At 42.2% G+C, this 129,181-nt stretch overlaps 6 protein-coding genes across 11 annotated transcripts in view; 3 read left to right on the top strand and 3 right to left on the bottom strand.

Annotated features, from left to right (window-relative positions):
- Window positions 1-6,033, top strand: part of tspan14 (tetraspanin 14) — a 10,987-nt gene extending 4,954 nt beyond the window's left edge. Inside the window, exons 5-9 of the mRNA XM_085799253.1 lie at window positions 696-866; window positions 3,424-3,549; window positions 3,660-3,710; window positions 3,838-3,951; window positions 4,725-6,033. Coding sequence (XP_085655379.1) covers window positions 696-866; window positions 3,424-3,549; window positions 3,660-3,710; window positions 3,838-3,951; window positions 4,725-4,790 — 528 coding nt within the window. The 3' untranslated portion in view covers window positions 4,791-6,033. The remainder of the gene's footprint in view (window positions 1-695; window positions 867-3,423; window positions 3,550-3,659; window positions 3,711-3,837; window positions 3,952-4,724) is intronic.
- A 2,689-nt stretch (window positions 6,034-8,722) lies between these two features.
- eml4 (EMAP like 4) lies at window positions 8,723-56,108 on the top strand. Of its 3 annotated transcripts, XM_085799251.1 has the most exons (24): window positions 8,723-9,161; window positions 20,475-20,660; window positions 21,785-21,905; window positions 24,291-24,503; window positions 33,399-33,539; window positions 33,929-33,954; window positions 35,157-35,192; window positions 37,557-37,680; window positions 38,835-38,984; window positions 40,512-40,581; window positions 40,694-40,804; window positions 41,816-41,911; window positions 42,548-42,682; window positions 43,916-44,051; window positions 45,739-45,887; window positions 46,695-46,820; window positions 47,563-47,694; window positions 47,794-47,861; window positions 48,860-48,948; window positions 49,051-49,148; window positions 51,397-51,484; window positions 51,612-51,710; window positions 53,597-53,727; window positions 55,551-56,108. In XM_085799251.1, exons 1-24 carry the CDS (start codon window positions 9,137-9,139, stop codon window positions 56,058-56,060), a joined length of 3,060 nt encoding a protein of 1,019 aa, XP_085655377.1. In that variant the 5' UTR covers window positions 8,723-9,136; the 3' UTR covers window positions 56,061-56,108. The 3 variants fall into 3 exon arrangements, with proteins under 3 accessions (XP_085655377.1, XP_085655376.1, XP_085655375.1); XM_085799250.1 differs by lacking the exon at window positions 24,291-24,503 and having other exon boundaries at window positions 8,839-9,161; XM_085799249.1 differs by lacking the exons at window positions 24,291-24,503; window positions 35,157-35,192 and having other exon boundaries at window positions 9,019-9,161.
- A 5,393-nt stretch (window positions 56,109-61,501) lies between these two features.
- On the bottom strand, window positions 61,502-62,689 carry LOC146973025 (uncharacterized). Its single transcript, XM_085799248.1, has 3 exons — window positions 62,640-62,689; window positions 62,425-62,526; window positions 61,502-61,675 (listed from the first exon to the last, which is right to left on the bottom strand). Exons 1-3 carry the CDS (start codon window positions 62,683-62,685, stop codon window positions 61,590-61,592), a joined length of 234 nt encoding a protein of 77 aa, XP_085655374.1. The 5' UTR covers window positions 62,686-62,689; the 3' UTR covers window positions 61,502-61,589.
- Window positions 62,690-63,902: 1,213 nt separating this feature from the next.
- On the bottom strand, window positions 63,903-65,922 carry LOC146973024 (uncharacterized). Its single transcript, XM_085799259.1, has 3 exons — window positions 65,481-65,922; window positions 64,667-65,037; window positions 63,903-64,313 (listed from the first exon to the last, which is right to left on the bottom strand). The coding sequence occupies exons 1-3, from the start codon at window positions 65,816-65,818 to the stop codon at window positions 63,907-63,909; spliced, it is 1,116 nt and encodes a 371-aa protein (XP_085655385.1). The 5' UTR covers window positions 65,819-65,922; the 3' UTR covers window positions 63,903-63,906.
- A 2,213-nt stretch (window positions 65,923-68,135) lies between these two features.
- Window positions 68,136-108,963, top strand: LOC146973023 (uncharacterized). The gene is made up of 9 exons (XM_085799133.1): window positions 68,136-68,461; window positions 68,630-68,728; window positions 69,053-69,193; window positions 70,121-70,234; window positions 70,578-70,697; window positions 106,502-106,621; window positions 106,988-107,181; window positions 107,373-107,806; window positions 108,910-108,963. The coding sequence occupies exons 3-9, from the start codon at window positions 69,072-69,074 to the stop codon at window positions 108,961-108,963; spliced, it is 1,158 nt and encodes a 385-aa protein (XP_085655259.1). The 5' UTR covers window positions 68,136-68,461; window positions 68,630-68,728; window positions 69,053-69,071.
- Window positions 108,964-119,402: 10,439 nt separating this feature from the next.
- The window catches only part of LOC146973022 (echinoderm microtubule-associated protein-like 6), an 88,444-nt gene continuing 78,665 nt past the window's right edge, over window positions 119,403-129,181 (bottom strand). For all 4 annotated transcript variants that reach the window (XM_085799244.1, XM_085799246.1, XM_085799245.1 and 1 more), the window contains 11 exons: window positions 128,075-128,248; window positions 126,741-126,949; window positions 125,930-126,087; window positions 124,942-125,056; window positions 123,871-124,059; window positions 121,860-122,032; window positions 121,604-121,766; window positions 120,650-120,753; window positions 119,866-120,019; window positions 119,659-119,759; window positions 119,403-119,564 (listed from right to left, as the gene is read on the bottom strand). In XM_085799244.1, coding sequence (XP_085655370.1) covers window positions 119,540-119,564; window positions 119,659-119,759; window positions 119,866-120,019; window positions 120,650-120,753; window positions 121,604-121,766; window positions 121,860-122,032; window positions 123,871-124,059; window positions 124,942-125,056; window positions 125,930-126,087; window positions 126,741-126,949; window positions 128,075-128,248 — 1,565 coding nt within the window. In that variant the 3' untranslated portion in view covers window positions 119,403-119,539. The remainder of the gene's footprint in view (window positions 119,565-119,658; window positions 119,760-119,865; window positions 120,020-120,649; window positions 120,754-121,603; window positions 121,767-121,859; window positions 122,033-123,870; window positions 124,060-124,941; window positions 125,057-125,929; window positions 126,088-126,740; window positions 126,950-128,074; window positions 128,249-129,181) is intronic.

Here is a 129,181-nt window from a genome sequence, read left to right as displayed (position 1 = left end):
TTTGAATTTTGAATTTGAAATTTGTTTATTTCGGTCATACAACACCAACATCAAAATCAACCATTTTGTGTGAACAGTTTAGCCAAAACATATTATACACAATTGCAACCACACACACACACACACACAAAAAAAGAAAATATCATACAGTGACCGAAAAGGGAATAGGCTGAAGCCCAAGGCTTATATTTGCCTATCCTTTATACTCTATGAAATTAAATTACCTAGAATGTCAACAGTTCAAAATAATAAGATGAAAGTAATCATTACTGTATTTTATAATTTTTCATTATTTTACATTTCAAGGCTTTCTTAAAACTCAACAAAGAACTACATGTCTTCAACTCATCACTGAGCTTATTCCACATTTTAACTCCTAAGACTGAAACACATTTGTATTTTATGTTAGTTCTCACTTTACACATTTCAAAAATCAATAACCCTCTTAAATTATAGTTTCCTTTTCTTAATTTAAATTTGATTTAAAACATCTGTCTACTCAAGTTCGTACGTTGAAAACACCTGTATCATCATCGTTGAAAACACCTGTATCATCGAACTTGTACATTAAAAACATCTGTATCATCGAGTTTGTAGGTGAAAAACATCTGTATCATCGAGTCTGTACGTTAAAAACACCTGAATGCTGTAGATAATTTGTTTTTGTTTTATTGCTGTTTTTCCTCTCGGTCCAGTTTTCCGGGGTGATCGGCTTCATCTTCTTCCTGGAGCTGCTGGCGGCGGTCCTGGCCGTGGTTTTCCAGAGTCAGGTCCGAGCGTGGATCAATGAGTTCTTCCTGGCCAACATCAAAGCTTACAGAGACGACATCGACCTGCAGAACCTCATCGACTCTCTGCAGAAGATGGTGAAGCATTACTCGTTTATCTCTGACAGAAACCGTTAGTTTAAAGGATAATTACCGGTTTTTTTACAACCTGGACCTTATTTCTAGCATAAAATCCGATCATTTCCTCCCCCAGATAACTTTGGTGTCATTACAAGTGGTTGTGATGAAATGAGCTCCAGCCGAGAGCTGCGTATATCCGTATAATGGAGTCTACAGGGCAGCAGAATGCAGCCTCTAAATAACACATTATCTGCAGAGAAACTCCTTCATTTCACCAATATTTAGTTCTGATAGGCTAGTGCTATTCCCCTCTGAGTCCGGGGTTAGCTGTTATCAACATCCGGGGTCTGTAGGTTGACCTGCTGACCTCTGACCTGGATGATGTCATCTCTGAGCGCCGCCCGGCTCATTCTGATAATAATCATTCCGCTTCGGCATTCAGGTCCATTTTTATCTCAACTAGCCGGAGCTTTAGTGAGTCCAGGTTGAGGAGAGGAAGCCTGTGGAAGCTGAACTTCATCCAGCTGCTCATTTTGTTCTGACAAGTCGGAAACACACAGAAACGAACCGTAGCATTAGCGGTAGCAACAAGCCGCGCGGCGCTCAGAGATGACATCATCCAGGTCAGAGGTCAGTAGGTCAACCTACAGACCCCGGATGTTGATAACAGCTAACCCCGGACTCAGAGGGGAATAGCACTAGCCTATCACAACTAAATATTGGTGAAATGAAGGAGTTTCTCTGCAGATAATGTGTTATTTAGAGGCTGCATTCTGCTGCCCTGTAGGCGATATTGTTTTATACTCTCTCTACTTATCTGGCCTGTCTAGCCTTTTTACTGAACTTAACCAACTCCTTTCTTCATTGCCTAAACCCAACCAATGGCACAATTACACTTCTCTCTCAAACTCAAAATGTAAACTTGGAATATAAATTTAAAAACCAAAATGTATCAGTATGTGAAACCTGCGGGGATCGAACTCGGATTCACCACCGCAGGCGAAAACGCAAACCGCTTCGCCATGGCGTCAGAACACACTAAAGATTTCAGTTGGTGCTATTTAGCCTCGCATCACCAGGCTCTTCAGACAAGCGAAGAGCCTGGTGTCAGTTACCTCCCAATTAGTCTGCATTCTGGTTCCTGTCTGTAGCGGATACCGAAATCACCAAATTCACCAAAATAAAAGTATTCACCAACATAAAACTTATCAAATAAACATTAACTTGTAATACAATAAAAGCAAAATGTTAACTTAATGGCTCGGGGACTTTCTTGTAAATTATATTCCTTAAATTAAAGAGTTTTACCACATTTTATTAGCTTGGTGCTTTTATTTTGAAGGAAAGGTCTGTCTCTCTCGCCCTGGATCCGTTTCCTACCAAAACAGCGAGTCAACGGCCCCAGACTAGGTGCTATTTTAGTTTACTGCAGTACTGTTGTGAGATGACATTGGACGGCCAAATCGAATAACCAATCAGAGGAAAGCTCATCTAGCCAATCAGAGGCGGGAAAGGCGGGACTTTCCCGGACCTATCTTACGAAAAAAAATATTGCGCCCTGTAGACTCCATCATACGGATATACGCGGCTCTCGGCTGGAACTCATTTCATCACAACCACTTGTAATGACACCAAAGTTATCTGGGGGAGGAAATGATCGGATTTTATGCAAGAAATAAGGTCCCGAATGTAAAAAAAAAAAAAGGTAATTACTAGGGCTGGGACTCGATTAGAAAAATTAATCGAATTAATTAGAGGCTTTGTAATTAATTAATCGCATATAAATATTTGACCTGAGAACAGTGAGAAGCATTTTTTTTCACATGGATTTTAGTATACCATTGAATGACTGAATACATAAGCTTAAGCATTCAAGGTGGTACTTAACCAAGACCAACAGACTAGGGATGCAAATTATCCATTAATTCATTAATCGATATTTGATACATACAGATTAAATGGTCTTTCCTTCCAATACACTATGATGATTACTGTAGTATTTAACTAGGCTACTTAAATCACAGTAGCATAAACTGATTTGTTGAACTCAGCCTGATGTAAACATTAATAAAACTCAGTAACCAGTCACACAGGCAGCTCCATGTTGTCCCTGTGTGATGTTCAGGGACAGGTCAGGACAGTCTGAAGACAGAGCTCTGAGGGTGAAGTCCTATCATAATGAGATGAGCTGCACCTGTGACAGTCACAGGTCATAGATACAGCGCTGCAGCTGAGCAATTAGCGCGATATAGCGCATTTAGCGTGTGCCCGTGTCTGTGTATCTATGTGCAGGCAGAGATCAGAGATGGTGTTTTAAATAACCATGCTAGCGTTTCACCAGCTCTCATCTCTGCCAGTCAGCCTCTCAAACTACCGCCTCTCTCGCGTGCAGGCGCACCGCACGTAGACACACATGAGAAAAAAAAACATTTTTGTGTAATTAATTAATCGTAATTAATGCGTTAAAGTCCCGGCCCTAATTACCTTTAAACCTATAGGACCTGGTTCCATCGTGGATCTGGTCTGATGTGACGTTCTCTAACAGAACCATGTTTAATGCGATATTCTCCAACAGAACAACTGCTGTGGAGCTCAGGAACCGTCCGACTGGGACCTGAACGACTACTTCAGCTGCAACACCACGAATCGCAGCCGAGAGCGCTGCGGCGTCCCCTTCTCCTGCTGCCTCTCTGATCCAGCTGTGAGTTTACTATCGATCGATCAGAACTTCATCAATACGCATCACTCGTCACCATGGTAACAGAACAACGTGTCGATGTGTGTGTGTGTGTGTGTGTGTGTGTGTTTCAGGACTCGGTGGTGAACACTCAGTGCGGCTACGACGTGAGGAACAAACTGAAGGTGAGTGAGGTTTCTGACAGCAAACGTTGTGTGATGATGATGATGATGATGGATGATGGCGTCATCGCAGGAAGTTGGTTACTATGGTTACTGCGGTTCTCTGATGTTGTGTAATGTTGCCGTGCAGGGCGAGTGGAGCAACCACATCTACACTAAAGGCTGCATCGCGGCGCTCGAGGACTGGTTGCCAGGAAACCTCTACACGGTCGCCATAGTCTTCATCGTCATCTCTCTGCTGCAGGTACGGCACCTTTTCCTTTTTTAGAATTTTTTTAATTTAACCTTTATTTTGACAGCAAGCTCTTTTTTGCGGTCGCCCTGCAATTAACACAGTTGAAAATACAAACTACAATACATCAATACAATACAATGAGTACAAAAAATTTGACTAATCTGATGTTTGTAAAGTTTATAAAACCAATGATTGGACAAACATTACTATTTATGTGTGCACGTTTTTGTAATAAGTCATGGTTATCATAGATTAGCCGGGCTAACGGTTAGCTACCTGTTTAACTTTAATAACTCAGTGACTCAATAAACGCTCCATGAAAAAATATTTTCTCCAGCGGATATCTGAGTTCCAACATGACTGAGCTAACTGGAGTAGTTTCATGTCGTGTCCCACAACGGGAGGGTTTTAACAGCTGACGTCCTGGTGTTAGCTTAGCTACCGCCGTTAGTTTAACTACCGCCGTTAGCTTAGCTGCCGTCAGCTGTCCCTGTCAGCTGCAGCCACTGATGCTTTCTTGACACTGTGATTCCCCCAAACTGAATAAATACAACACATAGCAACACAAAACACACACACAGAAATAGTAATGTTTCTTAAATCATTTGTCTAAACGGTGATAGGGCGTGAAAAATATGATAGCTAAACTCTCGTTCGTTACTACTGTTCTCATTCAAATTACGTGCTGGTTTTCTACCCGGAAGTAGAATGTAAACAACAAGGAGATTCTGTCTATACTGACTTCTGTCTCTCTCTCTCTCTCTGTCTCTGTCTGTGATCAGATGGTGGGGATCTACTTGGCCAGGACGCTGATCGCCGACATTGAAAAAGCCAAATTCAGCTACTGAAGCGGACACCTGTAAGGGGGCGGGGCTTAACGCCTGGTGTCACTGGACCAAGTCTCTTAATTCAGACACGTGCCTTCTTCCTCTTCCTCTTCTGTCGTATCTTTACACCATCGGTCCAGTCTAGTCTTCTGATGATGATGATGATGAAGTTGCTATGATGACTGAGAACATGGCCTTTATTTGTGTGTGTGTGTGTGTGTGTGTGTGTGTGTTTGTTTGTTTACATTGACTGAGAGACTGAAGTCTTAACAGGTTTTCTTTTTTGTTTCAGTCTGAGAGATTCTGCCTTAAATTTTTCGTTTTGTTTCTTCTTTTTTTTTTTATATATATATTCAGACTTAAATGTGAGCGACTGATCAGAACCAAACTGCCTCTTTTCTCTTTTCCTGCAGCTTCTACTGTTTTCTACTGTTTGAATGTGCGTTGAACCTCTGATCTTTGATCCAGTGCCTCCTTTAAACCGCCGCCGGCCTCAGTTTCAGCGATTTAAAGGAATAACAAAACAAAACAAAACAAAACAAGAAGTGCCTGTGTTTTAGTGCGAGTAAGTTTTGACACTGAGAGGAGGCGGGGTCAGTGATGTCATAGGTGTGATGTCATCCGCTGCTTGTTTGGAGGTGATGTCAAACTAACAAAGGTTGAATCTTTTATCCTCCAATGCTGACACTTCAAAATAAAAGCACACGACGAATGTTTTATTTTTCACAATCGACAAATCTGAAGCTGAATATTTTTCTCCACTGATCAAAATGCAATTTCTGTTTATTGATTGAGCGATTAATTGACTGGTTGCTGCATCAAGACTGTGAAACTGTCAAATTTTAATTTGTTATTGACAAAAGTTTAAAGAAAAAAATCGTGGACTGTTCCTTTAAAAAGGTATCGGGTTCATGTGATCACGCGTTTGATTAAATATGAAGGTTGTGAGACTTTATCGACACTGGATTCATGTTAACAAGCTTTGAATAAATGAAGTGTTTATGTTGAGTTGTGTTGTTGCGAATAAAGGTTTTCAGGATGTTTGAGCCAATCACAGTGAACCAGAGAGAATATTCAGAATTAATGTTTATATCTTCAGCTTTAATTCTTTTATTCTTCTTTGTTTGTCTTTCTGTCGATGAATGGTGAATTATTGGTTTGTTAAAAACCAGACAGCTTTTATTCTGAAGGGATTCTGTTTTTTATAAAAGTGAATTTTTATCTTTTTATATTCTACAAAAATAAAAACTGAAGTTTGGTCTGAGTTTGTTGTTTGAGCTTTTTTTTTTTTTTTAATTCTTTGATCAAAGTGAAACAGTTTAAACTTTATCTAAGAAAATAAAGCCTTTCAAAAGGTGTCTTTTATTCTGAAGTCCGTTCTTTGCCACTTCCTGTCTGACGCTTTACTGAACTGAACTTGACACATTCCTCAGTTTAACTCTACTGATCATCAGCCCTGTTTGTTTTCATCTCAGCTGCTTTTAGTTTTTGATGATGAACGTGCCTGATTATTGATCAGTAGAAATCAAATCTATCAATAATATCGGATTAACACAAACACAAACTATCAATGAAAGTTCATGAAGCTTCTTCCCGCTCAGTCTTTCTCAATCAGTAGCCTACACTCTTTATTCAGTCACTTCCTCTGCTGCTTCTTGCACAATTGTGTATGTGTGTGTGTGTCCACGTGGCGGCGCTGCAGAGCTCCATCTACAACACACACACACACAGTGGAGACTCCAATGCTGTTTTGGAAAGATGTTTATTAATGGTTAAAATATTGGGATTAACAATTCTTTGTTTAACAAATTTCAAGTGATGATTTATATGGACGGTCTGTCAAAAAAGGTATCAAAAATGGTGAACATAATTCTTATTATGGGAAAATAACATAGGCTATACACAAGAATAAATGGAAAATCAGCAAACCCACCATAAACTGTTTTAAAAATGAAATTAAAAACTATAGGTATAACATCCCTAAAGGAATTATCAGAAGAAAATCAGTCAATATATGAATTATATGAAACAATGTCAAAGTCTCTTGCTTTTTAAGTTACAATCCTGTGTTCTTTTAACACGCTTAAAGCACTTTTGTTGAAATGGCAACCCCTATATTTATTTTATTTTATTTGATCTTGTTAAAGGGATACACCAACATTTTTTTTTCCTGTCTTGCCTCACTCCCATGTCCATGACCAGCAGATAGACACCATCCTTTCGACTGTGCGTGTAGTAACAAGGGAGATAGAGCCGTATTGCCCGTAATTAGCTTAGCTCAAACACTGGAAGTGTATGGGTAGTGTTAGCCTGCCTCCACCTAAAGTCATCAGAGAAACTCTTCAGCAACTCTAAACGGAAACCGGCGGGCCGATCTTCGTCTCAGAGCTGACAAAACTCTCCGGTAAGGCATCTTGAGCGGTCAAATGCCGCTAACGGGACGAGATCGGTCAAAACGGAGGGTTCAAGCAAAGACGGTTTATTTTGGTTCAAGCTAGCTACATCGAGGGTAGGTTAGCTTCCTGTTTCAAAGTAAAAGCACAAATTCTATCGTCATGGTTTTCTGTATGTAAAGGGCAACGGGTGTTTTATTTTGTGAAAGTAACTGGAAGTGTTTTGGTCACAACAGCTAGCTTGAGTAGCGCCGAATTCGTCCGAACAAAATTGTAAACAGCTGGTATTTAGACAAATTAACGACACACTGCTGATCTAAACGGCTACTTTCTCGCCTAAAAATGTTTGAAATGTTGATAAAGTGATATATTTACAGAGTTTAGAGCTAAAATGAAATCAGCTTCTGACTGCTGATTTCGGCTCGGGTAGGAGGCAGGCTAACACTACCTATACACTTCCAGCGTTTGAGCTAAGCTAATTAGCGGTGCGCCAGCTCTGCCTGTATCTCCCTTGTTACTGCACGCACAGTCGAAAGGATGGTGTCTATCTGCTTGTCATGGACTTGGGAGTGAGGCAAGACACACACAAAAAAAATGTTGGTGTATCCCTTTAATGTGTTGTAAGCTTGTAGTGTTTCAAATGCAAGCAAATGTTTCCTCAAATGAGTTTAAAGTGTAAATTGATGTGTATTTCAAATTGAAATGTAGCCTACGGTAAATTGTGATGTGAAATAAAGTTTGAAAAAATTACGGCCAGGGGGTTACATACATAAAGGCATTTTTTATTTTTTATTTTTTTTACAGATTGCTTTATAAAAATATGTTGTAGAGAGCACATAGGTTCAAGGTAGCCTTTGTGTTTTTTCAATAGTTTTAATAGCCTATAGACTGTTTGACTTCGTTATTAAATGTAAGAAAAAGATTTGTGTATTGACATTTATGAATGTGCCATTTGGATAAAATGATAATAAGATTATAGTATTGTCTAACTTTGGGAAATTGAAGCCAAACAGTAGCCTACATTTTCAAAACAAAGGGAAAAATCTGGCTCAATAGAAAGGGAAATCAAATTACCCAGAAACTGGTAGAAAAAGGGCAAGACCAAAACAAATGAAAGACATCTTCAGGGCATCCCAAACAAAAAGAGCAACTTGTAGGCTATTGGTGACATTTTTAAACCGTTCTGAAAAGAAGACTTTAGAGGGGTAAATTCTGTGGATTATTTTTGAAGGATAGCCTACTTCTTTTATTTTATTAAATGTAAGAAAAAAAGGATTTTGATTTGTGTATCGACATTTATGCCTTATGCCATTTGTGCCATTTGCCAAACAAAAAGAGCAACTTGTAGGCTATCAGTGACATTAAACCGTTGTGAAGATAAGACTTTAGAAGGGTAAATTCTGTGTATTGTTTTTGAAGGATAGCCTACTTCTTTTATTTTATTAACACATAACAGTGGAGACTCTGCAGTGCAGCCGCAGCTCCTCTGAAACCTGACCCCCCCCTCCTCCTCCCTCCTCCTCCTCCTCCAGAGGAAGCGCGCGCTGCCAGAGCAGGCGGAGTCGGAAACGCGCAGCAGCCTGGGTCCGTCGTGTGTGCGGCTCGGCTCGGCTCGGCTCGGCGGACTCGATCTCTCTCTCTCTCTCTGTGTGTGTGTGTGTGTATCTCTCTGTGTGTCTGTGTGATCCTCCGGGGAGCGGCGGCTTCTTCCTCCTCCTCCAGCCCGCAGCGCAGCGCAGCACAGCGGCGGATCTTCGGCCTCACGGACGGACAGGGGACAGACCAACCAGACCCGGCTCAGCTCAGCTCGGCTCGGCTCGCTTCCTTCCTTCCTCCTCCTCCCCCCTTCCTCTCCTCCTCTCCTCCTCCCCCTCTCCTCCTCCTCCTCCTCCTCCGGTGCGGTGGAAAAACCCGGACGGAGGCCCGCAGTGCGCGCTCAGCCTCCCGCAGGCCTCCCCGCTTCTCTCCGGGAAAATGGACGGATTCACGGGCAGTTTAGGTGAGTTGCCTCGCCTCGTCTCGCGCCTCGCCTCGCGCCACATCCCCGCAACGCACGCTCACCTCACCTGGCCACCCCCCTGCCTGCCTGCCTGCGCGCGTGCAGCTAGCGGCGGGAAGGCAGGAAGGTGAGAGAGAGAGAGAGAGAGAGAGAGCCGCACGCGCCTCGATTCGATCTGCTGGCGGCTTTTCCACGTGTCACTGCTGGAGCCTGTTTATCAGAAAGACGCTGCTGCAGTCTACTAGTCTGCTGCTGCACCGCCCCTCCGGCGGCTGCTGCTGGGCCACAAATTCAAGTGCTCCTGCTCCCCCCCACCTCAAGTAGGCTAGTAGACTCTGCAGAGACCTGGACCCCCCCAAAGATAAAGACCTGGACCTGTTAGAGACCAGTAGAGACCAGTAGAGACCAGCAGGGAGCTCAGACAGACTGAAAAACAGCTTTAAATCCTTTATTGTCTCAGAGACTCTGCAGGTCCTCAAACCACAGCTTGGAAACCACAGAGTGTGTGTGTGTGTGTGTGTTTGCCACTCTCTCTCTCTCTCTCTCTCTCTCTAGGTCTGTGTGTGTGTGTGTGTGTGTGTGTGTGTGTGTGTGCGTGCCCACGGTGCCATAATGTGTGTGGACTCTGATCTGCAGAACAAAGAGTCAGGAAATGATTTATTTATTCATCCAGTCTGTTCACACCTGTGTGTGTGTGTGTGTGTGTGTGTGTGTGTGTGTGTGTGTGTGTGTGTGTGTGTGTGTGTGTGTGTGTGTGTGTGTTACAGGATGTATAAACAGTGACATTAAGCAGAGGAACATCGTCGACGCTGCAGATCAGATCATATGAAGCGACTGAACTTTATTATTAAAACATTGATTAGCCTAGTTAATTTCTGTTTTCACTTCGTTCAAATCAATCAAACTTTATTGCCGTGTCACCTGAGACACAGGTGAGCGTCACATCCACCAATCATCAATACTGTACACACAGACGGACAGATCTTGACCTTGTGTTCTTATCTGCGCTGTGATTGGGTGGAAGCTCTCGTTGTTTTTGTTTCTATTCAAATTGATTCACTGCCGTCTGAGTGTTTTCACGCCGGTTCGTTGAGAAAACAATTAAGATCTTATCTGGCTGATCTGTAGCTACCTGAGGGATCAGGATCTGGAGGATCAGGTTCAGGTTCACATCAGGACTCGACTCTGATTTGACAAACTGGTTCCAGAGAATTCATCTGCTGCACTAAAACCAGTTTACTACTTTACTATGAATTATGGGTAAATGGTAATTATTATTATTACTTTTTATCATTACAAAACAGCAACAACAAATGGCCGTCAAAGGAGTCACCTCCGTCCTCTGAGCTCTGTTCTTCTACTGCAGCTTTTTACAGTCACAGGAAGTTTTATTTTGAAAATACAGCAAAAAAAACCCAACAGATTTTGGAAAAAGCTTTGATTTTAGTGGTGGTTGTTTGGTGTTTCTGATCAGTGCAGGCGTCAGCGGTTGTTATAATTGAAACGTTGGTGTGATAACCTGGTGGGGTCGAGGCGTCTCAAATGTTTTTTTTTATTTTTGTGAAACAGTTTTGAGCTAATTCAAAGTTACGCACCAGTCTGCCGTACAAACAAAACAACACAAAAACAACACTTAAACAAACTGTTAAGACGACAGAAAATATCGTCTTCACATCAAAAATGATGTTTTGAACGTCTCCAGGTGTTTACATGTGGGTCATTCACCCAACTCGCTTATAAACTGATTTAAAGCCACGTTATTAACATCTGGATTTCCTGGACTGTTCCAAACAGCTGCGTCTAACAGGCCTGTCGCCATCCTGATGATTAATTATCAAACAAATAATTGCGATTTAATGATTTATTGTCCTTTTCTGATCATTTTCTGCCACTATTACAGTGTAATAGTTTAATAATACACACAGAGGCGTTTAAATCCATGATGCTAATGTCAATAGATGCTCGTGAAGCTTAAATTTCTGTTAGTTTCATCCAGATGTTTTCATACAGATGAATGAAAACCAGTTCAACCATCATGCAAAGTAACAGCAGTCAGGTAAAATGTCATCGCTGTGACAGGTCGAGTGTCTATCAAGCCTGACAGGTATGTAGGCCAAGTTTCGTCGCCTCCACCGAGAGAGAAAGTCAGAGAGGAGTTGGTCTGTTCACACCAACCGACAGCCTGTTGTTATGTTTAGTACTTTATTTAGGTTTTTAGTGTTTTTATGACTATTTATTTATTAAAATGCTGCTATGATGAGGATACGGACTGCTCTCGAAGTAAGCTTCGTTGTATGTAAATGTGCAATGACAATAAAAGCATCTTATCTAATCTAAACCTGTACACACACACAAACACACACATCTGTACAAATAAAGACGTTACTACCTGTTGTCTAAGACAAACACATTTGATGCCAGACGGCGCTCCGTAGTTTTCTTCTTCCGGCTCCATAGAAGCAAACATGGCGGGAGAAAACTCTACTGCCGGATGCTGCAGTAAACACTGTGATGTCACATCCTGTTTATTACCTTTAATTGTCGGTGCAAGCTGTTTTTAGAATGGCGGAGCAGAGCGGCGAGCTGCTCAGAACTACGCTACGGAGGCTCATGGGATTTCTTGGTTTCCCTCATCAAACTCATCAAATACACAATCCAACAACTCCACAACGCTCTGGTGGACAAGTTGTGACCTGCACATTCACCACGCTATGAGATAATAACACAACGTTACCAGACAGAGTTGTTTTAGAGGGAAATTCATGCAAAACCGCTGATGCACGTTGCCTTCAGGGACAGTTTTTCATCAAGCAGTCTCTGTATTTCCCTCTAAAACAACTCTGTGTGGTAACGTTGTGTTATTATCTCATAGCGTGGTGAATGTGCAGCTCACAACTTGTCCACCAGAGCGTTGTGGAGTTGTTGGATTGTGTATTTAATGAGGAAAACCAAGAAATTCCTTTGGCCTCCGTAGCGTAGCTCTGAGCAGCTCACAGCTCTGCTCCGCCGTTCTAAAAATAGCTTGCACTGACAATTAAAGGTAAAGAACCTACTGTACTGCTATGACTATAGGGATTATGGCAATGGGACAATTTGCCAAAATGTTGAACTATCCCTTTAACGGCTGCTGCAGCATCTTACAAAGATGTGTCCGTTTACGATTGAGAAGGTGACGTTGAGGCTCTTTCTGCGCAGGTGAACTCCGACCTGTGTGATGTCATGTAGAAATGACATCCTGTCATTGGTCGATCCACGTCCCGCGAGAGAAACGATGTCAGTGTTGTGTTCATGATCCACACGACACTGTAGGAAAACAGAGGATCTTCACCTGTTTCTACTGATTTACATCAATAATCAAAGTGATAGATTACAGAACCAGATTGATGTTGATGTAACTCACCAACATCTGCATCCAGAGGTGAAAAAGAAACAGGCCGATGTAAATGATCGAGGTACGTGAGTTTTTGAAAATGAATAATATACAACACGACCTGTTTTTCAAAATAAAAGAGTAGATAATAGATGGATAGAAAACGTTTTCCAGAGATGTGTGGGCGGCAGGTGTGAACGCGGAGGTTTGTAACTGAGACTACGAGAGTAAACAAGTGCTTAATGCTACATTATCGATGTGAAAGGGAAAAAACCATCAGTGTTTTTTCCTGTGAGGTTTTTTTTATCTCTTCACCTCCTGAACTGTGCGACCACATCAGCTCATCCAGATGTGGTCGCCATTTATAAACTGTATCACACTTTAGACACATTAGACTGTGTGTACTGTATGCAAGAAGAACCAGTCAGTTTAGAGAGGTAGGTGTGTGTGTGTGTGTGTGAGGTTAAAATGATTACACGGTGAGTGATAATGAAAAGCAGCTTTAGCAGTTGGAGCCGTGATGTCACTCGTGGTTGACCAATAGGATCAGAGCCAACCACACACAGGTACTGACAGGTGTTTGCTCGTGGTGCTTCCAGGGAACTCAGAGTCCTGACTCAGGTTTCCTCAACCACAGAGACGCTGCAGCTCCAGTTAACTCTTCAGAGTCCAGTTGACTTTAGTTTGAGGGGCCGTCCACATGAACCCGGGTATTTTTGAAACCGTGTGTTTCTCTTCACGGTTTGTTCTTTCATCCACACGTAACCGCAGTTGTCGGCTCCTGAAACTGGAGTTTTTTGTAACCGGAGTTCAGGATGAACTTTTTCGAAAACTCCGGTTTCAGCTTCATGTGTGGACAGGAAAACCCCTCACATTTTTCATAAATCCCCGCCCCCCCTAGTTACTGTTGCTAGCACGTCAAGCTTCTCGACGCTGACCGCTCAGATGCATACGAGTCATGGATCTATAATATAATACATCCATGATATGAGTGGACTATAGGCTACTGTTAGGTGTGTCACGATTCTCCAAATCCTTGATTCGATTTGATTTCCGATTTTAGGGTCACGATTCGATTCGATTCTCGATTTTTTTCTTTTTCTTACAGCACGGACGCCTATGCTATTTTCAGACTAGTCTAGTCTACGATCATTGGTTTTATTCATCAAATGTTGTACAGTAAATCTTATTTCAAAAGATGGGATACATATAAGTGATGCAATTTCCATAATGGTCACATTTAAATAATTTCTTTACAATATAAAGGTAACATGCCCCCACAATCGTCGATCCTCTCTTTGACTTCGATGCTCGAGATCGTGACGTAATTTCGATCGAATTCGATAAAAAATCGAAATCGTGACACCCCTAGCTACTGTGAATATCAATAATCACTAAACATGCGGACACTAATACAAAATCGCGTGGTCACCATATGTAAACACAACGTTGATATGGAGTAAATAGGCTTTTATCAAATTGTAAATTGCGGTCACTTCCCCACTGTTTTGCTTCCTCCCGTCCTTACATTTGTTTTCAATGAATCAGAATCAGTGGATCGATGGATTATCGTTACGATGTGTGTATTTGTGTATTTTCGTATCTGTATAGCGCATACTCTCGGGTCAGTTTGAGCCTCCACTCTCTTTGTACAAGTTACAGCTGTTTTTCTGTTAGGAGTGATATCGCCACCTACTGCTTTAGAATGCACATGACATTGTTTGAGACGGATTGGCGGTCTCATGTGGACAGAGTTATTTTTTATCACACCGGTGGTGTGGACGCAATTTTTTTTTTTAACCGGGGTCCATAAAAGTTTGGTTTCAAAAATATCCGTGCTCGTGTGGACTAGGCCTAAATATGGAGGCAAATATGGCGTCTCGCTGTGACATCACAACCTGCTCCGTCACTGATTGGGTAGCTGTTAGGAGGCTGTGTACATTTTTGTATTTGAAAACAAAGACATAGGTTCGAGCTTCATATCAGGAATCATCACGCGACCAATAAATCCTGCGAACAAGGAAGACGACAAAGCTCCCCAGAGATTTCAAAATAAAACACAATCACGTCACATCTTTTTTTAAATAAAACAATATGGAGGAGTAGATTGGCTCCAAAATATGGAGGAATTGTGCACTTTGTGATGATAGCGTGAAATTTGGTAGACACATATAGCCAAATGTGTTCTGAAAAGAATTGCATATGGAGCCATCGTGAATTTTAAATATGGCGGCCATGGCAGCCATTTTTCAAAATGGCTACCATTGCCACCAAATGTGATGGATATAATGTGATATTGAGTACATAAATAGTTAAATTGATTGTTAACAAATTGTTTGTTGTGTTATATCCATCACACTTGACACACTATGGCCGCCACATTGAAAATTCCCAATGGCTCCATATCCAGTTATTTTCAGAATGTGATTGCTTGGCGTAGCTGCTCCACTAACAGTCTGCCAGTAAACCCTGAACTCCGCCAGCGCTTTTATCACTTCCTGTTTCCTCGTCTAAAAGCCAATATGTTTTTTGAATGGGATTTTGATAAAATACCTCAAATCTTTTGAAGCTTTTGACTACAAACCCTGTTGGCGACATTAAACGTCAGGCCAGAGTTTCTTTATGGAGGTTATCTGATGTTATTTATGGCTCTTCAACAAGTCAAAACAGTCCCATTTCCCCATTATTAGACAATGTTTTTTTAAGATAAAGCAGCTGAAACCAGTGGAAAGCTTAGTGGTGGTGTAGTAGTCCGTTAAAGCCTAACGTTAGCTTTTTACTTCTGGACGTCGCATTAAAGCTTCAGATACGGTAGAAAAGGAGTTCATATGTGAAGATTATCTCACTGAACTAAACTTGGAATGATCAGAAACTTGTGTTTTTTGTCTGACATCATCCAACACACAATGCAGAAAAATCCCATTCACTTTCTCTTCCTGAAACCAGCGCCGTGATAAAGTTCAAGTTTTGACTCTATAGCAGAGTTTCAGGTGTTTGAGCTTTAGGCCTAGTCCACACGAACACGGGTATTTTTGAAACCGAACTTTTATGGAGCCCGGTTCAAATTTTTTTTGCGTCCACACCACCGGTGTGATAAAAAATAACTCCGTCCACATGAGACCACAAATCCGTCTCAAACAATGTCATGTGCATTCCAAAGCAGTAGGTGGCGATATCACTACTAACAGGAAAGCAGCTGTAACTTGTACAAAGAGAGTGGAGGCTCAAACTGACCGGCACCGAGAGTCCCCGCTGTACTAACACACCCCGCCCGTAATCTCTTTGACAGATACGAAAATACACAAATACACACATCGTAACGATAATCCATCGATCCACTGATTCTGAAAGGCTTCATTGAAAACAAATGTAAGGACGGGAGGAAGCAAAACAGTGGGGAAGTGGCCGCAATTTACAATTTGATAAAAGCCTATTTAGTCCATATCAACGTTGTGTTTACATATGGTGACCACGCGATTTTGTATTAGTGTCCACATGTTTAGTGATTATTGATATTCACAGTAGCCTATAGTCCACTCATATGCGTCTGAGCCGATATAATACATCCATGGTCTGAGCGGTCAGCGCATGATGATCCATGGGTCAGCGTCGAGAAGCTTGACGTGCTAGCAACAGTAACTAAGGGGGGCGGGGGGGATTTATGAAAAATGTGAGGGGTTTTCCTGTCCACACATGAAGCTGAAACCTGGAGTTTTCTAAAAAGTTCATCCTGAACTCCGGTTACAAAAAACTCCAGTTTCAGGAGCCGACAACTGCGGTTACGTGTGGATGAAAGAACAAACCGTGAAGAGAAACACACAGTTTCAAAAATACCCGGGTTCATATGGACGGTCCCTTAGACCTGAACATGTGAAAACAGACGTGTGGACATGAATAATAGAACAGGATAATAATAATAATCATAATGTGGTGTTATAAAGCTCTTCGTCTCTGTTGTTCCTCATTCTGAGTTTTTTTATTTATTTATTTATTCAATTAACCAAGGTCAGTGCAGACGATCTACTTCCTGTTTGCAGCAGCAGAAGGTGAAGTGAGTTCTCGGGACCGAGGCGACTCGAGCGCGTGACGTGACCTCTTGACTTTCAGATCAGGTAGAAAACGTCGAGGCGAGCCGGTGGTTCTCTGCCGGAGAGAAGAACTGGACTCAGAGTTTCCAGATGGTCGAGCAGACAGACTGCTGACACACTAACCTACAGACACGCACACACACACACACACACACACACACACACACACACACACAGGAAGAGTGAAGAATGTGTTGGATTGTTTCCTGGACCAGGAACAGTCCGTCTCTGTGAGGACCGGGTCGCTGCTGCTGCCGCTCGGCGATCGAGGACACGTCGTCCCCCGTCAGAGTCGTGTTTCGAAAAGGTTCAGGTTTAGACCGTCAGGGGTCAGAGGTCGGGAGGGGGGCGGGGGGGGGGCGTCATGGCGACCGGGGTCCTCGCAAGAGCAGAAAGAGCAACGAACGTGTGTGTGTGTGTGTGTGTTTGAGTCAAAAATGTGGACTTCCCTCCCTGTTGTTGTTGGAGTCAGCTGAACTGAATTACAGAGCCCACTATCTGTGTGTGTGTGTGTGTGTGTGTGTGTCTCTCTGTGTGTGTGTGTGTGTGTCTCTCTGTGTGTGTGTGTGTGTGTGTGTGTGGTAGTAAAGCAGACATGCAGACACATGCAGCGTCTGCAGGTTTGAACCTTTTCAGTTTTTCTCTGCTGCTGCATCACCGACATGAAAAACCATCAGCAGTCAGTCAGCAATAATCATTAAGGATATATTATTATTATTATTATTATTATTATTATTATACACGTCATCCGAGATCAATAATCTGCCTTTTGCATCCAGAATAAACACAAATTCCCACTCTCTCTCTTCCCTGTAACCACGGTAACAATGGCTGATAACTTCAGTGATATTTATGAATTAATCGTATTGGTTTTTATTGTTCTTATGGATCCAGAAGATTTTCTTTTTAAGTATATTTTCTATTTAATTTATTGTTGCATGTGAGTAAACCAGAGTGTGTAGTGTGTGTGTGTGTGTGTGTGTGTGTGTAGAGTGTGTAGAGTGTGTGTGTGTATGTGTAGTGTGTGTGTGTGTGTGTGTGTGTGTGTGTGTGGTAAAGGGGCGGCACTTAGAGCTGAGGAATGTGGGAGACAGCTGTGAAATATGACACATTCACCAGTGTGTGTGTGTGTGTGTGTCTCTCCCTCACACACACACACACACACACACACACCACCCCCACCTTCATACATGCATGCAGACACCTGAATGCCCCCCCCCCCCTCCCCACCCTAACCCTTTACAAACAGTAAACAACAACAACAACAACAACAAATTGTTTGTAAATACCATGCATGAACACTGATTTATTAAACAATGCTTTTATTTTGAAAGGACTGCTTTTATTTTGAAACACTGCTTGTGTGTGTCCTTGTTTACTGCAGATGTTTTATGACAACTCCACCTTAACATCAAGTTGCATGAGAAGTTAATATGTAGTGTTTTATGGTTGATTTTAATTAAGGTGGACTGTCTCTGTAGATGTCAGTATGTCTGCAGAGTGTTTTAAGGTGGACTGTCTCTGTCTCTGTAGATGTCAGTATGTCTGCAAAGTGTTTTAAGGTGGACTGTCTCTGTCTCTGTAGATGTCAGTATGTCTGCAGAGTGTTTTAAGGTGGACTGTCTCTGTAGATGTCTGCAGAGTGTTTTAAGGTGGACTGACTCTTCTCTCTCTCTGTAGATGACAGTATGTCTGCAGAGTGTTTTAAGGTGGACTGACTCTTCTCTCTCTCTGTAGATGACAGTATGTCTGCAGAGTGTTTTAAGGTGGACTGACTCTTCTCTCTCTCTGTAGATGACAGTATGTCTGCAGAGTGTTTTAAGGTGGACTGTCTCTGTAGATGACAGTATGTCTGCAGAGTGTTTTAAGGTGGACTGACTCTGTCTCTCTCTTTAGATGTCAGTATGTCTGCAGAGTGTTTTAAGGTGGACTGTCTCTGTAGATGACAGTATGTCTGCAGAGTGTTTTAAGGTGGACTGACTCTTCTCTCTCTCTGTAAATGACAGTATGTCTGCAGAGTGTTTTAAGGTGGACTGACTCTGTCTCTGTAGATGACAGTATGTCTGCAGGGTGTTTTAAGGTGGACTGACTCTTCTCTCTCTCTGTAGATGACAGTATGTCTGCAGAGTGTTTTAAGGTGGACTGACTCTGTCTCTCTCTCTGTAGATGACAGTATGTCTGCAGAGTGTTTTAAGGTGGACTGTCTCTGTGTCTGTAGATGACAGTATGTCTGCAGAGTGTTTTAAGGTGGACTGTCTCTGTGTCTGTAGATGACAGTATGTCTGCAGGGTGTTTTAAGGTGGACTGACTCTTCTCTCTCTCTGTAGATGACAGTATGTCTGCAGAGTGTTTTAAGGTGGACTGACTCTGTCTCTCTCTCTGTAGATGACAGTATGTCTGCAGAGTGTTTTAAGGTGGACTGTCTCTGTGTCTGTAGATGACAGTATGTCTGCAGAGTGTTTTAAGGTGGACTGTCTCTGTGTCTGTAGATGACAGTATGTCTGCAGAGTGTTTTAAGGTGGACTGACCCTGTCTCTGTCTCTGTAGATGTCAGTATGTCTGCAGAGTGTTTTAAGGTGGACTGTCTCTGTCTCTGTAGATGTCAGTATGTCTGCAGAGTGTTTTAAGGTGGACTGTCTCTGTAGATGACAGTATGTCTGCAGAGTGTTTTAAGGTGGACTGTCTCTGTAGATGACAGTATGTCTGCAGAGTGTTTTAAGGTGGACTGACTCTTCTCTCTCTCTGTAGATGACAGTATGTCTGCAGAGTGTTTTAAGGTGGACTGTCTCTGTGTCTGTAGATGACAGTATGTCTGCAGAGTGTTTTAAGGTGGACTGTCTCTGTGTCTGTAGATGTCAGTATGTCTGCAGAGTGTTTTAAGGTGGACTGACTCTTGTTTCTGTGTCTGTAGATGACAGAATGTCTGCAGAGTGTTTTAAGGTGGACTGACTCTGTTTCTCTCTCTGTAGATGACAGTATGTCTGCAAAGTGTTTTAAGGTGGACTGTCTCTGTCTCTGTAGATGACAGTATGTCTGCAGAGTGTTTTAAGGTGGACTGACTCTGTCTCTGTGTCTGCAGAGTGTTTTAAGGTGGACTGACTCTTCTCTCTCTCTGTAGATGACAGTATGTCTGCAGAGTGTTTTAAGGTGGACTGACTCTTCTCTCTCTCTGTAGATGACAGTATGTTTGCAGAGTGTTTTAAGGTGGACTGACCCTGTCTCTCTCTGTAGATGACAGTATGTTTGCAGAGTGTTTTAAGGTGGACTGACTGTTTCTCTCCCTGTAGATGACAGTATGTCTGCAGAGTGTTTTAAGGTGGACTGACTCTTCTCTCTCTCTGTAGATGACAGTATGTTTGCAGAGTGTTTTAAGGTGGACTGACCCTGTCTCTCTCTGTAGATGACAGTATGTTTGCAGAGTGTTTTAAGGTGGACTGACCCTGTCTCTCTCTGTAGATGACAGTATGTCTGCAGAGTGTTTTAAGGTGGACTGACCCTGTCTCTCTCTGTAGATGACAGTATGTCTGCAGAGTGTTTTAAGGTGGACTGACCCTGTCTCTCTCTGTAGATGACAGTATGTCTGGAGCCAGTGTTTTAAGGTGGACTGACCCTGTCTCTCTCTGTAGATGACAGTATGTCTGCAGAGTGTTTTAAGGTGGACTGACCCTGTCTCTCTCTGTAGATGACAGTATGTCTGCAGAGTGTTTTAAGGTGGACTGACTCGTCTCTCTCTCTGTAGATGACAGTATGTCTGGAGCCAGTGTTTTAAGGTGGACTGACCCTGTCTCTCTCTGTAGATGACAGTATGTCTGGAGCCAGTGTTTTAAGGTGGACTGACCCTGTCTCTCTCTGTAGATGACAGTATGTCTGGAGCCAGTGTCTCTGACGTCAACGACCGCCTCTCGGCGTTGGAGCTGCGCGTCCAGCAGCAGGAGGACGAGCTGACGGTGATGAAAGCTGCTCTGGCCGACGTGCTGCGGCGTCTGGCGGCGTCCGAAGACTCCGCCGCCGCCAACACCAAGAAACAGCAAGGAGGGAAAGGTGACGAGTCCTTAACCATAGAGAGCCGAAGCGGAAGCAGGAAGTAACGTCACCATGGGTCCTCAGTTCGAAAAAAGTCTCCATACAAATGAACGGGAGTCCAAGTTTTATTTCGTGATCCGATTGAATTATTTTACTTTACTTTATCTGTTTATTTGGGTGGGACAGTGCACATCAATGAACATATAAAAACATGTAAATGTGCCGGATTATAGCAGCAATGCTAATTTCCATCCAGAGTCCCAAAACATAAAAACAGTACAGTGACAGAAAACATAGTATTATAAACGACATAACAATGCAGACAACAAGGACATAACAAAACAACTATAACGAGATAAAACATTGACCTTTTCCATGGGTAGTGGGATCTAAAGAGTTTCTGAGAGATAAAGTGCAAGATGCAAAAGTGCTGGGCCAAAGTGACAAGTGCTGGAGTGCAGGAGTGCATGGGTACCAAGTTGTATTGCATCAGTTTAAAGTGCCAGGTGTATTGCATCAGATAGCGCATCAGATTAAAGTACGACATGGTATATTATCCACATATTATAACAACTATTTATATTCTATCTATATTCACGTTTTTTTGTGCCATGAGAAAAAAATATGTCCTCTACCTGTTTAAAACATCACGTTTCATGAAGAGAAATCAGCAGTTTGTTGTAAAACTATTGTAGAATAAAATTCCGAAGAGTCCAAAACCAGAAAGACTACAAGTCGCGTAGGTGACGTCACACACCAAATGCCGCCCTTTCCCGTGTCAGTTGGTGACGTATTTTTTGTGGGACACCAGATCTGTAGTCTGTAGAGCATCGTCACACAAAATACATTCTTCTGTTGCTGTTTTACGATAAACTGCTGATTTCTCTTCATGAAACGTGATGTTTTAAACAGGTAGAGGTCATATTTTTTTCTCATGGCGCAATTCAATCGGATCACGAAATAAAACTTGGACTCCCGTTCATTTGTATGGAGACTTTTTTCGAATTGAGGACCCATGGCGCCGTTACTTCCTGCTTCCGCTTCGGCACTCTTATCGTTCTGCTGGTCAAACTGACTCTGTGACTGGTTGACGGTGACGGTGACGGTGACGGTGACGTTGTCGTGTGTTTCCACCCGTCCAGGCGGCGCTGCTCTACGCGAGGCGTACTCGATGTCCTGCATCGCTAACGGGGGAACGTCTGGACGGAAGCGAGACTCCACATCTGTCACCAGGAAGGAGACGTTGTCGTCCGCCGCCAAGAGGTAAAAACACCTGAGCGTCTGACGCCAGCGGGGCGAAGCTCATCCGTCACGTTTCTGTTCTCTTAACGTCACTGGTTTTAACTTCACAGCCGATCGATCGCAGCGGATCGGATCAATATCTGACATAGAGGGTGTGCGTTTACGTGGCGCTCCTTTGGGACACGCCCCTTTTGTTCAGACTGAGTGGCAAAACAGACTCACATTCTCCTGTTTACATTACACATATATCACATGGTTTTCCGTTACGTTTTTAATTCAATTCATACGTTCTTTGTTACAACTCACCATAATATAATAAGTCCAGTCTACTCTGTCGTCTTGTTTTGCTGCTGTCGCTGCAGAAAACTCTGCTTCACAAAGATAATTGTTCGTAATGGAAGCAGGTTTCAGTACTTTTGTGGCGATCTGCTTTAATCAGAACGCAGCGAGATTTTTAGTTTTCTGTGAAGTGATGAAGCGGTGGAGAGCCGGTCGGTCGCCACATCGGCAGCTTGTCCGACGAGTTTGTCGCCTCTCGTCGGACACCGTCGGGAGAGAGGAAGCAGTGAAACACACCGCCACGACGACTGCTGACTACACAGCAGCCTGTACGTTCTGTACTTGCGCGAGATGCAATAACTCTCCATAACAGCGGGTGGCGCTAGTCTCGTGCCCGTAATCTGAAACATGAAAACAGGAAATGACCTAACGGAGAAACCATAGAAGAAACCAGGCAGATTAAAACAAAGCGCACACAACAGCTTGGTATTAGTTTTGAGAAGACGTTTTGGACGTTTTGGAAAACAAATCTTAAAAACGATCCAAAAAAGAAGCAAAATGTAGTTTGTCTTTGCCTGCGCCATGTGTTTTATGTGTGGTTTGTTTCTCTTTTTTATACAGTCTATGGTTTGTTTACTATCGTCACTTCCGCCCCTCCCACACACCGTGCTGATTCGCTACGGCACCGCCCGTCATAATCGTCATAGCTGGCACACAGCCAATCAGAGTACCCGACGAGTAGACTCCCGACGGCCGTCGGGACTGAGCATGTTGAATCGGCCCCGACGAGACCAGACGGCTTCCGACGCTCCCCGACGGAGATGAACACACCAAACAGACGAGGCCCGACGCTCAACGGTCGGGCCGGTGTTTTGGCGACTCTTCCACTCGTTTTTTTGCCACTCAGTCCGAGTACCGTGCGTCATGTGCATACCCTCTATTCTGTCATTGATGTATTCAGACTCGCCCGTCCAGGCTGGTCGAGCTAAACTGAGACGAAGTGTGTGTGTTTTTTTTAAGTATCTGTTGAAGCTGGTTCTGGATCTCTGGGCCCGTCCAGTAGAAACAACAGTAGAAACATCAAATCTGATCTCACGGTCCTGGTTTTGTCCACAGGTAGCAGGAAATCAGCAGCCGGCGCTCTCAGGTGGATTCTGGTGGTTTGACTCGTAGCAGTAAACGTAGTAGACAGTAGACGTAGACTAGAACTAGAGCACTGGAATAAAAGAGTAAGGACACGCATTGGTTCAATGGCAGCGCCTCCTGGTGGAGGAATATGGGTATTGAAAAAGCGCCCAAGAACTGACATCTCTGCATTGTTGGTGAATGAGCAAGTGTGGTGTTTATAATAATTTAAGGACATTTATAGATCACCCACATTAACAGCATCATTGAGGACCCTTTACAGATAAACATTAACACATAGGCGAGTAAAAAAAAGTACATCTACATTAAAGGGACAACGAGGAGTTTTGGAAAAGCAAAGAGTTTTCACACTACATTTATGAGCCTCCGCGCGCACCGTGAAATTCTTTGGCGATTCGGCTGCGTTATTCTCATGACTCGCCACGAAACCAAAAGTAAAGAAACGCTGATGGTCGGCTCGCCCAGCATCTCCGCCACCACTAATAATAACAAAATAACAATAGAGACAAAACGATATATTTTTTGAAAATGGGCCCATTAACAAGTGTGGGTAACGTAGATTCATCCACATTAACGTGAGACTTTTTTATAACCAAATAGAAACTCCTCGTTGTCCCTTTAATGTTTCAATCTACATTTTGTAATAAACAAATTATGAGTATAATCTGATATGACCAAGACACCTAAAAACAAAAACACGGCTGTTTTCATCAATTTACAAGCAAGTGAGCAACACACATACATTGGAGTGAATGGGTTTTCTGGGCGCTTTTGCAATACCCATATCCTGCCACTAGGGGCGCAAAACCCTTAAACCCTTAAACCCTTAAACCCTTAAACCCTTACCACGGGAGTCAATGGTGGTGTTGTTACTCTCTTTTCCAGTGCTCTAACTAGACCCAGTAGAGAACCAGTAGAGAACCAGTAGAGAACCAGTCGAGTGGTCAGTTCTGTCTCTCACCGTCCCGGTTCTGTCCACAGTGGAGCAGACAGGAAAAAGGAGGTCAGCAGCAGCAGCAGCCAGCGCTCCCAGATGGAGGAGATCCAGGAGCGTGAGGAGCCTCCTCACCCGAAGGCCTCGTCCCCCTCCCCCTCCTCCCCCCACCCCCCCCAGACCCCCCCGACCCCCCAGCCGCAGAGATCCGCCGCGGCAGACGGCGGCGGCAGCAAAGGCCACGCCACCACGCCAAAAAGGTCCCGCCTTGCCGCGTGATGTGTGATTGGTCAGCTGCATCTGACCTCACTTCCTGCTGACGCTGCTATGACATCACTCTGCTGACGGGTCACTAGCTCCGCCCCCCAGGAGCCACGGGTCCTCCCTTTAGCCCCGCCCACACCTGGGTCAGCTGGCCAATCGGCTGCAGCAGTGGTGTAGTCTATGTGATACTCAGGTTTACTCGGTATGCCCACTGAATATTTCAGTATACCCAGTACAACAAAACTATCTAACTAAAGTAAATGTCAATGGTTCTCAAAGTGGGAGGGTTGACAGGTTTCAAGGGGGTCCCCAACTTTTTCTTGAAATTTGACCACTTTTTCCTAGATTTTTTTCACTTTTTTAATTATTGTTTAAATTTTTTTTCTTTTGAAATTTTACCAGTTTCTTCTCAATTTTTCTGTTCTACTTTTTACAATTTTTTTTTAAAGAAATGTTACCCCTTTTTGTTTTATTGTTTGCCCCCCTTTTTTTGAGAAATTGTACCACTTTTTCTAGAATTCTTGAGTAATTTTACCAGTTTCTTCTCAATTTTTTTAAAACTTTTTTTTTTTTTTTTAATTTTACCACTTTTTCTGAGAAATGTTACCACATTTTTCTATGATATTTTGAAAAATTGTACCACTTTTTCTAGAATTCTTGAGTAATTTGAGCAGTTTCTTCTCAATTTTAATTTGTAATTTTTTTTTTTGAAATTTTACCACTTTTTCTGAGAAATTTTACCACATTTTTCTACAAAAAAAACCATTTGCAAAATTTTACCACTTTTTTCTAGAAATGTTTCAACTTTTTTGGACAAATTGTAAAAAAAAAAATTTCTCCCAGAAATTTCAACGTACATTGATTGTTCGTGTATTTCTGGTGTTTGCATCAAAATTTTGTCCAATGGGGGTCCGTGGTCTAATTTAAAAAAAAGTTTATATACTATGGAGGTAGATTTGTGTCTTTATTATTCAATCAAAAAAAAGGTTGCTTCAATCAAAAAATATATTTTCAATCAAAAAAACCCGTTTCAATCAAAGAAAAAAAGTGTTTGAATGCAAAAATATATTTGAGACTCAAAAAAATGCATTTGAACACTATTTTTTTTTGCTTGAAAATGTTTTTTTTGATAGAAGTGAAGGTTTTTTTTGTTTGAAGCAACTTTTTTGATTGAAGTATTGTTGTTTTGTGTTTGGGCCATATTATGGGTAGGACATTTGTGTCTTTATAATTCAATCAAAAAAGAAGTTGCTTCAAACAAACAAAAAATATTTTCAATAAAAAAATCACTTCAATCAAAAAATAAACCTTTTCAATCATAGAAAAAATGTTTTTGAATGCAAAAAAAATATTTGAGACTCAAAAAATTGCACTTGAACACTTTTTTTTTGATTGAAAATGTTTTCTTTGATTGAAGTAATCTTTTTTGTGTTTGGACCATGTTATGGGTAGGACATTTGTGTCTTAATTATTCAATCCCAAAAAAGTTGCTTCAATCAAAAAAAAAAACATTTTCAATCAAAAAAAAAATATTTTCAATCAAAGAAAAAACTGTTTAAATGCAAAAAAAAAAAAATCATTTGAAGTGTTTTTTTTTTTGATTGAACTTTCTTTTTTTTTGAATGAAGTGAAAAAAGTTTTGAAGTCGTTTTTTTTTTGAATCATTTTGACACAAACGTACCGCAGTGGGCGGGTGCTTCCCCATTGGTCAGACATGTTTGAGTGACAAGTGTCTACACCAACGACGTCTTTCTGACAAGCAAGTCATGGTCGCCACTCGCCAGCGAGCCAGGAAGCAGTGGTGGAGTTGTTGGTAAGTAGATAAAACCGTATTAAAATGATTGGTGTCACGTTATTAGCCTACTCTGTTTGATATTTCGATTAAACATACAGCTTGCTAACTTAGCTCACGTTGACTAATTTGTGTGATGGTGTTAGATATCTGACGCCTCATATTGTCAGGCAGTTAAGTAAAGTTGGAAAGATATTCACAGATTCGGACTTCCGGGATCAATAACTTTGAGACGAAACGTTGTTCAAACACAAATGATGCCTCTTTCACATCATAATCCTACAGACTACTACCTACAAGAATCAAAAACCGATTTTTTTTACGAAAACGAGCCGTTCTCCGAGCTGGATGGAAAACATTGATCTCTATGCGCAGCCGGTAGCCGGGCGAGTGCGCAGGGACCGTCTGCAAATTGCAATACAAGAGCAAGACGCTCCGAACAAAAATCAATAGCTCCACTGTTATACAGTACAGCGACTCCAAAATCACCACACACACCAAGGGACTCCTCGTGGTCATACTACAACAGCTGTTTTGGAGAAATGTGCCTTTTAATAATTTTGGTGATTTTTTTATTGGAATTAATCATTAAAAACCTCCAGTATTAATCAATAGCTCCACTGTTATACAGTAGGCTACAGCGACTCCAAAATCACCACACACACCAAGGGACTCCTCATGGTCATACTACAACAGCTATTTTGGAGAAATGTGCCTTTTAATAATTTTGGTGATTTTTTTAATTGGAATTAATCATTAAAAACCTCCAATATTTATCAATAGCTCCACTGTTATACAGTACAGAGACTCCAAAATCACCACACACACCAAGGGACTCCTCATGGTCATACTACAACAGCTGTTTTGGAGAAATGTGCCTTTTAATAATTTTGGTGATTTTTTTATAGGAATTGATCATTAATATCTTGCAATATTAATCAATAGCTGCACTGTTATACAGTACAGAGACTCCAAAATCACCACACACACCAAGGGACTCCTCATGGTCATACTACAACAGCTGTTTTGGAAAAATGTGCCAAAAACAGTGGAGCTATTGATAAATATTGGAGGTTTTTAATGATTAATTCCAATAAAAAAATCACCAAAATTACAAAAAGGCACATTTTTCCAAAACAGCTGTTGTAGTATGACCATGAGGAGTCCCTTGGTGTGTGTGGTGATTTTGGAGTCTCTGTACTGTATAACAGTGGAGCTATTGATTAATATTGGAGGTTTTTAATGATTAATTCCAATAAAAAAATCACCAAAATTATTAAAAGGCACATTTCTCCAAAACAGCTGTTGTAGTATGACCACGAGGAGTCCCTTGGTTTGTGTGGTGATTTTGGAGTCTCTGTACTGTATAACAGTGGAGCTATTGATAAATATTGGAGGTTTTTAATGATTAATTCCAATAAAAAAATCACCAAAATTATTAAAAGGCACATTTCTCCAAAACAGCTGTTGTAGTATGACCACGAGGAGTCCCTTGGTTTGTGTGGTGATTTTGGAGTCTCTGTACTGTATAACAGTGGAGCTATTGATAAATATTGGAGGTTTTTAATGATTAATTCCAATAAAAAAAAATCACCAAAATTATTAAAAGGCACAATTCTCCAAAACAGCTGTTGTAGTATGACCACGAGGAGTCCCTTGGTGTGTGTGGTGATTTTGGAGTCTCTGTACTGTATAACAGTGGAGCTATTGATTAATATTGAAAGATATTAATGATCAATTCCAATAAAAAAAAAAAACCAAAATTATTAAAAGGCACAATTCTCCAAAACAGCTGTTGTAGTATGACCACGAGGAGTCCCTTGGTGTGTGTGGTGATTTTGGAGTCTCTGTACTGTATAACAGTGGAGCTATTGATTAATATTGAAAGATAGGCTATTAATGATCAATTCCAATAAAAAAAATCACCAAAATTATTAAAAGGCACATTTCTCCAAAATAGCTGTTGTAGTATGACCATGAGGAGTCCCTTGGTGTGTGTGGTGATTTTGGAGTCTCTGTACTGTATAACAGTGGAGCTATTGATTAATATTGGAGGTTTTTAATGATTAATTCCAATTAAAAAAAATCACCAAAATTATTACAAGGCACATTTCTCCAAAACAGCTGTTGTAGTATGACCACGAGGAGTCCCTTGGTGTGTGTGGTGATTTTGGAGTCGCTGTAGCCTACTGTATAACAGTGGAGCTATTGATTAATACAGGGTTCCCGCGGGGTCTTAAAAAGTCTTAAAAGCATTGAATTTCAAATTTGAAAATAATACCTTAAAAAGTCTTGAAAAAGTCTTGAATTTTTATATTTGGGTCTTAAAAATTGTGCTGTTTGTAACTTCTCTCTATTTTTAAGAACTGGCCAACATTGACAATGAGATCTCTGCAAAGAGTGCAGAACTCAGGCGTTGACTTCATTTATGAAGACTGTTCATTTGCACGGTTACTGTGAACTGTTTTTCAAATAAACGCACACTGTGAAATTCAAGAATTTCATTTTTCTTCTTTGCCGATATGGCTGTAAAACAGGCCGACTAAAGTCTTAATTTCATGTATAAATGGTCTTAAAAAGGTATTAAATAGTCTTAAATTTAACTTTAAGAAACTTGTAGGAACCCTGTAATACTGGAGGTTTTTAATGATTAATTCCAATAAAAAAATCACCAAAATTATTAAAAGGCACATTTCTCCAAAACAGCTGTTGTAGTATGACCACGAGGAGTCCCTTGGTGTGTGTGGTGATTTTGGAGTCGCTGTACTGTATAACAGTGGAGCTATTGATTTTTGTTCGGAGCGTCTTGCTCTTGTATTGCAATTTGCAGACGGTCCCTGCGCACTCGCCCGGCTACCGGCTGCGCATAGAGATCAATGTTTTCCATCCAGCTCGGAGAACGGCTCGTTTTCGTAAAAAAAATCGGTTTTTGATTCTTGTAGGTAGTAGTCTGTAGGATTATGATGTGAAAGAGGCATCATTTGTGTTTGAACAACGTTTCGTCTCAAAGTTATTGATCCCGGAAGTCCGAATCTGTGAATATCTTTCCAACTTTACTTAACTGCCTGACAATATGAGGCGTCAGATATCTAACACCATCACACAAATTAGTCAACGTGAGCTAAGTTAGCAAGCTGTATGTTTAATCGAAATATCAAACAGAGTAGGCTAATAACGTGACACCAATCATTTTAATACGGTTTTATCTACTTACCAACAACTCCACCACTGCTTCCTGGCTCGCTGGCGAGTGGCGACCATGACTTGCTTGCCAGAAAGACGTCGTTGGTGTAGACACTTGTCACTCAAACATGTCTGACCAATGGGGAAGCACCCGCCCACTGCGGTACGTTTGTGTCAAAATGATTCAAAAAAAAAAACGACTTCAAAACTTTTTTCACTTCATTCAAAAAAAAAGAAAGTTCAATCAAAAAAAAAAACACTTCAAATGATTTTTTTTTTTTTGCATTTAAACAGTTTTTTCTTTGATTGAAAATATTTTTTTTTTTGATTGAAAATGTTTTTTTTTTGATTGAAGCAACTTTTTTGGGATTGAATAATTAAGACACAAATGTCCTACCCATAACATGGTCCAAACACAAAAAAGATTACTTCAATCAAAGAAAACATTTTCAATCAAAAAAAAAGTGTTCAAGTGCAATTTTTTGAGTCTCAAATATTTTTTTGCATTCAAAAACATTTTTTCTATGATTGAAAAGGTTTATTTTTTGATTGAAGTGATTTTTTTATTGAAAATATTTTTTGTTTGTTTGAAGCAACTTCTTTTTTGATTGAATTATAAAGACACAAATGTCCTACCCATAATATGGCCCAAACACAAAACAACAATACTTCAATCAAAAAAGTTGCTTCAAACAAAAAAACCTTCACTTCTATCAAAAAAAACATTTTCAAGCAAAAAAAAATAGTGTTCAAATGCATTTTTTTGAGTCTCAAATATATTTTTGCATTCAAACACTTTTTTTCTTTGATTGAAACGGGTTTTTTTGATTGAAAATATATTTTTTGATTGAAGCAACCTTTTTTTTGATTGAATAATAAAGACACAAATCTACCTCCATAATGTACAGTTTACCCTCCTAAAAATCAGTATACCCACTTCAAAACATTAGACTACACCACTGGGGTTCAGGTGCTACGGGAGCTCCTGATTGGCTGGCTGAACGCTCCCAGTCCAGCCAATCAGAGGCAGCGTTTCTGGCCCTGTGGCTCCTCGGGCGCCGGTCTTAGTGGCCTGGAGATCTGGAGTCTCCTCTCTGCTTTGCCATGAGACCCTCAGGCCGGGCTGTTCCATCAGAACCACTAACCTGTTCTCCTGCAGCTTCACCTGAGGACCTCCTCTCCCAGTGCTGCTCCTCTGGTCTAACTCCTCCTCTGGTCTAACTCCTCCTCCTCCTGCTCCTCCTCCTCTGGACCTTTCTTTGGCCTCCTGCAGATTCTTGATCTTTCAGGAATCTCTGTGAGATCTTGAAGGATCCAGGATCTCCAGGAGCTTCGTGAGAACTCCTGGAGATCCTTGAACTTCTCCTGAGATCTCCAGGAGCTTCCATGAAATCCTCGATCCTCCTTAAAGGGATAATAGCATTTTTTTTTAAAGTGGAGTTGTATGATCTACAAATAGCCCCTAAGTACTTTAATTGCAGTAGAAGACTCTCTGCACTCCTCCCGTTAGCAACGCCAGCCCATAATAGCCCTGCCCAGAGATTTACAACATACAGTGTTGTGAACAGACCCAAAGAAACGGCCTATTTTCACGGCCTAAAAGAGGTTTTACCTGAGAAAAAAATTACACAGTTCCATTGTTTGCTATAATATAATTTTTTCCAGCCCCTCAAAGTGCAGGAAAAACACAGTTTTTATTTGGACCTAACCAACTCACGTATCCCTCCGCCCAGGGTTAGCGCCCGCCGATCAGCAGTTGGTTAGGTCCAAATAAAAACTGTGTTTTTTCCTGCACTTTGAAGGGCTGGAAAAAATTATATTATAGTGAACGATGGAACTGTGTATTTTTTTTTCCAGGTAAAACCTCTTTTAGGCCGTGAAAATAGGCCGTTTCTTTGGGTCTGTTCACAACACTGTATGTTGTAAATCTCTGGGCAGGGCTATTATGGGCTGGCGTTGCTAACGGGAGGAGTGCAGAGAGTCTTCTACTACAATTAAAGTACTTAGGGGCTATTTGTAGATCATACAGCCCCACTTTAAAAAAATGCTACTATCCCTTTAATCCTCTTCTCCTTCTCCTCCTCTTTGCTGGTAGAAAGCTCAGGCTGGACTGTGTGTGTGTTTTTATCAAAGCTACTAACCTGTTCTCCTCTGAGCTTCACCTGAGGACCTCCTCTTCCTCCTCCTCCTCCTCCTCCTCTTCCTCCTCCTCCTCTTCCTCTTCCTCCTCCTCCAGCGGCCTCCTACCAGCTGGCCTTTGATTCTCTAATGTGTGCGACTTCACTAACCTGCTCCAGGGTTGTGAGCGTGTGTGTGTGTGTGTGTGTGTGTGTTAAACAGACTGAATCAGTTCAATGAACCAAATGACGACTCGTGTTAAATCTGAAATCTGAGCTCAGCAAATATCACAGAACAACCACATGGTGATGATGTCACACTAGCCACGCCCCACATTATTACCACATTGTTATGAGTTATTACTAAGCTATTAGATGAGCACTCAGTGGTTATTGTTATTCCAGTACTGAGCAGTAATAATACTGAGCTGCTACACGAGTTCTTATTACAGTGTTATTACACAAGCACTCAGTAGTTAGTACTGCGTTATTACAGTAGCTCTCTGTTATTACATGAAAACTTAATGCATTGTTATTACTACAGTAATACACAAGTACTCAGTCATTACATAAGTACAGGTAGTTATTACAGGAGTTTTATAAAATGTCATTATATTCCCTGAGTTATTACCACATTATTATGAGTTATTACTAAGCTATTACATGACCACTTTGCAGTTATTACTATGCTATTTATTGAGTTATTGTGACATTATTCCATGAGTTTGCAGTGGTTATTACCCTATTAATACATGTACATAGTTATTATTACCTCTACATTACACAAAGTAAATAGTATGCAGTGGTTATTACTAGGTAATTACAAGAGTACATAGTAGTTATTAATGCATTATTACATGAGTTGTTGTGACATTATTCCATGAGTTTGCAGTGGTTATTATTTTACAATTACAAGAGTACCTAGTCTTTATTAATGCATTATTACATGAGTTGTTGTGACATTATTCCATGAGTTTGCAGTGGTTATTACCCTATTAATACATGTACATAGTTATTATTACCTCTACATTACACAAAGTAAATAGTATACAGTGGGTATTACTATGTAATTACAAGAGTACCTACAGTAGTCTTTATTAATGCATTATTACATGAGTTAGTGTCACATTATCCCATGAGTTTGCAGTGGTTATTATTTTACAATTACAAGAGTACCTAGTCTTTATTAATGCATTATTACATGAGTTGTTGTGACATTATTCCATGAGTTTGCAGTGGTTATTACCCTATTAATACATGCACATAGTTATTATTACCTCTACATTACACAAAGTAAATAGTATACAGTGGGTATTACTATGTAATTACAAGAGTACCTACAGTAGTCTTTATTAATGCATTATTACATGAGTTAGTGTCACATTATCCCATGAGTTTGCAGTGGTTATTACTTTACAATTACAAGAGTACCTAGTCTTTATTAATGCATTATTACATGAGTTGTTGTGACATTATTCCATGAGTTTGCAGTGGTTATTACCCTATTAATACATGTACATAGTTATTATTACCTCCACATTACACAAAGTAAGTGCAGAGTATGCATTGGTTATTACTACAGTATGTAATTACAAGAGTACCTAGTAGTTATTAATGCATTATTACATGAGTTATTAACATGACAGTAAAAGACAAGGAGACGTCATCTGGAGCTTTGAACAGATTCTGTTTCTTCATCCTCCTGCAGCTCTACTCTGTTACTGACTGTGTGTTTCCGTGTGTGTGTGTGTCCCTGTGTGTGTCCCTGTGTGTGTGTGTCCCTGTGTGTGTGTGTTCAGGGGGCCGAGTGTGAAGCGGTCCTCGGGTATGGAGCGTTCTCAGAGCAGCACCTGGGAGAGTTCGGACGAGAACAGGAACAAACTGGTGAAAGCTGCGTCCACCTCCAAACTGCTGGCCAAGGTGGTGAAGAACGCTGAGAGGTACAAACACACACACACACACACACACTGACACACACACACACTGACAGACACAGGAGGAAACTGCGGAGTCGTCTCTCTAGAATTAAGTAATTTTACCAGTTTCTTCTCAATTTTTTTAAAACTTTCTCTTTTTTTTTTTGAAATTTTACCACTTTTTTTGAAAAATTTTACAACTTTTTCTAGAATTCTTGAGTAATTTTACCAGTTTCTTCTCAATTTTTTAAAACTTGAGAAATTTTAGCAGCTTTTTCTACAAAAAAAAGCTAAATTTTACCACTTTTTTCTAGAAATGTTTAAACTTTTTTGGAGAAATTGTACCATTTTCTCTTCGGAGTCGTCTCGTAACAATGACATGTTTGTTTTCTTCTCCTTCCGTCTTCTCTCAGGCACAAAGACCCAGTGGTCAGTCAAGGTAAACACACACACTCTTCATCTTCATCATAACAGGACCATAGTCATCATCATCATCTTGTGTAACAGCCAATAGGAAGACAGAGCCGTTGTTGTTGTCGTCTTCGTCTGTCAACAACAACAACAACACTGCTTCTGAGACATTTAAGGTTCAGTGATTCCTTTTAGGGGCGTCCCCGAGTCGTCGACTATCTGACGATTTGATTCAGAGAGGTTGGATCTGAATATCAACCTCGTTGTCGAATCGTAGCAAAATGTGGTTATAAAAAAAAAAGTCTTTGTTTTCTTTATAATATTTGATTATGTTTTACCTTCAGAGGAGGGAAAATTTTATTCGGGCCTATAGTTTTATTTAAAAGATTAAACTAAGGGACGTGTCTCTGTCTACAACACAAACTCATACTCGTCATCGCTACGCAGAAACCGAAAGAGAGATGGTGATGTTGTGCACACGCAGCCTAATGAGTGAGATCAGGAAAAGGATGGATGGAGAATGTCCTGTTATTGTGATCTTATGGCAACAGAAGAATTAAATTGGTTTATTTGGGTGTTTTAACTCTTTTTTCTCTGGAGCTAAATTGCAGCCTGTGAGCCTGAGCTCAGGGCAAAGGGAAAGTTAGACACAAATATTTTTAACAGTTCGCCGCACGCATTTGTGGATCCTCCTGTGGCAGAAGTGTAGCAAAATTCGTAGGCCTATGTAAAAAGACGCAATTGATGACAGACATTTACAGATTTGTCTACGTATTTACAGAACTGTTTACACCTTTACAGATTTATGTATAGCCTACTTACAGGTCTTTGCACGCATTTGCAGATTTGTCTTCATTTGCAAATCTGAATACAGACAAGGATTTGTTTTACACATTTACAAATTTGATTACGCACACAGATTCTGAATACACATTTGCAGTAGCCTACACATTTACACACACACAGATTGAGATTTGCAAATAATAAAGTAACAATAAAACCTCCATTAAAAAAAACAACCTGATTTGACTATTAGTCGACTAAAGGCAAAACCTAACGAATCAGATGAAAATCCGTATTCGAGGACGCCTCTAGTTCCTACATCTCAGATCCAGTGTTCCAGTGTTGTTGTTGTTTGTTGTTGTTTGTTATTTATTTGTTTGTGTTGATGTTTGTGTTGTTTTGTCCATGGTCGTGTTGTTGAGTGACGATGTCTTTGTCCCAAACCAGCCAAAATGTCGACCCGAGAGAAAAACAGCCAAGCTGGTAAGTCCTGAAGAGTCCGGCGTCAGCGCGCGCTACGTAGCTAGCTAGCAGGCTAACAACAAGCTAACAGGCTAACATGCTAACAGCAGCTGAATTAGCGCTTCCTGTTTCTGCTCTGAACAAATCACATCTCTTTCTCTCTCTGTCTCTGCTTTTATATCGTCAGCCTCGCTCACCCTCCTGCTCTCTCTTCCCTTCAGACTGTTCAGGTGATGTCACACCTGTCTGTGGCTCCGCCCCCTCACATAATTTACCTCCATATAAGGGTCCAACAGGTGTTTTTATTGATATAAAAACAGAGAAAAACTCCAAGGCACTCCGTTTAAATCAATAAAATGCATTTTTTTCTGGTATTTTCACGGTGACATATTAAGAATAACTCAGCATCAAGCTTTCAAAACTTTTTAATGTGTCACTATGACAATGCCACATATAATAAAGGCATTTTATTGATTTAAGCAGAATGCCTTGGAGTTTTTCTCTGTTTTATATTTCTTATACCCCTCAACAAACAGCACCTCTAATCAAGAAATGAGTCCACCAAGCGCTCCTTGTTTGAACATTTTTTGATTCTTGCAAGAATTTGGATGTTTTTATTGTTTTAATGAATCCACCTGATGAGACCCAGTATCTAAAGCATTGGTTCTGAAACTTCAAGGACCCCTAAACTGACACAAATTAGACCACGGACCCTCCCCCATTGAAACAAAACACCAGAAATACACAATATATACTGAATAACACTACTTTTTTTAGTCAGTGTACGTTCAAATTGGGGCCAATGGCGTGAATTTTTGGAAACATTTTGGAGACATTTCTGGAAAAAATGTAATATTTAGAAAAAATTCAATTCGAAATGTAAAAATTGTAGGAAAGAAAAGTGGTTAAATTTTGGGGACCACCTTAAACCCTCTCACCGCCGCCATTCCCATTTTGATTGACAGCTAGGTTAAAGGGACAACGAGGAGTTTTGGAAAAGCAAAGCGTTTTCACACTACATTTATGAGCCTCCGCGCACCGTGAAATTCTTTGACAAGACAGACTCATGTTTTCATTCATCAAGAATTAAAGTCAGAGGTTGGAAGACGATCACATACCGTCGTAGTTCCCACCATAAACGGAGATTCGGCGGCGTTATTCTCATGACTCGCCGCGAAACCGAAAGTAAAGAAACGCTGGTCGGCTCGCCCAGCATTTCCACCACCACTAAAGGCTCATATATGCTCCATTTACGGACGTAATTGTATGCGTCCGTTTCAAACGTTGTTACCGTCACTGCCCACATACTTTCATGCGTCCTTTACGTTGGCATGGATGTTATCCAATACATCCACTAGGGGGCAGCTCAGAGTCAAAAGTTTATGACAACACACATGGCGACTACGGAGGAGATCTTGATAATGTACATCATAAATAAAAGAAGAAAACGGACTCGTTATGTGATGCGGTGGTCGGTAAGGCCGTTAAATTCATCACGGCTGGAGGACGGAGAATTTTTTTCTCTCGTTCAGCCATCGTGTCTTCTTCAAGTTCTTCTTCTGTCTCACACTGGCTCTAGGCTACGTATCGGGTAGTGACAGCAACAGCGCCCCCACGGTTTCCGGAGGTACTGCTCCGTTTGGTGCGTATCCGTAAGCTTTGTGGAAACGGACGAAAAACGGACAAAATGAATGCAGAGTACGGACGAAAAACTCTGTCCGTATCCGTATGCGTATTTAACGTTGAGCATAAATGGGCCTTTAAAAATAGCAAAATAACGATAGAGACAAAACCATATATTTATCTAAAATGGGCCCATTAACAAGTGTGGGTAGCGTAGATTCATCCACATTAACATGAGACTTTTTTATTGTCGCGGAATGTTTCGTTCTGCCGATGGAGAAACTCCTCGTTGTCCCTTTAAGGTAAAATAAATATATTTTTTGAACAGCAGTGATTCTGTGGAGGTAAACTACTACTACTACTACTACTACTACTACTACTACTACACACCTGCCTCACCTGCATCACCTGCATGGCATCGACTCCTCCGTCCCCGTCCCTCACCTGTCTGACTCAGCGGGTCTCAGTCTGTTTCCACACGCAGACAGACTGAGACCTGTCACCTGTCACCTGGCAGCCGACAGGCGTCTTTACTGTAATCTGATTGGATAAGAGGCCAACACAGCTCACCCGTCACAGAGATCAGTAACAGGCCAGGATGTTCTCGATCAATCCTTTTATTGATTATCTGTGACTAAGATTAAGGCCAAAGTTTGTGTTTGTTGACAAATGAGAATCCAAACTAAGTCAACAGTGATGATGATGATTGTGATGATGGCGAGGCTCCAACATGTCTTCCTCTCTGTGTCTCTGCTGTTTCAGACGGGAACTTCGTTAAGATGTTCATGCGCGGTCGACCGATCACCATGTTCATCCCCTCGGACCTGGAGAACTCGGTCGGGGTTCGGACAGAACTTCCTCCAGAGAGACTGAAGCTGGAATGGGTGTATCCTTCACTGTTTCTAGTAAAGCTCCTTCAGAATAAAGGTAGATAAAGCTCCTTCAGAATAAAGGTAGATGTTTGTATTAAAGCTCCTTCAGAATAAAGGTAGATGTTTGTGTTAAAGCTCCTTCAAAATAAAGGTAGATGTTTCTATTAAAGCTCCTTCAGAATAAAGGTAGATGTTTGTGTTAAAGCTCGTTCAAAATAAAGGTCGATTTTTGTGTTAAAATTCCTTCAAAATAAAGGTAGATATTTGTGTTAAATCTCCTTCAAAATAACGTAGATAAAGCTCCTTCAAAATAAAGGTAGATGTTTTTTATTAAAGCTCCTTCAGAATAAAGGCAGATGGTTTTTATTAAAGCTCCTTCAGAATAAAGGCAGATGGTTTTTATTAAAGCTCCTTCAGAATAAAGGTAGATAAAGCTCCTTCAGAATAAAGGTAGATAAAGCTCCTTCAGAATAAAGGTAGATAAAGCTCCTTCAGAATAAAACGATCCTTCAGAATAAAGGTAGATGTTTCTATTAAAGCTCCTTTAGAATAAATGTAGATGTTTGTGTTAAAGCTCCTTCAAAATAAAAGTAGATGTTTGTGTTAAAGCTCCTTCAGAGTAAAGGTAGATGTTTCTATTAAAGCTCCTTCAGAATAAAGGTAGATAAAGCTCCTTCAGAATAAAGGTAGATGTTTATATTAAAACTCCTTCAGAATAAAAGTAGATGATTTTATTAAAGCTCCTTCAGAATAAAGGTAGATGATTGTGTTAACGCTCCTTTAGAATAAAGTAGATAAAGCTCCTTCAAAATAAAAATAGATGTTTATATTAAAGCTCCTTCAGAATAAAGGAAGGAAAATAATGTGCAAAATATAAATCAATAAAAGTGTATATATACTAACTACATTATAAATATTATTTATTTGACCAGTTTTGAACAACACAAACTGAGTTCAAGATTAAATTCAAGATTGGATCACGTGATCTAATCTGATCTCCGAATCCGTTTTTGGTTTTGAAACGATCCATTTTCAAGATTTGATCCGATCCATGATCCAAAATCCGATCCGATTTACTTTTGAACAACTGGGCCCAGATGTTTCCTCTTGGGTTTATCTCTAAGCCTGTGTAGTGAACCCTCAGTAGAAGTCCTTGACCTCGGCACAGGTACGGTTACCGTGGCAGAGACTGCAGAGCGAACGTCTACCTCCTTCCAACCGGGGAGATTGTTTACTTCATCGCCTCCGTCGTGGTTCTGTTCAGCTACGAGGAGCGGGCACAGAGACATTACCTCGGACACACCGACTGTGTCAAGTGGTGAGTGAAAATGATTAAAATGTGTTAAGAAGATGCATAATTCAATAATATAAGTATACAGGATTTAATGATTAATAATTTCATTTATAAGTTTATATAGTGGTTAAAAATGTTAAAAGCATATTGGTATTCATGTTTTTATGTGATTCGGTATATGTCAGTAAAAAGTATACTTCCCCTTTAATAGGGGTGGGAGAAAAAATCGATTCACATAAATATCGCGATATCTTTTTTGACGATTTTTAAATCGATTTTTTTTTTTTCAAAAATCGATTGTTCTTTTTTTTTTGGAAAAAAATCTTTTTGAATTTTTTTTGTTGAATTTTTTTAAAATATTGTGCAATGTGCATTTGTTCGCCTTTTTTACATACAGAGAGTACAGGTTTTGAAAAGGGTTTAAGTTCACTTTATAATGGAGTACCGTATGTTAATTTATAGGCTCCTACAGTGTTTGTGTGCAGATAAATGTTAAAAACGCAGACTAAAAATCGAGAGAATTGGCAATATCGTAGAATCGCAATTTAAATCGAATCGCCATCCAAAAAATCGTAGAAGAATCGAATCGGGAGAAAAGCATATCGTCCCAGCCCTACCCTTTAAGAACGCCGAACGGTGTGGGGGATTTTCTGTTGATCTGAGAGCAGGCAGTCAGAGCTTGATAGCTGGAGAAGCAAATGGTTTTCTTACCTGCTTTTTAGTAATTAGTTGCTACAAGTGTGTTAGCCAGCCACTTTGTTTGTAATCCTGTGGAATAAAACTGGAGATTTTTTATATTTTTTCTTCACAACAAAAACATTTCCAGAGTGGATTTTGTTGACCTGCACAGCTGGGTTAGCTACAGACACTGCCTGTGGAAAAGCAACTTTTTGCTAGCAATAGACTTGTTGAGTAAGCCACTGCAAGATCTCAAGCTATTTTAAAGGCCCCATGGCATGAAAAGTGTGATTTTGGTTGTTTTTTGGTGCTTGGGGAGGTCTCTGGGCCACGTATATACTGCCACATGCATCAAACTGGTCATAAACGGAGAAACACACACCGTCCATTTGTAGGAACTGTCTCTTTAAGACAAGCGGATAGCACTTCCTCCTTTCTGTGATGTCACACACAAGGTAACTCCGCCCACCATGACCAGTTGTTTTTTTTTTTCAATTTTTATGAATGCAGCTTAGGTTTCAGTTACTTGCCTGTGATTGGCCCGACCACATGCCACTCAAAAACAGTCAGCCAATCAGAGGAGAGGTTCTCATTCTCTCTTCTGATTGGCCAAATGACCTGTGCCTGCTAGAGCTCCAGAAAGAGGCAACAGAAAGGGGCAGTAGAAACGATATTAAGCAGATCACAGGTACTCAAACCAATGATACGTCTTGTTAGGGATATCAGCAGGTAAATAAACCCAGAGAAAAGTGCACAGCATGTGCCTTTAAACCTCTACACTGCTGCTGCTGCTGCTGCTGCTGCTGCTGCTGCTCTCTCATTGGTCAGCGGTGACAGCTGAGTGACATCATCTCTCTGTGTCTCTCGTCTCAGTCTGGCCATCCATCCTGATAAGATCCGGATCGCTACGGGACAGATCGCCGGCGTGGACAAAGACGGACGGGTGAGGACAGACAGATGTGGTTTTAAAAAACTAAAAATTGCTGCTAATTGATTTGTTTTTAAAGAGTCTGACAGACAGCTGTAACTATGGTAACCTGTGTGTGTTAATTCAGGCGCTGCAGCCTCACGTTCGTATCTGGGACAGCGTCAGTCTGGCCACGCTGCAGGTCGTCGGCATGGGAACGTTCGAGCGAGGCGTCGGCTCCCTGGCTTTCTCCAAAGCTGTGAGTATCTAAGTAAAGGTTATCTACACCTGTAGCGCCGCATTATGTAATAACGCAAAGTCTAGTTAAATTAAGTTAAAGGGATAGTTCAACATTTTGGCAAATTGTCCCATTGCCATAATCCCTATAGTCATAGCAGTAGGGTCGTTACCTTTAATTGTCGGTGCAAGCTATTTTTAGAACGGCGGAGCAGAGCCGTGAGCTGCTCAGAGCTACGCTACGGAGGCTCATTATGGGATTTCTTGGTTTCCCTCATCAAACTCATCAAATACACAATCCAACAACTCCACAACGCTCTGGTGGACAAGTTGTGACCTGCACATTCACCACGCTATGAGATAATAACACAACGTTACCAGACAGAGTTGTTTTAGAGGGAAATTCATGCAAAACCGCTGATGCACGTTGCCTTCAGGGACAGTTTTTCATCAAGCAGTCTCTGTATTTCCCTCTAAAACAACTCTGTCTGGTAACATTCTGTTATTATTTTTTATTATAGGTCTTAAATTTCATCCATAATGGTCTTAAAAAGTCTTACATTTGAGTTGGTGAAACCTGCAGAAACCCTGTGTATGCTTTGTTTTATTGTCTTGTTGTGCTTTATGTTTTATGTTGGACAACAGATGGAAATTAGCTTCTTTTTTTTTCTTTTTTTTTAAAGTATATATTTTTTGACTTTTTGGCCTTTTTTTTATTTGATAGCACAGTGAGATAGACAGGAAAGGGGGAGGCAGAGAGAGGGGGAATGACATGCAGGAAAGGTCTGCCCGATGCGGGACTCGAACCGGGGACGCCTGCGTTGAGGACTGTAGCCTCTACATGGGGCGGCCGCTTTAACCACTGCGCCACGCACCGCCCCGGAAATTAGCTTCTTCTGCTAAATCTGGTGTTCCGTCTTTTCGTTTCTTGTAAATGATTAATACAAGCACACGTTGTCCTTAAATAAATAAAAAGTGAAGTGTAGAAGTGAAGTTTTTCTGACTCATGTCTTAACTTCTGTCTCACACTCAGGACTCTGGTCAGCATCTCAGTGTCATTGACGACTGCAACGATCACATGTTGACCGTCTGGGACTGGCAGAAGAAATCGAAGATCGCCGAAATCAAGGTGAGTCGTTTCAGTCCAGGTTCATCGTCCAGTTTCCAGTTGGTGCTGGTCTCTAACGGGTCTCTAACTGGTCTCTATCTGGTCTCCATCTGGTCTCTAACTAACCCTTGTCTTCTTACAGATTTTTCTAAAAAATTGCAAAATTTTACCACTTTTTTTTTTGAAAGATTTTAAACTTTTTCGTTTATTTTTGTGAGAATTTTTACCACTTTTTTCTAGAAATGTTTCAACTTTTTGGGAGAAATTGTACCACTTTTTCCCAGAAATTTCTCTAAAATCTTTCAAAAATGTACACCTAATTTAAACGTACATTGATTGTTTGTGTATTTCTGGTGTTTGCTTCAATATTTTGTCCAATGGAGGTCTGTGGTCTAATTTGTGTCAATTTTGGGGTCGTTGATATAAACGATGGTGCATGCAATGCAATGCGGTGACCTATTTTAAGAAGTTCTTAAGTAGGAAAAATAAGAAATTCGTAAGAAATTACTGTTCTTTAGAAAATATTGAAGAATTGCACTTAAGAACTTTCTTATGAACTTCTTAATTTTCTTCTTAAGACATTTCTTAAGATCTTTCTTAAGAACATATTGGTGAATCTGGCCCCTAGTCTCTAACTGGTCTCTGTTTCTCTTGCAGACCACCAACGAGGTGGTCCTGGCCGTGGAGTTCCACCCCACCGACCCAAACACCATCGTCACCTGTGGAAAGTCCCACATCTTCTTCTGGACCTGGTCTGGGACCTCGCTGGCTCGTAAACAGGGAATCTTTGGGGTAAGGAGGACACACGTTCAGAATAAAAACATTAAAACCTCTGATCCACGTCCAGATCTGGTCTCGGCGGTCTGGGTCTGGGTCGGGACCTGGAGGGTTAAAGAAGGATGAAGGATGGAGGAGGTTTTGGTTTCAGGATGGAGGAGGTTTTGGTTTCAGCGGCTGAGAGGAATTTGATCTGCTGACGTTCAGGAAGCTCCACCCGTCTGAACACAAAGGAACAAAGTCCACGGATCAGGATCAGGACTCGATCTCAGAGCAGCTCAGTCTGCTGGTTCCAGACCTGAACCGGGTCCCTCAGACCCAGACAGAGACTCAGACCTTTGTTGGCACCTCTTCAGTCCTGGTCTAACTCTAGTCCTGGTCTATTTCTAGTCCTGGTCTATCAATAGTAGGGCCCGACTGATATGGATTTTTTGGGGCCGATGCCGATTACGATTATTAGGGGGGGGGGATCAGATAACCGATTAATTGGCCGATTTTTTTTTTTTTATAAAGTTTTAAAATTTTATTAATTCAAGTAATATATCTACATATATTATATAATATATAAATTAGGGCTGTCCCCAAATAGTCGACCAAGCACTGGTCGACCAAAATTTCATTGGTCGATTGGTCGCAGGAAAAAAAACAAACATTTGGAGCCCTGTCTTGTCAAAATTAAGTCAAAATCAATATGACTGAACTGTATATGAAAGGCTATAGGGCTTTTAATTTGAAGGGCCAAATACAGGAAGTCATGACAGGTGACTGTTGTTGTTTTTTACACGGCAGGCAGGTCTCTCTCTCTCTCTCTCTCTCTCTCTCTCGCTCTCTTTTTTTTTTTATCAAAAGCGACTTTGTCCAATGTTGTTCCAGACATTTCTGTTGACTCCGACGTGGAAGCGCGTATCACCGCTGTTTTCAACGTTTAGCGGGTGCTGCCGCGAGCCCCAACACGGCCGGAGTCACATTAATTAGCCTAATTCACCCGACCGCGGGCAAAAAAAAAACGGAAAAAGAAAGCCCGCACTGGCAACACTGGTTTTGAGACAGTTAACAGTTAATCAAGTTGTTCATAAGATGTGTGATGTGTGTGATTTAATCGGCTCGCCGATAAATCGGTCGGGCCCTAATCTCTAGTCCTGGTCTATCTCTAGTCCTGGTCTATCTCTAGTCCTGGTCTATCTCAGTCCTGGTCTATCTCTAGTCCTGGTCTAGCTCTGACCCCCTTCTCTCTCTTTGCTTCCTCAGAAATACGAGAAACCGAAGTTCATCCAGTGTCTGGCGTTCCTGAGCACTGGAGACATCCTGACCGGAGACTCCGGAGGGATCCTGCTGGTCTGGACCAGGAGCTCCGCCGAGACCCCGACCGGGAAAGGACCCAGAGGTGAAGAGAGATGTTAGAGTCAGTAGAAATAGAAAAAAAAATAGTAGAAATGGAATAGAAGCAGGAGTAACAGTAGAAAGTAACGATAGGAATGTTAAAAATAAAGAATAGAAAGAGAATGGGTAGAAACAGACGAGAGTGGGGAGTAAAAAGATTAGAAACAAACAATAGAAACAGTGGAAACAGCATGAGAAAAAGGCAAGAGAAACAAAAGAAATAGAACAGTGATGGATAAAGAGCAGAAACAAAGTAGAAACAGTAGAAACAGCAACAGCAGAGGCTGCAGTGGATTTAGGGTTAGTTTAGACAAACCTGCACAGAGGAACAGTAGAAACAGAAACAATAGAAACGTAAAAGAAAGTGGAGAAACAGAGAGATTTAGTAGTAATAGAAACAGGTATAAGAGTAGAAAAAATGGAAATGTTAAAAAATAAGAAACAGAATAGGCAGTAAAAACAGTAGAAACTAAATACAAACAAGATTTAAAAAAAAAAAGTATAGAAATATGCAAATATTGAAATATAAAACGATATAAAACAAACATAAAAATATAATAGAAACAAAGAGAGAGAGACAAACAGATAAATAGAAACAGTAAAGAAGAAGAAGGGAGAAACAGTAGAAACAGAACGGTGATGAATAAAGAGCAGTAACAAAGTAGAAACAGAGGCTGCAGTAGATTTTGGCTCAGCTTAGACAGACCTACACAAAGGAACAGAGAAACAAACAGAAACGATAGAAATATAAAAGAAAGTGGAGAAACAGAGATATGTTAGAAACAGTAGAAACAAAAGAAATTGAGTAGAAAGAGGAGTAACAATAGAAACAATGGAAATGTTAAAAACTAAGCAACAGAATAGGGAGTAAAAACAGTAGAAACAGAAGTCTGTTTATTTATCCTACACATGGGAAATGTGCTTGTTTACAGTGGCATCGTAGCATATGCAAATATTGAAATATAAAACAATATAAAACAAACACAGAAAAATATAAATAAATAGAAACAAACAATAGAAACAATAAAAAAAGAAGAAGGGAGAAACAGTAGAAACAGAACGGTGATGGATAAAGAGCAGCAACAAAGTAGAAACAGTAGAAACAGGAGCAGCAGAGGCTGCAGTGGATGTTGGCTCAGTTTAACACTGCGACAAAAAACGCCAGGAGGTGTGTGTGTGTGTGTGTGTGTTTGGTGTGTGTGTGTGTGTGTGTGTGTGTGTGTGTGTGTGTGTGTGTGTGTGTGTGTGTGTGTGTGTGTGTGTGTGTGTGTGTGTTGGCCCAGTTACAGTAATGGTTTTCATGTCATGCTGTTAAACTGGTTTAAAGAGAAGCGACGCCAAGAATTAAAGGTTAAAGATTTAAAGAGCTGGAATGAGACCAGAGTCAGTAGAGATTAGTAGAGCTCAGTAGAGACCTGCTGCAGAGCCGTCCAGGCAGGAAGTAGAGGAGGAGGAGGAGGAGGAGGAGGAGGAGGAGGAGGAGGAGGAGGAGGAGGAGGAGGAGGTGTTTCTGCGGGAGGTGCTGCCTCCTCCTGGCTGCAGCCGGAACTGCACCTTCAAAAACACAACAACAACAGCAACAGTCGACAATAAAACACGAGTCTGCTCTGTTGCTTTAGTTCAGGAGGAGGAAGAGGTGTGTGTGTGTGACTCACCTGCGTGTGTGTGTGTGTGTGTGTGTGTGCGTGCAGCGTTCCAGATCAGTCGGCAGGTCAAAGGTCACGAGGGAAGCGTGTTCTGTATGTGCGAGATGAGGAGCGGCACTCTGCTGACGGGAGGAGGGAAAGACCGGAAGATCATCCTGTGGGACCACGAGCTGAGAGCAGACAGGGACATCGAGGTGACCACACACACACACACACACACATACCCACACACACACACACACACACACATATACACACGCACGCACGCACACACACACATATATATATATTAATAAAGGATGTCATTATCTCCGGTGTCCCTACAGAACAAAAAGCCCAGAAACCCATTTAGAAACCAGGATTCAGAACTTAACTTAGAATCGTCCTGTTTTCACGTCTCCTTCAATATATATGTTATTATTTAATCAATTATTAAATTAATCGTCAACTATTCTGATAATCTAATAATCAGTTTGAGTAGTTTTTTTTAAAGAAAAAAAGTCAAAATTCTCAGATTTCAGCTTCTGAAATGTGAATATTTCTGGTTTCTTTGTTCCTTCATAACAATAAACTGAGTCTCTCTTTGAAAATCGATAATCGACAGATTAATTGTTAACGAAAATAATCGTTAGTTGCAGCCCTAATATACATTATATGTTATGTATATAATATATATATTGCTATTTCATAACGTATTATAGTATATATTGAATAAACATAGGGTGAAGGGGTGGGATTTATTAGGCTTCGGCTTCTTCCCACTCCTTTTGAATATAAATAAATGTTAAGTTTTGTTGTTATTGATTTAGATTGCGTTGTTTTCATTGTTGTTTTGTCTTCTTTTATTCTGTGTTCAAATAAACTTTCATTCATTCATTTACTCATTCATTCATTCAGTGATCCAGGGAAAAAGCTGCGAGGTTTAAAAAACAAAAAAACAAGACGACAACAAACGCGTTCTGTTGTAGATTAACAGAGGTGTGTGTTTCTGGCGTCCACAGGTCCCAGATCAGTACGGAACCATCCGAGCCGTGTCCGAGGGGAAGGGGGAGGAGTTTCTGGTCGGGACGTCTCGCAACTTTATTCTGAGAGGAACCTTCAACGACGGCTTCCTCGTGGAGGTTCAGGTGAGTTCAGGGTCTCTGTTAAAGTCCACTCTGATGCGTTCAGGGTCTCTCTCTAACTCTCTGCTGCGATGCGTTCAGGGTCTCTCTCTAACTCTGTGCTGTGATGCGTTCAGGGTCTCTCTCTAACTCTCTGCTGTGATGCGTTCAGGGTCTCTCTCTAACTGTGCTGTGATGCGTTCAGGGTCTCTAACTCTCTGCTGTGATGCGTTCAGGGTCTCTCTAACTCTGTGCTGTGATGCGTTCAGGGTCTCTAACTCTGTGCTGTGATGCGTTCAGGGTCTCTAACTCTCTGCTGTGATGCGTTCAGGGTCTCTCTAACTCTGTGCTGTGATGCGTTCAGGGTCTCTCTCTAACTCTGTGCTGTGATGCGTTCAGGGTCTCTCTAACTCTGTGCTGTGATGCGTTCAGGGTCTCTCTAACTCTGTGCTGTGATGCGTTCAGGGTCTCTCTCTAACTCTGTGCTGTGATGCGTTCAGGGTCTCTCTCTAACTCTGTGCTGTGATGCGTTCAGGGTCTCTCTAACTCTGTGCTGTGATGCGTTCAGGGTCTCTCTAACTCTGTGCTGTGATGCGTTCAGGGTCTCTCTAACTCTCTGCTGTGATACGTTCAGGGTCTCTAACTCTCTGCTGTGATGCGTTCAGGGTCTCTCTAACTCTGTGCTGTGATGCGTTCAGGGTCTCTCTAATTCTCTGCTGTGATGCGTTCAGGGTCTCTGTCTAACTCTGTGCTGTGATGCGTTCAGGGTCACACTGACGAGCTGTGGGGGTTGGCGTCCCACCCGTCCAGACAGATGTTCCTGACGTGCGCTCAGGATCGACTCGTCTGCCTGTGGAACTCGTCGGACCACAGTCTGCAGTGGAGCCGCTCCGTGGAGGTGGGACGAGGAGAAGTCATCGGTTATAGATTGATTCATAATTAATTGATAAATGATTGATTGATAAATGATTGACAAACTCTGTCGCTCTCCCTTTAGGAGCATGGACACTGTGCAGACTTCCATCCCAGCGGAGCGGTGGTCGCCATAGGAACGCACTCAGGAAAGTCAGTACTGATGTTTTTTTTTCTAGTTGAACCTACTTCTGTGATCTGATTCGTTACTTTTTTTATTCCAAACAAATCAAAAATAGAAGTCGGTTTATCAATTGTTAAAAGCCGGCGTGATGATCCATGTGTTTTACAGATTTTCAATGGAAAAAAGAATAAAAAAGAACCAAGCGTTTAACTACGACTACTGAAACTATGGAAACGTAAACATTCAATTCCACCAGAAGAGCAAAACCGGCTTACATTTTTTTACATATAGAAAAAGGCGGATACGTTGAAATTGGGGCCAATGGCGTGAATTCTTTTGAAATATTGTAGAGATATTTCTGGAAAAAACTGGTACAATTTCTCCAAAGTTTAAACATTTCTAGAAAAAGTGAAAAAAAAAATCTAGAGAAAGTGGTAAGATTTCTTTTTTTTAAAAAAGTGAAAAATTTTCTCGAAAAAAGCTTTTAAAAGTTCTCAAAAAAGGAATTTTTTTTTATTCTAGAAAAAGTGGTAAGATTTCTTTCTTTTTTTTTTAAGATAAAAAATTTCTAGAAAAAAGCTTTTAAAATTCTCAAAAAAAGTTTCAAAAATAAATTCTAGAAAAAGTGTTAAGATTTCTTTTTTTTTTAAAAGTTACACATTTTCTAGAAAAAAGCTTTTAAAAATTCTCAAAAAGTTTTTTTTTAAATTCCAGAAAAAGTGGTAAGATTTCTTTAAAAAAAAAATTTAAGTTAAAAATTTTCTAGAAAAAAGCTTTAAAAATTTTCAAAAAAAGTTTTAAAAGTTAAAAAAATATTCTATGCTCCTCCTTGTCTCCTCCTGCTCCTCCTACTCCTCCTTGTCTCCTTTTGCTCCTCCTGCTCCTCCTCCTCCTGCTCCTCCTGCTCCTCCTGCTCCTCCTCCTCCTGCTCCTCCTCCTCCTCCTGCTCCTCCTCCTGCTCCTCCTGCTCCTCCTGCTCCTCCTCCTGCTCCTGCTCCTCCTCCTCCTCCTCCTGCTCCTCCTCTAGGTGGTATGTCCTGGACGCGGAGACCACCGACCTGGTGGCGATCCACACCGACGGGAACGAGCAGCTGTCCGTGATGCGTTTCTCTGTAGGTGAGTGTCTCTCCGTTGTTTCCATGGTGACGTTGCTGCTGCAGGTGAACTACATGTCCCAGAATGCCTTTCTCTCTGTCTCTCTCTCTCTCTCCCTGTCAGACGGAAGCCTGCTGGCCGTCGGGTCTCACGACAACTTCATTTACCTCTACACCGTCTCCGAGAGAGGACGCAAGTACAGTCGCTACGGGAAGTGCACGGTACGACTCCACTGACGCTTAATACTGACACTCTACTGAGACTCTACTGATACTGAGACCTACTGTCGCTCTATTGTTATTGAGACCTATTATCGTTCTACTGAGACTCTACTGACGCTCTATTGACGCTCTACTGATACTGAGACTCTACTGTCACTCTACTGAGACTCTACTGAGACTCTACCGAGACTCTATTGATACTATACTGAGATTCTATTGATACTGAGACCTACTGTCGCTCTACTGAGACTACACTGAGATTCTATTGACACTCTACTGAAGCTCTACTGAGACTCTGGGTGTATTCACACCTGCAGTGTTAGTGCGCACTAAATCTGGTGCGCACTAAATTTGGTCCAGTTTGGGTTGGTGTGAAAGCAACCGCACTCTGGTGCGAGCCAACTGCCAGGCGAACTCAACAAGTTTGAGCTAAAAGGGCTCCCGTAGTCACTGACAACGGGTTAACGCAGCGGGGAGACCGCCCGGTGCTCCGGTCCTACGCAGCTCTGTCCCCACAAACGAAGCAGCAGCAGCGGGGCAGCCGGTCGCTGCGTGTCCGCTGAGTCTGCTGAGTCCGCTCAGACACCGGACAGGTCGGCGTCCGTCCCTCAGGTCCGCGGAGCAGCTGGTTACCGAGCAGCAGAGGTCCGCCGTGTTTAACGTTTAACCGGGAACTAACGGGACCGAGCTGGGTGAACGCAACCGGAAACCAGCCGGAAGTACCAAACAGAGTTATACATGCAAACAATATAGAAATAAATGACAGAGCTACTAACAACCGGCTCTACTGGAGTCTCCATCATGAAAGTTTTATCAATCAGCGCTTCCAGATTCCAACCGGTAGTCATGGAGACATGACGCTCTCCAAGTTTGGTCCCGAGTGACAAAAAGCAGGTGTGAACCAAACCGCACTAACTGAAAAATGAAACAATGTATCATTTTAACATTTGGTGAGCACCAGGGTGCGCACTAAACAGGTGTGAATACACCCTCTGCTGTTGCTCTACTGAGATTCTATTGACACTCTACTGTAACTATCCACCTTTTTCCGAACGTCAAAAACGTAGACTGTTTTGCCGGTTTTGCTCTTCCGGTGGAATTTTATGTTTACGTTTCCATGGTTTCGGTAGTCGTAAATGCATGGATTTTTTTTTTTTTTTTTTTTAATGAAAATCTGTAAAACGCACGGATCATCACACCAGCTTTTAACAGTGGACATCACACAAATTGACATCCGTGTTAAAAGCCAGTTTTAATAGATCCATGCGTTTAGTACCGCAACTATGACAACGACTGAAAACCATGGAAACGTAACCGTACAATTCCACCAAACCGGCAAAACCGGCTTCCGGGTTTGCCCATAGATGACGTTCGGAAACTTGTGGATATTGAGAGTATACTGAGATTCTATTGACGCTCTACTGAGACTCTACTGAAACTCTATTGATACTGAGACCTACTGTCGCTCTATTGAGACTATACCGATATTAAATTGACGCTCTACTAATACTCTACTGAGACTCTACTGAGATTCTATTGACACTCTACTGAAACTCTGTTGTCGCTCTATTGACATTTTAATGACGCTTTTCTGGTGCTCTACTGAGACTCTACTGACGCTCTACTGCCTACTGACTAGGGGTGGGTATTGCCAAGGACCTCACAATACGCATCACGATACTTGAGTCACGATACGATACGATATTGCGATATCCAAATTTTGCGATATATCGCGATATTCTACAATATTCTACATAGTTCACTGAAAAATGTAAAAGGCATTATGCATCTTAAAATCCGAGTTGTATGTACATCAGACGATAGTGATAATTCATGGGACAAACTGAGTCAAAACAATGTAATTTAAATGATCCATGCCATTTTATACAAGTGCAAGTTACAACAACATACTGTACAACACACTGTCTGAGGCAGCAGTACAGTGACACCTCGTGGAGCAGAGGTGCGGAAGTCGTACTGGATTTACGTCTGAAACATGATTTATTATTTGAAAAAAAAAATTGAAAAAAAAAATCGATATTTAAATATTGAATATCGATATCGCGGTATAAAGTATCGCGATATATTGCCATATCGATATTTTTGCCCACCCCTACTACTGACTGTCAACACGTCGGCTCTGTGGAGGATGATGATGATGACGACGATGATGATGATGATGATGATGACGATGATGACGATGATGATGATGATGATGATGATGACGATGATGCGTTCATGTTTCCAGGGACATTCCAGTTACATCACTCACCTGGACTGGTCGCCTGACAACAACTTCATCATGTCCAACTCTGGAGACTACGAGATTCTCTACTGTGAGTACTCTATTACTACTACTGCTGTAGTACTCTGATACTGCTACTGTAGTACTCTGATGCTACTGCCACAGCTGCAGTAACTGATATAACTGCAGTATTTTGATACTCACTTGTGTATTTTCAGGGGACGTTCCTAACGGCTGCAAACTGATCAGGAACCGATCGGAGTGTAAAGACATCGACTGGGCCACGTACACCTGTGTACTTGGATACCAAGTGTTTGGTCAGTACACGTGTGTGTGTGTTTGTGTGTGTGTGTGTGTGTGTGCGCGCGTGTGTGTGTGAATGTGTGTGTACGTGCGTGTCTAAACGTAATAAAAACATCCAGAAGTTTATGGACGGCCTGTTCTCAATGTTGTTTGGCTCTGATCCTGATCAAAGTCCTGAAGTATTGATTGTCTGCTGATATGAGTTCATTCAGATACCTTGACCTGAATGACTCGAGTGCCAGCTGAACACACACACTCACACACAGACACACACACACACACACACAACTGGTAACACAGGGTTCCCACGCGTCCTGGAAAACTGGGAAAACCTGGAAAACGTTTGACCAATTTTCCAGTCATGGAAAAACACACGGAAAATGAGAAAAACAAGTCAAATGTCCTGGAAAATGATTTATCACATCATGATATTTCATTTCATTTCATTTCATTTCATAACCAGTAGTCGAGTTGAGGGGGGATGAGGGGGGATGGCATCCCCCCTGAAATAAAAACGATCAAAATCATCCCCCCTGAAAAAAAGCCATCCCCCCTCTCCATCCCTCCCCTTTTTACATTAAATGTTGGACATATAACTTGTAATTATAGGCTGTCAAATCAATTTTAACGGCGTCAATTTCTTTTTATCTATTGATAGTTGATTTCATTAAAAAACATTTGCACAAATCAAGCCTATCCACTTTTCCATGTTGATAAAAGTATTAAAATGATAATTCAAGGGACATTTAGGCTATAATAGATAAAAATGTGCGATTAATTTGCAATTAATTAATTAATTAATATTCGCGAGTTAAGTATGACATTCATGAGATTAATCGGGATTAAATATTTTAATAGATTGACAGCCCTAATTATTTCATCATTAGAGAGTTGAATAAAAGAAATAATAAAATCTGAGGGCACAAATAAAAAAAATTCAAATAAACTTGGCTTGATTTGATTTGAGAGGATTAAGAAGTCTTATTTTCAGTGTTTTGTTTTGATATCGAATTTACATGAATTACCCCCCCCCCCTTTTTTTTAAGGTGAAAAAAATAGACCATCCCCCCTGAATTTTTTTTACAACTCGAATACAATATAGCCGAGATGAAACACAAAACACACAAGGACAGAAGACAAGACATTTGAAACATACAAAAACATAACAGAATACCAGAATTTAAGGTGACTAGGGTAAATTGAAACATAGTTAAAAGCAGGAGCAGTTAGAGGTAAAATAAGATGTAGTTATAGCTTTAAATTGTCCCATTGATAAAAGTGAGGTAAGTTTCAAATGATTCTGCAGAGTGTTCCAGGTTGTAGGTGCAACAGTAAGAGAAGCTGGTCTTTCCAAGTTGGGTGTTAACAGAGGGAACCTGCAGTGTGAGCCAGTCTTTTGAGCGATATCAGCTACCAGAGCTCTGTTTGACTTGCTAAGGATTTCGTTTCCAAAAAAAAAAACATGTTTATGCTGTTTTTATGATACATTTTTCATAATTCCTTAGCATTTAAGTGATTATTTCATAAACCAGAGCCCTAGACTGCACATCTTTAAGTCAGATTTCTGGGAGAGAGAATGAGAGAGAGAAATAAACATAGAAACAAACTGATTAAATTTACAAAATGAGGTACCATTAACGAAAAGAACACAGTGTATCCCGTAAAAACTAATGTCTGTCAGACTGTGGCGGCTGAAAATGTCCCGGAAAACGATTTCAAGAGAAGAGTGGTTCAACCCTGTAACAGTGAGTCAGTGAAATAACACCTCTGTTTTTACAGCGGTGTCAGAGTGGCGCCTCTTTCTTTTACAGAAGATCTTTGATCAAGTTCAGACACGTTTCAAACTGCTGTGATTAAAGGTAATTAGTGTGTGTTGTGCGTGTGTGTGTGTGTGTGTCAGGTGTGTGGCCTGAGGGTTCAGACGGCACCGACATCAACGCTCTGATCAGATCTCACAACAGGAAGGTGATCGCTCTGGCCGACGACTTCTGTAAAGTTCACCTGTTCGCCTACCCATGCTCCACGGCAAAGGTAAGACACACACACAACCACACACACATAAATACACACACATACACATTCTTCAACTTAATTATTGTTACAGTAGCCTAAATTACAGTTTCACAGAGATTTAATGAAACTAAAGACAACTACTTCCTCCCAACTTCAAAATAAAAGCACCTCAACTGTAACCAACCCATGTTGTTCCCTCATAAACAAACTGCTCTTATTTTGTTAAACATTTCCTTTTACTTGATTTTAAACTGAACGTGAATACTGTGAGTACTCTGATACTAATGCAGCAGTTGTAGCTACTCAAAGAAGAAGTATTATAGTACTGCAGTAACTGGTGTGCTCTGATAAAACCATTGTAGTACACTGTATAGAACTACTTCTGGGTAGAAAACCAGAATGGGAACAATACTAGAGTTTCGCTATATATCTCGTTTTTTATGTCACTATATCACCGTTTAGACTAATCTGGTGTTTGTAAAGTCTATAAAACCAATGATTGGAGAAACATTATTTATGTGTGCACGTTTTTGTAATTAGTCATGGTTATCATAGATTAGCCGGGCTAACGGTTAGCTACCTGTTTAACTTTAATAACTCAGTGACTCAATAAACGGTCCATGAACAAATATTTTCTCCAGCGGATATCTGAGTTCCAACATGACTGAGCTAACTGGAGTAGTTTCATGTCGTGTCCCACAACGGGAGGGTTTTAACAGCTGACGTCCTGCTGTTAGCTTAGCTACCGTTAGCTGTCCCTGTCAGCTGAGCCACTGATGCTTTCTAGACACCGTGATTCCCCCAAACTGAATAAATACAACACATAGCAACACAAAACACACACACAGAAATAGTAATGTTTCTTCAATCATTTCAGATTTGTCTAAACGGTGATAGGGCGTGAAAAATATGATATATAGCTAAACTCTCGTTCGTTACTATTGATCTCATTCAAATTACGTGCTGGTTTTCTACCCGGAAGTAGAATGTAAACAACAAGGTGATTCGGTCTATTCTGATACTGCTTCTCTGAGTTCTCTGACAATACCACTGCAGTACTCTGCTGTCACAGTACTACACTCATACTAGGGCTGGGACGATACGCTTTTCTCCCGATTCGATTCTTCTACGATTTTTTGGATGGCGATTCGATTTAAATTGCGATTCTATGATATTGCCGATTCTCTCGATTTTTAGTCTTTAGCATTTTTAAAGGTGTACAGAAATGGCCGTTTGTCCTGTTTGTCGCGCCGAGTTGTCACGAGGTGCAACACGAGTTTACCCGAGTAAGGAAAACGAATTTGATTGGTCGTTATCGAGCGGGCGGGATATTCAAAGCTTGGGGCGAGCCCGAGCTCCGTGTGTGTGTGTGTGTCTCAGACGTTTGAATGACGGATTATGGATCCAATATCAGTGGCTGGTGAATTGTGTACAGGCTGACGTATAATCCGTGCGCCTGCATTATCCAATGGGAAAAAAAAAAATACACACTTTCATCCCGGATTTACTCAAAAATAGAATTTTGTACAAAGTTTGGCCTACATCGTCTGATAGATGAGTGATTACACTAATTTTATGACCCAGAGTGGGCTTTAATTCAATTTTCTTTTCTGTACACCTTTAACATTTATCTGCACACAAATACTGTAGGAGCCTATAAATTATCATACTCCATTATAAAGTAAACTTAAACCCTTTTCAAAACCTGTACTCTCTGTATGTAAAAAAGGCTAACAAATGCACATTGCACAATATTTTAAAAAATTCAACAACAAAAAAAAAAAAGTTTAAAATGTTATTTGTGTCTATAAATCAATAACCACTAATCAATGTGTCTCCAGGCTCCGAGCCACAAGTACAGCGCCCACAGCAGTCACGTGACCAACGTCAGCTTCCTGCCCAGCGACAGTCACCTGATCTCCACGGGCGGGAAGGACACCAGCATCATGCAGTGGCGTCTGGTGGAGAAGACCTCGCTGTCTCTCGCCGACGGCCTCTCTCTCTCTAACTCCGCCCCCGCTCGCCGCCCAGACCAGACCGCCTCCTCCTACACTCCCACCCCTCCTCCTCCTCCTCCTCCCGTTGCCGTGGAAACCACCACCACCGCCGCAGCCCCTCCCCCGACCGCCAACGGCACCATGCAGGAGGAAGCGGCGTCTCCGGGAACGCCGCCGTCGCCCTCGCCCACGCCGCTGCAGCTGCCAGCCTCGGAGCTGCTGACGCCGCCGCAGTCGGAGTCGACGCCGCCGCCCTCGGACAGCACAGTGAGCCTGAAGGACAGCCTGGAGCCCAGCGACGACACGGCCACGCCCAGCGACGAGGGGCTGCCCCCCCTCACCCCGCCCTCGTAGAGCGACCGACCGTGTGTGTGTGTGTGTGTGTGTTTGTGTGTGTGAATGTTTTGCTACAGCTAACTTTGTGAGGACCATCATAGTTTATTTATAAGAGGACTTTTCTTTTTTTTTTTCTTTTTTTTTTCCAAGGTGTGGACAAACTCCTCACTTTGTATTATCAATAACGGTTAAAGGGATATTCCCGCGTAAGTTTAACCCATGGTCTAACACACCGTGACGCCGAGTAAGACCCCCACCCTCAAGAGTTCAAGTTTGCCGACCGCTAGCTTCTCTAGTTGTAGCGACTTCAGCAATACACTGCTGTCGATTCCTCCACCAGCAAACCGCCATCAAAAAGCCTCTCATAGCCACAAATAATGCTCAGAACAGCATCAAACTACATCAACAGTACAAACAGGGTCCCATCCCATAATCATCATCATAATAATAATAATAATACATTTTATTTATAAGCGCTTTTACAAATGCTCAAAGACACTTTAAAAATCATAAAATAGAGCAGTTTCAATTGTAATTCAGTTAAAAACAGCAGAGACAGTATAAAACGCAGAAAACAGTATAAAACAGACAAAAATGATACTAAAAGCTAATTTAAAAAGGTTTGTTTTGAGCATGGTCTTGAATAATGCGGGGCATCAAACACCGAAAGAGACAAAAACACGACTCACCCACTCTCCTCCAGCTGCTTGTTACTAATGCAGAAGCCCTGACAAGTCGATCACCAAGTGCAGTAGAAAAGTAACGAGTCCAGTGACGCTTATTTCCAAAAATGCAGCAACTTTTCTCACTCTGATAGTTTGAGCAACTCAACTCTGTTTAACACTCGCTGGTTATTGTTAGAAACAGAGAGGAGCTCTGGTGCACTCGGTAATCGACTCGTCAGGGCTTCTGCAGCTGGAGGAGAGTGGGTGAGTTGTGTTTTCGTCTCTTTCCAATAGAAACCAGGCAAAGCTAGCAGGTGTTTGATGCCTCGTATTATGGGATGGGACCCTGTTTGTACTGTTGATGTAGTTTGATGCTGTTCTGAGCATCATTTGTGGCTATGAGCGGCCTTTTTTGATGCCGTTTGGCTCGTGGCTCCATAGACAGCAGTGTATTGCTATAGTGCGGTCTTGGCTGAAGTTAGCGGTCGGTAGACTTGATCTCTCGAGGCGGGGTCTTACTCGGTGTGTTAGATTAAATTTACGCCGGAATATCCCTTTTAATAATACAAAACACACCTGAACCAGTGTGACCTGCTTCCTGTTTATATCATTACCTCTGATGTCCCTTCAAAATAAAGCTCCAGAGATCCTCTTTAGATGTCAGTCAGACTCCGTTTAGAAAACTCCCATGATGCTTTGCAAACAGGAAGTGATCACTGCTGATTCAGCTGCTGATAACGAGCAGTGTGACTGAATGAAAACAAGTATTTGCCAGTGGTTATACTATAGTGTAATAACAGTGTTGGGGTTGGGGGAGGGGGAGGGGGGATGAGGGTCCTCACAAGTGTAGAAGTACAAACGTGTGTGTGTGTGTGTGTGTATGCATGTGTCAGGACTTGAACCTGCGGCTGCAGAGTCACATGGTTTTTCTCACCAATCAGCTGTTCAGTTTAGATAAATGTTCAGTTTCATTTTTTTTTTAATTTTTATTTGAACAATCGTGTGATGTCACAGCTTCAGACAACATGGAGGATACAGGTTTAACCTTAGGAGTGGGGGAGGAGCTATTACCTAAAACACACTTAGATTATTAGCTTTAAAACCGTACATTTGTCTAGTTTCAAGGTGTTGAAACTACAGGACAGGTGAGACAGGTGTGTGTATGTGTGTGGTGTGTGAGGTAACGGGCTCTCCACCAATAAGAGCAGAGTGAGCAGGTAAAGAGGAAGTTGTTAAAGGGTTGGAGAAATTCTGAAAGTCTTAAAAATGTATTTTTAAAAGATGTTTTTAATTCTTATGAAGAGAAAACCGGCCTCCAATCATGATTTTACTGGTGTTATAAGGATTAACACATATTGATTTGTGATTTCTAACAAGTATTGATTTGATGAATCATGTAAAATGATTCTTAAAACGCAAAAAAGGATGGATTTTAACTCAGCGCTTCTGAGTTTCACCATTAAAGCCTCCCCATTTCATACATAGAAGAATACACGGCACTTGAAATGGATGTGTATGTTTCAGACTTAAGTGCAGTTGAAGATAAATATATGTTTCTGTCTTTGATGCTCCTGAGGACTACAACTCCCAGGATGCATTTCATTTATTATTAACTAACAGCCAATCACAAAGCTTAGCATTGCTTGAATCTGTCTGCAAGGTCACGTTGAGTCAAAGTAAACAGGAAGTGAATAGGAGAGTAAACAGGAAGACAGGGACCTCCAGAGTAAAAGCTGTGACCGACATGTTTTGTTTTTAAAGAATCAAATAATCAACAGAAGCGGATCAGAGTGAGACGTCGCTCTCTCTCCAACAGGATCTGTGTTTGTATATACTGCAGATGTCTGTGTGTATATTTCTGTTCACCACCACTGGGGGGCAGCAGCTCCCCCAGCTACACTGTAAAAAAAAAAAAGAAAAAAAGAAAAGAAAAGACAAGAAAAAGAAATACATCCGACACTCGCATCTCTCAGCCAATCGGGTCGCAGCAGGGCGTGCAGCAGGCTCCTCTCCTCTGATTGGTTGGTTTTCAGTGACTCACTGAATGACTGCTGATGATGATGATTGTTTTGTTTTTTTGTGTCTTCTGGACCATTTCTGCTCAAATGTTTTCTGAATGTCGGGATGATGATGATGATGATGATGTCACTCCAGGGTGGGCGGGGAGGGGAGGGGGAGGGGTTTATTATGAGTAGAGCACTGGAAAAGAGAGTAACGACACGCATTGGTCCAATGGAAGCGCCTCCTGGTGGAGGAATATGGGTTTTGCAAAAGCGCCCAAGAACTGACAACTCTGCATTGTTGGTGAATGAGCAAGTGTGGTGTTTTCAATAATTTAAGGACATTTATAGATCACCCACGTTAATAGCATCGTTGAGGATCCTTTACAGATAAACATTAAAGGGACAACGAGGAGTTTCTATTTGGTTATAAAAAAAAGTCTCACGTTAATGTGGATGAATCTACGCTACCCACACTTGTTAATGGGCCCATTTTCGATAAATATATTGTTTTGTCTCTATCGTTATTTTTGTCATTATTAGTGATGGTGGAAATGCTGGAAATTACTTTAGGTTTTGTGGCGAGTCATGAGAATAACGCCGCCGAATCGACGTTTATGGTCGGAACTACGACGGTATGTGATCGTCTTCCAACCTCTGACTTTAATTCTTGATGAATGAAAACATGAGTCTGTCTTGCGCCGGTCAAAGAATTTCACGGTGCGCGGAGGCTCATAAATGTAGTGTGAAAACGCTTCGCTTTTCCAAAACTCCTCGTTGTCCCTTTAATGTTTCAACCTACATTTTGTAATAAACAAATTATAAGTATAATCTGATATGACCAAGACACCTAAAAACAAAAACACGGCCGTTTTCATCAATTTACAAGCCAGTGGGCAACACACATACATTGGAGTGAATGGGTTTTCTGGGCGCTTTTGCAATACCCATATCCTGCCACTAGGGGCGCAAAACCCTTACCACGGGAGTCAATGGTGGTGTCGTTACTCTCTTATTCCAGTGCTCTAGTTATGAGGGAGGAGAGAGTAGGAGTTGGGATTTGGAGGGGGGGATGGGTGGGGGGGTTTGTTCATGTTTTTGTCTTTTTAATACTCGTCGGTTTATCTTCATCTTTTCTACACTCGTCTGAAGGGCTTGTACAGAGTTCAGGGATTCGAACCTGCACGTTCAGGTTGGGGCCGTGGATGGACAGGACGTAGGATAATGTGGGGAGGGGGGGTTGGGATTGTGATATTGGGGTGGGGTGGGGGGGAGGGAGGGATGGGGGGGTTGAGTGGGCGGGGCCTCGGTGGGAGTTTCTGAATTAAAAAGTGTTTATTTTTCATCGTTCAGTAACGACATTGATACTCATGATGATGATGATGATGGTGATGATGATGACGACGATGTTCATGTGACTGTTTTGAGCCAATCCTGTCTTCTCTCATGCATTCCTGTCGAGACGACAGACTGTACTGAAGATTTCAACAAAAAAATGCAAATAAATGTTTTGAAAACTGACGTCGGATCAGCCGTTCGCTTCCTTCTTCCCCTGCCTCTTGAGGGCTAGCGCTCAGCGGAGAACCGATGCTGCTGCGCTTCCTCGTTCGCCGCCGTGAACACTTTTTTTCCTGCAGTCTAGTGTCGTCTCCATGGAAACAGCCCAGCATCAGCGTAAGTTGCTGCAGCACAGACAGTACTACAGACATCTATCTACTCCTGCTGCTGGTGAAAACTGTTTCTGTGGACTACAACTCCCAGAATGCATTTGATCTCGTTATCTCAATTTTTTAAATATAAGTTACGCCACATCTGTTTTATTATTTTATCTTACTCTGTCTTTTAGCGCTGCAGCTAACGATTATTTTCATTATCGATTAATCTGTCGATTATTTAAACGATTAATCGATTAGTTGTTTGGTCAATAAAATGTTAAAAAATGTCAATCAGTGTTTCTCAAACCACCAGACGACATCCTCAAATGTCTTGTTTTGTCCACAAACCAAAGAGAGACTCAGTTTATTGTCATAAATGAACAAAGAAACCAGAAATATTCACATTTAAGAAGCTGAAATCAGAGAATTTGGACTTTTTTTCTTTAAAAAAACAACAACTCAAACTTATTATTAGATTATCAAAATAGTTGACAATTAATTGTTCGATTAATTGTTGCAGCTCTACTGTCTTTATCTTTGCTCTCCAGCGTTTCTTCGCTTCCTGTTATCTTAGTTTATTATTGACATCTTACTATCTTATCTATCTTATTTCTAGTGCTTTTACTCATTCTTGTATACTTTATGTGGACTTGATTTATTCTGGAAAGCACATGTGTTGCATGGCTTGTATGAAAAGTGCAACACTAATAAAGTGACTGATATATTTTATTACGTATTATTATATTTTATTTCAGTGTATTTTTTTATTTATAATTCACTACTGCAGAGCAGGCGCCTCTCAGCCAATCAGCTCATCGACCTGCTGTTTGCTTTGTGACCCTGCAGCTCGTCTTCTCAGGTAATGAGTAACCAGGTGAGTTCTGAGTTATGATCCACACTGGGATCAAGGTGAAATGTTCTGCACTCTTTTTTTCAGACATTTCATCTTAAAAAGAAGGTTTTTTAGCCCAGAGTAAAGGCTGCAGGACTTTTTCACCTGAACCTGATCTGATTCTCTGCCATGTTTTCATCCACAAACACACACACAGGTGACGCTCTGCTAGTCAGTCTCAAAGTCCACCAACGGTAAACATTCATGTTGACACACTTGGCTCAGACAAACACCACACTGCATTATGGGGAAAATTATGCACTTCTCTGTTTTATTTCACATTATGTCATTTTGATGATGTTTGGTGGTGTTTCCCGGCCTGTGATTGGTCATGGTCAGGCGTTGCAGAGATTAGTGTTGCAGCAGGTCCAGCCAGGTCGGGAGCAGAGATCCAGCCGGGTGCAGCCTTTCTCTCCGTTATCTGCAAACAGGAAACGCATCTTCTGAGCCTCGACACTCTCCAAAGAGATCCAACTACAGTGTTTGCATTTGTAATACTAAGTTTATCCATTAAGAGTTGTATTTCCTCCATGCATGAACACAAGGTAAAATTCGCCTATTGCCATAATCCCTATAGTCATAGGGGTAAATTCATTATCCTTACCCTGTCCCTCATCAAACTCATCAAATACACTCCACAATGCTCTGGTGGACAAGTTGTGACCTGCACATTTACCACGCTGTGAAAAAATCATGTATAATTATGTAAAATCAGAACACATGAAGCAAATACTCAGAACTAGTTGCGTATTTTGAAATCCCTCCCCCCAGCAGCCAGCGTGTCTGGATTGTTGCATTTGCCTCTAAAACAACTCTGTCTCATAATGTTACATGATAATTTCATAGCGTGGTGAATGTGCAGGTCACAACTTGTCCTGCAGAGCGTTGTGGAGTTGTTGGATTGTGTATTTGATGAGTTTGTTCACCTACATTGTGTTCACTGAGCAGCTCACGTCTCTGCCCCGCCGATCTCAAAACAACATGCACCGATAATAATTAAAGGATTAAAGGATTATGTTGAGAGGAGGATCTGACTAAATGTTGAACTATCCCTTTAACATTTGATTTTCCATTTCAACAAGTCCTGAATTTGTTTTGGGGAGTTCATTTAGTAAATTACAGTCATTTTGCATGTCCAACAGGGCGGTTTAGAGCAGGTAGAGGACTCACCTTTGGTGTAGCAGGCCTGCGGGACTTTGCTGCTGCACTGCAGTCGCTCGTTCTGGAGCATGAGGAAGTCGTGACCATAACACTCGATGTAATGCTTCTGACCTGTGACACAAACACACACATATAAACCAGTCTGTGCAGTGCAAATTAAAGGAGTTAAATAATAAGGATCGTATACATTCAGATTAAAGGTTGAGGCGTGTGAGAGTAGCTACCTGTGCAGAGTGGCAGCAGCAGCAGCAGCAGCAGGTAAACCTTCATGTTTCTAGTTTTCGACTGAACGAGCAGAACAAACTGAGCCGAGCTGAAGAGACGCCGGACTTTTATCTCCGGCGGAAACACCCTGAACACACAGATAACTGATCTAAAGACAAACTGATCTGGACTCAACTCATCACGTTGCTCCGTTGTTGTTTGTCTAAACTTTGATCAGACCTAAATCGGCCTGCAGTTCTGCTGAGTCATGTCTGAACGCATCATGTTTGAAGTCCGGGCTGATCCTGCTGAGTCACGACTGGACAGAGACTGTGATGATGGAGGTTTTTGATCACTAGTTATGACTCACCATGTTCTCAAACATTTTACATCGAGGACCCTATTTGACACAAATTAGACCACGGACCCCCATTGGACAGAGTTGGGTTTTTTTTTAGTCAATGTACCTATACGTTCAAATTAGGGCCAATGGCGTGAATTTTTGGAAATATTATAGAGAAATTTCTGGGAAAAAGTGGTACAATTTCTCCAAAAACGTTTGAACATTTCTGTTAAAAAAAAAAACTTGAGAGAAAATTGGCAAAAAAAATTACATAAAAGGGAAAAAAAAGGGAAAAGTTATAATTTTCTGGATAAAAGTGGTAAGATTTAGATTTTATTTGGTTTTATTTTAGAGACGGAGAGACTCAGTCTACAGAATATTTATTTTGATTTTTTTTTTTTTTAGGTTTTATTTGGTTTTATTTTAGAGACGGAGAGACTCAGTCTACACAATATTTATTTTGATTTTTTTTTTTTTTAGGTTTTATTTGGTTTTATTTTAGAGACGGAGAGACTCAGTCTACACAATATTTATTTTGATTTTTTATTTTATTTTATTAGATTTTATTTGGTTTTATTTTAGAGACGGAGAGACTCAGTCTACAGAATATTTATTTTGATTTTTTTTTTTTTTTTTAGATTTTATTTGGTTTTATTTTAGAGACAGAGAGACTCAGTCTACAGAATATTTATTTTGATTTATTTATTTATTTATTTTTAGATTTTATTTGGTTTTATTTTAGAGACAGAGAGACTCAGTCTACAGAATATTTATTTATTTATTTATTTTTTAGATTTTATTTGGTTTTATTTTAGAGACGGAGAGACTCAGTCTACAGAATATTTATTTTTTATTTTATTTTATTTGGTTTTATTTTATTAGAGAGAGAGAGAGTTAATTTGGAGTGCAGCAGCCAGAGAGAGAAAGTGAGTTGTGTGTCTGGTTCATTCCTCAGCAGAGCAGCAGCAGCAGCAGCAGCAGCAACAGAGCAGACGTTTCCACAGCGACGGTCTGGTTCTCCCGGCCTCCTTCTCTGTGCTCTCGGTTTGGACGGACGAGCCGCTGGACGTCTGAACCAGGAGGACGGGGTCGACTCTCCTCGTCCTCCTGGCACCGAAACACCTCCACCCAGTCTGCTGGTTCTCCTGGGCGTCCCGTTGTTCTGCCGGTGTCTCATCGTCATTGTCATCGTCGTCGTCGTTGGCAACCTCGGACATGACTCTGGTCTTGACGAGATGGCCTCGTCCTGTCAGGATGGGTTTCATCGTTGCAACGGCTCCTGCCAGGGTTTTCTTGGCCACTCTGTCCTCTGACACCGTGGGACTAGCAGCAGCGATACCACGGGAAGATCCTCCATCTATTAGGGGTGGGAGAAAAAATCGATTCACATAAATATCGCAATATCTTTTTTTGACGATTTTGATTTTTTTTTTCAAATTTAAAAAAAAATATTGTGCAATGTGCATTTGTTAGCCTTTTTTACATACAGAGAGTACAGGTTTTGAAAAGGGTTTAAGTTCACTTTATAATGGAGTATGTTAATTTATAGGCTCCTACAGTATTTGTGTGCAGATAAATGTTAAAAATGCAGACTAAAAATCGAGAGAATCGGCAATATCGTAGAATCGCAATTTAAATCGAATCGCCATCCAAAAAATCGTAGAAGAATCGAATCGAGAGAAAAGCGTATCGTCCCAGCCCTACCGTCTATGGAGGCTCGTAGGGCCGCGGACAGACCGCGGCCGACCGCATTCAGCGCTTCGGTGGCCATGGCCTCCGTGAATTCAGGGGAAATCCTCACAGGGATATCGGCACCAACGATGTCCCGGAGAGCCTGAGTGATGGAGTCTCTCACGTCACTCTGAACGTCGTAGTTGAAACGCTCTTTCAGAAGCTCGGTGGAAATGGGGCTCTGGAGGGCAGACCTGTCGGGTGTGACGGGATGTTGATGGACCAACCGCACGACGGTTACCATGACTGAGTTTGCGATGATCCTCAGCACTTCCACGCACATGTTTATCAACTTCTCCTTCACGTTGATATTGTACACGCCCTCAGTTACTTCTCTCCATTGCCTGGTAAAAGACAGAATACAAACAAAACTTCAGTTACTGGAAAAATACACACAAATGTTGGAATTATGATTGAATTCAAGCATCTACTGGATCTATCCACCTTTTTCCGTAAGCCTATTTTGCTGGTTTTTGCTCTTCCGGTGGAATTTTATGTTTACGTTTCCATGGTTTCGGTAGTCGCGGTAAATGCATGAATATATATGAAAATCTGTAAAACGCATGGATCATCATACCAGCTTTTAACAATGGATATCACACAAACTGACATCCGTGTTAAAAGCCAGCGTTAATAGATCCATGCGTTTACCGCAACTCTGACAACGACTGAAAACCATGGAAACGTAAATGTACAATTCCACCAAACCGGCAAAACCGGCTTCCGGTTTTGACCATAGATGACGTTCGGAAACTTGTGGATAATGAGGGGAAAAAAGAGAACTTACTCATTATTGAGACTTTGGAAGAATCTTCTGATTACAGGTAACATTACTGCTTCATTTCCCCGATGGGAAAACTCAGGATATCCATCGTTCTCTTGATATTCTTCATCATCATCTTCAGAAGTCTTGGCAAGCCTTCGCCGCCGAGCGAAAAACTCCTCTAGATACCTGTCCACTTTCTGCAGGGTGATATCACCATCTGTGGAGCCACTGGCAAGTTCCTCGGCATCCCATTGGTGGTATAACGTCATCAGCTCATTGATATCTCCAGTAACCCGTTTAGAGACTCCTGAGACGAAGTTGTTGGCGATTTGGTCCAAGTCGAAGCCGCAGAGGTCCATTCTCTTGTCTGTGACACCTAGGAAAGACACTTTTATATTAATGTAATCAGTCACTTTGTCTTTACTAATATCGCTAATAGCAAACTCTAATATGATCTGATGCAGGGTTATTATAATTAAAGCAGAAGTAAGCGGAATATTTGTGTTAATATAAGTCTGAAATAGTTCTATCTTCCGACGGCAATCACTTACATAGAGTGTTTGGTCTGAAACACGGGTCTGTCAGTCACTCTGCTCTGCTCTGAGTCGAGGAGAAAACGTCTTGTATACTTCCTTGCATCCTACAAGCTTTATCCAATGAGGAGAGAGAACGGTATGAAGGGCTGTGTGTGCAGCCAAGGGATGTGCGTGAAAGGACCAATAGATCCATGACGAGGGCGGGGGTTGCTAACTAACAAAGTTAGCCAAAACGACCGAATCGCTTACCTCTGCTTTAACTAAAACTTAGACTAAAACTAGCAGTGAAAACATGATCTAGAAAACTGAAATAAAAATAAAAGTTTTTCCAAAACCAAGAACTAAATAAAAACTGCAATGACTAGAATTGTAGATAACATCAGCTTAGTTTTAGTTTTCTAAGAGATTAATGAAAAACTAAAACCAAATAAATAAAAATTACAACTAAAACTGCTTAATCTCTTGTTGAACTAACAGAAACTAAACTGAAATAATAAAAAACAAAAAGCAAACTGAAAAACGAAATAAAAATTAAAACAAATGAAAATGTTTAAACTGCCTACCTTGATTGTCTCTTCTCTTGTCTGTTCCTTGATGTCATTGTGACATCACAGTTGGCCTGTGATTCTTTTGTACTCTGTGATGTCGTTGTCGTCATCAAGATGCAATCTGGGTTAAGAATTTTCGGTCTACTCATGCTGTGATGTCATCAGAATCTGTTGCCTTGGAGATTTCTGCTAGAGAGGCAGACACTCTAACTACAGGTCGGAAACTCGGGTATCATATCAGAGCTCCGACTTTCCGACTTGACGTCACAACAACATCAAAACATGACAACCCTTGTCTTAAACGGTTCGAATTTAGACATTTGAAGACAAGTTATTTGTTGAGGTCTTAGTGCATATTTTTGTGTATTATCAAGGCTATAAGATTATATGTGCACTCATCTGCGGCGTCTCCTCTCCTCCAAAATAAACATAATTTACTGCTGCATTTATTTTTCATATTCAGCTATGAGCCACAATATGCCAAACTTCCTTCAGGTATCCATGTTTTCTTTCTTCCGAGTTCCTGCAGCGTGAACGCAATGATGACGGAAGTCGGAAATTTCCGAGATGGGAATTTCGACCTCCAAGTTGTTTTGAACGTAGCATAAGTAAGCAAGTTTGCACACATTGTTGAGTATTTTGTGAGTGTGTGTATGTGTCTGGCTATGAGTGTGGTTATTAGAGGAGGATGATTGTTATCTGTGTATTGTATGTGTATGTGTTTGAATGTGTGATGAGAGTGAGAGAGAGTGTATGTGCTGTTAGTTCCTATTGTGCACTTTATGATTTGGCGCTCCTGTTTCCCTGCTTTTATTAGTGCATTCTGTCAATTTTTTTTTTTTAAATATTATGGTTATTATGTCCTATTTCAACTAATCTTAATATTGTATCTGTTTAGCACTTAACCTGCCCAGGGACTACAGGCGGAAATTAGCAATTGTTGCTATAACCTGGCTCAAAGCATCTCTTCTTGTTTTACAAGATTAATGTTTTTTGTGCATTGTCCCTGTTTTGAATAAATAAATTCATTCATTCATTCATAAGGCCAGGCTTAAGACTTTCCTTTATGACAGAGCTTTTAGGCTGGTCCAGGTAGCTCTGAACCACTACGCTGCTATAGGCTTAGACTGCTGGGGGACACATCTGGTTACATGGAGCCCTCTCCTCTCCTCTCCTCTCCTCTCCTCTCCTCTCCGCACATTTTGAACTGTCATTATCATTATCTGTTGCACTTCCAGCCTTCTACACTCTTTGTGAGTTTGGTCCATACTGACCAGCCAGAGTGAAGGAGACTTTTCTTCCATAATAGTCAGTTATTGCTCACTGCATTTCCCAAAAATTGTGTTTGTGTATGTTGTGTTCATTCATATACTGTACACACTCACAAGTTACATTTGGTTATTGTTTACTGCAGCAGAATACTATCTGCATAATTATCATCTGCTGTGATACAGTAGTAGGCTATTATTTTCCAATGTTGCTCCTCTGAATGTTCTGTATTTATAATGCAAAAATTTCCTGTAAAGTTTGTGACCTGTTAATGTGGCTTTGGTTATGTAACTTTTTTTCTTGTGCATTATATGAACATGTTCTTACCTGTACCTTGCCTACAAGGTTGTGTGTTACAAAGGGACTACAGTATTTATGATGTTTGGCCGTTAGAAGGCTCTGTTCACCTCACAATTATTTATTCCATCAGGAGTTGATCTATAGTGATTATTATAGGTTTATGCTATTACTGTAGCTGTGTTTAATGTTTGATAATGTGTTTATTTCTGTTTCCGTCGGACCACACCCACACACAAACCCACCTCCATTATCCGTTATTTCTACCTCGACCAAAGTCAGATTTCATCTGAACCATACAGCTGTAATACCAAGAGCTGCCCAGGAGATGGCGCCATTCTACCTGAATCAAGTGAGTACCCTTCTCTCTTATCAAAATAATTGTAAACATTGTTGATGTAAAGTTTGGGTAAATTATCAATTTGATTGACTTGTAAGTACATAAGTTGTTATTTTAAATAATGACTTCTAACTTCTAAGTGAACAACGCACGCAGTTATGTAATTTCCTGTAAATGCAGAGAGGAGGGAGGAGCCACAGAGAGTGAAAGTGTTCAGTCAGTTCAGACACCATTTTAAAGCAGTCGGAGTACAAAGAGGGAAACTAAAGTCTGAGGCAGGTGAGTGTCAATGTAATTATAATAATTATTAAGTGTGAGAGTGTGTGAGTCAGTTTGTCACTGTGGACTGTGGAGGAAAGAAGAGTCACAGTGAACTTCAGTCCACACAGAGACGCTGAGAGAAAAAGAGGAAACAACAGGAAGTGAAAACTGACCGGCGAGAGTTTATTATACTGTATAGCATGTGTGTACAGTTCTGTTTGTGTGTGTGTCTCATATCTCACAACACTATAAGTTTGAAAATGCGTAAACTTTTTTTGTGAAGGAAGGAGGTGGGGGAGGGGCAGTTGCATTAACGGATGTGCTGTGTGTCTTTTCTCTCAGACTGACTGAAGTCCTGAATATGAGTGCAAAAGTGGAGGAAGAGGAGGATGAAGCAGGATCCATCTGTCTGTCTATGAAGAGTGACTGGTCCAAAGAGCTTCCTCCAGAGTTCAGTTCTGGACCTGGACCTTCAGAGTCACAGTAAGAGAGCTGATATACGCCTACAGTATGAACCTCCAAACTGTCTCTGTGTCAGAGTTTAGTGTGTTGAGCCACTGCAGTCGACATCACTTGAAAAATACAAAAAACAAGTCTTCAATAATTTGTTTGTGTTTATTTTTTGGTGTGTTTAAATGCCCAATGTAACAATTACACAACAGAAACAAAAGTTGAGTGAACATTCTTATATTTACATGGTAGAATGTAAATACAGATATATTCTTTAAAGGGATAACGAGGAGCTTTGGAAAAGCAAAGCATTTTCAAACTACATTTATGAGCCTCCGCGCGCACCGTGAAATTCTTTGACCGGTGCAAGACAGACTCATGTTTTCATTCATCAAGAATTAAAGTCAGAGGTTGGAAGACGATCACATACCGTCGTAGTTCCGACCATAAACAGCGATTTGGCGGCGTTATTCTCATGACTCGCCACGAAACCGAAAGTAAAGAAACGCTCGACCAGCATTTCCGCCACCACTTATGATAACAAAATAACGATAGAGACAAAACGATATATTTATCGAAAATGGGCCCATTAACAAGTGTGGGTAGCTTAGATTAATCCACATTAATATGAGACTTTTTTATAACCAAATAGAAACTCCTCGTTGTCCCTTTAAGTATATTTTTTGGCTTTTTTTGCCTTTATTTTATATTAGAAATATTAGGTCATGATTGAGTAAAGTGTTGTATACACTACGACAAACAGGCTTTGTTTTAGTTGCTAATCACAAATGAAGTCAGTGAACACTCGCCGCAACAGATCTGAGAACACAACAACAACAACTATGTAAATCCAGAGATGTTTTTTGAAATAGTGATGACTTAGAGATTCAGCCACAAAATAAACAGAACATGTACATTGCTCAATTTTGATTTTGAGTTGATGAACATGTTTTTTTGCAGAGGTCGGAGCCACAGAGCAGAGTCTCCAGGATCCATCTGTCTGTCTATGAAGAGTGACTGGTCCAAAGAGCTTCCTCCAGAGTTCAGTTCAGGACCTGGACCCTCAGAGTCACAGTAAGACGCTGGTACAAACCTGTGAACCTCCAAACTGTCTCTGTGTCAGAGTTTAGTGTTTAATTTAGTGTATTTAATTAAGAAATATTGGGTCATGATTAAGTAAAGTGTTACTACGACAAACAGGCTTTGATTTAGTTGCAAGTCACAAATCAAGTCAGTGAACACGATAACATCCACCGCAACAGATCCGAGAACACAACAACAACAATGTAAAACATTATATTATACTGTATGAAAAAGTGAGGACTTGAAGATTCAGTTCACAGCCACAAAATAAACAGAAAATGTACATTGCTCAATTTTGATTTTGATTTGATAAACATGGTTTTTGTGTTTGCAGAGATCATGACCACAAACTGAGAGCAGAGACTCCAGGATCCATCTGTCTGTCGATGAAGAGTGACCGGTCCAAAAATTTTCCTCTAAACTTCAGTTCTGGACCTGGACCCTCAGAGTCACAGTAAGACGCTGCTACAAACCTTAAACCTCCAAACTGTCTCTGTATCAGAATTTAGTGTGTTGAGCTGCTGCAGTCGACATCTCTGTAACAGAACAATAACATTAGTTTTCAGGATGATGATGCTCAAACTGAAGAGACTTAAACTAACAGGGAGTTTGTTTTCAACTCAAGATTTAGTCAGCCAGGTCTTCATTCAGCTCGTCTCTCTCCACTCGTCTTCCTCTACTTTCTCTCTCTCTGCCGCTCTGGTTACTGAAGTCCCGCCCTCTTAAGGTGGGCAGCCAATCAGAGCACAGATGTGGAGCTGTGACTGTGACATGTTGTTGATACAGAAATGTCTTGACAGGAGGAAGAGGAGTGGTGTCTCTGTGGACCAGCAGCTGTCCTGCTGTGGTCTCTGTCAGGACGTCCTGAAGGATCCAGTCTCCACCAGCTGTGGACACTGGTTCTGCAGACAGTGCTTCACCTCAGACTGGGACCAGTCTGGTTCTTCAGGACCCCCCTCCTGTCCCCAGTGTGGACAAAGACCCAGAACCAGAGGTGGACTGCAGACATTTAAGATGATGATTCAGACCTTCTCTTTGTTGTCTGTAGTTTTTCTGGAGCTGATGAAAATCAGATTGTCAGACTCTCTGTCTTCAGTCTGACTCTGTCTCTTCTCTCTCAGCAGATCGTGGTCTGCAGGAGGTTTTAGATGAACATAAGATCAGTCTGAGGAGCAGATGTGAACGAGTGACTGAAGGAACTGAGGGAACAGGAAGTGGTAAAGGAAGTGGAACAGGAAGTGGAACACTTCTTAACAGTGTCTACACTGAGCTCTACATCACAGAGGGACAGAGTGAAGAGGTTAATACCCAACATGAGGTGAGAAAGCTGGAGACAACGTCCAAGAAGAAGACCCTCCAAGACACTCCAATCAAGTGCAACGACATCTTTAAAGACTTGCCTGTCCAACAGAGAGAGGACGTCTCTGCGGTCTCACCTGTCCAACAGAGAGATGACGTCTCTACGGTCTCATCTGTCCATCAGAGAGAGGACGTCTCTACGGTCTCACCTGTCCAACAGAGAGATGACGTCTCTACGGTCTCACCTGTCCAACAGAGAGAGGACGTCTCTACGGTCTCAGCTGTCCAACAGAGAGATGACGTCTCTACGGTCTCATCTGTCCAACAGAGAGAGGACGTCTCTACGGTCTCATCTGTCCAACAGAGAGAGGACGTCTCTACGGTCTCACCTGTCCAACAGAGAGAGGACGTCTCTACGGTCTCACCTGTCCAACAGAGAGAGGACATCTCTACAGTCTCACCTGTCCAACAGAGACCCATCAGAATGGTTCTGACCAACGGCGTCGCTGGCGTTGGAAAAACCTTCTCGGTGCAGAAGTTCACTCTGGACTGGGCCGAGGGCTTGGAGAACCAAGATATCGACCTGCTGGTTCTGCTTTCGTTCAGGGAGCTGAACCTGATCAGAGATCAGCGGTTGAGTCTTCTCAGGCTGCTCCATGTTTTCCATCCAACATTACAGAAGGTCACAGCAGAGCAGCTGGCTGTCTGTAAACTTCTCTTCATCTTTGACGGCCTGGATGAAAGCCGACTGTCACTGGACTTCAACAACAGGGAGGTTTTGTCTGATGTCACACAGACGTCATCAGTCAACGTGCTGCTGACAAACCTCATCCAGGGGAATCTGCTTCCCTCGGCTCTGGTCTGGATCACCTCCAGACCTGCAGCAGCCAATCAGATCCCTCCTACATGTGTTGACAGGGTAACAGAGGTCCAAGGCTTCACTGACGCCCAGATGGAGGAGTACTTCAGGAGGAGGTCCAGTGATGAAGATCTGTCCAGAAGAATCATCTCACACATCCAGACGTCCAGGACCCTCCACATCATGTGTCAAGTCCCAGTCTTCTGCTGGATCAGTGCTACAGTTCTGGAGCACATGTTGACCACAGACCAGAGAGGAGAGCTGCCCAAGACCACGACGGACCTGTTCTCACACTTCCTGCTGGTCCAGACAAAGAGGAAGAAGAACAAGTACGGTGAAGGACATGAGACGAGTCCACAGGAGCTGATGGAGGCCGACAGGGAAGTTCTTCTGAAGCTGGGGAGGCTGGCGTTTGAACAGCTGGAGAAAGGAAACATCATGTTCTACCAAGAAGACCTGGAGCAGTGTGGTCTGGATGTCACAGAGGCTTTGGTGAACTCAGGACTCTGTACTGAGATCTTCAAAAGAGAGAGTGTGATCTTCCAGAAAACCGTCTACTGCTTTGTTCATCTGAGTGTTCAGGAGTTTCTGGCTGCAGTCTACATGTTCCACTGTTTCACCAACAAGAACACAGAGACCATGGTGAATTTCCTGGATTTATCCCTGAATGACTTCCTGAAGAAAGTCTTGGAGAAATCCCTCAGCAGTAAAAATGGTCACCTTGACCTGTTTGTTCGTTTCCTTCATGGCCTCTCTCTGGAGTCCAACCAGAAGCTGTTAGGAGGTCTGCTACGTCAGACAGACATCAGTCCAGAAACCATCCAGAGAATCATCAACAACCTGAAGAAGATAAACAATGATGAAATCTCTCCTGACAGAAGCATCAACATCTTCCACTGTCTGACAGAGATGAAGGACCAGTCAGTTCACGAGGACATCCAACAGTTCCTGGAGTCAAAGAACAGATCAGAGAAGAAACTCTCTGAGATCCACTGCTCAGCTCTGGCCTACATGCTGCAGATGTCAGAGCAGGTTCTGGACGAGTTGGACCTGGAGAAGTACAACACATCAGATCAGGGACGACAGAGACTGATCCCAGCTGTGAGGAACTGCAGGAAAGCTCGGTGAGTCCAGACATGATCAATATCTATTTGAATGTTTTTATTGGATTTTAACATATTTACACACGCAATATGAAAACATTAAAGAACTTCGATGCTTTGCACACACAAATTCTTAAAGGGGAATTGCTGTTTTTTACAATCTGGACCTTATTTCTAGCATAAAATACGATCATTTACTCACCCAGACAACTTTGGTGTCATTACAAGTCATTCCGATGAAATTAGATCCAGCCGAGAGCCACGTATATCCATATAATGCGAGTCTACAGGGCAGCGGAATGGCACTCTCTTTTTTCTCTTGCCTTGTCTTCTGCACCGCGATTACGGACCACATTGTGTACGGACACATCTGTCATTTAACTCGTGTCAGAATAACAACAGTCTCAGTAAAGATCAGTGGGCTCTGCAATCTACCAGTTGTTATTTCACTGATACTGAAAACACATTTTCTTTGATTTTGTCTTAAAAATGTATTTTTTCAAAAACAGGTCTTGAAAAAGGGGGGTCGTCTTATATTTTGGTCAATACGGTATGAGTCTATCACATGTACATGAGGCTATAGTCTTTCTATTGATTTTAACAGGTTGTTAATGAATAATTATCTTTTTACTCAGTTTTATTGCTCTGCTCTCTCGATAACTACAAGCAAAGTTCACGTCAACTCAGGTGATCTGCGGGTTGTTGTTTCACTTCACCGCTACCATGCAACGTAGCCTACGCTCCCTATGTGTGCGTACAGCGCTGACACACACACACACACACACACACACACACACACCCTGCAAGGCTTCTTTACACATGACGACCGGAAACAGACGAACGTTCACCATGGCTTAAAGGGATAGTTCAACATTTTGGTTACCATAATCCCTATAGTTTTAGGAGTAGGCTCATTACCTTCAATTGTCGATGCAAGCTGTTTTTAGATCCACGGGTCAGACCTCATCAAACTAAACTAAATACACAATCCAACAACTCCAAAACGCTCTGGTGGACAAGTTGGGACCTGCACATTCACACAAAGTCTTTGGTTTCATTTTGTTTATATTTACAAGTCTGATTCCCCGTCCATCACATTCCACAATTCACAGTAAGAAGCCAGCAGTTCCCCTCCCCTGACTCATCAAGGTTTCCCAACAACAACCACGCGGCCAGAAGAGCTTGGGTGATTTTTGTTTTAGTCTCTTTTCACACAAAGCTAGCAGCTGTTTTATGCCTCATATTATGGGCTGGGACCCTATTTGAACTGTTGATGAAGTTTGGTGCTGTTCTGAGCATTATTTGTGGCTATCAGCAGCTTTTTTGATGGCAGTTTCTTGGTGGAGGAATAGACAGCAGTGTATTGTTATTGTGTAGTCTTTTCTGAAGTTGCTACAACTAGAGAAGTTTGCGGCCAGCAAAATTGATCTCCAACACATGAAGACACTATACGGACTCACTAAGACACTATGCAATGAAAGGCCTAGGCACAGTTCAGCAGTTCTTGACAAGAAAGGTGTCCTCATCAGTGGAAAAAGGGAAGCACAGGCAAGGTGGACGGAGCACTTCAAGGATGTACTCAATAGAGAAGAACCAGAAGACCCAATAACTGAGGACGAAGAATGTGAACTCACTGAAATGATTGAAGAGATTGCTGTACATGAACCAACACTAAGAGAAGTAAAAGAAGTGATAAAAGGATTACGGAATGGAAAAGCACCAGGAATAGACTCCATCACAGCAGACATACTAAAAGCAGACATAGACTTCTCAACAACGAAGATACACCAGCTATTGGAGAAAATATGGAGACATGAAAAGATTCCCAACAACTGGAAGAGAGGGCTTATCATAAAACTTGCCAAAAAAGGAAATCTCAAAGAATGCAAGAACTTCAGAGGCATCACCCTGCTCTCTGTGGTGGGAAAGGTACTTGGTAGGATCATCATAGATCGGATCAGAGGTGGAATCGACTCCTGGTTAAGGAAGGAGCAAGCAGGGTACAGGAGGGGCAGAGGAACAACAGAGCAAGTCTTCATATTGAGGAACATCATCGAGCAGGTCAACGAATGGCAAGCAACGCTATACCTGAACTTTGTAGACTTTGAGAAGGCTTTTGACTCGGTCCATCATGAAAGCCTATGGCTTATCATGAAGAAGTATGGGATCCCAGAGAAGATAGTGAGAATTGTGAGAACCTTTTATGAAGACTTCCAGTGTGCAGTTATAGACCAAGGAGAGATATGCGAGTGGTTTAACATTAAGAGTGGAGTTAAACAGGGATGCAATATGTCAGGATTTTTGTTCTTGATTATCATGGACTGGATAATGAAAAAAACGGTTGGACACGGTGAGAATGGAATCAGGTGGAAGCTTACATCAAAGCTCGATGACCTGGATTTTGCAGACAATGTAGTATTACTCTCCTCCACCAAACAGGATGCAAGAAAAATTATCAAGAATGGAAAAAGAAGCCAGGCGGGTTGGACTCAAGATCAACACAGGGAAAACAAAAACCATGAGAATGCACGCAAGAAACCAGGAGAAGATAAACGTCAATGGAGAGCACATTGAAGATGTAGAAGAGTTCACTTACCTAGGAGCCACAGTAAGTAAGGATGGAGGAGGAATGAAGGACCTGAACAATAGGCTTTCAAAAGCAAGAGGTGCATTCATTAAAATAAAAAATATCTGGAACTCCAAGAGCATCACAAGAATAACGAAACTGAGGCTGTACAAAACACTAGTGGTGCCGGTGTTACTATATGGATGCAAAACATGGAAAATTAATAAAGGAGACAACAAAGCAATCGATGTGTTTCACAACAAATGTCTAAGAAGAATCCTCAAAATCCAATGGCAAGACCACATTAGTACAGAAGAACTATTAGAAAGAGCCGACATGAGGCCACTGAGCGAGGAAGTAAAGAGGAGAAGATGGAAGATGATTGGTCATATACTAAGGCAGGACGAAAATAATGACTGCAACATTGCAATGACCTGGGCACCTGAAGGGAAAAGAAGAAGAGGGAGACCAAAGACCACCTGGAGGCGTACAGTGGAGAAAGAAAGAGAAGAGGCGGGGTGGAGATCATGGGCTGAGGCAAGAACAACTGCTGTTGACCGGGAGGAGTGGAAGCGCTCTGTGGAGGCCCTATGTGCCACCAAGGCACGAAGTGGATAAAAAGAAGAAAGAAAATTGATCTCCTGAGAGGGGTCTTACTCAGTGTCACGGTGTGTTAGACCATGGGTTAAACTTAAGCCAGAATATCCCTTTGCTTATATTGCACAGCGGAACACATTAGAAAATAATAATGATGATTTGATCTAATCCATTATCCAAAATCCAATCAGATTATCTATGACCAACTGGACCCAGATGTTCATCAAATTATCACATCCTGTCATCAGATGCATCAACTGTATTTTTATAACAATTTAAAGATGATTTAAATTGACAGACTGACAGATTTTATGTTTTCTCTCTTCACAGACTTGGTGATTGTCGACTCCCAGAGATTCACTGTGAAATTGTGGCATCAGCTCTGAAGTCCAACCCCTCCCACCTGACAGAACTGGACCTGCATAGCAACTGGAACCTGCAGGATTCAGCAGTTGAGGTTTTGTGTGCTGGATTGGAGAGTCCAAACTGTAGACTGGAGAGTCTGAGGTGAGTTCACTGACTGGACCTGTTGGACTTTTATTTATATTCAGTTTAGGGCTGGGACTCGATTAAAAAAAATAATCGAATTAATTAGAGGCTTTGTAATTAATCGCATTTTAATCGCATATAAATATTTGACCTGAGAACAGTGAGAAGCATTTTTTTTCACATGGATTTTAGTATACCATTGAATGACTGAATACATAAGCTTAAGCATTCAAGGTGGTACTTAACCAAGACCAACAGACTAGGGATGCAAATTATCGATTAATTCATTAATCGATATTTGATACATACAGATTAAATGGTCTTTCCTGCCAATACACTATGATGATTACTGTAGTATTTAACTAGGCTACTTAAATCACAGTAGCATAAACTGATTTGTTGAACTCAGCCTGATGTAAACATTAATAAAACTCAGTAACCAATCACACAGGCAGCTCCATGTTGTCCCTGTGTGATGTTCAGGGACAGGTCAGGACAGTCTGAAGACAGACAGCTCTGAGGGTGAAGTCCTATCATAATGAGATGAGCTGCACCTGTGACAGTGACAGGTCATAGATATAGCGCTGCAGCTGAGCAATTAGCGCTATATAGCGCATTTAGCGTGCGCCCGTGTCTGTGTATCTATGTGCAGGGAGAGATCAGAGATGGTGTTTTAAATAACCATGCTAGCGTTTCACCAGCTCTCATCTCTGCCAGTCAGCCTCTCAAACTGCTGCCTCTCTCGCGTGTGGGCACACCGCACGTAGACACACGTGAGAAGAAAAAAAAAAAAAAAATTAATAAGTGCGATTAAAATGCGATAATTTTTGTGTAATTAATTAATCGTAATTAACGCGTTAAAGTCCCGGCCCTAATTCAGTTCAAATATGTGAAGTTCAGTTTGTCACTGGTTTGATTATTTGTGGGATTGAGACAGTGACCAAATGGGTCACTGTCTTACTTGAAGGTGAAAGGTCAGAGGTCATTCAGAGGGTCAGTGGCTGTGGATGAGTTCAGTGTGATGATGACTGACTGAGCTGGCTCTCAGATGAAGCTGCTAACAGAACAGCTGGATCACCCACTGTGGCTGAAGCTGAACAGATCTGACGAAGATCTGAGGCCGGAGAAGCTGTTGGGTTTTCCCTCTTTGCTTGGTTCATTATACATTATATGAATGTTTACATCAGACTTATTTTTCAGTGCTTTTTTATGTTGTCATGACTCATGATAATTATTACATGCCAAGTAATGAGCCTATAAGTTAAACAAATCAGTAAATATACTACTGTGATTTAAGTAGTACAGGTTGTTAAGACTTCCATTATTTAATCAGTATTTGTAGCTCTGAGTGTTTTATTTAAGATTTATACCTTTGCATTTTATTTTGAAAAGTCGGCATGACTTCCGGTGTTGCTGATCACGGCAGTTGTATCCGGGATTCTGGCAGAGGCACATGGCCCATTGGTGAGCTGTAGCTAAGAAATAGCCTGCTAACAATGAGTAGCGATAAGAATACAATGTGTTGATGCTTGTTTCATTGGTAAACAGTCCTGGAAGGATGAAAGTGTTATTTAGCGCTCGCGATTAGCGCCATTAACATGGCAGCATCAAAGGAGGAGCTGGAGAAGCTCAAGCAGAGGCGTTCAGCTGTTCAGACCGCTTTCACCAGAAAAGCCAACCATCTCACCTCCAGAGCGAACGCACTAGGAGAAAGTGAAATGATAGGTGAGTGGAGAAGCTTTAAGTCAGAGCACTTAAGAGTCAGAGATGCAGGGTTCGAGTATGTAACAGCCCTGAGAGAAGCAGGCGAAGATCACGCCGAAGAGATGGCGGCGCAAATTGATGCTAAAACATCAGAGTGCGACCGTAAGTTTGATGAAACTGAACAGATCGTCCTAAAGAGCTTCTGGACCAGGTTCGCTGAGCAGGCAATTACCACCCTCGCCACTGAGGCTGAATCAGCCATGGACCAGGCTGAGGCAACCAATTACCATCAGATGACCAGGAAACAATGCGACCTGATGAATACAAACCTGGAACGGGAGATCTTCGAACTCGAAAGAGAGGTAAATGATTGGATGAGATTGATTCCTAGACCCAAGGTAACGGAGTTAAAAGATTGCATAAGGAAGCTAAAGAAACGTCGCGAGAAATTATGGGATGAGTGGGCATGGCAAGGCGATACCCAAGGCTGGGTCTTGTCTGGAGCCGACGAGGAAGAACCAGTTGAAGCGGTAGAGCAAAACCAAGACAGACGAAGCAAGCCCAGCGGGGAAGCAACTGCTCTTAGTGTTCAACCTAACCCAGACCTGTTCGACCCTGGGAAAACTCAACTTCCTGTGGGAGGCATCCAGCCTAGCTCGCCCAATCAACCCCCAAATCTCAGCTACGGTGTATTTCCAGATGCTGCAAGCACGCCACATAGAACTTTCAACCCACTGCAAAGTGGTTCTGGCATGAACTCCGGGACTTACAATGTCAAGCCCCTGATTAGTCTGGAGCGAGCACGCCTGCCTGTATTCTCCGGTGACATGTGAGATTACTATCGTTGGAAAGCTGAATGGGAAGACTTGCAGCGGCTAGGAAATCCACACGGATTGGAGAACGTGAGGAAATTCCACCTTCTAGGAAGCCTAGACGACAAAGTCAAAAGGGACCTCGTATTGTCCAGCTGTGGATCCGCCGCTGACGTGTTCAGGGTTCTGGACAATAAGTACGGAAACAAGCCAAAAATAGTGCTACTAATCTCGAAAGAAGTTCAAGAACTTCCCCCCTTAAAGGGAAACCAACCCAGAAAGACAATTGAACTGATTCAGGCCGTGGAGAGAGCACTTCACGATCTCCAAGTCTTGGGGGAGGAAGATGCTGTGAAGAATCGAGTAGTAGCACAGTCGATTGAGATTAAGTTGCCTGATTCACTAAAAGAAAAGTGGCTAACTCACAAGAATGATCCTGCAAGCGGCTTTTCATCACTCAATCACTTTGACTGTTTGCTGCAGCACCTGAAAAGGCAAGAAGACATTCTCGAGGAGTTAGATCAACTGCAAATACAGCCCAGCCCAGTGAACAAACCTGAGAGGTTTAGGGAAAAGAAAGCATTCACTAGGGCTACATCGGGAAACACTCAAAACTCTCAATCAACTTCATGCATCGTGTGTGGAGACGATGTGCATGCAGGCAGACTGTTTGCTTGTGTAGTGGGTCTGAATAGCCACATATAGTTTATTACTTTAACAGACACCCCCTCTTTTTCATTTTAATATTTGAACCTTTATTTGAAACTTTATAAACTCAGTTTTGCAGAAAGCATTACCACTTTGCGCCAGTAGATGGTGCTCTAACACCAGTGGGTCCAGCAAATAGTTTCTGCTCTGCTTTGCTCTGCGCATGTGCAGAGAATAAACCTGCTGAGCAGCAGTAGCATGAGCTAACAGCTCTCGTGTCCTGTGTTTGGATCCACAGATAAACAGTTAGCACCGTAACTCAGCCGCTCAGTGCCCGCCGCCTGAGTGGCTCATGCTGCCGGACCAGACATCCGGACCCTTGTGCAGGAGGTCGTTCAAACTTACTCCCAAGAACTCTTGGCTACTGTTCCAAACAATCCTTACAGGCGTAGTGGTTGAATGAGGATTAGGAGCGACCAGATGACTGATGTACCACTTCGGTCCTTTCCAACTGTCAATTTCATCTGTAGTGAGTTTAGCGGCAGCTCCCCTGGAGACCATCTCATGGATTTGCTCTCTGTACGCAGCCTTCCATTCTGGCTCCTTTTCAAGACGTTTCTCTGTGTTCAGAAAGGTTGCCTCAACTGCACGTCGGTTATCAGGAAGCGTCGCAGGATCTCCTTTCCATGGGTAAGCTGCATCCCAGTGATGGGTTCCGCAATGCTTGTCCGCTTGCACGTAGGTGAGGCACTCTTTGATTTTTTCTAGGTCCCTTTCCTCTCCTAGGGTCATTTCCTTGCCTCCAGGGGGACACCTACCACATTTGCAGCCACCACATTGAGGATCACAAGCTGCGCCAACGCTATCCCACTTGAACCACTCGAATACTTCTTTGTTGGTAGTCGCAGTACTCCGGATGATTGTCTCTCCGTTCTCCACTTGGGCTTTGCCAGGTCCTGCCGGGTCCACAAGGATCTCTCTGTATGCCCTTGACACTGTTCTCATTGACCTCGCAAAGTGTGTGTCAGACCTATGCACTGCAAGGTCTACTTCTTCGAAAAGCTCAGGGTGAGTTCCACCGACAGTCTTACCCAGAGGTCCATCCCAGAGGACAAGGTCTCCCTCCACTTTGGTTGGCTGCGGGACCAGGCGACCTTCCCTGTGGCTTACTAGAAGGTCAATCTTCTTGGGGCGGATCAAGTCATTGGTTGCAACATCAGGGAAGAACCTTGTAGCTGCTCGGGTGTAACTGCTTGGTTCACCTTAGCAATGTTATCCTGTTTTTATCTTGTATGAGGCCAAAGATGAATTTCCACGGCAGTGGACAATAAAGATTTCAATTCAATTCAATTCAACCATCGTTCTTCGCAGGGATGTGCAAAGGCTGGTGGTTTTGATTCCAGTTGAGGACTACCAGAAGTAGATAAGTCCTCACCAAAGGGTTACCCAAGGGACTCTGTTTAGTTAGAAGGTAGCCCTGGGAGGCAACTGAGTGATTAGTGGGCAAACCTACACTCAGTAGGAGGCAAGGTGGTGGTGCCTACCTCCTTAGTTAGCTTTGTGTTCGTGTTGGATCTATGAGGAACACCTAATCTTGAAGGACACTTATTTTGAAAGGCTATAAAGGCCCGGACTTTATGTTTGAGATACCTACTGAGAGACTCAAATGACTGCTAATTGTGGCCTCTTTGGATCTCTGATCAATCGGCCAAGTGGGAGGTGTTAAGACTTCCATTATTTAATCAGTATTTGTAGCTCTGAGTGTTTTATTTAAAGGGACAGTATGGGACTTTATTGGCTTTTTATTGACAAAAATCAAATATCGCTTTCATAAATACGTATTTCACTGAAGTGGAATCGCGCCCGCATACAAATGAGCGCTTTCTCGTACCTTAGAATGAGATGTTACAAGTCGTTACAAACATACAGAGGGGGGTTCACCGAACCTTCTCTGCCATGTTGAATCGCCATGTTTTACGTTCAGTGTCACCGTGGCTGTAAGTAACCACAAACTCGGGCCGCCGGAGCTTCTCGGCTCGGGGAGAAAGTTTTCCAGACAGCGCCTGTTAAAACTGTCACCACCGTGTAGGCTAGTGTGAGGAAGGACGGAGGCACTGGTGTTGCCTTCAGGTGCAGTCAGACACCTGAATGACGCCGTGAGTGACGCCGTCGGCAAACCGACTGGATGTTATTTTACTCGACGAGAGAAAGCCGGTAAAACGTGGGTCAGGTAAACAATACGACATCGCCATGACAACATATTGTCACGCCTGTATTGTTTTGCCTCGTGCTGGCGGACCGTTTGTTTACATAGAGGCTTGTTTATCCTGATACATGCAGCGTGTGTTGTTTTTCTGACTTCCGCCCGAGTTCACGTAAACGCAACAGCAAGAATACGTGCCGACATGCAACCGCACCGCTAGATGGGGGTAAATGTCACATATTGTCCCTTTAAGATTTATACCTTTGCATTTTATTTTGAAAAGTCGGCATGACTTCCGGTGTTGCTGATCACGGCAGTTGTATCCGGGATTCTGGCAGAGGCACATGACCCATTGGTGAGCTGTAGCTAAGAAATAGCCTGCTAACAATGAGTAGCGATAAGAATACAATGTGTTGATGCTTGTTTCATTGGTAAACAGTCCTGGAAGGATGAAAGTGTTAGCGCTCGCGATTAGCGCCGCTAGCTAGCGTTAGCATTTCCGCTAGCTAGCATTAGCATTTCCGCTAGCTCCCGATTAGCTTTTATGCTAGCACCGTTAGCATTTTGGGTTGGTGTTTAGTTGGCTGGTATTTACACAGATTTAATCATTTGGTTCGCTGTATTGATTACAATTTATTGTGTTAATTCATATTAAAACGGTGTATGTTTATGTGAAGTAAAAAGAATGTAAAAAAGTAAAAATAGCTATTTAAAGATTATAATTTCATGAATACTATGTAACCTGGTATTTTTGGTTATTCCTTTCAGGTTTATGACCTGTGTTGCGACCTGTGTTGTGACCTGTGTGGTTACCTGTGTGGTCACCTGTGATCATTTGTTACAAAAAATAAAGAAGATCAAGGGAAAGCACGAGTTATTCCTTCATGTGCTTCTGTCAAGCCCTTTCGGAGGGCTGAGAATTTAAAAAGTCCGAACACAGGTGGAGCCGGTAGAGTTTAAGAGGCGGAGTCACTACGTCTGTGTTGAAGCAGCAGCTTCTCATGAAAGTTAATGAGCTGTTTTCTCTCCGTGTGGCTGTTTAACCTGCTTTCTGTTGCTTCAGCTGTTGGTCTTTGATTTTCTAAACTTGTTTGTTGTGAAGCTTCTCCAGCTCTGAACAGATGATGAGGCAAGGCAATTTTATTTGTATAGCCCGTTTTTACAAACAGTTTGTCTCAAAGGGCTTTACATGGCATCATGACAACATCCTCTGCCCTTAGACCCTCACATCCACTGAGGAAAAACTCCATAGAAAACCCTTTTAACTCATTGAGTGCCAGCCCTTTTATAAAATGGTCAGTGCCATGTGCCAGCGTTTAACCCTAACCCTAACCCAGAGAATATTTTGTACTATGACTCTGAAAACACCAAACAGCTCAAAGGAAAGAGGAGACTCTCTATTTAAAGCAGAAGTAAGTGATATATTTGTGTTAATATAAGTCTTAAATAGTTATATCTTCCGACAGCAATCACTTACATAGAGTGTTTGGACTGAAACACGGGTCTCTCAGTCCCTCTGCTCTGCTCTGAGCCGAAGAGAAAACATTTATCGTATCCTACAGTTTTTATCCAATGAGGAGAGAGAACGGCATGCAGGGCTGTGTGTGCAGCCAAGGGACGCCGTGAATGTGGTGACGTAGCGACGAGGACTGTTATGGTGCGTTCAAGGAAACTCGTATTTTTCCGACCGTGAAGTGGTACCAGTTCGATCTGGTACGAGTTCACCGGTCGGAAGTTACGAGTGGCCGTTATAGTGACTTTCACCGGTAAAACAGGTCGGAAAAAACACGAGTGGGTTGCCTGAAACGCTACAAAGTCGTAAGTTGTGACTTGAAGCTGTAATTTACGATTTCAAAAGCCTGCCTGGAACGCAGCATTAGCGAAAACGACCGGACCACTTACTTCTGCTTTAACTAGGGAAAAAAGCATTTGTTTGTACCTTGTTCCATTCTTGATCTTAATTTGAATAGAGCCTGGTTGCACCAAAAAGACCACTTTTTTTCTAGAAAGCTGAGAAAAATGCATTTTTGTGAAAGCGAGTCTCAAGAAAAACAGTGATTTATCCGTTTTAATTTTGGCTTCAAAAACATGTAAGACATCTGAAAATTTCATCTCACATGTTTTTTCATTGACCCCCCCCCCCACAAAAAAAGACTGTCCCAACCTATTTTTTTTCTTCTTTATTCAGATTAAGGGGCTGCAGATCATCAGAGATCAGCTGTTCTTCTCTGGTCTCAGCTCTGAAGTCCAACCCCTCCCACCTGAGAGAACTGGACCTGAGAGGAAACTACCTGGGGGATTCAGACCTGAAGGATCTGAGTGGTTTTCTGGAGAGTCCAGACTGTAGACTGGAGACTCTGAGGTCAGTTCACTGACTGTTACTGTTGTAGATCTGAGATCTTTGATGCACAACTGAACCTGATTGATCTTCACTCAGAACTTGAATCATTAACTTTGATTCGAATGAACGACATTTGAAATACCAGTTGTCTTGTGTTTCCAGTGGGACTGTTGATCAATTAGAAATCATATGTTAAGTTATTAATATGTTATGTCAACAAGGAACTTTGCCCTCAACTCACTTCTTTTATTCTGTATTCAGATTAGAGAACTGCAATTCACCAGAAATCGGCTGGTCTTCTCTGGGCTCAGCTCTGAAGTCCAACCCCTCCCGCCTGAGACACCTGGACCTGAGTGGAAACTACAACATGCAGGATTCAGTAGTGAACCATCTGAGTGCTTTTCTGGAGAGTCCAGACTGTAGACTGGAGACTCTGAGGTCAGTTCACTGAATTTAATTGAAAATCTGTATTGTCCACTGTTATGGAAAAAGTTGGTCATTCAGCATAAGTTATACAATCAAAGAAAGAAAATTACCAACAGAGAAGACAAACATTAGCATTGGTGTTGTGTGACCTCTGTGGAGAGCCCTGAAAGTAGAAATCAGACTGAGGCAGACTGATGTTGCTTTACTGCTGTTATGAGTACTGTGTTATTACATGTACTTGGCCTAGATAATGTTTTATTGTCTTGGGAATGGTGATATGAGTATAAACATCTCAGTGAAAAGGCAGTGCTGGTATGACTGAAAAGTGAGTGAATGTGCGACCAACAGATACTGTACTGACATCTGTAACAAAGCGTCCTGATGCGACAACCCCCTGTGAAGTGTGCTGGGTGAGCAATTTTTTCTCTGCCATGAAGTACCAGGAAAGATGTGGCCACAACTGGAACATCACCATAGAGGCGTTGCCACAGGCAGTCCGTACATTTACATGCACAGCTTAATCGAGCTATGCTCAAAATTCAATTTTGGCATCTAATCGGACTTCTGTCCTTGTCCCAGTTTAAATACAACTGAGAAAATCGAATATCTGATGGGAACGTGTCCTCCTCCTCAACACCAGGTGGCAGTAATGCGTTGTTTCAGCAGGTTAATATGGAACCTTTTCCGGTTGACCTATTAGCCAGACGGTAGACCGGCATTTTCGAACAACAGCAAGATGGTTAATCATGCAGCTTTGTTCATCTCGTACATTATGTGCATGTTACTTATTGTGCAAATAAGATGCACGCTATCCCTCGTGGTCATGGTGATTTCGAGAGGCAGACAAGAACGCTGTAACAAGAATAGCTCCTGCGACCGGCTTTCTTTAATGTTTTTGTTCCGAGGTCTTATGCCAATGCGGGGGGTGTGGAGCATGCACACATGTGTTGTCTAGTTAAACTCTGATTAAGGAGTAGGCTATACATGATGGAGAAAGTCAAATTCCAATCGCATTATCTGGGTGTCTTAATCGGAATTCTGATATTAGTCGGACTAACGCGTTTACATGCACTCATTGTCCAGTTGTAGTCGAATTAAAGCAATAATTTGGGTTTCTCAAGCGTCATGTTAAAGCAGTACTATAGAACTTTCAGTTTTAGTTGAGTTTACGGCGCTAGTGGCCCAAAGCGGTAGTGTTTTGCCTGAAGGAAGACTCCATTTCCCATGAGCACCAGCGCATAGCGCCGTAAACATCCTGATCTCCCGGTGCATGGAAATTTACAGAAGACGTCCAAACTAAGTTTCTGTTACCAGCGGATCATTTCACAGTAAACACACATACACAATCCGACGGAAAGGTGCCGCATTGCTGCTCCCTCCTCGTCGGGACTCGCGAAAGTGAAAGTGAAACTTAAGTGAGAGCCGGGTTCCTACCATGCTCCTCAAAGCTGCTTAGTGCCAGTGAAGGCGATACAGACCATAATGATACAGACAGGCCATGACAGAGGTGTCATTCAACCTGTTGTAAATCGATATACCATCACAGAAGTTATGAAAATATTATAAGGTTGAAAAGTTCCTTAGTGTTGGTTTAACGTACTTAGTGTTACAGATCACCTAAACGAGTTGCTAATGTGTGTGTGCAAGAGGATAAGTTTGTTGTTGTTGTCGCGGTTACGGCCGACAATCACTGTACGTTCCTGTAATAAATTAAGGTTTGGTGACCAACTCCTTGTCATCCTTTTAACACATCCGGTCAAACAGTGTTGTCACAAACCCAAGTCTCTGTAACCTGAGCCACACCGCTGGACAGAAGGTAACACCAACAACAACAACAGCGGACTGCTGTCGGCTCCCTCGACACTGTGCCTAAAACACGTCTGTTAAATCAGCATCGATCTGCATGTTTGGAGAGTCAACATTTAGTTGATAAAGTTTGGAGTTTGAATCCAGCGCGCAGCTTTCACTCTTTGTATGTTTGTGTGGCAGTCAGCGCTACAGTGCCACACGTGAAAGTCTGTGCTGCAGCTGCACATGACCTGGGGGAAAAAAATGGCTCATACCGCAGGAATGGTATGACGTAAAATTTTAGTGGTTTTGAAACCGTGACTTTTTCATACTATGGCATACCTTGAAACTGGTAATTGCCCATGCCTAGTCTACACCAGAGGTGGGCAGAGTAGCCCACAATTAATTAATTGTTGTGTGACAGCGGAAACTCTGATGTTGTCTTGTGAGTGAACTGCAACACAGGAGCAGATGGGGTGAAAGTGCGCTACGTCACACTTGATTCGCATACAACTGTTTCCATCCCATTCGAATCAACCAAAACCCGGCCATAGCGAGCGTATTTCAGTTTGTGCGAATCAGGGGATTTTAATTCGAATCACGGCGTTTCCATCATCATTTTCCAATGCGATACATCTCGATGCGCATCGAAACAGCTGATGGAAACGCACCTATTGAAACATTTACTTGAGTAAGAGTAGAAAGTACTTGGTGAAAAAGCTACTCAAGTACTGAGTAACTGCTGAGTAACCTCTGATTGGTTCGTTTAATGATCAGCGCGTAAATGTAGGCCTAATCAAATACACAAAAATATAATAGCAATGAAAAAATCTAGATATTGCCAAAAAACAAAATTTAACAACTAAGACAATAGGCTAAATGACTAACTTTCTTTCTTTTTTTTTTACAACTAAGACAAATTCAGAGACAATAACTAACATAGGCCAATCTATGAAAGATCCAGAGTGTGGTCCTATGATTGGTTTCTAGCGGTTTCTAGTGAAACCAAAGTCACATGACCACACCCCCGAGACTCGAGTCACATGACCCCACCCCCGAAACTGGAGGGGTGGTCATGTGACTAGGAGTCACATGTCTCCAGGTGTGTATGGGGTTTAAACTTCCTGGGGAGGAAGAAGAATAAGACGACCTGGATGACTGAGAACCTTCACCAAAGACGGTTTATATTGAATATCTTTGCCTTGACGGACATTATCCACGACATACCCGAGCTGACGTCATCTTCATCATTTAGTAGCAGCAGTTTCTCAAATTTGAGGCGGAGTGGCCGTCCTGTTTACCGTGGAGATTTTGTGTGCGGTCATGTGACTGCCTGGCTCTGTCTGATTGGTTACACGGAGGCAAACGGACAGAGCCTCGGACGTATCTCCATTAAAACATAAACAAATAATCTGCACAATGCACATTAGATCGATAAGAAAAAGTAGCGAGTAGCGACCGGAATGTAGCTCAATGTAACGGAGTAAAAGTACCGCTTCTTCTGAAGAAATATACTCAAGTAAAAGTAAAGAGTAGGCTGCATTGAAACTACTCTTAGAAGTACAATTTATCCAAAAAGTTACTCAAGTAAATGTAACGGAGTAAATGTAGCGTGTTACTACCCACCGGGCGCGTGACGTCAGTCCGACTTCCCATTTCTCCGACTTCCTATTTCTCCGACTACCCATTTCTCCGACCATACATTTCTATATTTTTGCTCCCATTAGTCCGACTTCCCATTTCTCCGACCACACATTTCTATATTTTTGCGTCCATTAATCCGACCTCCCATTTCCTCGATTTAAGTATGCCCGTTGCTCCGACTCCCAGTAGTTACGACAGTGTATTAGCCCGACTAATCCGGCCCAGAAGCACCCCTGAACCAGGCTCTACAAACACTGGTGCGCAGCATGCCACGTAGCAATGGGACTAATCGCTCATTATTAATAATAGCCTACTGCCAGGGTTGGGGAGTAACGGATTACATGTAACGGCGTTACGTAATTAAAATACAAAATATGAGTAACTGTATTCCGTTATAGCTACAGTTTAAATTTATGTATTCTGATTACAGTTACTTTCTTTTTTTAAAAAGGATTACTTGGATTACTTTAGCCTACCGCACACGCAGGTTGCCGGAAGCTTGTTGCACTGTGGCGAAGTTATAAGGGAGAGGGACGGACAAAACAGAGTAGCCTAGCTACTACTAAACTTGTCGGCCGTCACTGGTGAAGTTGGCTTCATTTTGGTAGTGGCGCTATCGGGATGCCCAGCATATTCCTCTTCAATGTCCGGTCTCTGATAAACAACATGAATGAACTGCGACAGGATGACGTTTTTAAAAGGATCCTGGACTGTCATGTGTTTATGATGAGCTGCATGTTTAACAGCAACGTCAGTCACGCTGTTTCCAAAACCACACCGACTTCAGCAGAGACGTAAGTTTACAGTAGCCTAGGCCTAAGTCATAGACTGTAAGCTGTAACAGATCCGACCCGCAGTTGTTGAAGCCCAGACCCGACACGGACCGACACACTAGCATTAATTATTACGAGGCGAGGCCGGCCAAAATAAAAAAATAAAAAGGAGATGACGCCCGAGGCCCAGCCCGGCCTGACGAGTCAGATTTTCGGCACGAACCAGGGTCAAACCAGCGCGTCCGGTCGGGTTGGACCGTCCATCACCTAGCCCAAAAGAACCAGGCAGCCCAGACCAGAGAGCAGAGGTGAGAGCAGAGGTGTGTGTGTGTGTGTGTGCGTCTGCCTGCTGTGAAAGATAGGCTAATTCTAGGCCGAAAATCTCAGGACACATCAGCTCTGTGAAGCTCAAGCAATATCTGACAGACAGATGAGAATAGGGCAGATGTGGTGGAAGAAGACAGTGTGGCCTGAAAGAGACACATGGTGAAGCAGAGGATGGATAGTTGATAGTTGATGGATCGGTGAAATTATGGTCTGTATGCTTCAGATACATGCTCCGGTTGTGAGAAATGGGGCTATATGTCCAAAACAGAGGCATATCCCTTCTATTTGCTTGTTTTTATTGTAGGTTTTAAAAGATAATAAGTACATTTTGATTCTGCTCTGCTAATGTAGCTTGATTGTTATTTATATCTATACAGTATGAGGGTTTTCTAATCTTATAAAAATTAAATGTTAAGCAAGATTGGCAGAGCAGAGGTGCTGTGGTGTCAGATGTCAGTTTGATATGCACTTATGTAAGTGGCAAAGAATACAACTACACACACACTACACAAGTACTTTGTGTAATTGGGGTTTATTTTGCAGTCTGTATGACCTCTGGATGTCTAGACATTGTATGTCTTTTTGCTTGCAAGCTAGACCACCTTGGCACGACAGGGGCCCCCGCTGTACGGGCCCCCCAAAATTTTCTAAAATCGCCCGTGCTTCTACACTCACAAACAAAACCTATTTTAAAAAACATGTTTTTTTTAGGGTATTCTGCATGAGTAGGAGGTTCAGAGGCTGTAGTCTGAACTGTAGAGCAGAGAAAGCTGCTCAGTTTTAATATAGCCTAAGCCCACTAATTCAATGTGTTTGGCGATACAAAAAAAACATTTAAATGTGGCTGGATGATCAATAACAAATTAAACTGTGGTTTGACAAATTCAAACACATGTAGCCTATTAATGCTTTTGTTTAAAGCCACGGTAGCCTACAGTAAGATCATGTGTAAGATCATTCAAAGCAAATTCAGTGTCCCAGTCAAAGGCGCTTAGGCAGGCGATTTTAAAGTAATCTAAAAGTAATCCAGAAAGTAATGAAGTTACATTACTTTACTTGAGTAATCTAATTACATTACAGATTACATTTTGGGACATGTAATCAGTAATCTGTAGGGGAATACATTTTAAATGTAACCCTCCCAACACTGCCTACTGCACAACTGAAAATATTGTTGCAACCCTGCATGTTCTTGTTAATGATGTTTAAGTTATGTGATTTCATCGCTGTAGCCTACTGTATGTCCTCTGTGTGTGTGAGTGAGGGAGGAGGAGCAGAGGAAGAAGTGTCTTTTTTTCTTTCCGCCTATCAGCGGTCTGATGAGGGAGCGATGTTCTTAATCTCAACCACTAAACTATCAAGTCACAAACAAAACTGACACACATGATAAACAAACAGAACTATGTTGCAGTTTGTTTGTCAAGTTAACCTGTCACCTTCAGCACCACGGACAGCGCCGCGGATGAGCCGCGGAGAGCTGCATCTGTGAGCGTCTGGGCTCTGGGCTTCGGGCCTGGGGCCTCATTTTTTTTTTTTTTTAAAGTATATTTTTTGGCTTTTTCATGCCTTTATTAGATAGGACAGTTGAGAGTGTGACAGGAAATGGGAGGCAGAGAGCGGGGGAATGACATGCAGGATAGGGCCGTCCGACGCGGGACTCGAACCGGGGCCGCCTGCAGCGAGGACTTCAGCCTCAACACATGCGGCGGGTGCTCTACCAACTGAGCTAAACACCGCCCCAGGCCTGGGGCCTCATTTATCAAAACTGTAAGTAAGCAGTGTAAAACTGCTACTAAATGTTTTGCTTAGGCCTACGGCGAAAAGACACCCACAATAGGCTATTTACACCTTTTTCAGATCTATCAAACTGTGTGCACAACTCTCCGCAATTTCTCTTTGATAAATCACACTGGACCCAAGAATGGTGCGCACGTGAACACACCTCATATCCTGCCCCCTGAACTTCTAGACACAACCATATATGGTCAGCACGTGCATATTAATTAGCCATGTGCGCTCTGTGGAGCGGCAACAAAGTGACAACGAAGACAACGGGCGGAGGGCGGGGGACAGAAAGTGAGATACACAGCGACATCAGGCAATAAATCAGTCAGAAAAATGATCTTGCATTTTAATAAGCTACAATAAAAACAAAAACCTCCCAAATCTCAACAAAAGAGAGCAGAAAGAAGTATAATCTTATGTAGAATCTGCCCCTTTATCCCAGAAAAAAAGAGAGAGAGAGGTTATGTTAGATGAATTAGTCCTCTAACAAACTACAGTTTGACTTGTCAGTAGTTTTTCCAGTAGGATGTAGTTAACGGGCAGGGGTCTGGGTTGTTTACTGCTCCACAAAATGACACAAACAGGAAAGGCAAAAAAAAAAAGAAAAGAAAAAGAAAGGAGGCAAACGCATCAGCCGCGAGTCTCCTTCGTCTCGAGCCTCTCCAAACTGACCCAGAGCCGGTCCCGTCCAAAATCGGAATTCTGGATGGTCGGATTTAGCCCTGGTCGCAATATAGGGATTATTTTAGCAGTGGGCAGTCGGCCCAATGGGTCTAGAAAAATCGGATTATTGGGTAGTCGGAGAGATGGGCCGTCGGACCTTTGGGTTGTCGGACTGACGTATGCTCCCCACTACCCACCTCTGGTCTACACTCATGCTAGGAAATGTTTACTCTCTGATTAACAAAATTGATTACATCAGACTGACACCTTCTCAGCATAGCAGGAGGAATTGTTGTGTTTACATTGTCATCGAAATCCGGCTGAACCTGAGCACTGGAAGAGCTAATGCTTCATCATGCTGACAGAGTTAGCCGGTAAGCTAAAGCAAGGCGGTCTGGCTGTTTACACCAATGAATGATGGTGCTGGGAAATCATGGTAGTTTATTCACTGCTCACGACACGTTGAACTAATGATGGTGAAGTGCCTTTTTTTTCAGCTCTGAACAGATAAGACACTGAACGTTGTCAACAAATAACTTTGTCCTAACCTCACTGCTTTCATTCTTTATTCAGATTGGAGGGCTGCAGTTTGTCAAAGATCAGCTGTTCTTCTCTGGGCTCAGCTCTGAAGTCCAACCCCTCCCACCTGAGAGAACTGGACCTGAGTGAAAACGACCTGCAAGATTCAGGAGTGAAGGGTCTGAGTGGTTTTCTGAAGAGTCCAGATTGTAGACTGGAGACTCTGAGGTCAGTTCACTGACTGTTACTGTTGTAGATTTAGGTCTTTGATCCACAACTTGTTGGTGTAGCAAGCGTGAAATGAGTTATCTTTCCATGTGCCACATTTACACCCAGTCTGAAATGGCATTAGCAGCAGTGTATTTTGCCATTTGGTGGAACATAGACCATAATAACAACACTATCAACAAGGAACGTTGTCCTCTCTTCACTTCTCTTCATTCTTTATTCAGATTGAAGAGCTGCAGTTTGTCAAAGATCAGCTGTTCTTCTCTGGCCTCAGCTCTGAAGTCCAACCCCTCCCACCTGAGACACCTGGACTTGACCTACAACGACTTGAAGGATTCAGCAGTGAAGGATCTGAGTGGTTTTCTGAAGAATCCAGACTGTAGACTGGAGACTCTGAGGTCAGTTAACTGACTGTTACTGTTGTAGATCTGAGATCTTTGATCCACAACAATTTTGTTTTTCAAAACTTGAGCATCATCAGTTAATCTCTGATAAATATGGCAGCACAACATGAGTTTGTATCGAAGGAGACACAAGTGGCGCTGGTGTAGTGGTGGAGGCGGACTGTGTAGCAGCAGCTTCTTATGAACATTTATGTGACTGTTTTAACCTGCTTCCTGTTGCTTCAGCTGTTGGACTTTGACTTTCTAAACTTGTTCTTTCTGAAGCTTCTTCAGCTCTGAACAGATGATGAGACACTGAACGCTGTCAACAAGGAGCTTTGTCCTCAACTCACTGCTTTTATTCTTTATTCAGATTGAAGGGCTGCAGTTTGTCAAAGATCAGCTGGTCTTCTCTGGGCTCAGCTCTGAAGTCCAACCCCTCCCACCTGAGACACCTGGACCTGAGTGGAAACAAGTGGAAGGATTCAGGAGTGAAGGATCTGAGTGGTTTTCTGGAGAGTCCAGACTGTAGACTGAAGACTCTGAGGTCAGTTCACTGACTTTCAGCCCAGGCGCACTGTCCACGTCATTTCCCGTCCTCGCAGGTGCTTAGCCGGTCGCATAGGGAGCGTACTTCTTCTGCTCTCTCTGTGCTGGTCAAACATCAACTCTGCTCGTCTGTACCTGTCTGTACTCCCTCCCTCCATCTTTCTTTCTGTATAGATGTATGAATCTCTGTCGCTCTGTGTGTGTGTTCATCTCTCGTGTGTAGACCCAACTGACAAATATTTATAGACAGACAAGCAACACCTTCATTAATCATCATTTATTTTATCTTGAAAATTGGCCAGATTCTCTCGCTTTTTCTGGGCCCGACTTCCTGTCTGGTACGATCTGTTCTATCCAGCTTGACGCATGCTCGCATGAAAAGTAGAATAGACGGCGAACTGAAGCGCTGCAGCGCACGAGCCTCCGTGGACGTGCTGCTCCACAACGCGGGAAGTGCCGATTGGAAACTGCCCCCGCTCCAGGGCGCTGTGCTTCCGTTCCACGGGCAGTGCGTCCAGGCCGTTACTGTTGTAGATCTGAGACGTCTGATCCACACCTGAACCTGATTGATCTTCACTCAGAACTTGAATCATTCACTTTGATTTAATGAATGAATGATATTTTAAATAGCTGTTGTCTCATGTTTCCAGTAGGACTGTTGATCAGTTAAAGCAATAATTATTTAATTGCACAGTTTTCTGTAATGATAACAAAACCCAGGTCTATGGGCTCTAATTTCGTAGACCAGGTAGTCAACAGTGTAAGAGAGCTGGAAGCAGACTTTTTTCTGGCTTTTTCATGCCTTTATTAGATAGTACAGTTGAGAGAGCAGCTGACTATTCCACTGGATACGGATCCATCATGTATGCTTCCACCGGCTGTGGATGCAGAGCTTCAGCTGGTGCAGACCAGGGGAATCCGACTGTTAAATTATCGTGAAGGCCCACGGGGGGTGTTGACGCAATGTGATTTCTCCCCAGTGCTCTGAATGTCAGAGCCAGTCTCTAGTTTGGCTCACATGTTGACATCAGACTAAACAAAAATAAGGCTATAACGACCTCTAGCAGTCCTGAACCGTGTACATGTTTAAACGGAAAGAATTGCACAGTTTACATGTGTACATATTTTAGTACCCGTTCACATCCCTACTGTTAACTGATATGATTGAAATGCTCTATCGAATGTCTGTGACTAGGCTTGTGTTGATCAGCAACCAGATCCTCTATCATCGATTGAGAGGATGATCGTCAATTTTATTTTGCCATTATAAAGCACACACGCTGCTGCAGCTGAGCAGCCACTTCCACTGTGCTCTGGATCAGCGGATCTGCGCTCTGACGTTTTCAACTCTTTTTATACAAAGTGCAGCCAAACGAGAGGAACGGCAGAATTTTTGAAAGTGATCACAACACCATAATGAAGATCGTTTCACTGTTGCTACTATTGTACTATTGTGGACAGAGGAACATATGTTGACTCTGCTGAATTCAGTCTTAAAACATTTCGTGACGTCACACAGTGGTCGCAGCCGGTCACAGCGCCATCTTGGGTACCGACTTCCAAAGGCAGTCTATGGGCTGTGACATCAAATCTCACAAAAAGAGTGGATAAACCTTTTTTTATTACATGGCTCTATTCAATGTCGTATTCCGATAATTTATTGATATTTCTGATATTTATTTACATCCTGATTTTGCATTTTACAGTCTGTTATTACTGTTTAACAGATCGTTGCTAAGTAAAATATACCGTTGCTAGGGACGCCGCTCTGATCAGCGCAGCACAGATGAGAGAAACTATGGAGGATATTTACTTTCTGTTTCATTTTTACCGTCATTAAACAGCTTCGGACTAATAGTGATGTTAGATAAATGACTAGTAACTTGTTACAGAGAGAGTGGAAACACAGCTCTCCTCTTGTCTCTGTCAGAGCGTCTGTGGCACCGCGAGTCCGCGACCGTAACAAAGTCCTTACGTCTCTGACCGTAATCTCGTTTATGGCAGATACGACTACACAAATACATACATTGTAACATGTATATGATAATCTATCGATCCGCTGATTGATTATTAAAGGCTTCATTGAAAACAAATGCACACGACCAAGGCCGGTGAGGAAACCAGCAGAGAAGTGACTGGACTTGCAGATTTGCTAAATTATGCAATTTATAAATCGATAAAAGTTGTATTTTGATCAACATTACATCTGAAATTAATAATTTCACTCTTAAGCCGTGTAATAAGCGGGATAATGTAGAGTTAGTCTATGGTTATGGAGAAATAAAGACTAAGACATCCTTCATCAAAGCCCATACAGTCTAATGATCATAGCTGTGCCTCAGTCCCCAGTTGGTACCCAATATGGCGCTCACAACAAGAACGTCACGTGACTGATAAGCATCTATAGGACATGAGAACGCTGTCAACAGGGAACTTTGTCCTAAACTCACTGCTTTTATTCTTTATTCAGATTGAAGAGCTGCAGTTTGTCAGAGATCAGCTGTTCTTCTCTGGTCTCAGTTCTGAAGTCCAACCCCTCCCACCTGAGAGAACTGGACCTGAGTGGAAACTGGAACCTGAAGGATTCAGGAGTGAAGGATCTGAGTGGTTTTCTGGAGAGTCCAGACTGTAGACTGGAGACTCTGAGGTCCGTTCATTGAATGAATGAAAGACATTTTTAAATAGTTGTTTCCAGTAGGTCTGTTGATCAATAATAATAATAACTAATTAATTCGATGTGGTTGAGATTAATGTTGTATTTTTCTTGTTGTAGAATCAACACATAACGTTTATTTAAAGGGAGTATTTGTGATGGTTAACTGATGGTTACTTGAACTTTGTCCTCAACTCACTTTTTTTATTCTTTATTCAGATTGAGGAGCTGCAGTTTGTCAGAGATCAGCTGTTCTTCTCTGGGCTCAGCTCTGAAGTCCAACCCCTCCCACCTGAGAGAACTGGACCTGAGTAACAACAACCTGCAGGATTCAGACCTGAAGGATCTTTATGATCTTGTGGAGAGTCCAGACTGTAGACTGGAGACTGTGAGGTCAGTGTTGGGGCAGAGTCAATCTGTGCTGATCTCAGCAGTGCTGTATAAAAATAATAATAATACTTCTAACGATGATGATGATGATGATGATGATGATACACAGTTTTTCACAAATAAAAATTAAGCACACCAGTCTAAAAATCATAAGTTTTGAAAAGATGGAGACAGTTTGGTGAATGAAACACATGTGTAGGATGTAGATAGGGAGCATGTAGGTTCTCTGTGTCTGGACAAGTTCAAATATTCATCCAACAGTTTCAACATATTTGGACCAGAGTTTCTATAAAACTCTGATCCAACTTTCCCTACAGTCACATAGCTGATGTCAACGGGAGACTAACTCCTGAGTGTCAGTGACCACTTGAACCAGTCAGAGGTTCACATTCGGAGCTGTGGCCTGTGATTGAACGACCTGTGTCCAGACAAGTAGGACCTTTAACATCTGTCCAGAGGTTTGGTTTGGACTAGGGATGCAACGGTTCTCGATAAAATACCGAACCGTTCGGTACGGCCTGCATGGTGCAATGCGCTCTTGGACCGCGGTATTTCAGATTCAGCTTCCATCAGCTCTTACTGCTTTACAGGCAGCTGTGCCGTGTATGTGTGTGCCTGGCCGTTTAAGGCGAAAGCCCGCCCCCGCGAGTTGATGTCACTGTTGAGCCTCCACACACTCACAGTAGGCTCGTTCGAGATGAACTGCGCCTCGCCTGGACGGTCGGCGAGAGCAGGCGGCAGCAGCAGGGGGCGGTGACAGAAAGCTGCAGTCAAGTCGGACAGTTTCCAGCCGCCGTCAATACAAACAGGAAGTCACCAAAGTATATATTTCTTATGCTGTACTGCAATTGTCCAATAAATAACCAATATATTTCTCAGGATATAAGTTTGATTCAGTGTGAATATTTTTTAAGCAGTATAGGCCTACAACATGAGATTCATATAATCTAGCATTATACAACAACACGTAGTGTTTGCAGTCCTAACTAAGAGCCAATCAGCTCATGATCTGGTGCGTTTCCCATCATGCCCTGAGGCTTGCAGGCGGTTGCAGTCGGTGGAGAGCAACTGCGGCGCCTGGCTCTAAAAGCTGCGGCCGCCTTGATCTCGTGAGGTTATCGTTGCAGGCGCGTGCATGACGTCAGAGCAAGTCGGGATCAAGTCGGACACAAATCTAACTGGCATGGATTGTGCGCTGGTCACCGGCGATCGATTCTGCGCACGCCTGGCTCATCTCGAACGCACCTAGTGACTCCCCCCCTGCAACTGAAAGTGCAGCAGCTCACACACACAGAAGAGGGGGAAAAAAGAAAAGAAAACAAACAGGCGGCAGCACGAGCAGTCACTGATTGCGATCGCGGGGAAAATTAATTAGTTATTAGCGAGATTTAGCACATTTAGCTTTTATTAGAGTTCCAGCACAACTCTGTCCATGCACACTGCATGTGTGTGGTCGCGTGCCCGCGCGCGATAGAAAGACGATGTCCAGCAGGAGGAGTTGACTGACAGGGATGAGAGGTAGTGAAAGGCTGTTTAAAAAAACACAATACACAATAAACATCTTCTTTCCCAGTGAGAGACTGTGGTTGCCAGCATAGTGACGGTCTTCCATGACGGCAATATAGCCCGATCTCTGTTTGAAAGTGGCTTCAAAGTGTGCACCGTATGAAAGACTAAAGGAGTGTGCAGAGGGAGGAGCTAGGGGGATGCAACGAGCTAGGGGCTGTTCACAGACAGTTCAGGGGTCTGCCTGAGATGAGGGAAACTCAGAGTTTTCCGTTTCAGAGAGCAGGATCAGCGTAATGCTGAGTCAGTCGCTACGGCAACATGTGCTGCGCAGCAAACCTGCTCCCTGGCAGGCTGATGATGGCTTCTTGTGCTCACGGTGAACGCGCCTCCCTCAGGCTCAACATACTGTTCTGAAACCGAACACTCTGAGTTTTCCAGCTCAGGCTCAATCAACCCTGAGCTCGGCATTTGACTCAGAGTTTGTTGAGCCTGAAATGGACCCCAGGTGTGTGTGTGTGTGTGTGTGTGTGTGTGTTAGGGCTGTCAGAACGAACTTCGCTATTCGAATACAATTCGAATGTTAGTCAAAATGAGAACATTCGAAGGTGGAAACTGACGTTCGAACGTTTTTAACGAGGCAAATTAACGTAGTGCGTCGCGACGTTTGGAGTAGTACACATGTTGATAAAACACAATGCAGTTGTTGTTGTGCACAAGGTAAAGCTGCAGCTTCAAATATACGAGCAGAGTTTTTTTAATTGCCCGTTCATTTGGCCGCCACGGTGCGCGTATGTGTCCCCACACTACACGCACACCTTTTTTTTTTTTTAAATTGATAGATCCGCGGACCACTTGTGTGCCGATCACGGATCAGCTGTGATCTGTTGCACCACTGCTCTGTGCCCTAACCCCGCAGCCCCCACGGGGTGGGGGGGGCGGCGCTGCCCCCGCCTGTGAAGCCGGGTTTCCCCCGAATCAACGATCCTTTTTTTTTATTTATTTTTTTTATATATACCGCAACATATGGTTCACGTCAAGATAACTTATGTATTTTTGCTATTCAAACTTCCACAGTCCATAGTTCTCTTTGTTTAACACTTCAAGAGACTTTGGGTTAAGTAACCATGGACAGCTCCAATGCAGGATTGTTCTGCGTTCTGCTGTGTCGTTGTTGCCACCGTCATCGCTGCCCCCCCCCCCCTCTATAATGAGGTTAAAAAAAACATATTAAAAATTCGAATGTTAGTCGAATATTTAGCATAAGATGGGTTAGAAATTCAAACCTGATTTGGGGGGAAGATTGACAGCCCTAGTGTGTGTGTGTGTGTGTGTGTGAGAGAGGGGAGCTCTACAAGGAAATACTATAAATAGTAGTAGCCTAATATTAGAAATAATATAAATTTTAAACATTATTTTGGGAGAAAAAAAAAGTTCTCTGCACAAAACACATACCGAAACCGTACCGAGAACCGTGGCCAAAAACCGAGGTACGTATCGTACCGTGGGCTACCTGTACCGTTGCACCCCTAGTTTGGACACATTCAGGTCTTAGTGTGTCTACTCCAACATGTTAACATCAGAGCAGAGAGGAAGCAGGCTTCACTGCACAGCTGCTGCACATCTGATCTGAAGTCAGTGTTGCATCACTGACTGACTTATTGACTCTTCTTCTTCTTCTTCTTCTTCTTCTTCTTCTTCTCCTCCAACAGGTGTAAGCCATGGTCTAATATGTTTGATGGGAAGAGCTGCAACATCAGTGAATCAGATTTAGGGGACCTTGAGCACTGGGCTGTCAGCTAAATGATGGTAAATTTGCACTTATATCACGCTTTTCTAGTCACTTGGACTAGACTCACTTAGACTCACTCATAAACTCTGTGCGCAGACAGGCTTGGGGGGCTAATCATTCAAACACATTCATACAGCCAATGATACATCTAAGGGAATGTGTGGGTTCAGTGTCTTGCCCAAGGACACTTCGACATGCAGACTGAGGGAGTTGGGAATCGAACCACGAACCTTCCAGTTAATGGACGACCCGCTCTACCTCCTGAGTCACAGCCGCCTCATCAGGGTTCATCTGAACCACGTGACTCTCCTCCGCAGCTCCACTTCAGGAGACACTTTGTGTTTGTGCTGCTCTCAACAGTGTGAGCATGGGACTGACCTGGGAACAGTTTTAACAGACCAATCAGTGTTTCCCATTAATTAACGAGACTATGGCAGGCCGCCACAGGGGGCGTGAGCACATCGACACATCGCGCTGGGCTGCTAATAAATGCTCAATCGCGGTAATTTGCTGTAATTGTACAGTGTTAAGCCGCCTTGCTCAAGCACGCCACGATCTCCCAAAATCCTGTGGGAAACACTGGACCAACAATGGAAAACCATCTTTGACTTGATACACACTTTGTCCATATCCACCGTGTCATACAACTGATATTGGTTCACAGGGTTAGTTAGGTTGTACTTCTGGTTTTGTTTTTCCCAATTTTAGTTGACCCAATTAATATGTTCACCATCTTCTATATATACTGTATATACATTACTTGTAGGTGGGGTGGTATTACATTAACGTTTTTGATGATTATGCACTTTTGTATACAGGAAAGTGTTGACTGAATTGTAGTCATTCATATATTTTGTGCATTTTATATGGAAATACTTTTGACAACTAATAAAACAATTACAAAAACAGAATATGTAATTACAAGGCTTTTTCTATGTCAGTTTCAATAAGCTACGAATACAAATAATAATCAAATGTTGATGTGCTAGAACGTTGTCAAAGACAGATTTTAGATTTTGTGTTTTAGCACAATCGCTTCTTGTTAGTTTGTTCACAATGTTTATGGTAAAACTGGAAAACCCAGGCAAAATGTCTGTAGTTCATTTAATCTGTGAACATCACTACAACATTACGTCAACAAATAGGAGCCAATCTAATATACTGTATGTTCCTTTTATTATTACACACAGAATAAAAGTTACACAGATCTGAGACTGTGGTTTTAGTCTTTATTATTTTATTCAGTTTTTATTTACTCTGAGATAACCCAGAGTCAATCCCATCAGACAGAGAGAGAGAGGACGGGGTTCACCCTGGATAAATTCAACCGTCCAAACTGTGTTCTCATAAACCGTCCCATTCCTAGTAAGTATATACATGTATGTATATGAATGTGTGTGTGTGTGTGTGTGTGTGTGTGTGTGTAAATGCACGTATACAATGTGAGTATTTATCTGTGTGTGTTCTTATGTATGTTTAAATGAGAGTGTGTATGTGAGTATGTCTATGTATACAGAGTAGATGTGTCCATATTACGTAAATTATGGCAAAACAGTTGCAACACCGCCACCTACTGACAGCATGCATTTGTTTTTTAGATGTATATAGTTTCTATATGTTCAAAATAAATAAAAGGCAATTAAATAAATCACTTGGGTTCAGTGAGAACATTTAACAGTGAGTGACATTTAACAGAAATGGTACCCATTTAAAATATTATTTCGTCACTTATATTTAAAGCAGAAGTAAGTGGTCCGGTCGTTTTCGCTAATGCTGCGTTCCAGGCAGGCTTTTGAAATCGTAAATTACAGCTTCAAGTCACAACTTAGTAGCGTTCCAGGCAACCCACTCGTGTTTTTCCGACCTGTTTTACCGGTGAAAGTCACTATAACGGCCACTCGTAACTTCCGACCGGTGAACTCGTACCAGATTGAACTGGTACGACTTCACGGTCGGAAAAATACGAGTTTCCTTGAACGCACCATAACAGTCCTCGTCCCTACGTCGCCACATTCACGGCGTCCCTTGGCTGCACACACAGCCCTGCATGCCGTTCTCTCTCCTCATTGGATAAAAACTGTAGGATACGATAAATGTTTTCTCCTGGGCTCAGAGCAGAGCAGAGTGACTGACAGACCCGTGTTTCAGTCCAATCACTCTATGTAAGTGATTGCTGTCGGAATATATAACTATTTAAGTCTTATATTAACACAAATATATCACTTACTTCTGCTTTAACACATCATATAAAATGAAGCAGGTGAAAAGTAAATAACATAATGGACCCCCCCACACACACCTGGTCCACACAACAGTTTCTAAAATTCACCCCAAAACTCCTGTTGCAGGCCACACTGTGTCATAGCTTGGCTGCGTTGGGGCAGAAATAACAAAATGGCCACTTCACTTTTAATAAGCAGCAAATATAATGCACATGTAAATTATGTACTCACGGCTCCCGACGGTTTGTGGGGTGAAAGGGGAATGAGAAGGTCACCGACAGGACGCAGATCCTACGTAGATCACTGGAGCTTCTCTCTCAAATGTTCGTCTTTCACTCCTGAATCAGATACACAGGCTAAAGTCCCCGGGCTGTTTCAGGCCGATTTAGCATTAGCTTCAATTAGCTGGACACATTTAAACAGAGCAGAGAGCGAGCTAATCAAACACAACGCTAGGCTAAAGCTAACGGCAGTAGCAGGCCATTTTTTTTACACTGTACAGAGTTTTCAAAACACTCACATGCTCATAGTTACCTCTCAGTAGGTCACAAAAGTTCTTCATAACAGGTAACCGGACGTTCACCATAAAAATAAGAGCTTTGGGACTCCTAAACACTTCAACATTGACTCTGACTCTGCCGTGATAACTCGTGTCTCCCCTCTTCTTCCCGCTCTCTGCTCACCGGACACACAGCACCCTATCTCCCGCCCCCTCACCTCAGACTGCGATGTGATTGGCCGGAGCTTTACACCTGTCAATCACATTAATGACGACTCAGCTGTGTTTGATAATGTGTTTATTGTCTCTTCCTTAGGACCACACCCACACATAAACCCACCTCCATTATGTAACCCCTTTAATATATTGGGCTACATAAATAAATTAGAAAATAAAATAAAAGGAAATTAATGTATTATTAATTGTTTAGTTTAATAAGAAAACTGCATACGGTCTCGTCCAATCTCAATTTTCCCCATGTATTTCTGTCCCCTGAATGCATCAGGTCAGATCGGCCAATCAGAGGACTGTAAACACAGTTTAGCCCCGCCCACCGGTTTGCTTTGAGTGTTGTCTACGCAGACTAGAGCATCAAGTTGGAGCAGAGTTTTGAAAAGTGAGCCAAGTGAGAAAGAAAGGAAGAAAACGAGATAAATTCAGTGAAAACGGAGTCTACTGAAGGCAAACGAGCTGTCAGTGAGGGTTTGCTGGAAAAAAAAAAAAGCAACAGAAAGTGAGTTAATGATACGGCAGATGTGGTAACAACTGTTGTTTTTAGCCGTTACTGCCAGCCGTTAAAGCTGTTAAATTACGGTAGTTCATGATTGTATTATACTGAATATAGCTGTTAAAGAAGGGTTATTTACAAGAAACAGTTTAACCAGTGCAGTATTGCATGTTGTTTCGTTGCCATGGTAACTGTGAATAAGATGAACTGTATTACTAAATAATAACTGATGATATTTCTCTGACCCTGTCTGTTGAACAGGTCAGGTTTTTTGTTCTTTTGGTTTTTGTTTTGTGTTTTTTTGTTTGGACCTTCCAGTGAAGTGAAGCAATGGTGAGCCACCCACTTCTAGAGTGAAGTGAACCCCAGATATCCCGTGGTCACTGGACAGGTCCTGCTACACTCTCTGGTGTCAAATCAAATCAAAATCAAATTACCTTTATTTGTCCTGCAAGGGAAATTTGTCTTGGGCAAGTAGAAGAAACAAGAAGAAGAAACAACTGCCTTGTACACACCAGAATATACAACTATAACGATGGCAAACATACACCAAAAGAAGAGAAAGAAAGAAAGTGCGGTGAGTGCAATAAATAGGTTAAATAATGAAGCTAGGTAATGTATCTATTCGTATCGTTTCGTCAGTGGTCCGACCCGACCATGCCTTCCAGAGGAATAGAATTAGACTACTTAGAAATAGCGTATCTTCACACTGATGGGCTCATTTGCTGTTGTAGGTAACAGAGACACATCAGCAGGAACCAGAGACTTTTGCGTATCCAGTTAAAAGCTCCATACCAGGACTTTAATTGTTTCGTTTTGTCAGAGAGTTTTGTTTGTCTTGTTTCAACTTATTTATTTATATATCTATTTGTTTTATTTAACTGTTTATTCTATTCTATTCAATTCATTATTTTTCTAACTACAGCCGGCATTACTTTGACATTTGAACCTTTGCCTCCTGAGTCTCATTTTCACATTCCACGGTGCTCCTGCAGTGTAGAACTACATCTGATACACTAATCCACAAGTCCTGGTATTGTGAAATCCCTCATAAGTGTTACAATTTTCTGTAACTTGCCTACAAGGTTGTGTGTTACAAAGGGACTACAGTATTTATGATGTTTGGCCGTCAGAGGGCTCTGTTCACCTCACAATTATTTATTCCATCAGGAGTTGATCTATAGTGATTATCATGTTTTAAGATGCTGTTCCTGTAGCTGTGTTTAATGTTTGATAATGTGTTTATTTCTATTTACGTAGGATCACAGCCACACACAAACCCACCTCCATTATTCTTTATTTCTACCTCGAACCAATGTTAGATTTCATCTGCTAATACAGCTGTAATACCAAGAGCTGCCCAGGAGATGGCGCCATTCTACCTGAATCAAGTGACTACCCTTCTCTCTTATCACAATAATTGTCAACATTGTTGATGTAATGTTTGGGTAAATCATCAATTTGATTGACTTGTCAGCACATTAGTTGTTATTTAAAATAATGACTGATGTAAAAAACTTGTAACTGAGCAACACACACTCGCGGTTATGTAATTTCCTGTAAATGCAGAAGGAGGGAAGTGAAAGTGTTCAGTCAGTTCAGACACCATTTTATAGCATAAGAAAAAGCTCCCGCACACTGTCATCACTTGCATAGATTTATTGAGCTGAACAACGTTTCGGTCCTGAGACCTTCGTCAGGTTCATGAAGAGGGAAACTGAAGTCTGAGGCAGGTGAGTGTCAATACATCGTAATTATAATAATTATTAAGTGTGAGATTGTGTGAGTCAGTTTGTCACTGTGGATTGTGGAAGAAAGAAGAGTCGCAGTGAACTTCAGTCCACACAGAGACACTGAGAGAAAAAAGAAGCTGTATAGTGTGTGTGTACAGTTCTATTTGTGTGTATGTGTGTGTGTTGCAATACTTAAAGCAGAAGTAAGTGATATATTTGTGTTAATATAAGTCTTAAATAGTTATATCTTCCGACAGCAAGCAGCCAAGCTTGTCCCTTGTCCCTTGTGTGCAGCCAAGGGACGCCGTGAATGTGGCGACGTAGGGACGAGGACTGTTATGGTGCGTTCAAGGAAACTCGTATTTTTCCGACCGTGAAGTCGTACCAGTTCGATCTGGTATGAGTTCACCGGTCGGAAGTTACGAGTGGCCGTTATAGTGACTTTCACAGGTAAAACAGGTCGGAAAAACACGAGTGGGTTGCCTGAAACGCTACAAAGTCGTAAGTTGTGACTTGAAGCTGTAATTTACGATTTCAAAAGCCTGCCTGGAACGCAGCATTAGCGAAAACGACCGGACCACTTACTTCTGCTTTAAGTTTGAAAATGCATGAACTTTTTTAGTGAAGGAAGGGAGTGGGGGAGGGGCAGTTGTATTAACGGATGTGCTGTGTGTGTGTCTTTTCTCTCAGACTGACTGAAGTCCTGAATATGAGTGCAAACGTGGAGGAAGAGGAGGAGGAAGCAGGATCCACCTGTCTGTCTTTGAAGAGTGACCGGTCCAAAGAATTTATTCCTCCAAACCTCAGTTCAGGACCTGGACCCTCAGAGTCACAGTAAGACGCTGCTACAAACCTTAATCCTCCAAACTGTCTCTGTATCAGAGTTTAGTGAGAACACAACAACAACAACAACAACAATGTAAATCCAGAGATGTTTTTTTGAAACGGTGACGACAGTGACGAATAAACAGAAAATGTACATTGCTCAATTTTGATTTTGATTTGATAAACATGGTTTTTGTGTTTGCAGAGATCAGGACCACAAACTGAGAGCAGAGTCTCCAGGATCCATCTGTCTGTCTATGAAGAGTGACCGGTCCAAAGATTTTCCTCCAGACCTCAGTTCTGGACCTGGACCCTCAGAGTCACAGTAAGAGAGCTGCTACAAACCTTAAACCTCCAAACTGTCTCTGTGTCAGAGTTTAGTGTGTTGAGCTGCTGCACTCGACATGACTGTAACGGACAATAACATACGTTTTCAGGATGATGATGCACAAACTAACACGGAGTTTCACGAACTGAAGAGACTTAAACTAACAGGGAGTTTGTTTTCAACTCAAGATTTAGTCAGCCAGGTCTTCATTCAGCTCGTCTCTCTACACTCATCTTCCTCTACTTTCTCTCTCTCTGCCTCTCTGGTTACTGAAGTCCCACCCTCTTAAAGTGGGCAGCCAATCAGAGCACAGATGTGGAGCTGTGACTTTGATATGTTGTTGATCCAGAAATGTCTTGACAGGAGGAAGAGGAGTGATGTCTCTGTGGACGAGCAGCTGTCCTGCTGTGGTCTCTGTCAGGACGTCCTGAAGGATCCAGTCTCCTCCAGCTGTGGACACTGGTTCTGTAGACAGTGCTTCACCTCAGACTGGGACCAGTCTGGTTCTTCAGGACCCCCATCCTGTCCCCAGTGTGGACAAAGACCCAGAACCAGAGGTGAGCTGCAGACAGCCAATCAGAGCAGCTGTGTACAAAGTGAGACTGAACACCTGATGATGTTGATGATCAACGACACAATGTTCAAACATTTTCTTTGTCTGTAGTTTTTCTGTAGCTGATGAAAATGATCTGATCAGATTGTCAGACTCTCTGTCTTCAGTCTGACTCTGTCTCTTCTCTCTCAGCAGATCGTGGTCTGCAGGAGGTTTTAGATCAACATAAGATCAGTCTGAGGAGCAGATGTGAACGAGTGACTGAAGGAACTGAGGCAACAGGAAGTGGAACAGGAAGTGAAACCCTCCTCAACAGGATCTACACTGAGCTCTACATCACAGAGGGACAGAGTGAAGAGGTTAATACCCAACATGAGGTGAGACAGCTGGAGATGACGTCCAAGAAGAAGAAGATCCTCCAGGACACTCCAATCAAGTGCAACGACATCTTTAAAGACTTACTTGTCCAACAGAGAGATGACGTCTCTACGGTCTCACCTCTCCAACAGAGAGAGGACGTCTCTACGGTCTCACCTGTCCAACAGAGAGACGACTCTATGGTCTCACCTGCCCAACAGAGAGAGGACGTCTCTACGGTCTCACCTGTCCAACAGAGAGACGACTCTATGGTCTCACCTGCCCAACAGAGAGAGGACGTCTCTACGGTCTCACCTGTCCAACAGAGAGAGGACGTCTCTATGGTCTCACCTGTCCATCAGAGACCCATCAGAGTGGTTCTGACCAACGGCGTCGCTGGCGTTGGAAAAACCTTCTCAGTGCAGAAGTTCACTCTGGACTGGGCCGAGGGCTTGGAGAACCAAGATGTCAGTCTGCTGGTTCTGCTTTCGTTCAGGGAGCTGAACCTGATCAGAGATCAGCGGTTGAGTCTTCTCAGGCTGCTCCATGTTTTCCATCCAACATTACAGAAGGTCACAGCAGAGCAGCTGGCTGTCTGTAAACTTCTCTTCATCTTTGACGGCCTGGATGAAAGCCGACTGTCACTGGACTTCAACAACAGGGAGGTTGTGTCTGACGTCACGCAGACTTCATCAGTCAACGTGCTGCTGACAAACCTCATCCAGGGGAATCTGCTTCCCTCGGCTCTGGTCTGGATCACCTCCAGACCTGCAGCAGCCAATCAGATCCCTCCTACATGTGTCGACAGGGTAACAGAGGTCCAAGGATTCACTGACGCCCAGATGGAGGAGTACTTCAGGAGGAGGTCCAGTGATGAAGATCTGTCCAGAAGAATCATCTCACACATCAAGACATCCAGGACCCTCCACATCATGTGTCAAGTCCCAGTCTTCTGCTGGATCACTGCTACAGTTCTGGAGCACATGTTGACCACAGACCAGAGAGGAGAGCTGCCCAAGACCACGACTGACCTGTTCTCACACTTCCTGCTGGTCCAGACAAAGAGGAAGAAGAACAAGTACGGTGAAGGACATGAGACGAGTCCACAGGAGCTGACGGAGACCGACAGGGAAGTTCTTCTGAAGCTGGGGAGGCTGGCGTTTGAACAGCTGGAGGAAGGAAACATCATGTTCTACCAAGAAGACCTGGAGCAGTGTGGTCTGGATGTCACAGAGGCTTTGGTGAACTCAGGACTCTGTACTGAGATCTTCAAAAGAGAGAGTGTGATCTTCCAGAAAACAGTCTACTGCTTCGTTCATCTGAGTGTTCAGGAGTTTCTGGCTGCAGTCTACATGTTCCACTGTTTCACCAACAGGAACACAAAGGTCCTCAAGAAGTTCTTGGAAAACCAGGAGGAGAAAAATTCTAACAGTGACTGGTCTTCAGCAGAAAAACGTTTTAGAAATCATGACAGAGATTTATCCTTGAATGATTTCCTGGAGAGAGCCATGCAGAAATCCTTCTGCAGTAGAAATGGTCACCTGGACCTGTTTGTTCGCTTCCTTCATGGCCTCTCTCTGGAGTCCAACCGGAGGCTGTTAGAAGGTCTGCTGGGTCAGACAGACATTCATAAAGACACCATCCTGATAGCCATGTTCTACCTGAAGGAGATGGTCAATGATGAAATCTCTCCTGACAGAAGCATCAACATCTTCCACTGTCTGATGGAGATGAAGGACCAGTCAGTTCATCAGGAGATCCAACAGTTCCTGGAGTCAGAGAACAGATCAGAGAAGGAACTCTCTGTGTTCCAGTGTTCAGCTCTGGCCTACATGCTGCAGATGTCAGAGCAGGTTCTGGACGAGTTGGACCTGGAGAAGTACAAGACATCAGATCAGGGACGATGGAGACTGATCCCAGTTATGAGGAACTGCAGGAAGGCTCGGTGAGTCCAGACATGATCAATATAATTATTGAGTCAAGTGAATGAGTAGATCTGTCAAATTCAGATGAACACGGTTTTCATTTATTAGGGCCACGGGGCAAGCGCACCGGGCACTACTGTTATTGTGTGGATTTTTTCTTATTCCTCTTCCGGACACAATTTTGATTCGCTACTTGTCCTACAGCTTTGAGTTGACCCAGGCGAATTATATTTGATATGGACCGCTTGTTGTGTCTGCAATAAAGATTAATAATAATATCAAAACTCCTTCCTGAGTCTGGATCAAATCACACAATGAAGCTTTTTCCTCCCTCATCTAAAACAAAGATTCTAAACTTGTGCTGGTCTTGAACGTTTTATGTCAAACACAGAGAAGATGCACTGAGCCTCAGATGTTCATCACATCATCACATCGTAATGTAACGGAAGGTCTGTGGTGCACTCACTCACCCATAAAGAATGCGCAAACCAGCCAAAATCGTTTGCATCGTCACCCGCAGTGTGGGAGACCAGGGTTCGAATCCCACAGTCTCCTTGCAAACATGTGGGAAATACTGTTGTTTATTAATGGGAATAAACGCTGTATGCGCTGGCTGATAAGTTTAGTTTTCGTTAAGTTTCGTTTTTCCCCCCAGACGATAGCGCTTCTCAACCAGATGGTGGAAGCACTGAGCTGAAACTCCAATGTTGCTTTAACACAGATGCCAATTTGTGTGATATCCATTGTCAAAAGCTGGTGTGATGATTCATGCGTTTTACAGATTTTCATTGGAAAAAAAAAATCCATGCATTTACCACGACTACCGAAACCATGGAAATGTAAACATAAAATTCCACCGGAAGAGCAAAACCGGCTTATGTTTTTGACGTTCATAATAAGGTGGATATAGCATGTTTAAAAATAGCCGTTGTTGACCAAAGTGCTGTACAAGTCATATCAGACACATTATCAAACATATTCAGATTCCATTTCCACACACATGCACAAATGAACAGTTCCACAGCTGAGTTTCCCATATTAACCCGCGTTGAAGGCCAAAGACAAAATGAGCAAAGACTTAAAATGCAAGACATCTTCAGCAGTTTTTATGTGGACTAACATCAGATGCAGCAACTGTATTTTTACCACAATTTAGATTTTCATATTTTCTCTCCTCACAGACTTGTTGGTTGTAAACTCTCAGAGATTCACTGTGAAGTTGTGGCCTCAGCTCTGAAGTCCAACTCTTCCCACCTGACAGAACTGAACCTGAGTAACAACGACCTGCAGGATTCATCAGTGAAGGTTCTGTGTGCTGGACTGGAGAGTCCAAACTGTAGACTGGAGACTCTTAGGTCAGTTTACTTATTTTATCTGGTGTGGTCTTTGAAATCTTGAGCATCGTCAGTGGAATCTTTAATCAGGACCTGAAATTCATTGTAATGCCGATGTTCTTGCTGTTTTCCTATTTTGTCTCTTGTTACTCAGAATTGCCTAAATTTCTGAAGCTTCTTCAGCTCTGAACAGATGATGAGACACTGAACTCTGTCAACAAGGAGCTTTGTCCTCAACTCACTGCTTTTATTCTTTATTCAGATTGGAGAACTGCAGTTTGTCAAAGATCAGCTGTTCTTCTCTGGTCTCAGCTCTGAAGTCCAACCCCTCCCACATGAGACACCTGGACCTGAGTGAGAACAAAAACCTGCAGGATTCAGGAGTTAAGCATCTCAGTGGTTTTCTGAAAAGTCCAGACTGTAGACTGGAGACTCTGAGGTCAGTTCACTGACTGTTACTGTTGTAGATCTGAGATCTTTGATCCACAACTGAACCCGATTGATCTTCACTCAGAACTTGAATAATTCACTTTGATTTAATTGATTAATGGCATTTGAAATAGTTGTTGTCTCATGTTTCCTGTAGGACTGTTGATCAATTAAAAAAAACAACTAATTAATTGCACAATTTTCTGTGATAATTGTTTTTAGTTTTTTCTTGAGATAAAATCACAGAGTTCATGTAGAATCAACACAAATGAAGTTTATTGAAGTTTAGACACTGTTGTTTAATTCAGGTTAAATCTTCTCAAACTGTGAACTATAGATGTCCCCTGAAACCATCAAAATTCATTGTCAGCTCACAGCTGAGTATTAAAACAGATAACCTGAAGTTTACCGAGTTGATGTGAACTACACTCATAGTTACTGTGAGTTTAGTGGAATCAAACTTTTCTTGAGTAAAAAGCCAAAACTTCATGAATCCACCTGTTGTGTCGGGGCCACCATCGCCTCGTTAACTAATGGGAAACACTGTGTTAATGAGCTGTTTTCTCTCTCTGACTGTTTGTCCTCAACTCACTGCTTTTGTTCTTTATTCAGATTGAAGAGCTGCAGGTTGTCAGAGATCAGCTGTTCTTCTCTGGTCTCAGCTCTGAAGTCCAACCCCTCCCACCTGACAGAACTGGACCTGAGTGGAAACGACCTGCAGTATTCAGGAGTGAAGGATCTGAGTGGTTTTCTGAAGAGTCCAGACTGTAGACTGGAGACTCTGAGGTCAGTTCACTGACTGTTACTGTTGTAGATCTGAGATCTTTGATCCACAACTGAACCTGACTGATCTTCACTCAGAACTTGAATCATTCACTTTGATTTAATTGATTAATGACATTTGAAATAGGTGTTGTCTCATGTTTCTAGTAGAACTGTTGATCAATTAAACATAACTAATTAATTGCACAGTTTTCTGTGATAAAGATAATTGTTTTTTTTCTTGAGATAAAATCACAGAGTTAATGTAGAATCAACACAAATTAAGTTTATTTGAGTTGTTAATGTTGTTGTTGAATTCAGGTTAAAGCTTCTTAAACTGTGAACTAGATTTCCACTGAAACCATCAAAATTCACTGTCAGCTCTGTGTGTGTCAGCAGTGTGTGCACGCGCACGCTCACACTGCTGAAACACACACACACACACACACACACACACACACACACACACACACACACACACACACACACACACACACACACACACACACACACACACACACACACAGCAGAGTATTAAATCAGATAACCTGAAGTTTACCTGAGTTGATGTGAACTACACTCATAGTTACTGTGAGTTTAGTGGAATCAAACTTTTCTTGAGTAAAAAGCCAAAACTTCATGAATCAACCTGTTGTGTCGGGGCCGCCATTGTCTCGTTAACTAATGGGAAACACTGTATTAATGAGCTGTTTTCTCTCTCTGACTGTTTAACCTGCTTCCTGTTGCTTCAGCTGTTGGACTTTGACTTTCTAAACTTGTTCTTTCTGAAGCTTCATCAGCTCTGAACAGATGATGAGACACTGAACGCTGTCAACAAGGAGCTTTGTCCTCAACTCACTGCTTTTATTCTTTATTCAGATTAGAGAGCTGCAGGTTGTCAGAGATCAGCTGTTCTTCTCTGGTCTCAGCTCTGAAGTCCAACCCCTCCCACCTGAGAGAACTGGACCTGAGTGGAAACTACCTGCAGGATTCAGGAGTGAAGGATCTGAGTGGTTTTCTGGAGAGTCCAGACTGTAGACTGGAGACTCTGAGGTCAGTTCACTGACTGTTACTGTTGTAGATCTGAGATCTTTGATCCACAACTGAACCCGATTGATCTTCACTCAGAACTTGAATCATTCACTTTGATTAAATTGATTAATGACATTTGAAATAGTTGTTGTCTCATGTTTCCAGTAGAACTGTCGATCAGTTTAAAAAAAAAAACTAATTAAATGCACAATTTTCTGTGATAATTGTTATTAGTTTTTTCTTGAGATAAAATCACAGAGTTAATGTAGAATCAACACAAATTAAGTTTATTTAAGTTGTTAAAGTTGTTGTTTAATTCAGGTTAAAGCTTCTTAAACTGTGAACTATAGATTTCCACTGAAACCATCAAATTCACTGTCAGCTGTGTGTGTGTCAGCAGTGTGTGCACGCTCACACTGCTCACACACACACACACACACACACACACACACACAGCAGAGTATTAAATCAGATAACCTGAAGTTTACCTGAGGTGATGTGAACTACACTCATAGTTACTGTGAGTTTTGTGGAATCAAACTTTTCTTGAGTAAAAAGCCAAAACTTCATGAATCCACCTGTTGTGTCGGGGCCGCCATTGTCTCGTTAACTAATGGGAAACACTGTGTTAATGAGCTGTTTTCTCTCTCTGACTGTTTAACCTGCTTCCTGTTGCTTCAGCTGTTGGACTTTGACTTTCTAAACTTGTTCTTTCTGAAGCTTCTTCAGCTCTGAACAGATGATGAGACACTGAACGCTGTCAACAAGGAGCTCTGTCCTCAACTCACTGCTTTTGTTCTTTATTCAGATTGGAGCGCTGCAGGTTATCAGAGATCAGCTGTTCTTCTCTGGTCTCAGCTCTGAAGTCCAACCCCTCCCACCTGAGAGAACTGGACCTGAGTGGAAACTACCTGCAGGATTCAGCAGTGAAGGATCTGAGTGGTTTTCTGGAGAGTCCAGACTGTAGACTGGAGACTCTGAGGTCAGTTCACTGACTGTTACTGTTGTAGATCTGAGATCTTTGATCCACAACTGAACCTGATTGATCTTCACTCAGAACTTGAATCATTCACTTTGATTTAATTGATTAATGACATTTGAAATAGTTGTTGTCTCATGTTTCCAGTAGGACTGTTGATCAATTAAACACAACTAATTAATTGCACAGTTTTCTGTGATAAAGATAATTGTCTTTTTTCTTGAGATAAAATCACAGACTTAATGTAGAATCAACACAAATGAAGTTTATTTAAGTTGTTAAAGTTGTTGTTTAATTCAGGTTAAAGCTTCTTAAACTGTGAACTATAGATTTCCACTGAAACCATCAAAATTCACTGTCAGCTGTGTGTGTGTCAGCAGTGTGTGGTACCTGAAGTTTACCTGAGGTGATGTGAACTACACTCATAGTTACTGTGAATTTAGTGGAATCAAACTTTTCTTGAGTAAAAAGCCAAAACTTCATGAATCCACCTGTTGTGTCGGGGCCGCCATTGTCTCGTTAACTAATGGGAAACACTGTATTAATGAGCTGTTTTCTCTCTCTGACTGTTTAACCTGCTTCCTGTTGCTTCAGCTGTTGGACTTTGACTTTCTAAACTTGTTCTTTCTGAAGCTTCTTCAGCTCTGAACAGATGATGAGACACTGAACGCTGTCAACAAGGAGCTTTGTCCTCAACTCACTGCTTTTATTCTTTATTCAGATTAGAGAGCTGCAGGTTGTCAGAGATCAGCTGTTCTTCTCTTGGCTCAGCTCTGAAGTCCAACCCCTCCCACCTGAGAGAACTGGACCTGAGTTTCAACAACCTGCAGGATTCAGGAGTGAAGGATCTGAGTGGTTTTCTGGAGAGTCCAGACTGTAGACTGGAGACTCTGAGGTCAGTTCACTGACTGTTACTGTTGTAGATCTGAGATCTTTGATCCACAACTGAACCTGATTGATCTTCACTCAGAACTTGATTTTCTGTGATTAAGATAATTGTTTTTTTTTTTCTTGAGATAAAATCACAGAGTTTATGTAGAATCAACACAAATGAAGTTTATTTAAGTTTAGACACTGTTGTTTGATTCAGGTTAAAGGAATAGTTCACCAAAAAATGAAACTGACTCACCCTCATGCTGATGAATACTCCAGAGTAGTTTTTATTCCTCAAAGGTCATCTGGAGACCCAGGAGGCCGGTTCGTAGTCCAACCAAAACTTTATCTGAGAGTAATAGGGCCCCACACAAAAACATCCATAAAACGACACAAAAACCATTTAATATTCCTCCACACTGCTCGTCCACTGCAATCCAAGTGTCCTGAAGGGAGATAGTCCAGAGTTTACTGGAAACTACCTCATTTAGGACATTTTTACAGCCTAAACAGTCCTGTGAACGCGAGAGTGCGCCCCAAGCAAATTCAATACAGGACTGTTTAGGCTGTAGAAATATCCTAAATGACGTAATTTCCAGTAAACTCTGGACTATACCCCTTCAGGAAAGTGAAACACTGTATTAATGAGTTGTTTTCTCTCTCTGACTGTTTAACCTGCTTCCTGTTGCTTCAGCTGTTTGAGTTTCATTTTCTAAACTTGTTCTTTCTGAAGCTTCTTCAGCTCTGAACAGATGATGAGACACTGAATGCTGTCAACAAGGAGCTTTGTCCTCAACTCACTGCTTTTATTCTTTATTCAGATTGGAGAACTAGCTTGTCAGAGATCCGACATTCTTCTCTGGGCTCAGCTCTGAAGTCCACAACCCCTCCCACCTGAGAGAACTGGACCTGAGCTACAACGACCTGCAGGATTCAGGAGTGAAGGATCTTAAGGATCTTGTGAAGAGTCCAGTGTGTGTGTGTGTGTGTGTGTGTGTGTGTGTGAACTGAACTGAACTGAACTGAACTAATCAGGAGGGAAAGTGAAGCTGGGACACACAAGTCACAAAAACGCTCACTGACCACTCTGAACTTCTTAGCAAATCAAACAAACACATTATTAAACATGTTGACATCCCACAACAACATGGCTGTAGAATGGTGAGAAACATAATCACAAAGTGTTGCCATGGTGATGCCTCAGCAACAACTCCGGGTTCAGTTGAACAGCAATCGATCTCTCGTCTGTGTAGATGACAGATAAACCGTTACTACTTAGAATTATCAATAATAATGTGAACGATAAAAACAAATAAAAACGTTTAGTATTTAGCCTCTTTTTCAACCTATAAACTGTTCGTCCGTTTGTTTTTGTTTTGTTTTCAAAAACATTTAACCCATCCCAGTTAAATGGTGCGGGTGTATTATTTTCTGATGGCATGTCTTGAGTCAGCGCCATTAGTAACGCCGTTATTTTTATCATTAATAACACACAATGACTCATATATCTCAAGCACTAACCTACATTTATCAGCATGAACTTCACTCTTTATATGAAATGAAATGACATAATTTATATTTAAACACACTACTTCTTATACATTTTTTAAGTGTTTTGTAGTACTTGAACACATAATGAACTTTTTTTTTTTAATAGAATCTATTTATAGCCTCTATTGTTATCAAAATAAATGAATTGTTTTATCAAGGGCTACATATTGGCTATGTGTGTATACTGTATTTATATTTGTATGTAGCCAACTGAAAACGTCCCTGTTTCCATTTGGACAAATTTGACTTTTTATTAAATCTCTTTCAAATTAATGAAGATCTTGAATGGAAAAAAAAGACACCAGACAAATTTTTTAATTAATTCTCATTTAATCTGTTTAATCAGGCTATAACACACTCATACACACACACACACACACAGAGTGAACTCAGTATAAAAATCAACCTGTGAACGTCATTCACACCATAAAATCTGCTCAGACAAATTTTGGTTGAAAAATAAATTCATGCATCAGAGCATCTTTTGTCCCCATGTACAGTATGATACAAAAAAAGAAGAGAGCGCCTCACTCTGACGACCTGTAAACACACAAACACCTTCAGACTAAAACTGATCAGAGTGCAGCGTGTTTGGGTTTTTATTGTCTTTTTCTTTTGAGATATTCAACAATATCTATATATTTTTATTTATGTGTATCATCTCCGGCCTCTTCTGTTTGTGTTTTCTAGTAAGTGAACACACCACACATGCACTCTGCACAAACACCCTGTACATCAGACTGTTACTACTGAACCTGAAGCACAAACCCACAGCACAAAGACACTGATTTTCTTTTTTTTTTCTTCTCTAACTCACTTATTAATAATTCTTCACTAAGTCTTAATTTTTGTTCATTGATCACGAGGATGAAGCGATTTATGACGATCACAACATCACAGATTCATGTTTTTTAGATAAAAATTGTTTTCCTGACCAAATAAAAAGTTTACTTAAAGTGTTTTTTTGATGTGCAGGGTTGCTATGAGTAATTATTACCCAGACACACCCCCAGAAACCGACCAGAAGGAAATAAATTAAATTTCTCTGGGGTTTTAAGTAAAAATACCAAAGAATTAGGTCTCGGCTTTTTCTTTTTTGGAGGCGTTTATGACAAAGATGAAGAAAAAATATATTATCAATACTACCAGAACTCAGAAATGCAAAGGTCTCACTCTGGTTCATGTTTCAGAGGTGGAAATAAAAAAAACAAAAAAAACTTGCAATTAATGTTGTGAAATCCAGCTGGGAGACAGATGTGGTTGTTTCTTTACAGACGTACAGTAAGGTGGCCTCGGTGATTACTTCAGGGACCTTGGTAAAATCAAGTATCAGGGAGAAACAAGTCAACAGAACAGGTGTGTAATCTCTGTTTCTTCATCTTTACACAAACACACTGTTTGACACTTTTGTCACAGAAGATAATATTCAACAGCTCAGACACAGGAAAACTCATCCACACTCATGTCCACAGGTTAGGCATAAATAACATCTATATATCTGTGTAAATATTCCTTCAAATATACGTCTTTATTTTATTTTATTTTTTACTTTTTTGTACTCCCCTTGGTGTAGTTTCACGATCACGATGCTTTGGATGTTTCATGTATTTAAAACAAACAAATCAACAAAAAAAGCAGCAGCAAAAGCAAAAATGCTTCTTGTTTTCTCATCTGTTTTGGATGAATTAGAGTTTTGAACATTCTCAGAGTAGCACCAGACACAGTAGAAAAAAAAAGTTCAACTATGGATTAAAAACAAAACAAAAAAAAAACTACAGCGTATGAACCCCCTGCCCCAAAATAAAGAAATCAAACACAGGAAGAAAGATCCAGAAAGGCACTTAAGTGTGATGAGAAACTGAAATGACAATTGGCCTTAAATTAAACGTCAAGTTTGTAAAAACCATTTCCCACAGTCTCAGTATCACATCCCAGTGATCCCAGTACAGAACCACCTTGTTAATGGAGTTTATCCTGTAAATACTCCGGTCAGTCTCACTTGAGTGTCTTAAATGCAGCATCATCGGACACGTGTCGGTAACGAACTGAATCCAGAGGTCAGACGAGAACAGACACAAACATTTTAGTTAAATAAAAAAGGACACATTGGATCTCTTTCAATCATAAAATATCAATATCATTGTTTTCTTTTGTTATTAAGAGTCTCCTGTGATGTTTAGAGCTGAGCTGTATAGTTACTTTATGATGCCACACACCCAGACATCAACAAGTCCTCTACAGCTGGGTGGTTAAATGATCGGTTTAAAAGGAGATTAGTGAGAAAAAACTGTAAAAAAAATTCATAAATAATGTTTTTCTGACGCAAAATATATAAAAACTTAGATCTCAGCAACTTCAATGTGAATATTTTCCCACTTTTCTTTGATCTTGAACTCAATTTTTAGTTTTTTTCTAACAACAAAGACAAGTAAGAAAAATATATAAACGATGAAATGTTCATAGTGTAAACAAGAAACAGGAAGAACAGAGTTGTTAATATTCAATCAGTCTGTGTTGTTTTGAGATGGTCACGTGACCCTTGTTGGTCCACTGCAGCTTTGTGTATCTGACCTCTGACCTCTGGACCGGACAGAAACCTGACACTCGTCTGTTTTTGAGAAGTTTTTCTAATCAGAAAAAGAAATCTGATTAGAAATAATGTTAATGAATCATCTACTAATTCTTCACGAGCCGTTAACAAGAGCAACTTCCCGTAAAAAATCCTCCTCCTGCGTTTAGTTTCAGTGGTCACTCAGGCGTTTCCATGACAACGACGATTTACTCTTCTTAATAAGGTTGTGAATGATTAATTAGCTTTTTATTAATGGATCCTGTGTTGTTGTTGTTTGCACATTAGTGTTGAACGTCCACTCTCTGTTTATGACTTTCTCTCTCTCTCTGCGCAACTCTGGATGATGACATCATCAGTCGGCGGCAGGTCATAGACCGCCCCGTCGCCTCTCTGGTAGGAAAACCGTGGAAACCGTCTGATGGATCTCGTGGCGCTGTGGCGTTCACCGACAACAAAACGTTTTGGCGGTTCAGGTCGTGGGTTCGATTCCCCTCTGGATCCACTTGTGGTGCTGTTAAGGCGTCGGGAGGCGTCGGGAATCTGTGCGCTCACAGACATTTCCACACGAACACACTGCGACAGACGGAGAGACAATAATAACACACAGTTTTTTGACAGACTCGGATGCTGTGGAGCAAAGTTATTGATTAGTGATCGGTGAGTTTACCTGCAGTCGTCTCCTCCCGTGCTGATCACGTATTTGTCGTCGTGGGAGAAGCGGATGTTGGTCACATGAGCCGAGTGGCCGAGGTAGCGCTTGTGTTTGGCCTGAAGACAGAAAACATTCACACAAGTGTTTTTATTCTGCGTCATGTGACGTGACCAGTGTTTTCTCTACGTGTTGAGAAGGTATTTAAAGAAGACGGCAACTCACAAACTTCTCTGTACAGGGGAAGTCGAACAGTTTGACCAATCCGAAGTCGTCGCCCGTGACGATGTTCAGGCCGGTGTGAGACACACAGGAACAGTTCACGTCGGCTTTGTCTGCGTTTCGAGGCCAAATCCCCAAAACCTCATCACCAAGGACGCTGGAGGAAACAAGAGCAGCTGGACTCAATCTGACCAACGTGTGTGTGTGTGTTTTCTTGTACTTGTACTTGTGAGGACCGGCAAGAGTTTTTAACCAACAGAGTGAGGACATTTTGGTAATTGAGGACATTTTTTCCTCACTTTTTCCAACAGCTATTTGAGGGTTAAGACTTTAGGTCATATTAGTTTGAAAAATAGGTTAACAGTAATGGTTAAGGTTAGACATTTGTTTTGGGTGGTTAAGGTTAGGGTAAGGGGCTAGGGAATGCATTATATAAATGAGTGTCCTCACAAAGATATCATTACAAGGATGTGTGTGTGTGTCTGTGTGTGTGTGTGTTCTTGTACTTACTACGTTGTGAGGACCATCAAGAGTTTTTAACCAACAGAGTGAGGACATTTTTGGGAAGTGAGGACATTTTGGCTGGTCCTCACTTTTTCCAAGGGTTGTTTGAGGGTAAAGGCTTTAGGTTATAATTAGGTTTAAATTAGGTTAAGAGTAATGGTTAAGGTGAGGCATTTGTTTTTGATGGTTAAGGTTAGAGTGTCCTCACAAAGATAGCGTTACAAGGATGTGTGTGTGTGTATGTGTGTGTGTGTGTGTGTGTGTGTGTGTGTTTGTCTGTTACCTGGTCCAGGTTGCCCAGGTGATCCTGTCGATGATGGTCTGGTCGTTCACCAACTTCCCTGAAGGAACTTCAAACACCTGCCGCTTATACACTCCTGTCGACACCTACACACGCCAAAAAAAGGTTTTCTGAATCATGTATGTGTGAGGGTGTGTGTATGTATGTGTGCCTTGAAATAATAGCTGCATATCTGTGTGTGTACCTGTATATAACATCTGTGTGTGTACCTGTATATAACATGTGTGTATACCTGTATATAACATCTGTGTGTGTACCTGTATATAACATCTGTGTGTGTACCTGTATATGTATACCCGTCTGTGACATCTGCGTGTATACCTGTACATAACATTTGTATATGTACCTGTATGTAACATCTGTGTACCTGTATATAACATCTGTGTGTACCAATATGTAACATCTGTGTGTGTACCTGTATGTAACATCTGTGTGTGTGTGTACCTATAACATGTGTGTATGTACACCTGTATATAACATCTGTGTATACCTGCATATAACATCTGTGTGTGTATACCTGCATATAACATCTATGTGTGTATACATGTATATAACATCTGTGTGTGTGTCTACCTGTATGTAACAGCTGTGTGTGTGTGTACCTGTATATAACATCTGTGTGTACCCATATATAACATCTGTGTCTGTACCTGTATATAACAGCTGTGTGTGTGTGTCTTCCTGTATATAACATCTGTGTGTGTGTCTTCCTGTATATAACATTTGTGTATGTACCTGCATATAACATCTGTGTGTGTGTGTGTGTGTGTGTGTGTGTGTGTATATAACATCTGTGTGTGTGTGTACCTGTGTGTGTGTGTGTGTGTGTGTGTGTGTGTATACCTGTATATAACAGCTGTGTGTGTGTGTATACCTGTATGTAACAGCTGTGTGTGTGTGTATACCTGTATGTAACAGCTGTGTGTGTGTGTATACCTGTATATAACAGCTGTCAGCAGAGAAGTCCAGCTGCAGGATGAACGCTGGGATGTCGCTGCAGTAAACCAGTCGGTTCAGACTCGGTCCTCCGCTCACGTCGTACACGTCCACTATGTTCTCCACTGACCCGACCGCCAGCAGCTGCCGGTCTGGACTGAACCTACACACACACACAGACACACAGATGTCACAAGTGGTCCTAACACCTGTGACATCTCCCCCGCCCCCACTGCCCCCTCCCTCTGCCTCCTACTTAATGTCCTGGATGGCGGCGCTGCGGTCGCGTTTCTTCGCCCACATCTTGAGCGAGTTGGCGAGGAGGAGGAGGAACTCTCCGTTCTTCATGCCCACGGCCAACATCTCCCCGTCAGCGCTGTAGCTCACACACCGGGCGGCGTGGCCGACACACACCTTGTTCAGCAGTTTCTACACCGAGAGTGAGAGAAGGAGGAGGAGTCACTGCACGGCTCTGATCACACAACATTAAGAGTGACAACAGTGTGTGTGTGTGTGTGTGTGTGTATACTTTAATATAACAACTCTGTGTGTGTGGTTGTGTGTTTATGTAGGCTATGTATATCTATGTGTATATACCTTTAGAACTGTGTGTGTGTGTATACCTGTATATATCATCTGTGTGTATACACCTGTATATAACATCTCTCGCTCTCTGTATATACCTGTGTTTAACATCTTTCTCTCTGTGTATATACTAGTATATAACATCTTCGTGTATATACCTGTGTATAACATCTCTCTCGCTCTCTGTATATACGTGTGTATAACACCTCTCTCTCTGTGTATATATACGTGTGTATAACATCTCTCTCTCTCTCTGTATATACTAGTATAACATCTTTGTGCATATACCTGTGTATAATATCTCTCTCTCTCTGTATACCTGTGTATAACATCTCTCTCTCTGTATATACCTGTATATAACATCTGTGTGTGTATACCTGTATAGAACAGCTCTCTCTGTGTATATATCTGCATATAACATCTCTGTGTATATACCTGCATATTACATCTCTGTGTACCTGTATATAACATATCTGTGTGTGTATACCTGTATAGAACATCTCTATGTGTATATACCTGTATATAACATCTATCTCTCTCTCTGTATACCTGCATATAACATCTATCTGTCTGTGTGTATACCTTTAGAACAGAGTGTGTGTGTGTGTGTATACTTTAGCAATATATCACGACAGGCCGTGGTATATGCTCATTATACCACGGCTAAGGGGCGTTGTTCGGCCCGACGCGAAGCGGAGGGACGACAACCCCCTTAGAGTGGTATAATGAGCATATACCACGGACTGGAGTGATATATTGCTTTTATAAAACGGTTACCAATAAAGGCAATATGAAAGAGGGATACGCAATCAATTTCATGTTGTTTTATTCAACCAGAAATACATATTATCCAATAAAATAGCCTCACTGTGAAAAAAATAGTCCCACCTCTCCAGACGTTAGCTCCTAGTTAGCTCTGCATCTCGTCTTTTCCTCCGCTTTTTTTCAGATGAAAGTCACTGCTCAATCCCCTCTACCATTGTTAACCCTCCCCGGAGGTGAAAGTTCACCTTAAACATGTGGATTCAACTACTTTAGTCCGTTTTTTAACATCGTAAAAACATCAGCTGTCTTGGGCTACGGACTGCAACAGTCCGTTGTCATGGATACATGACAACAACTTCCATTCATACCAGTCATACGTGCCTGACGCGGAGTGATAGCTTACGCTGTGATAAGGCTTTAGAATAGTAGCCGTGGTATATGCTCAATATACCACGGTTAACAACCAATCAGATCGCCGGATTTCACCTTTCCGTTTTATAACATCTGTGTATAGGCTATACCTGTCTATAACATAAAATTATAATAAGAAACAATGTTTTCTTGTCTGTAACAACATCTATTGCACGTCTGCCCGTCCTGGGTGAGGGATCCCTCCTCTGTTGCTCACCCTGAGGTTTGTCCGATTTTTGGTTGTTATGATGCCATGTAAAGCCCTTTGAGACAAACGGTTTGTAAAAACGGGCTATACAAATAAAATTGCCTTGCCTAGTGTTGCATTGTAAAAGTGAATTAAACATTTTCCACATTTGAGTCCAGATTTATTTTCCTGTATATAGTCAGATTTTTATGGAAAAAAAATACTGGTTACACTACTTGACGTTGGGTTGCATCAGCTCATATAACATCTTGTGTGTGTGTAAATAACATCTGTGTGTGTGTGTGTGTGTGTGTGTGACCTTGTCCGTCAGGTCCCACAGCCTGATGGTGGCGTCGTCGCTGGCCGTGATGCAGAGCTCTTTGACAGGATGAGCGGTCAGACCCCAGATCGCTCCGCGGCCGTGACTGTCCATCAGCAGGTTGGACGCCGCGTTCTTCTCCCCGACCTCGATGATCTCACCGTCCTTCGTCCCCACCAGGATCTTACCCTGAGGAAGAGGAGGAGGTTAGGAGCTGATGAAGAGGAGGAGGAGGAGATGGGCTGATGAAGAGGAGGAGAAGGAGGAGGAGAGGGGCTGATGAAAAGGAAGAGAGGAACTATGACGAGGGGAAGGAGGAGGAGGAAGACGGAGAGGAACTGATGAAGAGGAGAAGTAGGAAGAGGAGGAGAGGGGTGATGAAGAGGAAGAGGAGCTGATGAAGAAGAGGAGGAAGAGAGAAGCTGATGAAGAGGAGGAGAAAAAGGAGGAGGAGGAGAGGAGCTATGAAGAGAAAGAGGAGGAACTAATGAAGAGGAGGAAGAAGAAGAGGAACTGATGAAGAGGAGAAGTGTAGGAAGAGGAGGAGCTAATGCAGAGGAGGAAGAGGAAGAGAGGGAGTGATGAAGAGGAGGAGAAGGAGATGGGCTGACGGAGAGCAGGAGGAGGAAGAGGAGTGGAACTGATGAAGAGGAGGATGAGGAAGAGGAGCTGATGAAGAGGAGAAGGAGGAGAGGGGCTGATGAAGAGGAAGATAGGACCTAATGAAGAGGAGAAGGAGGAAGAGGAGGGGCTGATGAAGAGGAAGGTGATGATGAAGAAGAGGAGGAGGAGAAAGAGAGGAGCTGATGAAGAGGAGAAGTAGGAAGAAGAGGAGAGGGGTGATGAAGAGGAGGAGAAAGAGGAAGAGGAGCTGATGAAGAGAAGGAGAGGGGTGATAAAGAGGAGGAGAAAGATAGGGGCTGATGAAAAGGAGGGGAGGAGCTATGAAGAGGAGGAGGAAGAAGAAGAGGAGCTGATGAAGAAGAGGAGAAAGAGGAATAAAAGGAAGAAAGGAGCTGATGAAGAGGAAGATGAGGAGGAGGAGGAGGAGGATGAAGACGAGGTCCTGACCTTCCCTCTGCAGACGGACCGGACACACTCCACCTGTTGTCCCGTCTCCAGCTGGAACGCTCGACAACGCTTCATCTCCTGGTCCCAGAGCTTCACGGCCCCGCCCTCCTTCGTCCTGACGCACGCACACACGCACACACGCACACACACACACACACACCCTTGTAAATCTATCTTTGTGGGGACATGTCATTGACATAATGTATTCCCTAGCCCCTTACCCTAACCTTAACCATCCAAAACGAATGCCTAAACTTAACCATTACTCTAAACCTAATTTAAACCTAATTTTAACCTAAAGTCTTAACCAAGGGGGCAGTTGTCGGTCTGAGAAGTGAAGCTCACTTGCGCGTTCAAAAAACTGCAATCCCCTCGGATTCCTCTGGGGGCTGGTGTCAGAAAGCAGCATTCTCCATAGACCCCCATGTTAAAATCGCCGACTTTACATCCTCAATAAACATGTTAAAAGCCTGGTGTCAGAACGTTTTTTGGTCTCAATCGATAGTTTCTACCCCTGCACACACTCTGAGGGGGGTGAATTTTTTTTTAACTCTACCGTTTTACTGTTATTAGGTTAAAATTCTGGCCAATTAGGGCGCGGAAACATTGAGTGACAGGTCCGAGCAGCTCCGTGGACAGCTGCTTCGAGGCCAGTGGGCGGGTTCTCGGCCGGCCAATCCAACATGGCGCTGTTCAGGCCGCCATATTGGAGTCACAAAAACGACTCCCCAAAACCAATGGGTGACGTCACGGGTGCTACGTCCATATTTTTTTACAGTCTATGGTCTTTAACCCAAGTCTTAACCCTCAAAAAGCCCTTTGAAAAAGTGAGGACCGGCCAAAATGTCCTCACTTCCCAAAAATGTCCTCAGTCTGTTGGTTAAAAACTCGTTCCAGTCCTCACAATGTAGCATGTACAAGAACACACACACACACGTTTACTCCACGACAGTATCACAGTATATCCGTGTGTTGCTGCGTCACTCACGGCCTCTCTTTGCCTCCGGTGACGATGAGCCCGTCTCTCAGGGTGGTGTACATGGTGAACACCGGCCCCGTGTGAGCCTTCGCCACCACACGCAACAGGAAGTGGTCGCGCCACACGTACACGTCTCCGTTAATGGCTCCAGTGAACGTCAAGTTATTCTGCTCAAACAACAAAGGAACTGTCATCCTGTCCAAACCAAACCAAACCAGATGATGAGGAGGTAACACTGAGGGCGTATTCACACGAGGAAACTGACTTTTTTCTTGGTGCTTGGTGGTTTTTGAACTCTGGCCCGAGACCACCTCTTCAGCTGGGACTCGGTTCACTTGTTAAGTCCGCACCAGAGTCCCAAACGAACTCTGGTGCGATTCGTTTGTGGTGTGAATGCAATTTTTGGATTCAACAGGCTTCGGTTGTTGTCAGACAATGCGGAATTTGTCATCTGTTAGCCAGTGACATAAACGGACCAGTGATGTTCAGTGTCGCTGTCACTGGAAATGCAAAGTGCGACTGCAATTACCAAATTAAAGGGATTTAGTAAGTAAGAGATCAAGTTTGCCAACCGCTAGCTTCTCTAGTTGTAGCGACTTCGGCAAAGATGCATGATAACATTGTGTACTTTTTATGCAAGATCCCGACAATAATTTTTATCCAATGATTGAGCGACTGCGTGCTTTAGTTTACAAAGTTGGTCTGCTTGTAAAAAAAAATGCACCAAGTAAAAAAAAAAGGCATTGGTAGCAAAGCAAGTGACCTATCGTATTTTCCTGGTGTGAATACGCCCCAGAGTTTTGTTCAGTTCTTGACTCACGGCACCAAAGGCGACCGACAGCATCGTCTGCATCCGGCCGTCCTCCACCGTCCCCACCACGCCCTTCTTGTACATCAGCGCGCCGCCGGCCAGCACCCAGAACTTGACGTGTTTGATTCCCACAGACACGAACTGGGAGTCCGAGTCCGGCCGAAACTCCACGACGAAGATCCGATCCGGATGAGCGGCTTTACTGCAGACTTTGGATCCTGCAGCAGAGACACCGCTGCTGTTTAATCTGTTTATACTGTTTATTGTTTAAGGAGAATTCCGGTCATTTTTGACCCCTAAATCGTTGTCCTGATGGTCACCTGGTGTTGGTTGGAGCAAAAAACGCGACTAAAATTGATGCAGGCAAACCAGAGTTACGATGGCTACCCGGCGCTAGCGATACGCTAAAGTATGGGGGCCATTTTTTCAACCACAACAAACACTCAGAAAACAATACAATATCTATGGTACATGACTCAAATCCTTATGACACACCACTGAACTCATAAACTGTACAGTATAAACCGGTATAAACAGTATAAACTTTGTGTTTTTGCATGTAGCCACTCACCTCAGATAGCCCAACTCTGAAACATCCTGGAAAGACATTACTATCCCATCACAGAGCGCCTGCTCTCCCCAACACAGAAACTAACACTTTGTCCTTGTTGTGATGATTTCTTTACTGGTAATTTTGGACATTACCACTGCACTGCTCGACCGTTTATTTTTGTAAAGTAATCATCACAACAAGGAAAACGTGTTTGTTTCTGTGGCGGGGAGAGCAGGCGCTCTGCGATCACTTAGTATTGTCTATCCAGGATGTTTCAGAGTTCGGCTATCTGAGGTGAGTGGCTACATGCAAAAACACAAAGTTTATACTGTTTATACCGGTTTATACTGTACAGTTTATGAGTTCAGTGGTGTGTCATAAGGATTCGAGTCATGTACCATAGATATTTGATTGTTTTTTGAGTGTTTGTTGTGGTTGAAAACATTGCCCCCATACTTTTGCGTTGTGGCTATCGCTAGCGCCGTCTAGCTATGGTGTAACTCTGGTTTGCCTGCATCAATTTTAGTCGCGTTCATTGCTCCAACCAACACTGGGTGACCATCAGGACAATGATTTAGGGGTCAAAAATGACCAAAATTCTCCTTTAAATGGATGCCCATTAATTATCACATTGGTGGCAGCTATTCGTCTTGGGGTCCGCAAAACAAACAAACAACTACCTACCTATTTGCACATACAGTATATTGTATATAGTATTGTATTGATTGTGATTTTTTTGGGAATGGAGGTCAAAGGTCATTAGGACTACTTAAAAAAAACAAACCCCGACCTTCCTGCCAGCGCCACACGGTGATGGTGTGTTCAGGCTCCACTCCGACCGACAGCAGCAGCTTCCCGGTGGCGCTGAAGTTGACGTAGCTGACGCCTTTGGTGTGGGGGCAGCGGAGGATGGACAGCGTCTGTTTGCTCATGGCGTCCCACACGTGGACGGACGGAGTGGATCCTGAGTAAAGACCAGCAGACCAGAGAGAGGAGAGAGGACGTGAGCCGACGAGACGACGATTTACCAGGTCACGACGGCGGCAGAAAAGTCAGAAAGAGGAAATTAAGTGAAAGGAACGACGACGGGAAAGTGTCAGGACAAAGACAGAGCGGTTAGAGGGGTCGGCAGAAACTCCCTGAGAACCAGAGCAGCAGAAACACTAAGAAAAAAAAAATTCACAACACAACAGGAAGTGTTTCTGTCGGGACACAATAAAGTGACGGACTAAAGGCTAAGGGCTAATGCTAAGCTAACATGTGATATTGACGTTCTAATCAACCAAACAAACTCAGCTTCTTGTCAAACCCACTAACAGGAAGCTGTCTGCACAACTTCTAAAGTCAAGACGAAGAACAACTAAAGGCCCCAGACCGGTCCCTCACTTTATTGTGTCCCCAGAAACACTTCCTGTTGTGTTGGAGTGACCCTAACAACTACTTTGGTTTTAATTACATTTGTAAAAAGTTTGGTTGTTCAAGATTGTTTTTATTAATTATATATTTTTCAAAATATTGTACTGCAATTACTAAAACGCTACATTTTGTAAAAGACAATGTCTATTTGTGATCATTTATTGCATATATTGCCTCAAATTGGACAATGCTAGTCTTTGCAAAATGCAAAATTTGATTAGGCACTTTTATCTCACTCTGGATGTTTAAATAAATGACAGCTTTTCAGCGATGTTCAGGAAAGGGCCAGATCAAAGCTGAATAGGGGGATTTTTTGGACGTCATTTCCAGGACGTGGTTACCACAACATAAATTAGACGGTTATGTGGTCGGTTAGGGCCATTAAAAAGCCGTCGAGGTGACATCTTGGTGAGGACGTCCTGAAAATGACGTCTAAAACATCGTCTATTTGGCCGCGATTTAGCCTCGTCCAGAACGCCAC

This window comes from Trachurus japonicus, chromosome 15 (genome assembly GCF_045865225.1).
Source record: "Trachurus japonicus isolate A0001 chromosome 15, Traja_1.0".
In the NCBI taxonomy this organism is placed as follows: Eukaryota; Metazoa; Chordata; class Actinopteri; order Carangiformes; family Carangidae; genus Trachurus; species Trachurus japonicus.
The sequence above is the reverse complement of the archived record's forward strand: the minus strand, read 5'-3'. Positions and strand labels throughout refer to the sequence as shown.

Excerpts from the sequence above, each read along its gene's own strand:
- eml4 (XM_085799251.1), top strand. The coding sequence starts at position 9,137 with ATGGACGGATTCACGGGCAGTTTAG. Across the intron at positions 35,193-37,556 it reads AGAGAAAAACAGCCAAGCTG|ACGGGAACTTCGTTAAGATG; the intron begins GTAAGTCCTGAA and ends CTGCTGTTTCAG. Across the intron at positions 51,711-53,596 it reads ACTTGGATACCAAGTGTTTG|GTGTGTGGCCTGAGGGTTCA; the intron begins GTCAGTACACGT and ends TGTGTGTGTCAG.
- LOC146973025 (XM_085799248.1), bottom strand. The coding sequence starts at position 62,685 with ATGAAGGTTTACCTGCTGCTGCTGCTGCTGCTGCCACTCTGCACAG. Across the intron at positions 62,527-62,639 it reads GCTGCTGCCACTCTGCACAG|GTCAGAAGCATTACATCGAG; the intron begins GTAGCTACTCTC and ends TTTGTGTCACAG. Across the intron at positions 61,676-62,424 it reads GCAGGCCTGCTACACCAAAG|ATAACGGAGAGAAAGGCTGC; the intron begins GTGAGTCCTCTA and ends TCCTGTTTGCAG.
- LOC146973024 (XM_085799259.1), bottom strand. The coding sequence starts at position 65,818 with ATGGACCTCTGCGGCTTCGACTTGGACCAAATCGCCAACAACTTCGTC. Across the intron at positions 65,038-65,480 it reads TTCCAAAGTCTCAATAATGA|GCAATGGAGAGAAGTAACTG; the intron begins GTAAGTTCTCTT and ends GTCTTTTACCAG. Across the intron at positions 64,314-64,666 it reads CCTACGAGCCTCCATAGACG|GATCTTCCCGTGGTATCGCT; the intron begins GTAGGGCTGGGA and ends TAATAGATGGAG.
- LOC146973023 (XM_085799133.1), top strand. The coding sequence starts at position 69,072 with ATGAGTGCAAAAGTGGAGGAAGAGGAGGATGAAGCAGGATCCATCTGT. Across the intron at positions 69,194-70,120 it reads CCTGGACCTTCAGAGTCACA|AGGTCGGAGCCACAGAGCAG; the intron begins GTAAGAGAGCTG and ends GTTTTTTTGCAG. Across the intron at positions 70,235-70,577 it reads CCTGGACCCTCAGAGTCACA|AGATCATGACCACAAACTGA; the intron begins GTAAGACGCTGG and ends TTGTGTTTGCAG.